This window comes from Arachis stenosperma, chromosome 1 (assembly GCF_014773155.1).
Source record: "Arachis stenosperma cultivar V10309 chromosome 1, arast.V10309.gnm1.PFL2, whole genome shotgun sequence".
Taxonomy (NCBI): domain Eukaryota; kingdom Viridiplantae; phylum Streptophyta; class Magnoliopsida; order Fabales; family Fabaceae; genus Arachis; species Arachis stenosperma.
Window position 1 is genome coordinate 116,215,254 of NC_080377.1, and position 123,978 is coordinate 116,339,231.

At 35.8% G+C, this 123,978-nt stretch overlaps 14 protein-coding genes and 1 non-coding gene across 21 annotated transcripts; 9 read left to right on the forward strand and 6 right to left on the reverse strand.

Moving 5' to 3' along the window:
- The first annotated feature begins 3,216 nt into the window (after nt 1-3,216).
- LOC130984193 (uncharacterized) lies at nt 3,217-8,340 on the forward strand. Its single transcript, XM_057907578.1, has one exon. It carries the CDS (start codon nt 3,217-3,219, stop codon nt 8,338-8,340), a length of 5,124 nt encoding a protein of 1,707 aa, XP_057763561.1.
- A 6,339-nt stretch (nt 8,341-14,679) lies between these two features.
- Nucleotides 14,680-17,732, forward strand: LOC130976075 (nuclear transcription factor Y subunit A-3-like). Its single transcript, XM_057900862.1, has 5 exons — nt 14,680-14,900; nt 15,611-15,713; nt 15,791-15,862; nt 16,179-16,358; nt 17,096-17,732. The coding sequence occupies exons 2-5, from the start codon at nt 15,639-15,641 to the stop codon at nt 17,441-17,443; spliced, it is 675 nt and encodes a 224-aa protein (XP_057756845.1). The 5' UTR covers nt 14,680-14,900; nt 15,611-15,638; the 3' UTR covers nt 17,444-17,732.
- Nucleotides 17,733-18,491: 759 nt separating this feature from the next.
- LOC130971269 (alpha/beta hydrolase domain-containing protein WAV2) lies at nt 18,492-21,479 on the forward strand. Its single transcript, XM_057897097.1, has 8 exons — nt 18,492-18,956; nt 19,498-19,533; nt 19,634-19,712; nt 19,850-19,904; nt 19,987-20,103; nt 20,186-20,347; nt 20,438-20,681; nt 20,986-21,479. Exons 1-8 carry the CDS (start codon nt 18,719-18,721, stop codon nt 21,000-21,002), a joined length of 948 nt encoding a protein of 315 aa, XP_057753080.1. The 5' UTR covers nt 18,492-18,718; the 3' UTR covers nt 21,003-21,479.
- A 403-nt stretch (nt 21,480-21,882) lies between these two features.
- LOC130971253 (protein PLASTID MOVEMENT IMPAIRED 1-RELATED 1-like) lies at nt 21,883-26,524 on the reverse strand. Its single transcript, XM_057897096.1, has 3 exons — nt 26,318-26,524; nt 23,437-26,061; nt 21,883-23,334 (listed from the first exon to the last, which is right to left on the reverse strand). Exons 2-3 carry the CDS (start codon nt 26,052-26,054, stop codon nt 22,224-22,226), a joined length of 3,729 nt encoding a protein of 1,242 aa, XP_057753079.1. The 5' UTR covers nt 26,055-26,061; nt 26,318-26,524; the 3' UTR covers nt 21,883-22,223.
- A 2,456-nt stretch (nt 26,525-28,980) lies between these two features.
- LOC130967158 (glycerophosphocholine acyltransferase 1-like) lies at nt 28,981-34,206 on the forward strand. Its single transcript, XM_057891980.1, has 8 exons — nt 28,981-29,249; nt 29,350-29,418; nt 29,723-29,780; nt 29,893-29,993; nt 30,794-30,889; nt 30,975-31,068; nt 31,154-31,391; nt 33,674-34,206. Exons 1-8 carry the CDS (start codon nt 29,163-29,165, stop codon nt 33,966-33,968), a joined length of 1,038 nt encoding a protein of 345 aa, XP_057747963.1. The 5' UTR covers nt 28,981-29,162; the 3' UTR covers nt 33,969-34,206.
- LOC130967152 (myosin-17-like) lies at nt 33,956-48,587 on the reverse strand. Of its 2 annotated transcripts, XR_009081310.1 has the most exons (40): nt 48,201-48,587; nt 46,398-46,526; nt 45,979-46,122; nt 45,725-45,870; nt 45,481-45,637; nt 45,243-45,301; nt 44,837-44,996; nt 44,603-44,752; nt 44,376-44,512; nt 44,128-44,274; nt 43,647-43,748; nt 43,517-43,574; nt 43,325-43,426; nt 43,081-43,118; nt 42,760-42,886; nt 42,480-42,650; nt 42,085-42,216; nt 41,861-41,970; nt 41,518-41,578; nt 40,751-40,928; nt 40,147-40,352; nt 39,902-40,021; nt 39,722-39,820; nt 39,396-39,617; nt 38,870-39,009; nt 38,100-38,217; nt 37,978-38,028; nt 37,790-37,870; nt 37,488-37,658; nt 37,252-37,407; nt 36,955-37,161; nt 36,347-36,484; nt 36,201-36,271; nt 35,976-36,075; nt 35,829-35,885; nt 35,681-35,737; nt 35,512-35,592; nt 35,286-35,368; nt 35,018-35,202; nt 33,956-34,183 (listed from the first exon to the last, which is right to left on the reverse strand). XR_009081310.1 is itself a non-coding variant. In XM_057891974.1 (39 exons), the coding sequence occupies exons 1-39, from the start codon at nt 48,201-48,203 to the stop codon at nt 35,079-35,081; spliced, it is 4,593 nt and encodes a 1,530-aa protein (XP_057747957.1). In that variant the 5' UTR covers nt 48,204-48,587; the 3' UTR covers nt 34,408-35,078. The 2 variants fall into 2 exon arrangements, 1 of the variants encoding a protein (XP_057747957.1); XM_057891974.1 differs by lacking the exon at nt 33,956-34,183 and having other exon boundaries at nt 34,408-35,202.
- A 4,176-nt stretch (nt 48,588-52,763) lies between these two features.
- On the forward strand, nt 52,764-54,850 carry LOC130976702 (threonine synthase 1, chloroplastic-like). Its single transcript, XM_057901624.1, has 2 exons — nt 52,764-53,551; nt 53,717-54,850. The coding sequence occupies exons 1-2, from the start codon at nt 52,883-52,885 to the stop codon at nt 54,656-54,658; spliced, it is 1,611 nt and encodes a 536-aa protein (XP_057757607.1). The 5' UTR covers nt 52,764-52,882; the 3' UTR covers nt 54,659-54,850.
- Nucleotides 54,851-56,859: 2,009 nt separating this feature from the next.
- Nucleotides 56,860-59,176, forward strand: LOC130936069 (UBP1-associated proteins 1C). 2 transcript variants are annotated; one of them, XR_009068049.1, is made up of 6 exons: nt 56,860-57,155; nt 57,245-57,319; nt 57,423-57,550; nt 57,838-58,270; nt 58,365-58,441; nt 58,528-58,641. XR_009068049.1 is itself a non-coding variant. In XM_057866050.1 (6 exons), exons 1-6 carry the CDS (start codon nt 57,069-57,071, stop codon nt 58,792-58,794), a joined length of 900 nt encoding a protein of 299 aa, XP_057722033.1. In that variant the 5' UTR covers nt 56,862-57,068; the 3' UTR covers nt 58,795-59,176. The 2 variants fall into 2 exon arrangements, 1 of the variants encoding a protein (XP_057722033.1); XM_057866050.1 differs by lacking the exon at nt 58,365-58,441 and adding an exon at nt 58,732-59,176 and having other exon boundaries at nt 56,862-57,155.
- A 223-nt stretch (nt 59,177-59,399) lies between these two features.
- On the reverse strand, nt 59,400-62,578 carry LOC130936080 (uncharacterized). The gene is made up of 6 exons (XM_057866064.1): nt 62,384-62,578; nt 61,425-61,489; nt 60,872-60,979; nt 60,138-60,264; nt 59,949-60,066; nt 59,400-59,830 (listed from the first exon to the last, which is right to left on the reverse strand). The coding sequence occupies exons 2-6, from the start codon at nt 61,432-61,434 to the stop codon at nt 59,756-59,758; spliced, it is 438 nt and encodes a 145-aa protein (XP_057722047.1). The 5' UTR covers nt 61,435-61,489; nt 62,384-62,578; the 3' UTR covers nt 59,400-59,755.
- Nucleotides 62,579-66,459: 3,881 nt separating this feature from the next.
- On the forward strand, nt 66,460-66,532 carry TRNAE-CUC (transfer RNA glutamic acid (anticodon CUC)). The gene has a single exon. It is a non-coding gene; the product is annotated as a tRNA-Glu (tRNA).
- A 135-nt stretch (nt 66,533-66,667) lies between these two features.
- Nucleotides 66,668-69,191, forward strand: LOC130967163 (pre-mRNA cleavage factor Im 25 kDa subunit 1). The gene is made up of 7 exons (XM_057891986.1): nt 66,668-67,021; nt 67,120-67,165; nt 67,622-67,715; nt 67,819-67,892; nt 67,983-68,069; nt 68,147-68,257; nt 68,480-69,191. Exons 1-7 carry the CDS (start codon nt 66,828-66,830, stop codon nt 68,549-68,551), a joined length of 678 nt encoding a protein of 225 aa, XP_057747969.1. The 5' UTR covers nt 66,668-66,827; the 3' UTR covers nt 68,552-69,191.
- A 5-nt stretch (nt 69,192-69,196) lies between these two features.
- Nucleotides 69,197-73,203, reverse strand: LOC130984209 (pentatricopeptide repeat-containing protein At4g32450, mitochondrial-like). The gene is made up of 2 exons (XM_057907579.1): nt 72,631-73,203; nt 69,197-71,555 (listed from the first exon to the last, which is right to left on the reverse strand). Exons 1-2 carry the CDS (start codon nt 73,201-73,203, stop codon nt 69,369-69,371), a joined length of 2,760 nt encoding a protein of 919 aa, XP_057763562.1. The 3' UTR covers nt 69,197-69,368.
- Nucleotides 73,204-95,248: 22,045 nt separating this feature from the next.
- LOC130967188 (mitogen-activated protein kinase kinase 2) lies at nt 95,249-99,153 on the forward strand. Of its 2 annotated transcripts, XM_057892012.1 has the most exons (10): nt 95,249-95,332; nt 95,522-95,666; nt 95,808-95,892; nt 96,589-96,729; nt 97,281-97,505; nt 97,603-97,785; nt 97,881-98,110; nt 98,346-98,391; nt 98,472-98,567; nt 98,792-99,153. In XM_057892012.1, the coding sequence occupies exons 2-9, from the start codon at nt 95,587-95,589 to the stop codon at nt 98,559-98,561; spliced, it is 1,080 nt and encodes a 359-aa protein (XP_057747995.1). In that variant the 5' UTR covers nt 95,249-95,332; nt 95,522-95,586; the 3' UTR covers nt 98,562-98,567; nt 98,792-99,153. The 2 variants fall into 2 exon arrangements, with proteins under 2 accessions (XP_057747995.1, XP_057747989.1); XM_057892006.1 differs by lacking the exon at nt 95,249-95,332 and having other exon boundaries at nt 95,420-95,666.
- A 217-nt stretch (nt 99,154-99,370) lies between these two features.
- Nucleotides 99,371-102,676, reverse strand: LOC130967173 (protein phosphatase 2C 50-like). 2 transcript variants are annotated; one of them, XM_057892002.1, is made up of 7 exons: nt 102,528-102,676; nt 101,964-102,052; nt 101,576-101,812; nt 100,821-101,443; nt 100,367-100,723; nt 100,172-100,277; nt 99,371-99,938 (listed from the first exon to the last, which is right to left on the reverse strand). In XM_057892002.1, exons 3-7 carry the CDS (start codon nt 101,667-101,669, stop codon nt 99,598-99,600), a joined length of 1,521 nt encoding a protein of 506 aa, XP_057747985.1. In that variant the 5' UTR covers nt 101,670-101,812; nt 101,964-102,052; nt 102,528-102,676; the 3' UTR covers nt 99,371-99,597. The 2 variants fall into 2 exon arrangements, with proteins under 2 accessions (XP_057747985.1, XP_057747977.1); XM_057891994.1 differs by having other exon boundaries at nt 100,821-101,812.
- A 2,837-nt stretch (nt 102,677-105,513) lies between these two features.
- Nucleotides 105,514-115,553, reverse strand: LOC130967201 (uncharacterized). Of its 3 annotated transcripts, none has more exons than XM_057892020.1 (16): nt 115,284-115,553; nt 114,142-114,209; nt 112,893-113,418; nt 112,547-112,817; nt 111,672-111,967; nt 110,437-110,619; nt 109,419-110,162; nt 109,237-109,331; nt 109,093-109,152; nt 108,914-109,002; nt 108,167-108,718; nt 107,912-107,986; nt 107,491-107,561; nt 107,303-107,360; nt 106,670-106,931; nt 105,514-106,583 (listed from the first exon to the last, which is right to left on the reverse strand). In XM_057892020.1, exons 3-16 carry the CDS (start codon nt 113,291-113,293, stop codon nt 105,880-105,882), a joined length of 3,861 nt encoding a protein of 1,286 aa, XP_057748003.1. In that variant the 5' UTR covers nt 113,294-113,418; nt 114,142-114,209; nt 115,284-115,553; the 3' UTR covers nt 105,514-105,879. The 3 variants fall into 3 exon arrangements, with proteins under 3 accessions (XP_057748003.1, XP_057748008.1, XP_057748015.1); XM_057892025.1 differs by having other exon boundaries at nt 114,104-114,209; XM_057892032.1 differs by lacking the exon at nt 115,284-115,553 and having other exon boundaries at nt 114,104-114,870.
- Between the last annotated feature and the right edge of the window lie 8,425 nt (nt 115,554-123,978).

Sequence of the window (123,978 nt, forward strand, 5' to 3'; positions counted from 1 at the left end):
GAGACGGAAACAATTGTGAACTACAAGCGGCTGTTGCGGTGTTTTGAGTTGATGTCTGGGTTGAACATTAATTTTGAGAAGTCGAATCTGATCCCGGTGAACTGTGAGCAAGAGTGGATAGAGCGTGCATGCGACCTACTAGGGTGTCCAAAGAAAGAGTTGCCTGTGCGATACCTTGGGATCTCCTTGGGAGCGAATCCACGGTTGGTAAAGACGTGGAAACCTATCATTGATAAGGTGGAACAGAAGCTCAGCTTATGGAAAGCGAAGGTGTTGAATAAAGTAGGTAAGCTTGTTCTTATCAAATCAGTACTGAATAGCTTGCCCATTTATTACCTTAGCTTGTATAAGATGCCACGGGCGGTGGCGTCCAAGCTGATTGCTCTACAAAGGCGCTTTATGTGGTGTAAGGAGGACGGTACCTATGGAATACCGTTGGTCAAATGGGAGTTGGTACAGGCTCCGAAAAAGGTTGGAGGCTTGGGGGTTGGGGATGTGGTGCTTAGGAACACAGCACTTTTGTTTAAATGGTGGTGGAGGTTTTCAAAAGAAGAATGCCCGTTATGGAAAAAGATTGTCTGTTCCTGCAACAAATTATCGCCTAATATAATGTTAGCAAATCAGTCGCTACCGGTAAAAGGAGGGCCTTGGAAGGACATCTGCCAGCTAAATATCAATGAGCAAAGGATGCGGGATAAAATAGTGAATGGTTTGGCGATGGAAGTCGGTAATGGTAGGAAAACCCGGTTTTGGGAGGATAATTGGGTTCAGGGTGGTCCGCTGAGAGTGCATTTCCCAAGACTCTTCTCTGTGTCAAGCCAACAAAATTTTGTGATTGGAGATTGTGGTTTTTGGGATGGGTTGGAGTGGATATGGAATTTTCAATGGAGGAAGGAGCTGTTCCAATGGGAGCTAGAGCTGGTACATCAACTGCATGAGCGATTAAGGCCAGTGAGAATGTCACTTGAGAATGAGGATGCTGTGGTTTGGAAATTTGATAACACAGGTGTCTTTTCAACGAAGTCCTTTTTGCAGATAATCCAAACGGAGACGCTGTCAGAGGAGATCACGAGCTATAGCTTCACCAGTGCAATATGGAAAGGTTTGGTACCCCCAAGGATTGAACTATTTGGATGGTTTGTGCTAGTTGGTCGCATTAATACTAAGGAGCGATTGAATAGATTAGGAGTTGATATTCATAGTGATACTATTTGCGTCCTGTGCCACAAGGGGGTAGAAAATATTGAGCATCTATTTCTTCGGTGTGAGGTAACTTGGCAGGTGTGGTGCTACTGGTTGCGATTCTTTCGTAGTGTTTGGGTTATCCCTGGAACCATGAGGGATCTTTTTGGGAGTTGGATTGGCATGCTAGGCAGAAGACAAGGACAGAAACAGTGGATGGTGGCGTTCTTTACAGTAATCTGGAACATATGGTTGGAACGGAATGCCAGAATTTTCAAGAATGCACGAGAAGGTATTGAATCCATTCAGACAAAGACGATGTTGAGTTACAATGAGTGGTATGGCTCCGATGTTCTCAGGAGTTGTTAGATAAGTTGAAAGTTTGGTTGTTTTGTCTGTAGCGTTAATTTTCTATGTTTGTTTGTTTGCTTCACTTTAATGTGTTGAGCTTTCTCTAATTCAAAAAAAAAAAAAATACCCTTAGTTTAAAATGGTTGAAAATGTTTTTCTATCGAAAAAAAAAAACAGGAAACAGTATTTTGCTATTTTCGTTCCTTACATTAGAATAGAAGGTGTGTTTCGAACCTTGCTCGTACATTTTTTATTCAACGCTTGCGCATACTTCATCTATTTCCACCGTTCTTTTAATGCAAATACAGACAATTGTTATAGCTGACTAGAAAAGCTTTTGGAATAAGAACTACCTTCTTTTTATTTATTATCTATTCACTTTTAAAAAAAAAATTCTATATTAATTTTCTCGTATTTCTTATCTCTTTAATTCTTTTAAAATTCAATGTTATTTAATTAATTAGTTTAAATAATATCATTGTATATAAATATAAAATCTATTTAATAAAGATATTGTCATTTTGAAATATTATTGAAAAAAAATTTTGAATTTAAACTTTTCAACCAAATTAGCTCATTTAATAAAATTTATTTTTTTTGTCAATATTTTTAGTTATTAATTTAATGTTTCAACCTATATTTTTAAACATTATTAGTTAATTTAATAATAAAAAATAATAAATTCGGTTAATCTTCTAATATTTTTTATTTATTATTGGGTAAGCTAAGTTGACCTATCTATTTATTAAAGCATCTCTTATCACATTATAGTTTAAGTGGAAGGATATTAGTCCGGTTGTTTAATTTAATTTCCTGCTACCGACATTCCAGTACTCAATCTTTTCTTTTCCTTTTTCTAAGAAACATAACACGGTAGGAAGTAGGAACTTTGGTATAGATTCTCTCTTTTAATTCTTAAATAGTGAAGCCTTATCCGCAAAACCAAAACCAAATCCAATTGGTTTATTATTTATATTTAATACTCAAATGTATAAGGCGTCGGGAAAAAGTAACATTACCAAATTAAACAATTTATCTTCCTGTACGTACACAGTTTAATACTTTATTGGCTTATCTAAACGATAAGAATTTTGCCTACAAAGTTATTATTATTATTATTAGATAAGCGGTAACAGTGGTAGCAATAGAATTTAACAAGAAGAAGGAAAATTTGAAAGATTTTACGTAATATCCTAGATAGATACTTTTAAAATAATATTTCTAGTTTCTTGATCAATACACCTGATATGACCAGTAAGATCGGTTACGAGTTATAGCTCGGTAACGCCTCAACCGACCATTGGCAATAACTGGTATTTATTCCCGTAACGTCGGATACACAATTAATACTCCTCCTGAGCGTTACACCTCAGAGAAACGGTCCGAACTAGCATAAAAGCAAAAGATCAGAACGAAGAAGGTAGGCAATCTTTCCAAGAAATCTCTCCATATTCACAAATTCTCTCACTGACTTGAGCGTTGGAGTGCCTTTGCAGGTACCTCCCCCTCCTGGTCATCCTTCGCAGAAGAAGTTGAAATCGCACCTTCGAGGCATACTGATCTTCCCAAAAGGACGACCTATACCTCAGCCCAAGTCGGTAAGAACATTGGCGCTAGAAGAAGGGCCTCGTAAAAAAAAGAAATCATCGTTCGTAATAAACCCTAGAGGACCTTACACATTCCATGGCTGACGTTCCCCCACCCTCCCCATCCGAACTTTTAAGGATGGTGACCGAGCTTCAACAAGCAAACCAAAGAATGGCGGAGGACAACCAGAGAATGCAGAACCAAATTGCACAATTAGTACAAGCTCGCTTGGAACACAATGATAACAATCATGAAAATAATGAACGAACCCATGTTTCCGAGACACCACAAACTAACAATGAAGGAGATCATCACGATGAAGAGGGCCAGCCGGATAATGAGGACGAACGACCTGATAACTCAACGGGGCCATTCACAGCAGACATAATGAATTTCCAACTTCCTAGACAGTTCACCCTCCCGTCAACCCTAACCCCGTATGATGGGTTGGGAGATCCAAAGCAGCATGTTAAGAAATTCCGATCTATTATGATCGTTAACGGTGCATCTGATCCAATTCTTTGTCGATGTTTTCCATCTTTTTTAGACGGACCTGCACTTGACTGGTTTTGTTCTTTGCCTGCAGATTCGATATCTCGCTTTCAGGAGTTAGCTGCCCAATTCGAAGATCATTTTGCAGCATCCGCAATATACCTTCATGACTCTGACTATTTGACGACCATCAAACAGGGACCGCAAGAAAGCTTGAAGGACTACATTACTCGGTTCACCAAGATAGCCATGCGGATCCCAGACCTCCACCCAGAAGTCCATCTCCACGCCATTAAAAGCGGCCTTCGTCCAGGGAAATTTCAGGAAACCATCGCTGTAACAAAGCCCAAAACTTTGGCCGAGTTTCGTGAAAAGGCCAAAGGTCAAATCGACGTTGAAGAACTCAGACTGGCGAGGAGATCAGAAAAATCGGCCATCAGTAAGGAGGATGATAAGAACAGAGACAGCAAAAAACCATTCAAGCCGGTCCCACGCTATGACTCCTACACTCAGTTCAACACAAAAAGAGATGATATTATCAAGGAGATTCTCAATTCTAAGTTAATAAAACCACCTCGCAAAGCAGGCAATTATCCAGAGCCAAAAGGACTCGACAGATCCAAGTATTGCACTTTTCATCAAAAGCACGGACACACGACTGATGAGTGTATCATCGCCAAAGATCTCCTCGAGCGACTAGCAAGGCAAGGCCACCTGGACAAATTTATTTCAGGGCATATTCAGAAGAACACTACTCCTGTCCCAGACACCTCGACTGCAAACACCTCCGCTAAAGGGAAAGAAAAGGCACCGTCCCAACCACGAGGTATAATAAATTGCATTTCAGGGGGCTACGCAGGAGGCGGCCACACAAGCTCGGCCCGAAAGCGCACGTACCGAGCTATGTTGACGGTCGCAGACGAACTAAAAAATTCCCAGCCGTTAATAGATGTCCCAGAGGTGACTTTCCGACCAGCCGACTTTAACGGTGTCAGCAGCAACCTCGATGATCCAGTCGTAATCTCCATCCAGCTAGGAGATCTCATAGTAAAGAAAGTCTTACTCGATCCGGGAAGCAGTGCCGATGTCTTATTCCATACAACCTTCGAAAAGATGAAGCTGAGCAGTAATATCCTGCAACCATACTTCGGGGACCTGGTCGGATTTTCCGGAGAACGAGTTCCAGTACTTGGATCAGTGTGGTTACAAACCACACTCGGTGAGCAACCATTACATAAAACACAGGATATCCAATATCTCGTGGTCGATTGTTTTAGCCCTTATAATATCATTCTAGGTAGACCTTTTTTAAATAAATTTGCTGCAATCGTATCTACTATTCACCTTTGTGTCAAGTTTCCTGTGCAGGACAATCTCATAGGTACAGTTCACGGCGACCTCCAGGAAGCCCGACAATGTTACAATATGAGCTTAAAGCCACCCAAAAAGCTCGGACGGCAACAAGTTAATTCCATAAATTCCGAGCCAATAACATCAGCCGAGTTGGACCCCCGAGCCGACTTTGAAGATCGGCCTACGCCAAACGAAGACTTGACGAAGATAACATTAGGCAATGATCCGATGAAGTTCACCTTTGTCGGCACTTCCCTCAGCCCGGAAGGCAAGGAGAGCCTTGAAAATTTCCTCCGAGAAAATTCCGATCTATTTGCATGGACTTCTGCCGACATGCCAGGAATAGATCCGTCGGTTATAACACACAAATTAGCATTAAACCCAGCAGCCCGACCAATCTCACAGAAAAAAAGAAACCTCGGTATCGAAAAGCGAGAAGCATCAATAAACGAGGTAAAAAAGCTAATAGATGCCAATTTCATCAGGGAAATCAGATTCACCACATGGCTGGCCAATGTGGTCATGGTAAGGAAAAATAATGGTAAGTGGCGCATGTGCGTCGACTTTACTGATTTAAACAAAGCGTGTCCCAAGGACGCTTACCCTTTACCCTGTATTGATACTCTGGTTGATAACTCTTGTGGTTACGGCACCTTAAGTTTCATGGATGCATATTCTGGTTATAACCAGATTCTCATGCACCCAACAGATCAAGAAAAAACGGCTTTCATAACCGAGAATGGTAATTACTGCTATAACGTTATGCCTTTTGGTTTAAAGAATGCAGGGGCAACATATCAACGGTTAATGAACAGGATTTTCGAACAGCAGATAGGGCGGAACATAGAGGTTTATGTTGACGACATGGTCGCCAAAACCAAACCCGGAGACTCTCACATTCAGGACCTGGCCGAAATCTTCGGCCAAATACGGCAATATAATATGAGGTTAAATCCAGAGAAGTGTGCCTTCGGAGTCCGAGGAGGGAAATTCCTCGGATTCATCCTCACAGGCCGAGGAATTGAAGCAAATCCAGAAAAGTGTCGCGCAATACTCGACATGCACACTCCGTCCACAATCAAGGAAGTTCAGAGGCTAACAGGACGATTAGCCGCTCTTTCTAGATTTTTACCATGTTTGGCCCCTAAATCTTCAAAATTTTTTCAATGTCTAAAAAAGAATGCAAAACATTTTGAATGGAATCAAGAGTGTGAAATAGCTTTCAAAAATATAAAAGAATTCCTTTCAAAACCCCCTATACTGCAAAAACCAAAGTATGACGAACCGTTGTATATATATTTGTCTATTACTGACTTTGCCATTAGCTCTGCTCTTGTAACAGAAACAGATAAGAAGCAACAACCAGTATACTTTGTGAGCAAGACCTTGCAGAATGCCGAGCTTCGTTACCCAAAGCTGGAAAAGCTCGCCCTAGCTCTCGTATTCTCATCTAGGCGTCTTCGACCATATTTTCAAAGCCACACGATCATTGTCCGAACCGAGCAGCCTCTCCGACAAGTTCTGTCAAAACCCGAGCTGGCAGGAAGACTAATCAAATGGGCTATTGAATTGTCAGAATTTGACATTCAATACCAGCCGAGAGGGTCGGTCAAGTCCCAATACCTCGTCGACTTTGTCGCCGAGCTCACCGAACCAAGTTCCGAAGTCCCAAGTACAGGATGGACCTTGTTTGTAGACGGAGCTTCCAACCCTCAAGGCGCTGGTGCCGGAATATTACTCGAAAGCTCGGATGGCATAGTTCTCGAGCATTCCCTCAGATTCTCATTCAGGGCCAGCAATAACCAATCTGAATACGAGGCCCTCATAGCAGGGCTCAGGTTAGCCAACGATTTACATATCACCGACTTAAAGGTTTATTGCGATTCATTGTTAGTAGTTCAACAAGTAAACCAAAGTTTTCAAACAAAGGACCCGATTTTATTGCAATACTTAGATATTGTCCAACAACTGCTGAAAAACTTTTCAAAAATAAACATTACTCACATACCTAGAGAGCAGAACCATAGGGCAGATATTCTGTCAAAATTAGCAACTACACAAGCACACAGCGCCACTCTATTACAGTCAACTCTAGATAAACCGAGCATTGATGTATTTACTGTTTTTAACACAACTAATAATGACAATTGGCAATACCCTTACATCCAATATCTTCGTTCTGGTCTCATCCCAGAAGAAATCCAAAACAAAAATAAATTCCGAAGGCAGGCCTCCTACTATACATTGTTAAATGACAATCTTTATAGGCGAGGATTCTCTCGACCTTTGTTAAAATGTTTGAACAGGGTAGACGCCGACCTTGTGCTGTCCGAAGCCCACGAGGGCATTTGCGGAATACATTCTGGGGCACGAAGCCTGTCACAGAAAATCTTCCGAGCGGGTTTTTATTGGCCGACGATCCAAGACGATAGCAAACGCAAAGTACGAACTTGTGAAAATTGTCAGAAGCATGCACCGATCATGCACCTGCCAGCAGAACATCTGCATAGTTCGACGATAAGCTGGCCATTTGACAAATGGGGAATTGACATTCTAGGACCATTTCCCACTGCTCCAAGACAGGTAAAATATCTGGTAGTCGCGATTGATTATTTTTCTAAATGGATAGAAGCACAACCTTTGGCTAAAATAACATCCGAACAAATGATAAACTTCGTTTGGAAAAGCATAATCTGCAGATTTGGTATACCTAATCACATTACAACTGACAATGGTCGACAGTTTATAGACCAAGGTTTTAAGAATTTTTTGCAGAATCTGAAAATCAAACAACACTTCTCATCTGTTGAACATCCGCAATCCAACGGATTAGCAGAAGCCGCCAATAAGGTCATCCTGCAGGCCCTACGCAAAAAGCTCGAGACTGCAAAAGGCTTATGGGCCGAACTCATCCCAGAAATAGTATGGGCATATAATACTACAGCTCACTCGACAACCAAAGAAACCCCATTCCGTTTGGTATATGGGTCTGAAGCCATGATCCCCATAGAAGTATCATTAGGCTCAATGCGGACATTAGCAGAAGAACATAATAATGCTAGACGGGCCGAGCTTGACTTAATTGAAGAAGTCCAAGAAGCAGCAGCAGTCAGGCACCGAGCATTACAGCAACAACTTAGCCGACGATATGCACAGAAGGTGCACCAAAGATCTTTCAACAAGCACGATTTGGTTCTCAGAAAGACCGAGCAAGCTCGCCGACCTCCCTCCCATGGGAAACTCGCGGCAGCGTGGGATGGCCCATACAGAATACATGAAGTCCTCAGGAGAGGAGCATACAAGTTGGAAGAATTAGATGGCACTATACTCCCGAACACATGGAATGTTGGTTCCTTGAAACGATATTACAGTTAAGTAGCATGCCAGTACTCTTTTTCCTACCATAAGCATTTTTCCCCAAAGGGTTTTTTGGCTTTTGGAGGTTTTAATGAGGCTGGCTTACCTTGAAAACTTGATGTCACAGGTACTGCTGTTAATAAAATGTAACTTTCATTTTATTTGATATGCATTTTTTACAGATCACAAAATCACCCGAAAGGGAATTCACTACAGTTAAAGACTAAAACTCCCCCAAGGGGAGAAACCGATCACACCTAAAAGTCGCATTATTATAAGACGAATGCGCAAACAATATAACTTAAGCTGCCATTAATGCCGAGCAAAGGCAACAGAATACATGATTAGGAAAACATACAACCCTAATCAAGTCAGTTTTCAAACAAACAGTTCTTATGATCAAAAGTATCAAAATTTAACAAAAGCCAAAACTATTACTTGGCAAATTCAAGCATACAGCAAAAGTACTAAAAATTCTCAGCTGCCCAAATTTTCATCTCCTTCCTCATTAGTCTCCTCATCATCAACAAGGTCCCCATCCCGAATTACCTTACCGGGGTCCATAGCAGCAAAATCTCCTTCAGGAAACAGAAATTTTGCTTGATTGACAGCTCGCTGAAAACCTTCAGCAAATGCATCCAAAATATCCCCTTCTTTACGAGTTTCAACCTCTTTCATTTTGGCCGACACTTTGACAATCTGATCACTCAAATTCGTCAAATCATTCTCTTTCTTCTTCAACAGACCAGAAATCTCTTCATGACACTCCTTTTCCACTTTCAATTCAGTTTCAACTTCGGAAAGCTTTTTCTTCAACTCACTTAAACCTTTTTCCTTCAGCAAGAGTTGCTCCTTTAACTCGGCAACTTGAGAAGCCTCACCAATCAAATTCCTATGCTTCTTCTCCTGACTTCTTCCAATGCTAGCCAAACGAAAGCCCAGCACCTAACAAACACGGCATCAGTGTTCAAAAAAAAAAAAAATATATATATATATATATATATATATATATATATATATATACAACACAGATAAAACAAATAACACCTGTAAGAATTGATCCACCCCTAGATCTCCAGCCTCCTCCACTCGTCTATTATCCACCGAAGCCTGAACGACCTCATCCGCCACAACACTAAAAGGAAACCTTGTACTCCACACCGAAGAACTTTCTCCTTCACTTTCAAAGACATGCAACTTTTCTTGTTTCACCAAAAAAGTTGATAAATCCTCCAGCGCAACACTCCCATCTTTCCCTTGCACCTCCTCAATCAAAGCAGATTCCGATTTCCTCTTCTTAAACACAATCGGTTTCTTCCTCGGAGGGGGCTGATTAACTTCGGCGCCCCCATCAACTTTCTCTTGAGTGGACGAAGATCCCTCAAAATTCTTGGCCTTGAACCTCGACCTCAGACTAGATGCTGTCACACTAGGGAAACTGCCAGCTGCAACATAAAATTGATCAATCAACTAGAAATAGTAAATCCAACACAGAATTTTTTCAAATTCTTACCAAAATATTCAATAACAGCACTCTTATCTTCCTCCCAGGGAAGCAGATCAGAAACAGAGATTAAACCACCTTTTCCAACCATCTCCATCAGAAATGAAATTATACATTCATTCCGACTGTTTATAAGATCAACACCCAATATATGTTGTGGATGACAACACCAATACAGGGGAAATTTCTCCCCCAAATGTTCATCAATATAAAAAGGAAATTCCTCATCAACGGACTTCACTTTCAAAAACATTTCTTTGAAATCCTTAAAGGATGACTTATACAGTTTGAAAACAGAGAAACCCGGTGTACTATTCAAATTAACCCACAACCCTTTCCATACTCCTTTAGCTTGAAACAAACAGAAAAACAATTCTACATCAGCTTCAATTTCAAGAAAATCCATTAGAGCCTGAAAACACCTGATGAAAGCCCACCCATTCGGGTGTATTTGAGATGGGGCGCAATTCATTTGCCTCAATACATTACACTCAAAAGCAGTAAACGGAAGCTTTACTCGCAATTCTTCCATAACACAACTATACATATAAAAACTTTGAAAATCATTTCTCCTATGAAAGACACGCTCAGAGCGGCTGCATGGCAAAAGTTCAACCCGAAACCCAGCCCTAACAATCCTACCCAGATTTACCCTATTAACACTCTCAATGTCAGAAAACAACGAACCACGAATGTGCACATCTTTCTCAACCCAACCATAATCTTCATCATTATCAACCCGTGGTAACAATTTTTCTTTCTTATCAGCCATTTTTCACTAAGAAATTTGAAACGGTAGAGAGCAGAGATAACTTACTAACCTCTAGTACCCATACTTTTACCAAAACGTGATGCTTCAACTTAAACAAGGTAACCGAAAAATCCCATCTTCAAACTAAGCCACTAATTAAATAAACCTTTGAGTTCCATAAGTTAATCCAAACCGTTCATTTAACCCACTTACAACGGTCACAAAGCAACTTTGGAAATTGAACCAACTCATCATGATAACAGTACACAAAAACCAAGAAACCAGGCAGTTTCGAAATACTTCAATAAATGGAGATAAATTGAATTGAATGAGCCATGTTGACCTGGGGCTCCATATACCGAGCCATAACTCGTCTAAAAAGCTCAACCCGTCTCTTCAAGGCCAGGCTAAGCTTAGGGGCTGTGATATGACCAGTAAGATCGGTTACGAGTTATAGCTCGGTAACGCCTCAACCGACCATTGGCAATAACTGGTATTTATTCCCGTAACGTCGGATACACAATTAATACTCCTCCTGAGCGTTACACCTCAGAGAAACGGTCCGAACTAGCATAAAAGCAAAAGATCAGAACGAAGAAGGTAGGCAATCTTTCCAAGAAATCTCTCCATATTCACAAATTCTCTCACTGACTTGAGCGTTGGAGTGCCTTTGCAGGTACCTCCCCCTCCTGGTCATCCTTCGCAGAAGAAGTTGAAATCGCACCTTCGAGGCATACTGATCTTCCCAAAAGGACGACCTATACCTCAGCCCAAGTCGGTAAGAACAACACCTAAAACACATTAGTTTAACTAAATGATGATAAACAACTTTCTAACTGTGCGAAGATAGACCTGATCAAACTATTATAACATTTAATAATAAACCTTTTCTATAGGATAAGCTCAACGTACCATATACATTAATAAATAAGCATGAGACATGTGTGTTCCCAAGCTTGAACTCTAAACCGTTTATTGCCTTGCGGCATTCACAGTGATTAGTGGCCCCAAAGAAATTGGAAGGACCAGGACGGGAGGAAACTAGATGAAATATCGGAAGAAAGTTAAAAATATTTACATAATAAAATAAAATTAAAATAAAATTTTAAAAAGAATTAAATTAAAATTTACATATAATAATTTACATATAAAAGTTTAAAATTAGAAGAGTCATTGTTCTCTTTGTTTTTATATGGCTCTGCCATTGAAAGGATCTATTTTATTTTATAAAAAATAAATGGTTAAATTAATTCTTGAAAAATCATTCGTTTTTTAAATTAGTTTTTAAATTTTTTTAATTAAATTTATTTTTTAAATATTTTAAATTAATCATAATGCTTCTGTCACTTTGTTTATTTATAGTATTAAAATTTGCTAATATGAAATGATACTTTAATACACACTTAAAGTTTTAGTTGATTATTAATATGATTAGTTTATAAAATTAGATAAAATTAATTTTAAATTAAAGAATTTTAATGTTTCAAGTTTTCTCTACAATTAAGTTTTTATGTAATCTAATTTCATAAATTTATTATATTAATAGTTAATTAAAATTATTAGGTGTGTGTTAGAGTGCCATTTAATGTGTTAAATTAGTAAATTTTGACACTATCAACAAACAACGTAACAGAAAAACTAACATAATTAATTTAAAATATTTAAAAAACAAATTTAATTAAAAAATTCTTTCGAAAACTAATTTAAAAAATGAGTGATATTTCAGAGACTAATTTAATTATTTACTCATTTTTTAAAACAAATCTCAGATTCCAAGTAGCTGCCTGCCAAGTAGTTAAGAAATACAAGTGGCAAATTGGGCATATAGAATGTGTTTAGCAAAGTTTAATGATTAGAATTGTTTTTTAAGTAATTTATTTATTTAATTGTAGCTTTTAAAATATAATTTATATGTAATAATTCGAACTAACATTCAAAAGATTATCCAAAATTTATAATGAATATGTATGACAAAATCGGTTATAATAAAGCGAATATTAATTATAATTAAACAGATTTATATCTCAATAACATAAAATACAATAGCTATAAACAATAATTCTATAAATACATGAATAATAATGAAAAACAATTTATTTTGAATTATATCATAGACATATATTGATTTGATCTCAAAATATTTTCTATACATATATGTTTTAGAATTAAAACCGAAAATTATTTGGTAGTAACAACTTGAACAAGATATATTTCGAATAGGTTTAAAGAAACAAAAACATAATAGAGTATTAAATAATAGTTAAATTCTTTAGATAATCTAATGTCAATAAATTTGACAATTTAAAATAAAAATAGTTTAATTTTGATGCACTGATAATGTAAAATATTTTATATAGTCGTATGACCGCAGTTAATATAAAAAATAGTTATTTTTGTTAGCAAGACTCATGTCATATAATGCACGTGTAAAATAATTTTATATTAAAATTGCATCAAAATTAAATTATTTTTTAATATAAATATTTTTATTTTTTGCTCAATATAAATTCCTAATTATATTTAGGTAAAAATTACTTCATATAAAATTAATAGATAAAAATTATTAAATAATTTAAAAAATTTGACTAAATTATTATCTAATAACTCACACGTATTAATTTTACATGAAATTAATTCACCTGAATTTTTATCTTATATTTAACATGCTCTTAATTATACAACTGTGCCAAATGTCACGTGTTTAGCGAATATGGAAGGTGGCAGGACATTTTCGAAATTAAGGTAATTAATAGGGTTAAATTGCAAGAAACTTGCTAATTAGGATAGTTTTTTTTTTTTTCTTTTCTTCCTCTCCCAACAGCTAGTGGACATACGCAGGACGCGCATCAGTTGTGCGTGCGCAAGGTAACGGAGGAGACTGATGAATATTGCGGACTTGCGAGTAGCGCGTGGAGTACACTTGACAACTGCAGGTGGGGATCGTACGAACAGTGAAGGGCGGCTGGGTGAGGGGTGAAGAAAAGAAATGAAGGCCCGAGGCCCAAAAGGTTGAGGGAGGGTGCGGTGGGCCACCTTAGAAAATGACTCTGTCTACTCTCGTATGAATGCACAAAAATTGACCCTCAAAAATAAACTAGAAATTCTTCTAGACTTACCAAATTAATAATTGCTATAAAAGAGATTAATATTAGAATCTATAACAATGTGGTAGGCTATTTTCAAAATAATTTATAAATTTTTGTTTATAAAAATTTTAAGCGAATAACTGATGAAAGTTCAATTCATCTAACCTTTCTCAAATTCTACATTGGAGTATACATTTTCTAATAATTCACCCTCCAAAACAAACGAGTTCAAATTGTCTATTTAAAGAATCAAAATAGCTACGGAATTTACTAATCTCATGTAGTTAATTAGTTCCAAAAGTATATATATCCGAAATCCGAATTGTTGGAAATCAAAATAAACAAGTAAATAGAAAAAAGGAGAAAAGGTGACGGAGTAATAAAAAATCTGTGCTTTCCCTTATCGGGTGAACAGCGCGGTTGATCCATTGGGACAATTCAACTTTAGAAGAGAAAGGTAACAATAAAAGAATTTAACAACTAACGTTAGTAAAAATAATTATTTTTTAAATTAATTATATAAATAATAATTAAAAAATGAATATAATGTAAAATATTTTATATATTATATAATTATAATAATTTTTTAAATAATTATTTATGTAATTAATATAAAAAAAATATTTTTACTAATAATATAGTATTATGTAATTAGAGAGATATAAAACATTTTTATACTAATTCTAATTGTATTATGTAAAATAAAAAAGTCTAAGAACAGTAACTTTATTAAATTCTGACCAACATTTAATTATAAAAAATAAATAATCTCACACTATTAAAAAATTATTAATAACTATCTAATGACTACAAATTACAAAAGTTACTACCCTTAACACTCCTCACTTAAAATTACACTATCTTCACAAAAATTAAACTTATGATAAAATTGTGCAATATTTTGTTGGAGATATAAATAATAAACAAATAAAGTAAAAGAAAAGAAAAAGGAGAAGTAAAGGAGAGTGGGTTGTAGGTGGTGGGTTGAGTGTGAGAGTATTTATGTGAGTGGGCACAGCGCAGCGCTTTGCAGCGAGTTAGATTAGCTATAAACACAAACACAAACACAAACACCCATCTATCGGTTAGGGGAGAGAGAGAGAGAGAGATTTAAGAGTGTTTCAAGATTCAAGTTTCAAGGGAGGAGACATGTCCAACTGGATCCCAGCAGCTCCATTATGCTCTTACTACAACTTCTAGATTAGTTTAGATTGCTACTATCAGATCCAACATACAGGTATCTCTTATCTTTCTTTTCTATCTTTCTTTCTATTTGCATGTGCTCTTTCAGGTCAACTCAACCTCATTAGGGGGCCGGGCCTTCTCTGTTTATCCTCAGCCTTGATCTACTTTCATTTTTGTTTTTTTATTTCTTGTTTTTATAGACTCTATTTTGGGAGTGTCTGTGTCTGGCATGCATGTGTTTTTTTTTCCTTTTTTTTATCAGTTATTTATTTCAAGTCAACTTTTTATATATTGTTGTACATACATGGCCACTTCGGCTATGCGCATCTCCTTTCTTGTTATTCCGTACATTCTCTGCATATGCTAATTGGTAAGCTGTATTTGTATTTCATATACAATTCTTTTAATGTTGATTGATGTGGTTACTGATTCTGTTTGTCATGGTTGCATAGTTAAAAATTATTACAAGAAGATAGGCTAGAATTTTGATATTTTCATTCAAGATCGTATGATTATATCTTAACATGCAATTAATCCGTGGTAGATATGGAAATCCAACATTTGTAGTTACTTAAAATAGATTATGAAAATGAAATCTTTTTAAATCGGTAAGTTCATTAGATAGGACAGAAAAGAGAATTTCTTTGAGGTCCCTTCATTCTTTTATGTGCTTAGAGCATTGAATAGATTGATTTAAATCCTATTATGTGTTACACATTACATATACACTTCATTTTCTAAGTTTTTCAATCGTTTTTTCAGGTCAAGTAATGCATATGTGGAGGGTTAAATGAAGCCATTCCTCTTACTGAATCATCCCGATCCTGTGTTCAATTTCGAACAAGTCAATAGTACTCACTCAATGGTATGTGAAGCTCTTGGTTTATAGATTTGCTGCTTTCAGTTGTAGCTTCTAAATAACTATTTTTGCTCTGATTTCAGGCACATGCTCCTTTTCCTTACAGCGAACCATTTTTCGGTGGTTCATTAGTTGCTTATGGACCGCAGGCTGTTGTAAGTTCTGTCAAGAACATCTTGTTTATTCATGTTATGTATTTTTTTAGAGTTATGCTACGTGTACACCAAAATCAGCCACCAAAGTCAGCCACCAGTATAAAATACATGCTGGAATATAAATACACATTGAAAATAAATTAAACCACATATGTATTTATACACAGATACATTGGTGGCTGACTTTGGTGTACAAATAGCATTTTTTATTTTTTTTATGCCTGCTATTGTTGAGTTTGAAATATTTACTGCAGTTGGATTTCTTACTATAATAATTTACTATGATCTCACTGCATTTTTTTAAAAAATTTATAAGGGTCAACCCCAGATGTTGCCCCAAGTGCTGGGATTAGGATCCCCCAGAATCGCACTACCACTTGATCTTGCTGAAGATGGCCCCATTTATGTCAATGCTAAACAATACCATGGTATACTGAGGAGGAGACAGTCACGAGCAAAGCTCGAGGCTCAGAACAAGCTCATCAAAAATCGTAAGGTATGCTCCATAAGTAAGAATGTTATGGATAGGATCATGGATGTTTACAGTATATTGAGAAGAATATGAATGCATAGAATTATATTGAAGAAGTAATAATAATAGTATTAGATATGGAATTGTGAAAAGTTATTTGGGGCAAACATTATATGCAATAAAAATGCAGCCATCATTATTTTTATATAGGAAAAGTATAGGGTACCAACATATTATCTGCCAACTTATTGCTAACAATGATTAGTTATTATATTTTAAACACATATACAAAGAGACACATCAAAAAATATATCTATAAAGACACTTCTATTAAAACACAGCTATAAAAAAGACATTTTTATTAGACACATTCACAAAGACACTTCCATTAAACACAATTATAAATAAAAGTTGGCAGATGTTGGCAGAAATGGTGTTGGTAACGTAGCGGGATTGATTTATATATATATATATATATATATATATATATATATATATATATATATTTGCAAGGGAATTGTAGCAAATGTCCTAAACATGGAAATTAAAGGCTTATGACAAATAAATGAGTGACACTGGTATATAAATAGAATGATTTAGAATTACATTTTGCATTATTCTGCAAAAATTTTGTTTTAGGGGAATACTAAATTATATTAGCAGAGCTGGTGCTTGCTTTCTGAACTCTGCTTTGGAGTAAAAGGAAATGGTCTTACTCCCCTGAGTTTCCTTTTTTTTTTCTTTCTTCTAATTCATTGCAGCCCTATCTTCATGAGTCGCGACATCGCCATGCTTTGAAAAGGGTTAGGGGATCCGGGGGACGCTTTCTCAGCGCTAAACAGCTGCAACTGTCTAATTCAGAACTCATTAACGGTGCCCGTTCAGGCTTGAACCCTGTCAATGTATATCATAAGAAAGATGCATCAGAGGTGGAAAGTCATCTCTCTAGAACCGGAGAAAACGCATCTTCCATCACAACGTGTTCTGACCTAACAAGTTTCTCCAGCAATGACATCAATTTCAGGCATCCTGAGCACAATTTCTTGGGAAGTTCCCCAAACATGGGTGGAGCATCACAATGCAGTGGGGGACACACCTTTGGTTGTTGAACCCAGCAATGTTCTCCACATGCCCGGCGAGCGAGGCAGAACCAAAGCGACAGAGTTAGGTTCTCCCATCCGGGCTGGCAAATCATCCTTGGCTTAGTCACTTTTATGTGTTTCATCATTTCATCTGATACATAACATGCTTTTTCAAACACTATGCATTTCCCACAGACCTTACCATTTGCCTACTGCTTTTGCTATGTATTTTAAACTCTGCTATTGCTGCGTGCTTCCATTGGTCTGTTGAACTGGTTTGATAAAGTTTGTGGTTGAAGAAAACTTTTAACTTTAATTCTAAATGTATGGACTGTCCTTGCTTTGTTTTCTCCCCTTGGCCCCCTAGAAAAAGAAAATCTCCAAAAACTACTTGAGCAGACACAAATTCAAGTAGTATTTTAACATTTGAAAACAAACAAAATTATCATTAGTTGTTGTTATTCGTTTTCTTTGCTCTCTTTATGGAAGAGGTGAGTTCAGTGGCAGTGGATCAAACATGTTAGGCACATGTACTAGGTACATATCGTGAGAGACATGCAAGTAGGTAACACTAAAATGCGTTTCCCGTGGCACCATCATGCTGCCTTAACTAACATACCCCCACCCTTTTAACCATCTCCTAAATTTTCGTCTCATTTTCTTTTTGTGTCCCCGTGAAGTGCTTCGTTGGCACTTGGCATTGGTACGCTAATCTATATGGAAGGTTAATTTCCACTTATCTAATATCAACTTAACTGCTTTGTTCATGACTTCAAGGGCAGTAAAAAAACAAAAAAATAAAAATAAAAAGTTGTTACTAAAACAGTTCATCTAGTTTGAGTTGTCGAATGTGATGCGAGGAACAAGATGTCTTTCCGTTCATGCGAAGCACAAGACTTGAACCAAGTGTTAATATTTATTCATGTCTTCTATACATAAATAAATAAATAAATATATGTTAAAAATAAATAGAATAATATAACATATTTATAAGCAAACATATTATAATTGATTTAATGATGGATGTTTAGCGTTTTTAAGGGGGAAATAGTAGTTGCACATGGAAGCATTCCCCACAAAAGACATGGGATAAATATGACGAAGCAAAAAAGGGGCACAACTTATGGAAATGTAATTTGGTGAGAGGTGGTCCAAAAAATATAAAAATCCGATCAGTTGAGTTGAGTTGAATTTTGGCCATTCCAACAAGGGGTCGGTGTTCCCGAGAAAAAGCACCCTCCCAATTCAATTCAAAACAAACACACACACTTGAATTCGCAAATCAGAGAAGAATTTAGAGTGATGGTGTCGTACATGAACGTGTTGTTGTACGGAGTGGGAGGGTTAGTGGTGGCCGGAATGGCGCTGCTAGTGGCGTTTCAGGAGAAGCTTGTCTACGTGCCGGTGCTGCCTGGCCTCTCCAAGGCTTACGCCATCACTCCCTCGCGACTCAGGCTCACCTACGAGGACATCTGGCTCACCTCCTCCGACGGCGTTCGCCTCCACGCCTGGTTCATCAAGCTCTTCCCTAACTGCCGAGGTAGCTCACACCACATTTCCACTCTCTTAGGGTTTTTATTTCTCTTTCTCTCCTTTTCTGCTTCGATTTGCGTACTGTAGTCATGGATTTTCCTGCACTCTGCTGAGATTTTGCTGATTTCTATGTTGAGCTGATTCTGATTTGTTGAATTTTCGTTTTTAGTTGTGATTTGAGTTTCTTTTTGTTCTCGTTGGCCAAATTGAAGGTATGTTTGGATCTTTGTTTCTGAGAGTTAGCTTAGCTGTGGGAATTGAATGGCGATTGATATTTGCTTGAGCCTGAACTGAATAATGTGGGATGGGAGAAGTATAGATCGAGAGGGTAAATTATTCGTGAATAGAATCGTCTTTAGAGTTTAATACGATACTGCTCTAGTCGCCTTCTTCATCTAGAACTTATGATTTGTGAAAGTACAACATCTTCACTTGGATTGCTGTTGAAGTCTTATTGCATTATGATTTGTATATGCACTTTTGATATGTTTTCTTTGCAACTTAGATGTTGTTCTAATGCAGTTTCTTTTTCTTGTGTTTCATTTCAGGGCCTACCATTTTATTTTTTCAAGAAAATGCTGGAAGTATCCTGGTGTTAGATATTAGGATTAAGTTGTGTTATTTTGTATATTCGTTTCTTCACCCAATTCAGTATGCTTTCAAATGCCTTAACTACTGTCTTAGATATTGCTCATCGTCTTGAAATGGTTCGCATAATGTTACAGCAGTTACAATGCAATGTTTTCATGCTTTCCTACCGAGGGTATGAGTTTGCACTTGACAATTTAATGGTGATGTTTGAATGTAGCTATTTCAGCTGCTTTATCTTGATAAGCATGGACACGCCATCTTCTAACTGGATTGGCACTGATTTGTTATATATATAATTCAATTACACAGCTATGGAGCAAGTGATGGCTATCCTTCTCAGCATGGAATTACTAAGGATGCTCAGGTATGCATTTTGGTTAGTGCCTCTATTTTGGTTAAATACTTTTCTCAAAACTTTTCTTATTTTATAACCATCTTGTTCCCAGGCTGCACTGGATCATCTTTGTCAAAGGTCTGACATTGATACATCTAGAATAGTTGTATTTGGAAGATCACTTGGGGGTGCAGTTGGAGCTGTACTAACAAAGAGTAACCCTGACAAGGTACCTCCGTTTAATTCTAAGCAGCAGCCTGTTTGTGTATCACTAATGTTCATTCTCATTTGTCCTTCTTTCTATGTTCTAGGTTGCTGCACTGATACTGGAAAATACTTTCACATCTATTTTGGATATGGCTGGAGTTTTATTACCTTTTCTGAAATGGTTTATTGGCGGCAGTAGTTCAAAAGGCAAGATACTCAATTTTCTTGTACGTTCTCCATGGAGCACTATTGATGTTGTTGGTCAGGTGAGGGACACTGGAAATGCAAGGTTTGGGTTATCAATCCCTGGATGGAGTGGTGTGTTTGTTCATTTTCTTTTACTATGTTATTTGCAGATCAAGCAGCCCATTCTTTTTCTCTCCGGATTGCAAGATGAGATGGTCCCCCCATCACATATGCAGATGCTTTATGCAAAGGCAGCTACTCGTAATAATCGATGTCTTTTTGTGGAATTTCCTACCGGAATGCATATGGATACTTGGCTTGCTGGTGGTGATCAATATTGGAGAACAATTCAGCAGTTTCTAGAACAGCATGCCCCGGTGAAAAAGGAAGTTGAATCGTCCCAAAATGAAAATGGTAATAACAGTTTCTTTTCATGCTGTTTTTCACCATTGGGATGAGTTATGAAAGTGGAACTGCATTTGCTGAATAATTATTTGTCGGAGCTTTATCCAATTTTTCATTTTGAGCTGTGGAAGTTTTCTTTCTTTGTTGTCTTTTCCCACTTTTATATTGCCCTGCACTTCATCCTCTGTTTTTCTTACACTCCATCAAGTTATTGCTTTCACCCTTCTTTAACTCTTTTTCTTTAGCATTAATTTTATTCCAACATTCTTTGTTACCCTTGCTAACTTAATTATGGTTTTAATACTGCTGCCAGATATTGGGCCGAGGTGATTGGCTGGCATTAGATTATTTCCATGATACTAATTGGCTAACTAAGGATTCAAACAGTTTATGCCCTTTGAAGTTGCAGCCCTTAAGAGCTCTCTGTGAGAAGATGATTCTAGACATGCTGAACCGTGTCGGACTATTTCATTGGATATTTTGGGTTGCTTGTGCTTTACTGAATCTAGAAGATGCCCAGACAGTTTGTGATTCACTTTTGCTACACTGTTTGGCATCTACAATCTGGATGCTGGATCGAATTTGACAAATGACATGTAGAATAAGAATTATTTACCAGAGATAATTTATACGTCTAGTTAATTGTTGTAATATACTCATATATATTGTTCGTATGAATAGGTTCGTGGTTTTCAATTTTCATACTAACGCAAACTGAGAAAGTGTTACTGATACCTGCGAGTTGATACTGGATTCTTTGATGTTTTTATTAATTCTTTATACAGAACATTGAGTTTTGTTTGATGATTGATTTTGTGCATGAGCTGTAGATAGTTGATATCCGAGTCAGGTTTAACTCAGGTAAAAAGTAACAACAGCTTGATACGATTTTAAACTTTGCGGAAAACAGTGAAGAGACTAGTTTTATTGCGTACCCTAGGATTTCTTAAATTAGTTCGCTGTTCAAGATGATGCTGATATATACTAGTAAGTGTTGAGGTATAGTCAGGGAGATTGATATTCATATATTATTTATTTATTTGTAATAAAATAGATGATAGTATACTTGTTATTAATATGCCAGGTTGGTGCACCATTTGGAAACTTTATGTAGACATAACATTTAATATTTGATGGCTTGTAGGTTCTGATCATGTTAGGCATGAGATGGACGAGAACGCAAGGGTGGAAGTTGAACATGCGTGTTATATTTATAGTTCCTGTAACGATGTTCCACCCATTCGTGGAACTGCCCTACAAAATTCTGGATGTATACACAAGCAAGTAAGCTTTTAGAGTGCGTAAATACAGTTGATGCGTGTGCATTACAAACCAAACCCCCCATAGTGGAACAATTGAAAAACATATCTTAATCTCTCATGTAGCATTTATCTGAGGGGGAAGTCCTGTTTGATTTGTGCTCTGCCAAAACCAAACAATCTCCAGTTTGAGGTTCACACGCCTAACGCAATTTTAAGAGCCGTATAACATTGCTCGAGAGTCTGAGACGACCTCAAGAATGAAGCTGAATTTACACACTACAGTCAACGGTCAACGTGGTCTTCTAGTTTCATTCCGTATAATGATATTGGGATTCCTGATAGGTGAGTTTAATGCTGTCAGATCCACCCGTTTATCTCCAGTACCATACATACGGTATGATATACTCCACAATATGTCAGTAGGTTGCACCTTAGAGGTGAGTGGAGCATTACATGTGGAAACAGGCTTTGACTTGAGGAATGGATTCTTTTCGCACTTTCCCATTCCGTTAGCAAGCAGCCAGCGGGAACCAGATTTTTGGTGTCTTGATGTGCCCCAAGACCTCCAATCCTTCTTCTTGTAGGCAGGCTCAGTTTTCAAGCCTGCAACATGCACTTCTGTGATTCTGAACTGAGGAATTCCCTCCCCTTCTGAAGGTTTCTCTGTCTCAACCTTTCCTATTGTTTTACAATCATCATCCTCTTCCTCATCGGTGTTACCTACCTCAGATAGATTCCTGGGCTTTGGTGGGAAGAACTCCCTCTTGACTTGTATAAGAGCAAGCATTGGTGTTCCAACAGACTCAAAATATCTCAGAGGATCACGAAGTTGCACCATTAATGCTACTGTGAAATTGTTTCCCAGCAAACCATGTTTCCTTTCAGGTTCGTTTCCTCGTTTCCTCTTGATATTTGAAATCCGATGAATTAAATCAAGGGAGTTAACATGATGGGCAGCTAGAATTTTGGATGTATGCTCATTGATATTATCTATATCATCAATCTCGCCAGAATCTAACCTCATCCATTCATCAAGACTCAATGATAAGCTCATTATCCCATCAACAACACTGCTATCTTTTGTTTCTATCAACCCCAAAGCAACAGCTTCATCGGACTCGTTACTGTTATTTCCCTTAGCATGCAGAGCTGAAATATCCCCAAAGGATTGCGCGGTGATGTTTGATGGTGCATCCGTCTCCTCCATCCCAGATTGTATTCTCAAACCCTCCATTGCAAGTGCTTCTATTTTATCCATAGCCAATGGAGCTAGAGCTTCAAATGCAACAAACTCCGAGCCTGTCTGGTTGCCAACTGAACCAGATGATGTTCCCTTCAATCCTCTTAGCACACAAGTTGTATCTTCTTGTGTTACCAAGTTATGTTGCAAATGGCATTGTCTACATAAAGTAAAGACAATTCACTCAGTAAAACATTTGGACGGAATTAACGATAAACTATATATGCAACTCCAAGACTAGTGATCAGTAAAAATGACAAACCTCTCTTTTCCCTTTATTGTCATAGCTTCCCATGCTATTTGTTGTATTGTCTTCCCTGTAATATCTTCCAGAGGCATTAACTTCTTTGCCAGCATCGAAAGCTTTTCAATTCCCATCAAAGCCAAACATTGTACAATCTCCATCATCCCAGAACCCATTTCCGCAGGTACCACAACAGGGTGAGAAATCTGCATGACTAGTCTCCCACTACTTCTACTATTCTTGAAAAGTGAAGGACTCATAGATCTTAGAAACCCTCCGTTGCTTGTCTGAAGACAATGGCCTAAACCCTCTGCCAAAGGAGGTAAGCGTAAAGGCTCTTCAGGTAGTGCATGAATCGGACTTTCATAGCTAGCATTGTTTTTTGGTGGAGAATGTTGAAAAGCCTTCTCATTCAAACCCAACTCACACGTTAAGGCTTCTGTTTCCATCTCTTCTAACGTCTTTGTCTTTTCTTTGCTCATATGCTGGAGCTGAACTAGATGCGCTGCATGCAGATCTTCTGAAAAGGATGATGACTTGATACAATTAGAGAAGTTCAAGGGCTCTGATCCAATAGAAGTTTTGTGAGCATCATCTATTTCATTATTACTTCCCTTATCAACATCAAACGATGAGAAGCCCTCAGACTTACTGTCCATCTCAAATTGTGTTACAAGGCGCTCTCTTGGAGATTCGAGCCCACTTTTAGGACTCAACTTCATTGGACTATCGTCTATGCCAAGCATGCTTAAAAATGAACCCGTGACATCATCCAAGCTATATGTGTTTCTTTTCTTGTATTCAGTTTTGGCTTCCATGATCATAGGAGAATCTTTGACACTGATCAATGCTGACTCTATTTCTTGCAAGAGTAGTTCTTTGTGAGAAAACTCATGTACTATAGCCTTTTCCTCAGCACCATCGTTGACCTCATCCTCGGAATCATGTTTAACAGCAGTTTCAAGGATGCTGGTACTGTCAAATTTAAGATCATCGACAAGAGCCTTTGCAGTGCATACCTCTAATTTTACATGTTCATCTGATGAGCATTCAATGCCCTTATCAACAGCAGAAAATCCATCTCCTTCCCATTCTTCAGGATTTTCTTCTTGTCCAGACACTTGTGCCACTACCTCCAAATCTTTAACACTGTCCAAAGCTGAATCTGCTTCTTGCAAGGGAAGTTTTTGGGTGCACAAGTCATCTTGGTGATAAAATTCACATACTAGAGCCTTTTCCTGCGTATCATGTTTAACAGTATCTTGAGAAGATACTTGTTCAGCAACACTATCAAGGGTATTGGTACTGTTAAATGTATGCTTTTTAACAACAGCCTTCATGGACGATTGCTCTAGATTAACACGTTCATATGATGAAAAAAATTCAATGGCCTTATCAACAACAGAATATCCATTAGATTCACACCCTTCATGCTTTTCATCTCTGGAATTAGTTGATGGAAAATCCTCTGGTTTAACCGTCTCTACATTAACTTGAAACACAGGATATTCTGGTTTGCTGCATGCATGAGGAGATGTTTTTTCTTCGATATCTTGATGATTTTTGGGATTCTCGTTTTCAATATCAGGTGAATCTGGTTTGTTAATGTTTTCTTCATAATCTTTAGGTCTGTACGGAGAACATATCTCTTCTATATCAGGACTCTGATGAAAGATGTCTCCTGAGCTAGCTGATTTTGGCAATGGCATTACCTCATGAAGATCCATTACCTCTTCTGCATTTTGGGATGAATAATCCGGGGAAAAGATTGGCAAACTTCCGGTACGCAACAGGTCTGTTTTAGTCAGACCGTGTGCTTTATCCAGTTGCATTGCAGAAGGCGAATCGTTCTGCCCCAACCCCAATTCATTAGGAGAATCCTGATTGCCTATGGTACCATGGGAACCAACCACTACATAACCAAAACTGACATTCATCACTGCACCTTTAGCTGCTCCTGATAATCTAAAACTTGTGCTCCACTTCCCCGAGCTCTTCTCCTCCGAAAGCTCTTCGAGTGTGAGAGGAAGGAACCTTGTGAGATCGACCCGGTGCTTCCCCAAATCAAGTTCTGCAGCACCAACCATGGAAGCATAGAGTGAAGAATGCTTTGGTTCATATTTTGCGGAATTTTGAGGTCGACTCTTACTTCCAGAGATTGTGCAAGTGTATGTCAACATTTGTTCAAACTCAGCAGCACCTAGAATCACCTTGGCAGGGTGTGTCACCATAACATCACGCTTCCTCTTCCAATACACACAGATGCTAGCATCGTTGAAACTAGGAGGCAATCCTTCAATCAAATGGACTTGGAGGGAAAACCGGCATTCGAACTTGCGGTTTCGGGAGAGGGAAAGGGCCTTCAATGAATCCCATATGGACTTCTTCTCCTTGCGCAGATTATCATTTTTACCAGCCTCAGGACTTGATTTAGGATCAGGTAACGGTGCTTTCCTGATGGATTTGGACCGAGTTCTCGGGGTGGAGGATGAATCCTTTGAAGAGCTTCCGTCCAGGCTCAGGGCCTTGCTTATAGATTCAACACCTCTCAAAAACCTTTTTTGCTCTTCAGAACCTTGATTACTCTTTTCTCCATTTTGCTCTTCATAACCTTGTTTGCTCTTGTTTTCTTCCATCTTCAACCTTCGATGACATTATGTTTTGCTCAGAAAAGCTTTCAAATAAATAAATAAAACAAAAAGGTGATTGTACCAATAAGATTAAGCAGAACAAAACCCAGAACCCAGAAAAATGCCATGCAAAATGAACAAAACGCAAAATAGTATATACCAGGTTCCTACAATATTCTATAGAATAAATCGATGAACCCAAAAATTAAAAAACAAAAAATAAAAGAAAAAGAAGAAAATGATGGATAGGTTAGATTTAGATCGATTACCGGGTGGCATTGGAAGGGATACCAACATTGGAAGCCAAGGGAGAAGAAAACAATATGCTGCGCAATCCAAGCCTTCGCCACCCCCGTTCTGAAATTCAAAAATGAAGCTCGGTTTTCCTAAAGAAATTTTAAAAAATAAAGAAGGGAATTTGAGCGATAAAATGTATAGAGAAAAAGAGAGGAGGAGAAAAGAAGGGAATAATAAATGGGGGGAAAATGAAAGTATAACGAGGATTAGAAGAGAGAAAGAGCATGTTGTTGTTAAAGTTTGTTAGTTTCCTTGATTCGTTTCTTAATCCTATCGTTTGTGTCTTAAATTGGCGGTAGCGGGCATATCTTTTAACGGAATATATATACTACTCAATCCATCTTTTTTATTAACATTAATTTGTCTTTAATAAAATTGTTAGGTGCCAATTTAAAGTCTCGATAAATCATAAATAGCAAATACAATAGTTAATAGAAAACAGTTTATCAAAGAAATAGTTTATACTTTATAACAACCATGATGTTAATGCTTTCCAAAAAAAAAAAGGAAAAAGAGAAATAATAATAATAATAATAATGTGTTTTTGAACTATACTCTTTTTTTCCTAGAATTTTAACGTCCCTTGACATTGTCCAACTATGAAAAATGCATAAATGAATCATGGAAGCACACAAGTTGAATAATCCCATTATGTGCAAAACAATTTCCAAAAACACATACAACTCAGATATATGTATGTGATGGAGCATGTTCATTTCTGTAAATTAAACTACCTTGTTGCAATAAATTAAACTATCTTTTAGGTCCATCCGTACTATATAGTGTATTTGAGTTTATGAAGATGAGGGGCCATTCAATCTTGATATAAAACAAAGAAATTATCATTCATAAAACAAAATATATATAAGGTGCAGATTTCGATCTCTGAGAAGTTTTGATTCTTGTTAGCATCTAGATATTTATCAATTAGTGAGTTAGTTATAGTTAGCTTACAAGTGAATGTACTGTCCTGCATCACAGTGTTTGCTACACCAGCAGCACACATCGTGTATTCGGGTATATATATCATGACATGCAGTGTAATAACATCATTTAATGCATTCCATATCTTCTCTCAATTTCATCACGTTTCTCTGATTCAACAATCCTCCACATCAGTAATCAGTTCACTCAACATTCTTGGTTCCAACTCACCATCCACAGACGGGAACCATGCAAATCTGATCCTGAACAATTGAGAGGAGTTCATTTGAGAATATGATAATATTATTTAGGGAAAGTATGAGGAGCCAATGGAATACTTGTATAACGTATACAATGAAGGTTTATGGAGTATTAGATATATAACCATTAGTGTTATTTTTTTTCCATCTGAAACTTTTGGGTAAGTGGTATCATGACATGGTATTAGAGCGCTAGATCCGGTTAAGAGTTCGATCCTTGGTGAATTCCAAAATCAGTTTAATTTTTTGGGAAGATGTTTATTATCCATAATACTCGGATGGTTATTCTAGATAATATAGGCGATGTTCATTTTGTAACTCAATAGCCCATTGTACACATTGTACAAATAGTACATTATCTCCCTAGCGGGATGCCGGAATCCATTTATTTATTATAAGGTGGTCCTCACGACCAATTTTAATTTTTTTAACTAATTAATTTATTTTTCATTTAGGTTTATGGATGTTCTTCAGCTTGATAAGATCATCGAACACTCCAACCTGTGTGTATCTTGGGTAAGTGTTCCCGTAAAAACAAAATATTCTCTTGGCATAAGAGAATATCCGTGTCCTTATTGGATAAAATATAAGGAAAAAATCCTTGTATTCTCTTATAATACACAAGGGTTATTTAAGGGTAACTTTAAGTCAAATTAGGTTTTCGTTTTTTGTGACGAGTGTGTGAACTTGCACATCAGTTTAAATAAATAAATAAAATAAATAGTTTACGTTAAATATTAGAATATAATAAAAAATATTAATCACTAAATCTTTTAAAAAAGTGCCAGATAATAAATGAAGCAACCTTACTCGTGTGCCATAATCGCATAACTCATGTCAGACAAATTATTTTCTTTGTAAGGAGACTTTTTAATATATAAAGTGAATGTTGCTATACTTCACTAATTTTCATCGTCATTTTTCTCAATACTCCAATTAACATCTATATATATATATATATATATATATATATATATATATATATATATATATATATATATATATATATATATATAGAAAGGATGGAGTCTCTTTGGTTTAGGTCTCGGTTTGGTTTTTCTTTTTTAGTAAAATCATTAATTATAAAACTAAAAAATTTGTGGTCTTAACCAATGATACATTAATTATAATGTATGAGAATGAAAAGCTTAGTATCTTAATTAATTTCTTATTGAAACTATTTAACACATTACTAATAGCATAAATAAAAAATAATTATACTACGTATATGCTATCCAAAATTAGCTATCAAATTTAATTATTAAGTATAAAATATATATTAAAATATAAATATATATTAAAAATAAATTAAATTATATATATATATTTTATACATAAATTAGAAAATAAAAAAAATTATCCAGTAATAATAATATCCTATAATTTTTTAGCATATGATATGAGTAAGGGCGCACGTATATATATTCATTTATAAAAGCAAAAGGGTACATAATTGAGTAGCGAGAAAGTTCGAATTTGAAGCAGCAGCACCTTCTTTTCGTAACTGATTCCTCTCTTCTGCGCTCTTCTTCTCTTCCACTTCAATACGATCGATACAAGCTCGCTCCACGATCTCTCTTCTCTCTGTCTCGCGAGTTGAAGCTGAAGAGTTTTTTGTGTACAGTAATTAATAATGTTGGATAACGAAGACCATGCAGAGTTTACGAACGGTGAATCACCTCCTAACAAGTTGAAACGGAGATTCAGGGATAGATCTAAGGTAAATGCTCTTCAACTCAAACCCTAATCGATTATTTGATTCAATTTCACAACATGCTTGTGCCGATTTCTCACGATTTTCGGTTTTGCGTCAAATGAAGGAGATGCTGTCCAAACAAGCCGTTAAGATCGCAAAACAAGCTGAAGAACACGAAAGGTTCATTAATAAGGTTCTTCTCTCTTTACCTTTTCATTTTCTCGTTTCAATTCCAGTGAAATGGTTTCTGCCTTTAGTTATTGATCCATTCATGGTGTTATGCTTTCGACTATCTCAATAACGAAGAAGTTTTTGTCGTTAATCATTCTGGGAGCTAGATATTTTATTAGATCAGCTAGTATTGTAATTAGTTGCTTAGGTGTCATAGTTAGTTAGATTGTTGTAGCTGGCACAATCAGTTGGTAAGTTATTAATCTGAACTTGTATATGAATCAATTTCGATGATTCCACCATTCTCTGCTTTGTTTCTGTGACAGGTGACGCATCTTGTTGGTGTACTTGGATTTGGTGGATTTTGCTTCCTCTTAGGGGCGAGTAAGTTGATAAATCTCATTGTTCCAATGTTTTTGTTTGTTTATATTCTTTAAATTACTTTGAACTAATTCATAGTTTCTGTTTTCTTCTCCTATTTTGTATTTCATACCAGGACCCCAAGATATTCCCTATGTATATTGCTTTTTCTATGTCATCTTTGTTCCTCTTAGATGGATATACTATAGGTTCAAGAAATGGCATTACTATCTATTGGTAAGTTTATGCTTCTCAATTTCTATTTCTGATGTGAAGTTTAGTAGTATATAACGAACTAAATCGTTATTTGCTTGTGGAATTATTTTCCATGATGATTTTATTGGTACTACTTTTGTCATCTTGCAGCATCCACAGACTTTGTGATAAGAGGTGAAAAACTCCAAACTACTCCATCAAATAGTGCATTTTAAGGTTTAGGTAGTAAACATATATCTAACTCAATCTCTGACTCTAGGCATGGGGAGACTATTGATTATGAACTTGTCAGAGTTATTTTTACAGTTACCAGATTGGTTAGTGAATCAGTTCAATTTATGGAAAGTAACTAATGCTGTTAGAGAGTTAGAGAATTAGAGAATTAGTTATATACACATTCCGAGATAGCTGAAATGAAGCTTCACTTACATTCTAAATAGTTTATTATTGTTATCATCTTTGTCTGTCATATATGTAACACAGCAGTTAGTATAATGAAAGGCAAATTCAGTTGCCAAATATTAGTATAGTTGTGATGTGTGTGTGTGTGTGTGTGAAGACCATTTAGAAGGATGAATTTTTGAAGCTCTGCTTTGTGAGAGCTTCTATATCAGCAAACTCTATAAATAAAGAAGAGAGCTGTGTTAATACAAACTGTGTTTTCTTCCCTTTGCTGATTAAAATAAATAGAATATATAGAATATTATCTCAGTATTTCCATTAATCAATGTCACAAGGATCTGGTTTTTAAGATTTCGCGAGTTGCCTTATAAGCCATGAAGGTAATTAGGTAAAGCAATTACATGTTTATTGTGTTTCAGGATTTCTGCTACTATGCCAATACAATTTTCTTGGTTGACCTCCTTTTTTATCCGAGGAACGAAAAGCTTTTCATGGTTTGCTTTTCTTTTGCTGAGGTAAGAACATTATCCCTGCTAATTTGACTTCCTGGCAAAAAAATAAAAAATATTGACTCCATGACTTACTCGAGTGCTGCTGTAGGGGCCATTGGCATGGGCTTTGATTGTTTGGCGCTGCAGCTTGGTTTTCAGTTCCCCTGACAAAATTGTCAGTGTTCTTATCCATCTTTTACCTGGTAATTAGACCCTGATGTTCATATTCCTTTTGTTTATTTATTTATTTTTTCTAGCAATAGTTCTTCTAACACTAGTTCTTTTCAGGGTTAGTTTTCTTTACCATACGGTGGTGGAATCCTGCATACTTTGAAGCCATGCATCCAGAGGGAACTGGTCGAAGAACTACATGGCCTTATGTTGAAGATAAATCCTCTCTCTGGACATGGCTGTTTCTGGTGCCATTAGTAGCTTACACACTCTGGCAGGTTCTATACTTCCTCATAGTCAATGTCCTACGTCGACAAAGGCTATTAAGAGATCCTGAAGTCATGACTTCCTATAGGTATTTTATGCACACTACACACGCCTCTTTTTTCAATTCAACTAGATTTGAATCCATGTGATCCGTAAGAAAATACAAGAATATAAATGAGAATATTCTTTGATGTTAAAAAATAAAGTCGTTTAAAATTGTTTAATAAAATATTTTTTGATAGAATTATTTAATCTAATTTTAAAATATATTGTAAATATTGTATTATATACAAATATTCTTATATATTTTGCATAAACTTACATACTTATAAAGTTAATAGTATAACTTGTTTGACTTTTATTTTCTTTCTAAGTACTGATTTAGAAATTATTCACAAATATATGAATTTAATTTTTGTACTAACATTTTTTAGTATAGGTAGAAACTATATATACGCATAAAGACTTAAATAAGACAAATAAAAAAAATGAAATTTATTTTCTTTTTCAGTTCTATTCAATTATAGTTTACACAAAATTTTCAATTTTTACATAGTGTTTTCACTTTTCACACCCATTAGTATAATTGATTTTCAAATTTTATTATCGTTACTAAAAGCTTCTAAATAAATGATGTTTTTCTTTTTATGTCAAAAAGTTAAATTTAGTGTTAACATGATAATTTTATATAGAATTTAAAATACTTATGTGCCATTAGCTTATTTTAATACTATTTTAATCTCTTCTTTTATATAATTTATATTTTTATAATTTTACAAAATAAAGTTTACTCAACAAATGAAATAGGATATGCAATAATAGAATTTTTCGACTTTTGATATGAACTAACTTCTTCTATAATATAATTTCTTTTACATAATTAGAGAATTTAATGTGAGAATTTATGAAATTGATAATAGTTTGTTACATAAACCTTAAGTATTATTAGCTTAATTTAATATTTGTTTGATCTGGTTTTTTTATGCTTTTCATAATTTTACAAAATAAAGTTTGTTCAACAAATAAGACATGCAATATTAGAATTCAGATATTTAATGTAAATTAACATCTTCTATAATATAATGTCTTTATATAATTGAAGAATTTAAGGTAGCGTTTGGTGGAGAGATAGAGACAGAAAGACTGAGATTGAGAGACAGAGACTAAGAGAAAGAGATTCAAATAAATTTCAGTATTCTTTTTGGTGCAAAGTGGGAGACAGAAATTGAAACAAGAATGAAATTCTAATTTAATTTGTACAACGGGTAAAATTAAAATTAATTGAAATAAAGGTATTTTAGATATAAAATGTTATTAAAGTTTCAGTCTCAATCTCTAAAAATTTTAGTCTCTTGTACCCCCACTTTTTGGAGGTACTAAAATACTGAAATTTTAGGGACAGAGACAGAAATTTTAGTACCAGGCTCTAAACTAACAAACATGATACTGAATCTTAGTCTCTCAGTCTCTGTCTCAGTATCTCAAAACAAACGCTAAGGGTTAACTACTAATTCGGTACTCGAAAGATTCAGTCACTGACAAAAGGCTCCCTGAAAGATGTTATCGACAAAATAACCGATGAATGATTTGAAAATACGACAAAAAGAACTAATAAATATTATAATTTTTGTAAGTAACAACAAAACTTTCTTGTTTAGCAAATGGTTTATCCATTAGCTTTAAATTTTTGTGGCAACATTTAAATAAATATTTAGAAGGTGTACAAAAAAATTGGGCACAAAATTTGATCTCTAGATTTTTTTTTATATCTCAAAGAAATTTGGTCATTCGCAATAATTTTTTTTTTAAAAATTCATTTGACAAAAAATTACCAAATTTTAATGATGAAAATATCTTATTTTTTGATAATGTTTGCAAAATTTGTATAAAAATTTGATATCTAAAGTCGTTTTTTGAAATATATATTGAATATCTAGTTCTTTTTATCGTGTTTTTAAATCTTTCAAGGACTTATTTGTTATTAGCGTTTTTTTGGATTTGTTTTGTCGGTGATATGAACTTTCGGATACCATTTTGATAGTTTACTCAAGAATTTAATGTGAAAAATTATAGAATTGATAATAGGTTGGCTATATGGATATTATACTATGATATTTTAAATGTGATTATATGGAGAGAGGTTATCTTCTATGTTGTTACAAACTAAGTTTAGTTCTAACATGATATATTCATTGAAAATTTAAAAACTTAAATGTCATGATCTTATTAAACACTATTTTAGTATCTCATTTTCTATATTTTGATAGATAATAGATTTCTTTTCTCCTCATTCAACATAAAAATGTGTTCTAGATTGGTAGGTTAGGTCTGCCAGTGACCCTTATTTTAAACATTTTCACTATTTCATAGGGAGTTGTCTAAGAAGGCTCAGAAAGCGAACAATATATGGTGGAGGTTAAGTGGGTTGCTAGGCGATCAAAATCGCTTGTTGATGTACATTTTGCTTCAAGGCATATTTACCGTGGCAACAATGGCATTGGCTGTGCCAATATTCTTATCATACGAGTTGCATGTAGTTTTCCAAATACTAAAGGTTTCTGCATCAGTGTGGAATGGAGGATCCTTTCTGTTAGAAGTAATGCCTAGGCAGGCAATTCTCAAGGAGAAAAAGAAAACAGAGGTGCCACCTGTTCCAGATCAATAATCATGTATGGTACTTGAAAATGGTAGCAAGTTCCACGATTCTGTAGTGAATGGCACATCGGAATCCTGAAAGTAATTATCCTCTGGTTTGTTGTAGCAATATCTGTTTTGAATGTAAATTGCTCTTTTTCTAATTCAATGTGCATTTCTTAAAAAATGGATACTTTGTAGGACACCTTTCTGACTTCTGGTCGTGTACAACAGTCTTATAAATGCCTGAGGATAGTGTCGTTTAATTAGTATTGCGTCTATAGGCATTTTCAGCTTAATTACACAAACTTAGGCTTAAAGGAATTCAACCATATAAATATATAGATATACCTCATTACACAAACTTGGGCTTAAGGGAATTCAACCATATAAATATATAGATATACCGCATTGAAATATATCCGTAACAATCGCCCTAGAGAAATGGGCAAATGCCCTAAAGCAAATGATAAACGGGAATAATACATAGAATCAACATTTTATTGAAAAGACTAGTTATCTTATGATAATGCACATGATGCTAGTCCTCCAAATAGCTTTCAACAAGATATTTTAAAGATACAGTTAAAAGAAATTCAAAAAAAAATAAAAAACAGGCATCTATACAATTGCACCGAGTCACATTTTATTGTAACTCGGCCTTTCAAACAACCTATCTGAAAATTAAATTTAATGAAAAAATATTGCATCAATTAAATACAAATATAACAACCACATGAAACAAATATGCCCTAAAAAAAATTAAAATAAAAAACCTAGAGTAACTGATTGCACCACCCACTATTCCACTTGAAAAACAACAAAATGGGAAAAGAAACATGGGCAGGTGTCGTCACCTGAACACCAGCCTCTACCTATGATCGCCATTTGTCACATGATGTGATCACATCAAGTGTGACATGGCTTCTTAACAAAATCCCTCGTGTTGATGAAACTTGAGGGGGTAAAAATGAACTAACCCAGACAACGAACCAAATATCAGAAGCCGGAGTTGCTGAAAAGTGAAAATATACTATATACGTGATGTGATAACAATGAAATTATATGCACAGCTCGCACCTGCTACCTTGTGCAGTGCGGAGAGTGTTTTTCCCCAAGATTGGGGTATCGGGGGCGATAATCACTCTGAGCGTGCTAGCAAGAACCCAAAGCCTGAGTTCTCTCGTATCAACGGAGGAGGGTCTATGTCAGCTACTTCAACTGGTTCCATAGATTTGGAAATGTCATCCACCGAGAATGGAATGCTGCATCCGTATTCGAAGATTTTAATAAGAAATTGCTAATGCAATGCTAAACTGTTCGCTACTTGGTAAAAATTATAACGTACCTCGAGTCATCATCTAATAGGAAAGAAGTGCTGACAGCATTATTAGAGTCCTCGGACATCATAGCTCTCATGCTTGTTATGACCTGCATTATCAGGAGAGATGTTGTGAGATTTATTATCACATCACTTGTTTCCACCATGGGAGTAGTTTGAAAGATGTGCACATTCAAATAATACAAATATTACAGACAATTTGGCACCATCAAAATGAGCATGGTTAACTTACGTCTGTAGATACACTGTGCGTGCCGTACTTGTCATCCCAATACATGGTACTGATCCTGTATAACTGCTGTATACTGAGAACCTGCAGCATCAATGTTGTATACTTATTAAAAGAATCAGGATAACGTGTGATATCATCAATAGTTAGTAGAATGAAAGAAAGCACCCACAGGGCAAAGCTCCTTCGTTATTTCATTCAAGGACTTTTTGGGTTTTTGATGTATCACCTGACACATAGAAGAACGATAGTGAATAGTCATCAGTTATAATTGAAATCGAAATCAAATTCGAATTCACATCATTCTCAAAGAGACTTACCAAGAATCCAACAGCCTGCCTGATATGTTTCAGTTCCTCCCAAGCCGAGCCAGTATACTGTACACAACAGATTGAGGTGAAGATCCGAAAGGGATAAAAGGGTAAAAAGTAAAACGTCTGAATTGCCAGCAGTTGCTAAATACTCACCTCTTCTGTAGCATCGAGACACCATTGCTCTAATTCAGCCAAACCTGTCTTTACATACTCCCCGTTGCTGAATGAACAACACTCACGACGCAACAACAGACTGCAGCAATGGTCACATATCAGCCCATCGAAAAACATAATTCTGCCCATGGCATGCGATGCTCTTTTTTTCTTTTGGGTGGGGATGGAGCGGTGGAGGGAGAAAGAAAGGAAGAGAGATTTTACCTGTTGAATAGCTGAACATTGATGAATGAAAATATTTGAGTGAAGACTTTGCGGACCAAGAAAGGAGGCGCCTGTCATAGTATAGACCGTATTAGACTAGGATCAGAATCAGACAATTGAAAGCAGAAATTGGAAGTGGAACTCACGTAGTTGGCCTTCATTATCTTTAGAGAATTGTTTAAGCTCTTGACAATACTTTGCCAGTGAGCTATTAAAGCTTGCTGAGCAACTGCATTGGCATGTGAACGTCCTTTCACTAAACTTTGACGCGAGGTCCTTGGGGCCTGGAAATCGTTTTATCATAATAAATAAATGATGACCATACAAATAAAAGTAAACAGATAACTTTGTTAAGCACTAGGTAGCTCAACGCTCGAGAGTTGTGATTGCTTTGCATACAAACAGAATATGAACCTACTACTAATTTTGGGATTACTTGCATACGATTTTTTCTAGCATATCACCTTGATGCAATTAGCAGATGAAAATTTTCATCTATAAGTTTCTTTTTCCCAATTTTCATGTAAAGAGAAAATAATATTGTCATTGTAATAAATCTTCACCATTCGCTACAAGCACATTGCCTCCTTCCGTACCCTATGCTTCTAATATCCTATTTTTTCTTACGTCAACTATGCATAAGCATTGGTTCATAAGTATTGGTTATGATTCTTGTAGAAACATAAATGACAGATTATATCAACCTAATAATTTAGTTTGATTACCAATTCCCCGCAGAAAATTTATGAAATACCTGTATACAAAGTCCCAGTAATGGAGAGATCTCCTTTTTAAGGTTATCTCTTATCATTCCATATATTTTTTCAAGGAAGGCAGTAAGCTGCTGCTTAAATAGCAGCGCTGGATATTTTGCTTCCACTTGCCGTAAATCATCTAGTCTACTCAGACCTCGGCCATTTAGAAATGGTAACCCAGCAGTTTGGGGAGATGCCCTTAGACCCTAGAATTACAGAAAGTAACCAAAATTATAGGCAGATAAAAAAAATTATGATTAAACTGACATTTCTTAGGAAGGATATATGGTTGCTACTTGAGACATTCTTCCAAACAGAGATGATGATGCTGTTCTTCGCCGTTGTGGTGTTAAGCTAGCTGCTCCACTTGCTTTGAGGGTGCGTTGGAGTAGCAACAACAAAGTGGATGTATTAGACAACCAATATGCCAATACATCAGTATTGTCCTGGGCCTACAAATGTGCAGAAATCACTTGCAGTAAAATGGTTTTGGAATTTCCAATTCTGACACAAATATCAAAACTTAAGTTACCTCAACTGCTGAAGCTATTGTTTGAATAATACGGTCAAAGACACTTGTTCTTTCAACTTCAAATGACCTCCAGTGCAGAAGGCATTTGTATATGACACATGCAGCAATAGGTTTGCCCCCAGAAAATCCCAAATCTTGTGATATGCACTTGATTAATAAGTCCTGATTTTCCTGAACCAAATTGAAACTTTATAAAAATTAACCACCAAATGATGGGCAAAAAAGATATTCAAACTGAAAATGTGGTTTGCAGTATCCACAACAGATTCAAATTATTCAGTGCATCTAATGTAGTCACCAACCTGCTGCTTCTCATTGAGAGATTTTTGTGGTTTTCCCTCAGATTCAGGCTCACGAACATTTGATACAGCAAGAACCATATCCTAAAGCATAAGCATACAAATGGTAAGAACTTAATAGATTAAGTGAAACCTTCTTTAAACAAAAATCAACTGCTAATATATATCTTGTAAGAAAAATGTCGTCTTACTGATCCAATTTTTGCGTCCCCGTTTGGAGTATTCCCATTTTCTGGTATCCTCTGCATAAACATGAAATCTAGTTTAGCACTTATTATAATGCAAGTTAATGACCCCAAGTTTGTTTTCTTACCTGAATTATCATTGTCCTTGGTCTTGCAGTCAAAGCTTTTCCAGTCGGTGATACAGCCAATGCTTGCTGGCGAAGAACTTGGTTTTCTGACTCTGAATTGGAAATTTTTTCCTCCAATCTATATAAAGAAAATTGTTTTAAGAAGTTAATTAGATTTATGTTAAGGCAGGTATAGATGATGATGATGATGATGATGATGATAATAATGGGGAAGATGGGAACAGAAGTGTGTTATACATCCAAAGGCATAAAAGATGCACAAATGAATAACATAAATGAAAGTGGATCGGAAAAGTTGATCGACAGGGCTGCTGGACCTCAACTCAGCCACCAATTTCTTCACTAGGTTTTCCTTTGAAGGCATAATTGAATCAATTATGGGTTATAACCCACCAAACCAATAATCATACTCGGGGAAATTTGAAAGAATCATGTAACCTTAATTTGAACCAAACTGTGTCGCAAACCTGACATGAGAGTTCTAACATTTAGAACATGAACCTGGCCTAATATAAGCTTTAGGTCAGGATAGGTTAGACCAGAACGAATCTTAAGTACCATTACTTAGTTGCATTTGAGGGTTGGGACACAAGAAAATCACATTGCCAACTATGAAACTCAATATGTTTGCATGTCATGAAAATCTAAAGATGGTTTATTCATTCTTATGTAACAAATAATAGTGTAACTTGTATATAACACTATGGACCTAACATCCGCTAAACTCTATAGATCATTATTTTCCCTATGCAGTTAGGGGCTCTACTAACCTCTGAATCAATTCTTGAAGTTGTTCCACTTTACGGTCAGAATCTTCAACCTTTTTAGTTAGTTCCTTATTTCTCGCTTCAGCTTCAGCCTGAGCTTTCCTGGCTTCTTCCTTGGCGCCTATTTCCAGTAATAGTGATTCCTGTATGATTAAACGGGATATCAAATGGGGAACTGGTTAGTGCTCAAAGGTCTGTTCCAAACAAGGGGAACTAGTAAGTGTTTAAAGGTTTGTTTAGCAACCCCATGTGTAGGCCTTTTTTTTCCCCTTTTTGTTTATGGGTGAAATTTTCCCATCCTTTCTAGTTTCTACATAAAAAGAGTAGCTCAATAGGTCCCTTGAATACTGATTTAGTCATTTTTCATAATCTCAATTGATACAGTTTGCTGCCTTGGTTAAAAGAAAAAAATCCGCAGGTATTAAAAACAATTATTTTTTCAAAGAAACTTTAGGAAAACTGGGCCATAAAATGATATCAATTGTTAAATTAGTAACTAATCATTAAAAAGAACCATCAATTACGTTACCTTCAAACTATTTACTTCAGATGTTAAAGAATTAATCTTTTCAGTGTCTTGAACTAGAACAGGAGTCTCCTTAATAACTGGTGGTGCTTCTTCAATGGCTTTCCGTGCTGCCTCACGTTCTTTAACTGCTCTGGCATTTGCTTCATCTACCTGTATTTGCATTGCATGCAAAGCATCCTGTAACTTGGCAATTTCATGTGCCTTTTCCTCTTCCAAATCAGTCTGTAACCAGTCAAAAAGTAAATAAGTTCATGATATAAGAAACACTGGAAATTTATATCAGCTACTTAAAATTTATATGTAAAAATCTATCATGATTATGTTACCCTCAAACGCTTCTCAATTTGCAAACGCCATGTAAGTTCTTCTACACGCTTCTCTAGTTTGTCCTTTGCTTCCTTAAGGGCCCCTGTTTCTCTTGCAGCCTGAATGCAATTACACAAATTATTAGTCTCGAGATAAGGTCAAATTATATAAAATTACAAATGAGATAGAATAGTTCAAACCATTTTGAGCATTCTAAGTTCCTTCCTAGCAACCCTTCTCCTCCAGCCACACTGAGTAACAATTGCAGCCTTTTGCAACTTTTTATAATATGAAAATGCAATTTGCCGGCGCAAATTAGCCTGAAGATATTGACAAAAAAGATCATTATATTATAGCAGGGAAAATAAGAAAGTAGGAATTGCATCTTTCCATTTTCTCAACTGAAAGTCTATAACCTATGAAGTATGAATATAAAAAGCAGAACCTGGATATGAATTGCAGCCTTTGTTTGCTTTCTAAATCTAAATTCATCACGAGCCTTCATAGCCCTTAAACCTGTCTGTATTATTATTGCAGACGATCGTACACTTAAGAAAGATTTCCTAGCAACGTATCCTTTGAAGTTCTTTTCTATTTTCAGAGCTGCTGCTTCACGACGCAACTGCTCATAGAGCTTCCGGGCCAATATTCCTATTTATCATTGAAAAGAACCAGATGAATCTATAAATTCAAGAATAGAAACTTAACATAGCCAACCCATAATGAAAAGGAAATCTACTTTCGCAAAGTTCTAATGCGTCACAAATTCTAATTATAGTATCCACTATCCAGATAGGCCAAATAGAGGTGTTGGAGATGCAAGCTAGACATATGATTGCTTTCCACCATTAAGGTTCTAATTATTAGGAAGATAAGCATAAAGGAGACATCCTAAAGTTTGCTAATCTAGTATCAGTACTGAAAGATAAATGAACCTTACAAGGGATGTGTCTGTATAATATCCACTAAGGAAAAAAGCTTGTACTTACAAGGGACTGATTAAGGTTATGAACTACTAAACAAGTATATTAAGAGAGAATACAGGGTACCTCTCAAATTAGATTGCAAACAGACTGCAGCTTGACGCAACTCTTTGAATTCCTTGCATGCAATATGTGTACGTATTTGCCTCTGAAGGACCCTAGCTGCATTTCCAAGAACCTCTGCTCTTCTTGCATCCAACTCAGCCATTTGACCAGCTCTTAGGAAAACTTTTGTCTTGCCTATCTGGTAAACCATCAAAAAAGCTGTATGACTTTGTATTTAATAAGATCCATTCATATGGATAGATTCCCTAGATGCAATAGGTATTACTTGTGGCATAAAAATTATAGCCACTTTTCAAAAGTTCAATAGTCATTTGAAGTTTAGGAAAATACAGACAAGTAACACAACCAGTACTGTCATTTAAGTGTGCAAAATAGGCAAAATTGTGTCTGTGCCACTGGGTTGCTACTTCTACATATTATTATAAAAGTGATGTGCCTGGGGTAGTCTACATTTAAATATTCCAAGGTTGTCTCAAAAAAACCTATAAGCCTTTTTAAGAAATCTGAACCAATCGACGTCATAGCTATTTTCTCTTCAAATCAGATAAATCATTGTTGCTGCATGTGCTTGGTGGTCGACTGACCACCATTTGTGCATCAGGAATAATTATTGGTCAGTATATGTACGCAGAGTACCATGTGCTTTGGGGATTTAATTCCACTAGATAAAACAAAATCAGGCTTGGCTCCCAGATCCTAGTTTCTCAAATTGACCCTCCCCGATGTACCCTCATCAGCAAATTAAGTTATAGGAAATACCGAATCACCTGATAGCCTTTCATACCCATCTTATCCAGTATCATTTGGCAAGCAACTTTATCATCATAGCTGATAAGAAAAAAAGTAGAACAATACAAAAAATAGTGAGAAAAAAAAATGTAACGAAGCAAGAGACAGGAGTTAAAATCATAGATGACACAGTAGAGTAACTTTCCAGAAATCATAGGAATACAACACAGAAAAGGCATTCTTGCACTTTGATATATATATATATATATATATATATATATATATATATATATATATATATATACACACACACATACATAGAGAGAGACAGAGAGAGAGAGAGAGAGAGAGAGAGAGAGAGAGAGAGAAGGAGTGCTTTACTTTCCATCCAGAACTTCAGGGGCAAGAACACCAAATCGGTTAAGAAACTCGTAAAAAGTCCGTCTTGTAGGATATCCAGCACAGCTGATTCTAATTGCCTCAAGAACACCCTGAAAGCAACAATGACAAAATCATGAAATGTAAATCAGAGCCAAATATATTTCGCTTCTTTTACACAATTGTATAATGAAACTGAAGACAAATAAGACCATGTTAATACTCACACCACAGCGCAATTGTTGGATGATATTGAGATTTTCAAAAATAGCAGGCTTGAGAACATTGTTTGGCTTGACACATCTGATATAATGAGGTTCTGTTGAATTTAAGGTCTCCATCAAAGATTGAAGTTGTAACTGCATTTTTCAGAAAGTGTCATTCACTAATTCTAATACATGAAAAGAAAAAGCCTAGATATACAACAGAGGAGTTTCATAGACTACATGAAAATGAGGTATAAAGAGCACAGAAAGAGTTGTAAAAATTAATAATACCTTGAAACGAGATCCAATTCTAATACATGAAAAGAAAAAGCCTAGATATACAACAGAGGAGTTTCATAGACTACATGAAAATGAGGTATAAAGAGCACAGAAAGAGTTGTAAAAATTAATAATACCTTGAAACGAGATCCAATTGAAGAGAACTTTGAAGATTTTGAAGACTCCGGCGGGGAAGGGGGAAATAGACCAGCCACAAATGAACATTTTGAGGCTGTCAGCAGATCCTGATGTTCTGCGACCACATAATCCTTGTTTTTGTCAAGAAACATATCAGCCAGATATGTCACCTGGACAAAAAAATAATAGTAAAAAAGAAGGAAGCAAATATTCAAGCAACATTTAAATTCGAAAAGTCATTAAACGAAACATGTAATAAAAAATACTGAATATATCTACCTCCCCTGCATAGTGAGATATGGTAAAACTAGTCCGAGAAAGTTTAGGTTTGATAAACCGCTTGTTATTTTTGAATGTCTGGTACAACTTCTGAGCAAATGTTTCATGTGTAGACTTAGGAAACATACTGTACCACAAAAATCAGGCTAATATTAACACTCAAACAAATTACAAAGTACACCCTACAGGCAATGCCTAATACAAGTGTTATAGAGAAAATAAGACGGTAAAGAAAAAAAGTAGATTTGGGAAAGGTATAAGCATCTAGCTACAACTTAAAAGCAATATCAGATCAATAACAAATCAACACCAATAGCATACCAGGCTTCATCAAGAAGTGCAATTATTCCTCCAGGTTTCTGCAAAAGATTGAAACATTAAAATCATCAATACATGAATGAATTGTGTAGGGAAATTAAGAGTGAAATGGATTAAAAAAACTTTTACACTTTACATGGATAATCTATGCATTTAAAACACACACATACATCTTGTACCAGTAGTTGCTTGTCCATTATTAAGAAGAACAAGACATTATAATATGTAACAAGCAACAGATAAATACCTTTTCAATCAAATCCAGAACATCTTGGTTGTCAACAAATTCTATGTAACTCCAATCAATCTCTTCCTTGGTGTATTCTTCTTGCTCCATTTTAAATACATGCTGCAACCATTCAGTTAAAAAATGCCTCAGTTGTAGAGTAATAGAAGAATTCTGGATTTGGGTCACAAATTATGCCAGAAATCACCTAACCTGATTAAAGTGTTGTTGCAACTTCTCATTGGTAAAATTAATACAGAACTGCTCAAAACTAAGAAAAAGATATTTATCAGATACATGGCTAAATCTACACCGAAAATGTCAAATGAAACAACTAGCTTACCTATTGAATTTAAAACTTTCAAACCCATAGATATCAAGAACTCCAATGATAGATTTAGAACTTGGATCTTGCCCAATTGAATTGTTAATCTTCTCCACAAGCCTGAAAGCAACAATGGGAATTTGTAAGCAATTGAAACCTTGGTAACTAAATCTAAATTGTAGAACAAATCATTCCAGTATGTTAATGTGCCATTATTTCATCTATGCATGTGATAACCATAGTCTAAAGTGATATTATTATAACTTAACAAGCATGCTAAAGTGGCAATTGATAGCCAATGTTAAATGTGAAAAACTGAAATTACAGTCTTTTTTTTAGGTAATAAAATGTTTAGCTCCTTCCATACAATACATTTAAGTTGAAGACTTGTAGACGTTTTCAATAGTTCTGCTTTTCCTTGAGCACATTGATGAAACAGATAGCACCAATGCAGGGACTTGAAATATTGAACATATGAGTAGTGGCAAAGGTTCATTACCAATCAAACAAGCGTGAGTAAATAGTTTTGGCTAATGCATCCCTGCTACCAACAGCTGCAACAGGATCAAGGGTTCTTGTAATGACCTCCTCAGGTGTTACCATCACACGCTTGATCAGTGCATCTTCCAAGCTCTTAGCATCACACCTACAATAGAATTATACATAAAATGAACTGAACATTGACAAAATCATAATAAAGCAGAGTCGAAAATACGAAATAAACAAATGAGTTATGATAGCACACACTTGAGAAGTTCAGCAGTCGTATTAAGATGGAACCTAGATTTCTCATCCTTGATGACAGAAGAGTCAATCTCCTCTCCTTTTGCAAATTCAATATTTCCAAGGTGCAAGACTGCTGCGACAACTCTAAATATTGCCTCCTGAAGTATATAACAATATCAATAAAGAAACTTCTAAAAGTATGCCATTTCATTTAAAAATAAAGAGAAAAAGGAGTCAGGAAGGCTAACCTGCTCCTCCTCACTGATTCCAACAACATCCATTGCCCTTCGTGTTGCAAGATATTCATGTGCATCATCCACTCCATCCAGCTCATAACAGTTGGATTGACTTAAGTAGTGGAAAGAGCTAGGACTGCCCAGCTTATACTTCTCTCTTTCCTGCAAAATAGTTATATATGAACATCAGACCGAACATATGTAAGAAAGAAGGTAGTGCATTTCAATATCAAGTAGTTTTCTTACCTCAGCTGGTGCTGCACAAAGAAGGTAAAAGCAATGGTAATTTCTTTCCGGATCTGAAATTTGACACACTCGTGACCTCTCGAGCAAATATGTCCGTATAGCAGCTCCAGATATCCTTCCCTTGTTGTCAAATTGTATCTCAACAAATTTACCAAAACGACTGCATCACAGAATTTGGAGAAACATGACAAGTTATACGGATTTTGAAGAACATATAAACAAAAACCTTTTTAAATATCTGTCTATTGTTTACTGGATAATGCAGCATACTACTGGAAATTAGAACTCAAAACAATGAAAATGAATATATATTAGCAATGGGCAAACTGAATGTCAGAATCACTTTGCCTTGCCACTTTATGACAACTTTTTGTTTAACATGAAACATGAAGCCATCAACACTCACCTTGAATTATTGTTTCTCACTGTTTTGGCATTCCCAAATGCTTCAAGAACTGGATTGGACTGCAAGGCAATTGATACAGAAGCAAGAATGAGGAAACAATTTCAAATCTTCTAAACACCCTTTGTATTTAATGGATCTAACATAAAATGACATAGTAGTAAGGAACGAAGTTATATAGTGGCCCACAAGAAAAAAAAAAGGATTGATATACAAGAACAAAAGATTAGCTCCATCATACTTCTAGAACTTGTTGTTCAACTGTTCGCCCTTCTACACCAGATCGGCCTCCAAGATATGCCAGATATCGCATGAGCATCTTTGTTGTCTCTGTCTTACCAGCCCCACTCTCGCCACTAACCAGGATTGAGTTGCTTTTTCCTTCATTGATCATTGCCCTAAAAATTATAAACACGGATATGAATAAGCCATAACAAAAGAGTACAAAAAGAAACAAGTTATTAACATTGATATGTATCAGTCACCTGTATGCAACATCAGCAACTGCAAAAACATGGGGACTCAACTCGCCAAATGCAGCTCCTTTGTATTGTTCCATCATGTGAGTATCATATAGATGTGGTAACCTTTGGAATGGGTTTATTGCAATCAGAATATTTCCAGTATATGTCTGCATTACAGTCAAAGGAACAGCATAATTGTATTGCTGAAAAGTTACTATTTCCGCTCTTATTCAACTCAAACTATCTCAAGAATAATAGGAAGTTTGACATCTTACATAAATTTCATTGAGTTCATATCTAGCCGCCAAGTTGTGCAGAACTCCTGGTTCATGCAAGTATGAAAGCTTTGTCATATCATCTACACCGCCCGGAGGTGCTTCATTATCCTTAGGAAAAACCTTTGAGATGTTTTTTACAACCTACAAACGGGATATTCAGTTGTCAAAATCATAACTGTAGGTTGTAATCACTCGTTTAATTTCTAAAGCTGAAGTTTCAGTAACTACAAGTATAAAATACCAAATAAATGCATAATTACAATCCAATAGGATTAAATTCTATATTAAATTTTATAAAATTCAAAAAAGTGATTAAGTTGTAATAACCCAAGACAATATATAGATAAAAGAACTCTGCATACAAATTGAAAATCTAGGCAAAATGCTCATACAGACAGTGCAGAGTTTCTACTCACTATTTTCCCCTCTGCAGTGCGAACATGAACTTCTTCTCCATTGATTTTAGAAACTTCTCCACCAATCCATGCTTCCACTGGATCTTCAACCCAGACATGAGAACCAGCAATAATATTCACTACTGCAGACTGCAAAGACAATATATTGAACATTTGAAGCAAACATGTTAATTCGGAAAAAATAAAATAAAATAATGCCATTCCACAATATCACTATCAACAACAAATGATGTATTTTCCCCCTTTTTTGGTGGTTGGGGCATGGGGAGGGGGTTATATGAATATCTAGGTAACAAAAATTGTCATTTGTTAAAACACTTGTAATTTTCACAAGGTTAACATTCCCAAAAACATGCATGAAGAAGAAGAAAAAGTAGTGTCTACAGAAATTAACTAGTGTCAAAAAGAAAAAGGGGAAACATGAAAGAAAATGTGTTCCTGACCATGAATCCAAAAGATTCAGTGTACAGGAGCATACAACCCTCATTTAAACACATTATTTTACTGCAAGAACAATGTTTCCGGAGACGAGAAACAATGGGAAAGAATACAGTCCAATATGTCTAACAAGTCACACTATGTGTCAACATACAAAAGTGAAAGAGTATTTAAGTACAATAAATAAAATGACAATGTTGCATATAACCACTTGGATCAATAAAAAGGTAATGGCAAATGATCGATTTAAAAAGCAATCACGTAATTTGGGAAGATTGCATGCATTGCTATCACAGTTGTGATCTGTCTTTCTCATTATATCTTCACAGGCAAAATATTAATGTGAGTATGCCTTTCCAAATTTAGAAGTGCTTGTATCCTTTTCTTTATGAAGCAAGCAACAAAATTGGCATTTAGCTAACTTGATTCTTTTACTAATGTCAGTATCTTTGACCAATCATTTACAGTCAAACAACAGTCAGTTAGTCAACGTGTCATGGAGATGACATCTTACTAACTTTTACAGCTTGGCAATATATTAACGCTGTTATATTCTGGCATAACAAGAAATTATGGCATGCTCATGGAGAAACTAGGTAGATTGTGCTTCATCCATCAATAGAATGACATTTTAAATAGAAGTATGAGCCTATTCATTGAAATGTTGATTTATTGCTATCAAGGGAAGGAATACAATCAACCTAGGTGTCTATGAGCGAGTAATAATTCCTTCATCATAACACCATGAATCAACAATTCCACTAAAATGTATAGATAACTTCTAGTAAAAGATTGTACTCAAATCACTTCTACGAAATTTCATATGAACTTCACCCTATTTACTTTTAATTACCATTAAGAACATAACCATGGAAGCATGCCTATAGCTAAAGATGCTAAACAATACCTCTATTCTTATTCACCTCCCTCAAATAACTAATCTACATAGTAAATTCAACAATTAAATATAAATTCATAATGTAATATTCTTCGATCTCTTAAATTATCAAATACCAAGCTATCTACACTGTCTTCCTAAATTTACATCCTATATAGTATTTATCCTCCGTTCATGTTCATCAAAGTAGATTTTCCACCTATTTTTACTTGCCAATGCATGGATCGACTATCTCAGCTATAACTTCGAATATTGAAAAATTCATAATAAGCATCTTAACGCCGAAAAAGACTAGTCCAGAAGGATAAACGTATCTCCCAAACACAACACAGTCATATAGAAAAGTTCAAAAAAAATCACAAAAAAAAAACTCCAAGTCCAAACCGATTCAACGAAGCTGCTGAATGAGTCAAAAGAAAAGCAACGAAATACGGAAATGTTTCGGTGTTATGGAATTTCAAAGTTACCATGGCGATTAATGCGGAGCGATCTTCCGGTTCAACTCATCCGAGTCGGCGCCGAGTCGCAAGAGAAAAAGAAAGATAGAAAAAAAAGGTGAACTCGGTGAGTCAGATCGGCCAGCTCAGAACGTTCGCTTTGAAGTTTCAACGAAAAATTCTGAAGAGAAGAAGAGGCTAAAATTAGAAGCCGGAGAAAACGATAAAGAAGAAGAAAACAAAGGGATCGAGCGATTTCGCTTCGTTTTTTTTTTTTTCTTTTTGAACTTTTCTCTCTCTTCGCGTCTGAAAAAGCTTCCCAACGAAATGAAGCACAGTACACGATTTTTCAATTTATATATGCATACGGGAAAAGCAAGTCTGAGCTAGCTCTTTACACAAGAGAGTTGCTGCGTCTTTCTCTGATTCTCTCTCTCACACACAAATACACAATTGTCCTTTTTATTTTCAAAATTATTATATGTTTTTTCAAAAATGAATAATTAATGAAATTTTTTTTTTAAAAAAAAATTTGAGGTTTCTTGTATGCGGAGTGGTGAGGTGGGGTCACGGAGAAGGAGAGGGATGGCATTGGCTGGCGCTGCTGTGCTGCATATTTTCGTGGTGTGCACAACATTGCCGGTTTTGTTGGTTCTAATATTCACGCATAATTGAAAAAATATAATATAACTAATTAAATTATAGTATAGTATATGACAATATGTCAAAATTATTTAACTTCATTTTTCCCTCCTTACGAACGGCACGACATAACACATTTGATGCTACTTGTATTTAGGAAACCACCATCCGTTTTGTCGTGTTTTTACAAGTTTGTTTGCTATTAGCCTATTAGTATTAGACTACTAGTACTACATTACTAGCTATTACTGAGTCTATTAGATAATAGATAGTTGGTTTTCCATTTTCACTTTTTTCTGTTAAAAATAAATAGTTCTCTTTTTACTAATCTTTAACGTTAATTTTATATGAAATTTATAATTAAAAGTCATTAAATAATTTAAATTTGATTAAATTATTATCTAATAGTTCTTAGCTATCAATTTCACATGAAATAAACTGTATCTAAATTTTTATTTTAAAAAATATATTTATCAATCTTTTAATTGAACATCTAGAATTTATGTTTTAAAAAATCCTCAAAATTCTTTTTTCTATTTTTTGAGAAAATATATTAAATATTTTATTTTTATATTTTTAACTATTTTAAAAATTTATTTATCATTTTTATTTTTAAAAATTATTTTTACCAATAAATAAATTTTCAATACTCTTTTGATAGTTTATGTAGTTTTAACATAAAATATTCATACATTTCTTCTCTTTTCTTTTTTTTCTTTCTTTTTTTCTGTTTTTTTAGTAAAGTATCGTTTTTGTTCCCAACGTTTAGAGTAAATCCCAAAGTTGTTTCTAACTTTCAATCGTCCTATTTAAGTCCCTAACATTTCAAAATTAACTCAATGTTGTCATGCCGTTAGGGATCCGTTAACAGAATTGATAGTGGGACAAAATTGAGACGATTTTGAAACGTTAGGGACTTAAATAGGACGAAAATGTTAGGGACAAAAACGATGCATAAATTACATCTAAATAAATTACACTTAATCACATTACTTTCATTTTAAATAAATTTATTTTTTTATAATTTTATAGAATTTTGATACATTAGAGACAAAAGGTATAATTTATATTTTATTGTATATATATTATTTTTCTCTTTTCTGCAAGTTTATATACTAGTCATTCTATAAACATTTTATGATACCTAAAAATCTTTAAGAGTAAAATATAAAAAAAATTAATTTATTTAAAATGAAAGTAATATAATTAAGTATAATTTACTTAGATGTGATTAAAAAATAATGATGTATAGTAAAAAAATTGATATTATTGAAGGATAAAATTAAAATTTATTTCTACGTATTATTTTTGTCTCCAATTTTTAGTCTCTAACGTTTTAAAATCGTCTCAATTTTGTTCCGCCGTCAATTCTATTAACGGATCCCTAATGGTAGAACAATATTGAGCCAGTTTTAAAATGTTAAAAATTTAAATAAGACGATTAAAACGTTATGACAACTTTAAAACTTACCCTAAATATTAAGACAAAAACGATGCTTAACCCTTTTTTTTTGTCCTGAAATCTTCCTATATCTTATTCCACAAGATGACGTTAATCAATACTCATTATTGGTTTTCTATTAAAGATAAGTGATATATAAACATATCCAATTATTAAAGAGAAGTGAGATATAACTAACTATCAAATAATAACGAAAGTACGAAACATATTTTTTATTTCTTTTAAAAAAAGCTGAAGTTAAGACAAGACAATCAAATGTACCCGTTTTGTTAGCTGGCAGCTAAAATATTTTAAGAGTTACAGTGAGAGAGGAAGGGAAATTTCCTAGGCAGTCATTACGTGGCAACCATGTTCAAACTGAATTCCATAACTACCATAATAAAAGGAGGATAACGTAACGTAATTCTGTTAGCAACTCAAACTTGAACTCATCGTCATCAATGGAAGAAGTAGTGGGATATCTCCCATTGAAGAAGTAATTGGAGACTAACATTGACACGTAAAAGGCTTTTTTCTTTGGGACAAGGCTATAGGCTGGGAAAGCCCAGCCCAACCCAAGAAGCAACGCTTAATACAGAGAAGGCAGAACAAAAGAAACTTCCTATCTCTAAATAAAAAAAATAAATAAATAAACTTCCTATCTGTAAACCAAAAAAAAACCTTCTCTGGCTAAGCGCTATCTTCATGGGCCATGATTTGTAAACCAATGATTTTGAGCCTTTTTTGGAAAAATGTTTGGGGCCATAATGACGTATACTTGAGCCACAATATTCTAAGTAGGGTCAGTCCAAAGTTTGAGGACACAACAATAAACAAAGTTAAAACGCGCTAATGAGCCTTACTTCACATGACATTTATCCTCCTTTCCAAAAAAATAAATAAATAAACTTCCTATCTGCAAACCAAAAATAAAACTTCTCTAGCTAAGTTTGGAGTATCTATGGATTGGATCGTATTCGCAGATGCACAGTAAATATTCGTATCCGATCCAAAAATTACGAATACGATCCGATCCGCAAATTGATCGATCGCAGATATTTGTTCTACATCTGCGTATCTGATTTATGGATCCGCAGATCCGCACAATAATAATTAAAAATAAATAAATATATATATTTGGTATTATATTTACTTGTTTGTATGTTTTAGTGAGTAATTATTATTCATATATTGTATTATTTTATTTTTGTTATTTAAAAATAGTTTGATTAAAAATATTTTAGGAATAAATAAGTTTAAAAGTATAAAAAAATATTTTTATTGAATTTTTTTACATAAAAATATGATTAAAAAGAGAAGGTTTAATTATGCGGATATATCCGATATTTAATCCGATCTGATCCGTACATTTACGGATCGGATCGGATCGAATCTGACACTAAAAAACGCGGATATCATATTCGATCCGATCCAATGAAAATTATACATATCGAATTGAATTTTCGACCATATCTGATCCGATCCGATCCGCAGACACTCCAGGCTAAGCGCTATCTTCATAGCCCATGATTTGTAAACTAATGATTTTGAGCCTTTTTTTGGAAAAATGTTTGGGGCCATAATGACATATACTTGAGCCACAATATTCTATATAGGGTCAGTCCAAAGTTTGAGGACATAACAATAAACAAAGTCAAAATGTGCTAATGAGTCTTACTTCACATGGCATTTTTCTCTCTCCTCATTTTAAAGATTTAGAGTTCAAATCTTAAAGAGTGTAATTGAAAAAAATTGTGATAAAATGTGAGAGGAATGTGTGGATGTGATGTATACTTAGAATTAGGAATTGTTCGTTCTACTGAATTTATATAATAGAAGTATTTTAGTCATTTTTTATAAAAAATAATATTAATTTAGATCAATTTAATATTTGATTCACTATTTTTTTAGTCAAATCAATTTATCTAACTTAATTTTGACAAAAATAATATAATTTAATCGATTATATATATTAAATTTTAATTACTAAAAAATATCTCTAAAAAAAAAGACGTAAAAGCCTTTATCTGAATGACTCATAATAACTAACTTTTTTGCTGTCTAAAAGGAATCACAGGTAAAACTTGTCCATGATTTCGTTGGTGAAGGAGCAATGGAGAACTATCCTCTTCCTTTTTCTCCATCCAATTCTGGAGAATAGGGGATTGGTGTGGACCTTTCCCATTGCTTTTTGTCATTACCAATTAATCAGAGATTTCTTATGTTCCCAAAGACCTAAAACCTATTTAATTAGCAAGAACAGTATATGATTCAGTCTAATCACTTCATATTATTTTATGAGAGATTTAGGAGCTAAATTATTATAAGCAAGTAAAAAGAATATCCCCCAGTATTGGTTCACCCACTACGAATTGAATAATTTCAGCACACGAGTAACACATGGCCTTCGGTTCTCAGAGTGTCACCACACGTGCATTAATCTCCTCACACCCACCCATCCCCATGTCACCATTGATTATCCATTAACCTCAGAAATCGAATAAATTCATAATCCATAAACCCCCCAAAAACCAACACTAAACCACAACCACACACGCGCCATATACCACCTTCACTAACACTAACTCACTTCGCTTCTCCGTTACTTCGAAGAAAGAAAAGTAAAACAATGGTGTCATCATCGTTGTTCAACCCTTCCTTCTCCACTCTCACCCCAAAACCTACTAATCCAACTACCAACAGAAAAAACCGCCTCGCCCCCAACGTAATAGCATGCACCTCATCCACATACGATTCCTCCTCTCCCACCACAAGCACAAACTCTCACCCACCGACGGCGCCGCCGCCAAACCACAGCCACCGCAACGCCGAAGAGAACATCAAGGACGAGGCACGCCGCCACCGCTCGGCTTCCGGTAGCGACAGCCGAGGCTTCACGGCGAGGTACGTTCCCTTCAACGCGGGATTCGACTCGGCGGAATGGTACTCCCTGGATGATATCGTGTACCGTAGCCGCTCTGGCGGGCTGCTTGACGTTCAACACGACATGGAGGCGCTGTCGAGGTTCGACGGTGCGTACTGGCGCTCTCTGTTCGACTCGCGAGTGGGGAAGACTGCGTGGCCGTACGGCTCCGGCGTATGGAGCAAGAAGGAGTGGGTGCTACCGGAGATCGATCCCGACGACATCGTTAGCGCCTTCGAAGGAAACTCCAACCTCTTCTGGGCCGAACGGTTCGGAAAACAGTACCTCTCCATGAACGACCTTTGGGTCAAGCACTGCGGCATCAGCCACACCGGAAGCTTCAAGGACCTGGGCATGACCGTCCTCGTCAGCCAGGTACAACAAAATTAATTTACTCCCAGTTACACCACATAATTTCTACCCTAACTACCCTAACAGCTTCTCAACAACCTAACTAGTTAAGTTAGCTCCAGTTCATTCCAACTGTCAATTACTGAATTCTGCGATGCTGTATTACACTATTATTATTATTATTATCAGGTGAACCGATTGCGCAAGTTGAACCGGACGGTTGTAGGGGTTGGGTGCGCTTCAACAGGTGACACGTCAGCGGCTCTCTCGGCATACTGCGCGGCGGCGGGGATCCCTTCCATCGTGTTCCTTCCCGCGAACAAGATCTCAACGGCGCAACTGGTTCAGCCGATTGCGAACGGCGCGTTGGTTTTGAGCATCGACACCGATTTCGACGGCTGCATGAAGCTGATTCGTGAGATCACTTCAGAGTTACCTATCTACTTGGCGAACTCGCTGAACAGCCTGAGGCTGGAAGGTCAGAAAACCGCCGCTATTGAGATTCTTCAGCAGTTCGATTGGGAGGTTCCCGATTGGGTCATCGTTCCCGGCGGAAACCTAGGGAACATCTACGCCTTCTACAAGGGATTCAAAATGTGCAAGGATTTAGGGCTCGTGGATAGGATCCCAAGGCTCGTTTGCGCTCAAGCCGCGAACGCGAATCCTCTGTACCGGTACTACAAGAGCGGGTGGAAGGAGTTTAAGGCCGTGACCGCGAAATCGACGTTCGCTTCTGCAATACAGATTGGCGATCCGGTTTCTATTGATAGGGCGGTGTTTGCGCTGAGAAATTCGGAGGGGATTGTTGAGGAGGCGAGCGAGGAGGAGCTGATGGATGCCATGGCTCAAGCTGATTCGACGGGTATGTTCATATGTCCGCACACTGGGGTGGCTTTGACGGCGCTGATTAAGCTTCGGAGGAGTGGGGTGATAGGGCCCACTGATCGGACGGTGGTGGTTAGCACTGCCCATGGGTTGAAGTTCACTCAGAGTAAGACTGATTATCATTCTGGTGCTGTTCCTGGGATGGGTCGGTTCGCTAACCCTCCCGTGATGGTCAATCCGGATTTCGGATCCGTGATGGATGTGCTCAGGGGTTTCTTGAAGAGTGACCGCCTAAAGAACAAGTGACTTTGAAAGAATATGCTTATGCAGTTATGCTTACTGGTAAAACTTAGTTTGTGTTGATGGAAAAGTTTTGTAATTTTTGTTAGCAATATTAGGGTCAACAACATTTGTGATTAGTAGCTATCAACTAATTATTAATAATGATTTGATGGTGTGAAGTTGGTCATCCAATGACTTACCTTTTTTTACTGGTTACATACTAGCCAAAATAAAATTGCTGGCTCAAACTTTTCTATTTTTTTTTTCGGAGATAGGTTGTAAGTTTTGTACAAATTTACCCCTTTATTTGAGGGTTTAACTAACCAAGTTAAGTTAGTACCATAGTTATAATTTATTCGTTTGTTTAAATAAGTGTCTCATGTTTATATGTAATAATTTATTGGTTGGTAATAAATTTTTAAATAGAGTTCTGATTTAATTATTAACCTATCGAAGTAAGAGAAATTATAAAAAAAATTGAAGGTTTAACCAGATAATCAATCAATTTCTGAATTCTGAATATCATCATTGACTTTTGTCATATTCATGATATATATGTAAACACAAATTGTGCCTAACAAGTGAAAATTAAGAGAAGTACTAACTGAAGTGAACGAACTTATTATGTAAACGTATCAATTGCTGATTTCTCCCATGTAAACGATAGATTTTTTTATGTTTTATTTTGAGTATATATGGTGATATTGGGAGAATTTTGAAGCTATTTTGGTTACTTTTAGCGGACACTGAAAATTTGCAAGCACGTAAGTCTTTTGGTGTAATTATCAAAGAGAAATTTGAGGTAGTATAGCTGAAATATATATTGTTTTGGAATGTTTTTTAAAACTATTATTACTACTAATCGAGTATTCGAGTTTAAGAGTAGGCAAAAAGAACCAGTTTCAATGATTATTTTAGATTCTTAAAAAATTCTATAGAAGATATTATAAAGATGATAATAATTTTTCATCGATTAACATAATACCTAATAACTCATTTTATGAGTTTAATGGCTACATTATAATTATAATTATTATTCTCTCTAAAGAGGAGGTTATCAAATTGATTATATATTTATCTAAAGGAATGTGACTCAACTTATAATACTACACTAAAATATCAAACAACTAATGAAAAAAGAACTTATTCTTTTAGAATAACTAAACCTAAAAAGTAATTTATACCTTTATAATGGCTGGCATAAGTAAAAAATTTCATAATATTATAACTATATAGTCAAAAAAAAAAAAAACTCTGATATGTCTTCTAACTTAATATTTGAGCGCTAAAAAAGACTCTAAATTATAAGTAAACTATTGGATAACATGTAATAATGCTGGTTAAAATAAACTATTTCCCATGTGCTTTGTTTCCTACATTTTTCCCCGACAAAGAATGGATTTTTATATTCATGTTTTCCACGTTTTGGCTAGTTCTTATTCTATTCCATATGATAGGAAACGTTGACCATTTAGGTGATAATAGTTTTACAACTCCATCCTAGCTACTTACAACTCATCAGGATAAAAGTAGCTGTAGAGCAAGATAGCAAACATTTAAAAATACACTAAAGATGATTGAAAAGTCTGTTAAAAAGTTAAAAATAAAAGATAGTTAAGTCTAAAGAATAATAATAACTGAAAAGAATAGTAGAATGAATAAGGAATACGTTTTTTTTTTTTGTAAAATATACTCAAATTTATTTAATATTTACATTTGTATAATAATTTTTTAATTTATGTTTTTTTTACACAATCTATGTTATTTTTGTTGTTGTTCACAGTATCTCCTAACCCGACAGATTAAAAATTAATTTATCGCAGATCGGAACTCTATTTAAGAGTCTGTTACTAACCAATAAATTACTGTATGTACAAGACAAGATTCAAATCCCCCAATACTTAATCAATCCGAGGTTGGTTCAATCTATGTTTTTTTTTTTTTGTCAATGGATTGGACAACCCTCAATCCTAGGTACCCCAATAAATTGGACAACCTCTAATTTTAAGTACACAACACATTTACACACTTCTCACACATTTATCACATTTTTTCCCTCAAATGTATTCTAGAGTTTGAACTCTTAAATGGGCTAACGGCACATTATTGTCCAAATTCGGAGCATGGGATATTTTTCAATCCTCTAGCCCAAGAAAAAATGTTCACCTTCTAAGTCCCGGGAAAAAAAAAAAAGAAAGGAAATTTTGGTGGGGGAAAATGTTGTTTTTGCGGCGGTTTTGACAGTACAGAACAGCAGAAGGGACGGGGTCGTTAGATCAAAACTCAAAAAGTAAATACTAACAGTAAAAGAAAACCCTAGCCGTTCCCCCACTAAACCCCGGAACCTCGATTTCGGTTAAGGTTGCACAACCGAACCATCGTTCTCTGTTCAGGATTTTTTAGCTTTAGCAGCAACGTTCGTTGGGAGAACGATATGGTTTGGTTTCAATGCGAGGACTGCGGCGACAACCTCAAGAAGCCCAAGTTGGCTGGTCACTTCCGAAGCTGCTCCGCTTATAGGGTTCTTATTCACTTCTATGATTTCATTCAATTTCACATTTACTTCTTTCTTTCTTTTTCATTTACTGTTCATTCATTCATATTCTGCAGTTATCATGCATTGACTGTGGTGAAACTTTTGGCCAAGACACCGTTCAGAACCACACTCAGTGTATGACCGAAGCGGTGCGTCTCTCTTTAGTGCATTTTGAATGATCCTATGTTCTGTTAATTAATGAACTATGAGTATGGCAATCTGATATTCTCTGCCTCCTTGATTTATTTGCAGGAAAAGTATGGTCCAAAGGGGCAAGTCAAGAATGGTGCACCTGCAAAGCCTAACAAGGATGGCAACAAGCAAAAGCCTGATGTTGATATCAATGTTGGTTTGTCCGAACGCCCTCCATGGTTTTGTAGGTATATATACACTATTTCAGTACTTTCTAATATTATTGCAGTTGCTCATAGGCGCTTGTTGCACATTATAGAGTGAAACTTAATGAATATGCTTCCTAGTATTTGTTAAAACAGCTTATTCTGTGTTTAAGAAACTTAAAAATTATGTTAAGAAGTGCTATAAACTTAGCTTGGTGTTGGACTGTTGGTGCCCTTTGATCTTTACTAAGACGAATGCTTTCTTTAGATTTTGTGTTTGCCTTTTTGCTTTGTCCAACTCATTTGAGTATTTGGTTGTGACTTGGCAGTATTTGCAATACACAAGCTACAAGCAAGCAAACACTTCTTCTCCATGCCGATGGGAAGAAACATCGGGCAAAAGCCCGAGCATACCATGCTTCAAAGCAACCCCCACCCCAGACAGACAAATTTGCACCTGATGCTAAGATTGTGTCGGAGGCTGCTCCTAATGAGGCTAGAGACGGCAAAAATGCAGAGCAGCCAAAATTAGAAGAGTCTTCTAAACAAGATAATTTGAAATCAGGGGACGAAATTTCTTCAGCAAAAAAGAGGAAACTTGAAGCGTCGGAGGGTGATCTTATTAAAAAATGCAGGAATGACATTTCTGTTGACACTGGAAATGGAGAAGTTATTCAGGGTGAAGAAGCAGAAGGGAGAGTAGAATCTGCTGTCAAAAATAAAATTAAGTGGAAGAAGCTTATCAAATCAGCTCTGAAATCTGTATGTTCTTTTAACGTTGAAATGACATACTTTATTGTTTTGTGCTTAATTTACCTGTCTTATACTGATCCTATTTGTATATTTTGGGCATAAGATGATCATATAGATATGATGACTTTAAGATTGGACCTAACTAGAGCTTCTACCATGGGCTGTAATGAGCTTGCTCAGGTTTTGCATTTTGTAATCTTGTGGTGTAAATCTAATTTCTTTTTCTATGGCACTTAAATGTGCTTGTGTTTATTTATTTGTGACAGCAACCTGATGGAACTTTGAAGATGAAGAAACTGAAAAAAGTTGTCCTTAAGGCACTGCAGGAATCTGGCGTCGTAGTGGATGAAACTGAGTTCAGTGAGGCACTTCAGCAGAAAGTAAGTTCATCCACTTGATTGTGTTTCCGTTAGTTTGTGTTAAAATGAGATATTAATATGGACTTCCTTATGAAAATTGTGTGCTTACAGATAAACTCCAGCTCTAGATTTGCTGTTGAGGGCAAGTACGTGCAATTGGTGGCCAAAGACTGAACGCATCAACTTATGATTAAGTCCTAGGAGTTTTTTGAGAATCTCTTGCTGCTGGTTCCTTTATGTTTCAAAACATATGGACTGTCGAAGAGAAGTGAAACTTGTATTCATCCCCTCTTTGCCCACATTTTTGTCCTTCCTGAAAAGAACTGTGAGAAGATTCACTATTGTTTTGCTCAGATGTTCAAGATACAGATTTTTTTTTGGATTTAGCAAATAGATACAGAATTTGCAGGATATGCATGTTCTTGATTGTGTGACTTAATGTGAAGATATTCTATTTAATTTTAGGCAAGTTTCAGTCAAGTGATTGTATTAAACACAGCTCTATTATTGCTAGCATCTATTGAAGTTCTGTAAGAGGCTGAGTATGTTTAATCCATTCCATGTCTCACAAATAAGAAGGAACTTCCTTCACCTCCTTTCCAAGCAACATGCCATGTTGGTTTCACGTTTTGAAGCTATCACACAGAATCAATCTTGTTTTCTACCATGGTATTCCTTTTTATCAATGAAAGCTTCCATGTTTTCTTCACCTCACACACTTTCTTTGGTTTCATGAGGATGATACCCGGAAATACCCTTCGTCTTTACATTAGTAGCAATGCACATCAACAAAATTTATTGCACAGTATAACATATACAACAATTTCAGTATCCCATGTGTTACATATATAAAAAAAAAAATTACTAGTAAAAGTTATAGGCAATTCATAAACACTCGTCACATTTCATGTGAGTATAGTATACAGCAATTCACAAAATCATTAAGTCTCAGCTTGCTTAGCTGAATGAATTCTTGCAGTGAATTACTTCACCAACGAGATGCAATCCTTTCTTTTTACATCTATCTATTTTGAAGTTCTCATATACAAATGTCCAATAGTTTAAGATAGACCATCCGGAATTGCTTCTATAATCTATTTGTATTTGCTTCTCAAATTTCATCTTTGCACTTAATTTACACCTGGAAGAACCACCATCTTAACATAAGAATGACTGCTATTATCAGCAATGCTACGGTGCATACTAATGCCTGCAAAGTCAACCACCACGCCAATTTTAGAAAACGGTTAAGCAAATTGAAATACAATAATATGCGATATCTGCATGAAATAGGCAAACAAACAGCTAGGAATAGGTAGAGAGATTACAGCAATTGCAGAAGCTCCAAGACCTGCCCTTTCCCTAGGATCCTTCTTATAGTGATTTCCAAAATAGAGGATTGTCGCATAAAACCACATCGGTGGGCATAGGAATCCGAAAAGGAATCTGCAACATAACAAACGACGCCATGAGACGAGATCAATAAATCAGCAAAGACAGTTGATAGAGTTACTTACGAGAACCATCCAACTCCGCATCCGAAAAATGGAAGGGGTTTATCATAAAGTCCCGTTTGGTAGTCCTCTGTATCTCTAATTAACGAATACTTTCCCTTTCCATGGCCTGCAGCATCTATTGCTTGTCCTGCCATGAACATAAAGTTGCCAAGATTTCAGGCAAAAGAAGCATTGATTTGCAGAGTAAAGTTCATAAAACTCTGTTTCAAGGAAATTGGGGGCCTGAGGTTGAATCTAAAGCACAATGGGTATATGAAGGGCTTTGTCTAGGCCAGTAGCCCAGTAGAATTGAAATAGTAATTATGTGCCACTGGAAAACGCCATTTGAACAGAGAATGTTGCTGTCAACAATCACACAGGAACTAATTCTTTATGTCTATGATATAACAGATGCAAAGGAAAATGTAGGTAGCATTAACTACCAAATTTGTTTCATTTTCAACAGTTAGAAGTAATATGGTAGGATAACTTCTGCAGTAATTATGTCCCTTGCTGGCTTGCTGCACTCATATACCTAAATAAAAAAATGAATAAAAATGACTGGCATCCAATGGAGCCATCAGCATGCTAATTTGCTTTCCAACAAAATGAAAAATCCAATTTTATATAAAGGTTCAATTATGGTAAATGGCAAGAGTAAATTATACTACATAAAAACTTGGAAAGAAATGGTGAAGCCATTAGAAACAGACTTTTCTTTACAAGGTATATTGACATATCTTTTATATTGGTACCTCTAAATATTGAATAATTTCTCGCAGATGGCCTCAAAAGCTTATCCGAGACAGATCTCACTAATTCCACATTGTTTTTCAAATCAACTGTCTCTTGCATCCTAGCATCTGAAACACCAAATGAAATCCATGGGAAGTAAGTGCATTGAGCTGATAGTCTCTTCTTGAGGTCCAAATTGCCCTATTTATATCAGGAATGCAATTCTATCTCATAGTGTGAAGTCTCCAAGCATATCAACTTTCAAGTTATAGGTGACAAAACTTGTTCTTATGAGAATACACATCTTCATATACAAATTTGTTAGATGAAGGATTTCTTCTGAATTTAAAACGTGTTCCACCCAACAAACAAAAATTCAATTCATATTATCTTATTAAATTCTAGAACTGCTTATATTAGAAAATTAATTTCTCTGTTTGAAAAAGGATATAAAAGATATGACAGGATGTTGCCAATATTGGAAAGATGAAACATATACTTAAAGCACAATTTCTAATAAGCATATGCAGTTGTATTTATATTCATAGTATATCAACAATAATGTTTTAGTACCTTTATCCATGGGTAGTGTAGTTAAGTTCACACTGTCAGTTCCTCCAGCTGTTTACTCAAACTACCTGTTTTCGCGAAAATACAACATGCTAAGATAAAATCATGATTTCTCTGAGACTAGAATGTCTCTGTTTAGAACCAGATAATTGAATAGCAAATGTAGCTCATGCAAGGTATATGCTAAATGTATTTGAGGACTTTGGATCTCAGAAGTACTAGATTCAACAAATATGCATGTGCAGCAATTCAAGAACTTGAAGACTCCTAAGCATCCCATATTCTGCAAAATTTCTGATATTTCATATGAACCATATGTTTATACCATTGCAAAACATGTTAAATACATGTATCTTTTCAGATTTTCCGTTGTTCCAAGGAACCACAAAATTCTTCTTCCACATCTGAACTATAACATATTACAAAAAAACCACCTATGCTCTTTGGTTTGGTTTGGTTAGAAGCAGTAGCAATTACATTAAGTATGAGACTTAGGCATTTGAAGTAGCTACACTATTCACTATCCTCCTCAAAAACCACAAGCTTGTTATTTAAGATACTAATCATGCATTGTATAACAAAGGATATTGTTTATCAAAGCTGGAAAGTTTCAGCATACAGCTGGTAATAACATCTCCCAAATCCAAATTTAGAATTTTCAGGTCACATAAATAACCAAAAAGAATTCTATTACACATGCATCTTTGTCTTTGATTTGACAATACATGTAATAACATACCAAAATAAGTAATGAGCAAACAAAAAAATCTGAATCTACAGCAATCATCAACAAAGAAAAGTCTTACATAGTTACATATGTAAAATTTTAATAATAATTTCAAAAAAAAAATTCTGCATCAGAAGGAAAAATTGGAAAAACCCATCAGAAAAAGGTAACAGAGAATTAAAGCATTAAACAACAACAGGAAATTGGAAAAGGAAAAGATTAAAGAGGCACTGGCCTTCGATGGAGGAAGAAGGAGTCTCAGTTGTTGAAAATATCTAAGAAAAAAGAGAGGAACTTTGCGTTATTCAACATAAAAAGCAATTGCTGCTTCCTCTACAATTCATCTGTTTATGGATCAAAGAGACCCTCTTTCAAAATTAACTATTGAAAGCTCAACAGAATTGACTTGAGTTCTTCTCTGTCCTATCTTGAGTTAATACTTAATATGAATATGGAAATTAATAAAAAACTAAAGGAAAACTACCAAAAGTACCCATAAAGTTTACGAACGCTGACAAAAATACCCATAAACTAAGGAAATTAATGATGTACCCATGGAAGATGAGTTCCGTATGACAAAAGTATCCAAATTCTAATTTTTTGTTTTTTTTAATAAAATTCCCAAACTATCCCCACCCTCAACCTCAACTCACTTTTTTAATCTTCCATAACTCAAAATGCACCTTTAAAACTTGCTATGGAATCCAAAACTACTCCTACAACAGATGAAATGAACCTTTTATGGTGGAAATTTTGAATAATAACGCAATAGAGGATTGTAGCGCCGAGATTAACAAAAGAATCAATCAATACCGATGAAGAATCAGAGAAAGAATCATAAATGAATAGTTTTTAATCGTTTCATTTATTTTTTCCTTTTTTTTCTTAATTTGAGGGCTTTCTTTGTGTGAAGGGATTGGCGAAAAAAATGGAAAAGAGTTCATCATACTAAATTTATCTGCTAGGAATCGGTCGAAGTCCTCTACCACCACCACCACCACCACCACCATTGATTTTGGCCTGGTCTATTATAGGAGTAGTTTTAGACTCCATGACAAAGGTTTTAAAGGTACAAGTTGGGTTATGGAAGGTTGAAAAAGTGAGTTGAGGTTGAGAGTGAGGGTAGTTTGGAAATTTTATTAAAAAATTAACAAAAAAATTAGGGTTTAGATACTTTTGTCATACAAACCCCATCTTCCATGGGTACATCATTAATTTCCTTAGTTTATGGGTACTTTTGTCAGCGTTCGTAAACTTCATGGGTATTTTTGGTAATTTTTCCAAAACTAAAACAAGAAAAAAAGGTCACTTTATAAACAGGAAACTAATATTTACTTTAATTTTATTTTTTTCTCCAAATGATCGAGTTGATCTTCAGTTTTTTACGCAGATTCCTTGGGTGCTTCAGGCCTGGTTTGGTAGCTTGTTAAAGCTGGTATTTGAAAAAAAAAGTTTTTTTTATAATGGTTATATTTAATAAATTAATAAATTGTAATAAAAGTAATTTTTTATAGGTGTAAATTATATTGATTGTATTCAATAAAATTTGTACAATTTAAAATAATTTTAATAATCATAAATATAATAAAAAATTGATATATTATTAAATTTTGTCATTTTAATAAATACTAGTGCTAGTAGTTGTGAATTTTATTTTTCATCTTCGCCCTTTCGGAAGTATTTAATTTAAAAATCTTGTATAGTTTTGTTTTATTGTATATTTTATTTGGATAAATTTGTATAAAAGTTGGTGACAAGTAACATAAATTTTTTTTAAAATAAAGTAAGAGTTTCTTTTTAAAAAAGGTTATAGTATATAATTGAAAAATACTAAAGGATAAGCAAATTTTATTATTGGTGGTAAGTAGTTAGTTAATGATATTTAAAAATATGTAGGGTGTTTAAAGTTCATCCGATCTAATTCAATTCAAATCGAAAATCTATTAAAATCACACTAATTTGAATTTAATTAGATTTTATTTTTTATAAACCGCTAGATCGGATCGAATTTGGATCTACTTTTCATAACCGATCAAATCCAATTCAAATCGCACAATGTATTATAATATTATTATTTTATTATTATATTTATAATTATACTTATAATATGTTCAATTTGTTATATATTTTTATATTATTCATATATTATTATTATTTAATAAATATTTTATGTTTAAAATGTTATTTATTTATTTAGTTTAACTAACCTATAATTTTATTTCTATTGTTATATTAGTGTTAGCTTTTTAAGATATTGTTGAGATTTATTATGTCATTATTGATTAGTTCAAATTTGGTTTTGAGACTTGTTAGATCTATTTAATTTTTTTAATTTACAAAACCATAAATCCAATCCAATCCAAACTGCTTAAAATTGGACCGGATTGAATTTTTTTTTAAATCATCCAATCCAAACTACACCGCAAGTAAAATTAGTGTTTAAATAGAATTAATTTTTGACTCAAAATCGATCTAAACCATACTGTGAACACCCTTAAAAATATGAATTAAAAGTATATTATTAAATAAAAAAAATAAATTAATAACTAAAAATATTGACAAAAATAATAAATTTCTTGAATTTTTTCTTGTATATAGTTTGTTTTCCTGAAAGGAAAAAAGTGATCGACTCAACATAATATTCCACCTAAATATTGAGATATGATAAAAAAATAAATAAATAATAAGTACTAACTCTACTTTATTTATCAGTTAGTCTTTTCATTCATTTATCAATGTAATAAATAAATATTATGATCACAACAACATACATTATGCGAAATAAAATAAATCAAATTCTCCCCTATATAAATGTCCACATCTTCATTAAAGATTTCATGATTTAAAGTAGGTAGGTGAGACAGGCCTGCTTAATTTATAAATCAATCCAGGCAATATAATAGGATTATAGGAGGATAACTCCATTCATCAAAAGAAGCAGTTGCCTTTCTCTTTATTATTAGTAATATTATTTACTGAACATTTTCTCCCTGAAGCATCTAAAAATAAAGTTGCTTAGAATTAAACTATATAAATGGTTGAGGTGTTAAATTGATGGTTGCATGCTGAGTGGGCTTAAACCTTATATCTGGCACTTGCAGACAAAGGAGACTTAAGAGTTTGAATAGTCAGATATGGCAACTCTTGACTTAATAAATCAACTTCACAGCTACAATGGTTGAGTTATCTTATCTTAATTCTTTATGTAAAAATTGGGCATTAGTTATCCATCTGCCACAATGCATTGCTTGTAAACAAAGACAAGTAGACAATTCTGATGTAAACCAAAACTGCAAGAGTCTTGGGCAAGTATAAAATCAATTTTAATTTTTACCAACATAAAAAAGAAGAGAATTTTATCAATCACTCAACCAAAAGTATTCCAAATCAAAATATCTCATTGTTAAGTAGGAAATTAACTAATACTAATAAATTAAAAAAAAACTAATCACAGTTTCTTTTTCAAAGATTAAATTGTTTTCATATGACTTTAAAGATTTGGATGGTTCAAAAGAAAATAAGAAGAAAGAAAAAGGATAGAAAAAAAATGGATGAAAAATATTATTTTCTTTTGTTTGGATGTGAAAGAAAATGAAAAGAAAGAAAAAAATTTTTGTGGGTCTATCCATAACAAGCAAGAAAATAAGGAGAGAAAGATTATTTTTGTGTATTTACAATATTGTCCATAGTTATATTATTATTATTAATTATCAATATAAATTTAGTTTTAATAGTTTTAATAGATTATTATAATAAAAATTCATATTTAAATATTATATGTGTATTAAATAAATAATTTAAATATTTATAAAATGCGATAAAATATAAATAAATAAAAATATTTATACTTTATTTTATTATAAGGGTATTAATGTAATTTTATACCATGATAATATTCTTTCTTCTCACTTTTCTTTTCATTCAAACAAAAAAAATTGTTCTTTCTATTTTCTTTCCATCCATTTTCTCTTCATCCAAACAACACATAAATAACTTCACTTTTCCATTTATTTTTTTTCTCTCATTTTCTTTTCTCTTATTTCCTTTCTTTTCATTTTCTTTTCTCTATCCAAAGCCTTAAGTTGTGAAATCAACTACAAATATAATTATTAGATTAAACTCACTATGTTACATCCATTTAAGTTCAGTCCTTTCCCAAATCCTAAGTTAAGGTGAAATGTTTGTACAATGGATTTTTTTTCTTTTAAATTTTTTTCAGGTGAAGAATCAAGGAATCTTACTTTTTATGGAAAGGTAGATAGATATGGTAAGATCAGGGTTAAATAAAATCTTGGCAGCACAAAAAGCAACTCCGTTGTAGTCTGGTTGGTTAGGATACTCGGCTCTCACCCGAGAGACCCGGGTTCAAGTCCCGGCAACGGAAAATTACTTTTTGGACATAGTATGGGCCAGTTCATCTATCTAAAGTTCTGATACTGTGGCCCAAATAGGCCCAATGATCTGAGCCCATTATGGATTTGCGGTGACTGGTGAGTTGTGTGGGATCGCTCTGGAACGTTGACACGACAGCTACCTCACTCACTCTTGTGTCTTGAATCTTCTCTCTCCTTGTGTGTGTTCGTGGCACCCTCTCGCGCTTTCTGCAACTTCGTTAACCTGTATTAATTGAATGCAACACGAAGCAACGGAGATAGATTTTGTTTTACTGATAACTGAAAATGGGTGAAGCTGCTGAAGCTACCACTCTTTATCATCATCATCATCGTAATCGTAATCATGAGAGTGAGTACGATCGCAATCAACGACTTGAAGTTGACCTATACCCTTTGAGCAGTTACTACTTTGGCGCCAAACACTCTATTCCTTTCAAGGATGAAACCCTAGCTGATCGCTTTTCCAGGATGAAATCCAAGTTCGTTCTTTTTTTTTCTCTGATTTTACAATTTCACTTGTGTTCTAGCTTTGTTCCTTCCTTCTTCGTTCTAACTCTCTTTTAATTTTGCACCTTAGCTATGCTGCTCGTGGAATCCGTAAATGCGTGGAAGCTGTCATTCTGGTGGGTTGTTTATCTTGTTCCTTCACCCTTCATGGTTTTTCTTTCACTTTTTTTTTATTAAATAAAATACCTTGATAATTTGGTTCGCTTGATTGAGTAGTTCCATGGAAGTGTTACCTAAAAGATTAGTAATTCATGATTGGAGGAAAAATGTTGTGCTTTATATGTTGTTTTTGGAAAACAAGTTTATATTAGTAATATGGTATATATGATTGAGCTCATGCTATATTATTTCCTTTCTCTGAAATTTTTCGGTTACATGTTAATTTTTACTTGAATTTTGGGAGGAAAGCATGGAAGGCTGAAATTGACTTGAATTTTCTGAGTAATATTCATATTTGTTATTGGTTATTTGCATTCGTTGTCCCTGAAGTGCTGGATAACAGTCCATGTTCTATGCCATTGATACAAGCAATATGTTTGTGTGCTGACAGAATGTAAATGTTCTTGGAACAGGTTGAGTTGTTCAAACATCCACATTTGCTGCTGTTGCAAGTCAAGAATTCCATCTTTAAACTACCTGGTGGTCGCTTAAGACCAGGTGAATCAGGTATCGTAGGAAGCCTCGAAAGCTCGAAATGGGAGTCTAAGTTATTGTTTGATAATATCTTCCTACCTGCATTTCTAATAAGCAAGATTCTATGAATTTCCAGATATTGATGGATTGAGGCGTAAGCTGGTAAGGAAGCTATCTGTTAATGAAGATGACAATGGGACTGAATGGGAGGTATTAAACTCGTTATTTTAAAATTGTCACCATATACCTACCTCACTACTATATATAGATCATCATATGAATTGTGCTATACTTGATTAGGTGGGTGAGTGCCTTGGAATGTGGTGGAGGGCTGAATTCGAAACATTATTGTATCCCTACCTGCCACCTAATGTGAGATCACCTAAGGTATGTAATCATTCAAATGGCTTTGCTTATGTAGTTGAGGATGCCCTAATAGTCTTGTTTATGGTTCTGTGGTGAAGGAGTGTACGAAACTTTTTCTTGTGAAGCTGCCGGAGAGTCGAAAATTCATTGTGCCAAAGAACCTAAAGTTGCTTGCAGTTCCATTGTGCCAAATTCATGAAAATCAAAAGGTATGGATTTCCATTGGACCCAGAAAGTATTTAGGTCACAGGCTATATGATGCTTGAATTGATTCACATTGTTGTATATTAGGGAATTAAAACCATGTTAGAATCATTTGAGGATAGTATAAACTATAGAAGTTCCTTATGCTCATTTTTTGGTGACTGAAGTTATGACTTAATACAGTGGTGCTATGTTTCCCTGAATGCCTTTATTTTTGCATTTTGCAGAGATATGGGCAAGTGATATCAGCGGTCCCTCAGCTACTTTCAAAGTTCTCCTTCAACATGATTGAATCCTAAGTCATTGACATGATGCAACCTTCGGTAGCTGAACATGGCCTTGACGACTTGTACATATATATATATATATATATATATATATATAGAGAGAGAGAGAGAGAGAGAGAGTATACAAGAGTGATAGTGATGATGAAAACTTGAAATCAGAAATGTGCATGTTATTTCAATGGTTGGTTTGAAATTTTTCCATTGAGTACTTACCCCTTCCTTTTCTTTTGGGGCTTTTTTGTTGTTTTTTTATTTTTCAATAATACACGTACATACCCCCTCATACACGCACATGATATTTAGCCTTTGCTTCATGGGAGTTGTCTGTAAGTGTGAAATAGCAACTCCGAATGAGTGATTCATTCAGCTACACTCCTCTCACTCACTCACTCTCATTCTCTCTTCTTCTCAAATCATGACGAGACAAATATTTGCCAGACATTCCTTTGATTTCAACCACAACCGGGCCTAAGTTTTTTGTAATGTGAACTTGTGAAAAAAACAGTTAAATCTTTCAGTAGCTACTACTTCTGTATTATTATGTCCATCTCCCACCGGACAACTGAACAACCAGAATTTTAAAGCCAAAGCCCATCATTTTTAAAGTTTAAGCACTACAAAAAAAAAACCATACAATATTGCAAATCACACGGGAACTGAAAGCAGCAACTGTATGATTTATTGCATGTAAATTGAGCTTAGTCAGCAATATAAAACTTGTTTGCACAAATTGCAGCCACTATAGTTTTAATATATTAACCTAACGAATGAATAATAAAGGGGGATTATAGATAACAAAAAAGGGTTGAAGTACCTAAGTTCATGTTGTTCACCAATAATCACGGCAAGAGCATAGCCCGTCTTTAAAATGATGGAACCTTTTAGCATCTCTAATGATGAGTTCTCTTCCAACAATCTTAGAAATAATCTTCAGTGCAGTATGACAATCCCCACAAACTCGAAGGTTCTTAATTACCCTGACAGGAGAGCGAGCAGAGCTGCTAAGGAGACCATAAGCAACAGCAAGTCTCTCACTATGGGCAAGCAGAGCTTCTTCTTTTCCTTCTTGGTCTATGTCATGCAACACAAACTTTGTCTCTGGAATATAGCCAGCTTCTTTCATCTGCGACTTCATACCTCTAAGCAAGGCATATATTTTATCATTTTCAGGATGAGAAGTATCTCCGGCTCTATATTCATGGACTCGGCTCCTTACTTCCAGTGGATTTTTGCTTGCTAGTTTCCTGTCTTTCTCTTTTGTCAAGTCTGAGGCTTTGACAGGTACAAGGCCAGCCTTGGATTGCTCAATTAAGCGCGAAGGATTTAGTTGCTCAACTAACTCAGCACAACGATACCCCAGCTCAGTGTTTCCGTGAGCTCTACAGAGATTCATCATAGTCTCCCATACATCAACACTTGGCTCCATTGGCATCTTTTCAATGAATTCAAAGGCTTCATCCAGATGCCCAATACTACCAATCATGTCTACTACACTGACAAAATGAGCCATAGACGGTACAATACCAAAATCCTTGCTCATGGATTCAAAGTGTAGCATTCCTTCATCAATATCTCCCAGCATACTGCATGTCAAAAACACCCCGATGAACATCTGACCATCAGGTTTCAGTCCCTTTTCTTTAAATTGAGTGAATAGATCAATGGAATCTTCTGCAAACCCATTCTTAGCAAGCTGTGTTATCATAGTATCCCATGTAGTCAAATTGCGCTCTGGCATATTATTGAACACATTGAGTGCGTCATCCACAGAACCACATTCAAAATACATCTCCAGTATCTTATTATAAGTGCTGACTTGGAGGGGTGACAGATATTGCAAAGCATTTCTGTGTACAATTTTTGCCTCTTCAAGAGACTTAGCCTCTCCACAATGGTGCATTAATTGTAAATATCGCGGCAAATCCACAGGAATATGCAATTTTGCCAACAATTCCAAAACTTCAACTGCTTCCTTCACTTTACCGTCCATGCAGAAACCATCCAGTTCCTCAAGTGTGCCTCTATATGGACTATCATTAGATGCTTCAGCTGATACGCCATCAGGTTTTGCGGAGCCAAATGTTGATCCCTGTACAGTATTCCAGTTTGGAGAATACTGACCATTTTTCGGAGTTTGCTGAAATTGTTCAGTACCCAAGTATCGCTGACTAAACTCATTACTCCCTGAGTAATGATCATTTGGTGACGGATTACGAATATTTGTAGGAAGATTCCCTAGAAGATTTCCTGGAGACTCTGAAAGCCTAGGTGAGCTATGAGCATTTGGATACTGCATCCTTCCTCTGGGTTCTTGTGTCCAATTCTGGTTCCCAGTAAATGCATTTTGATGCATTCCAATTCCCTTTGAATTATCACCACCGACCCCAACTTGCTTCTCTTGCATCCTTGTATTGCTTTGACCATAGTACCCATTGACGCCTCCATTATGTCCAAAGGAATTGTTCTGAACTGAATTCCTAGAGATGCTTATATGACTTTCATTTGCAACCTGACCAGCTCCATAAGAAATTCTACCAGAACTGCCATGATTATTTCCATACGACCCACTAAAATTTCCACCACGAGCAGCTAAATTATTCCCATATTCATTTCGAATTCCCTCTGTATGACCCCAGTTCGGGTTTATGTTCTGCCGATTTCCCGCCGAAGTTCCTCCAGTAGAACCATTTGCATTTGCTTGAGCAGAATAATCTGGACTGTGCCTACTCACTAGCTGGTTCTGATGTGAACCTGGGTTACTTTGAGTTTCTCTGTAAAACCCAGCATTGTTTTGCATCCGATAACCTAAAGAATAATCTGTTTGGTTACTACCAGAAACCTGAAAATCTGACCTTTCTGCAGCAGTACTAATAGTCCTCAACAAGTTAAGGGTTTTAATAAAATCCAGAGAGTCACCCATACAAGAACCATTCCGGAACTTCAGAAGAGAACTAAATTTAAGTAGTGAGGTTCTATTAGAAGACATTGATGGCATGAGGCCGAAAAGAGAATCCAGCTAGTTTGCCAAAAGTGGTGTATTCTATTAGTAATTTGAATATCTGAAGAAAGAATAAGTAAAATAAAATGAAAAAATATATATATATAATCAGTTCATAGAAGATATAACTAAAAAAGAAAAGCAATAATTGTTTATTGATGCAGTAAAGAAACAAAATGATCAAACTCAATATTCATCCTTTGCATAACGGAAACTTACAGTAGAGAGCATAGTTATTAAAACCAAACCAGTAATTGACCTGGTCAAATGACCGGATCACCAGTCACTAGTTCAACCGGTGGGTCACTAATTCACCTGGTTGACCCGGTCATAATTAAATAAAAATAACATTAACATCAAACATCAAAACTTAAAATACATGTCCTAACAAATATATTAATAACAATCAAGTATCAATTCTTAGATATAACTAATGATGCAAAAAGAGATAATAAACTAGTCACTGGTACAAAATACTTTCTCAATTTAAATGAACAAGAGAGAGCAAAAGATAATACAATCAGTAAATCAAATCCGAGGAATGATCATAAAATCGGCATCTATATCTTCATAGGACAAATTTAAAGCTTGACCAACATTTCCTTCATTTTTATTAGCATCTATATCTACATTTGTATATGTTTCACAAATCAATACCAAGAATAATTCATAATAATACAAACAGAACAATTTAACTAAACAATTTTATTCTGAGTTGCAACATACATGAACTTCATTTTCAACTACAATAATTTTCAGCAGCGAAAGATTTAGCTCAAAAGATGATTTACAGCAACAAAATATTTAGCTGCATGATTATTTCAGCAAGACAACAATAGCTTCAATCTTCAGTGATGATGATCAGTAACAAATTCAAATGATTTTTAGCAACAAAAAATTTAACTAAGTAATCAGTAACAAATTCAATCAGCAATGAACAAATTTAAGTTAAGTGACATGATATTCTGTAACAAATTTCAGCAGCACATTCAATTTTCAGCAACAAATTCAACGTTCAGCAACAATATCAGAAGTGCAGAATTACAGCAACAAAATTGAAACTGAAAGAAAGGGTGAATTGGCTGGAACTCACCAAATCGGTTGCGCGAAGGACGATGACGGCGAGGCTCGAAGCAAGAAGACAAACGAAGACCAGCCCACCAGGACCTGCTGCCGGCGACAAGGAGCGCAGGGAAGGCGTGCGTCTGAGTGCGAGAGGTGACGAGACAGAGAGCGACGACGACCGGCCCCGGGACCTGCTGCTTCTGCCGCGGAGACGACAATCGCGGGAAGGCGCGCTAGTTGGGTGCGAAACGGTGACGGTGAGGAAGCTGGTTCCGTTTGGCTCTGCCGCCGGCGAAGCGAGCGCAGGAAGGCGGCGACTGCGCTTGAGACTGTGAGGACACAGAGCGCGACGAGTGGCTGAGTCCAAAACGGTGAGTGCCAGACCGAGAGAGAAGTGAGACACCGGAGACGAGAGTGGCGTGAGACGGGGAGAGAGCTTGAGGGAGAGAGTGGCGAGAAAGAGACCAGAGAAGAGAGACGTTGAGGCTTTAGGGGTGGGTACTGGGTAGTGGCTCATGAAGTAAGCACTCAGCATCCATGGGCAACTTTGATTTGGGCTTGAGCTGTGCCTATCTGGGCTTGAACAATAACTCAAGCCCATATTTAGAAAAGACTAGTATTTTTATCCGGTACTACGGGAATATAAATCTTTTAAAATTACGTCGATCCTGGTATTATAGATTATGACACAAAAAATTTATAGTATTAAACTACTTTTATATAAGGAAAAGTATATGAAACAAAGAGGTGATCAGCCAAAAATTAAACAACTTAACTAATTTATAATTATATTTAATTAATTTTATTTATTTTTAATTTATAATATTTGATATTAATTGCTTCTCACCCTAAATTAAAATTCTAAATGATACGTTGGAGAATTAGGGGTGGAGATCATGAAACTCTGCTTCCAACAATCCCAATTCTAATACTTAGTAGAAAAAATATCCTAATGCCCAACATAAGCACCATCCGCGTAGAGGTTTTAGATTCACCCAAAAATATTTGGCTGGTTTTTTTTCTGATATCCTCTTGGTTTACTAGCATTGTTGTTTATAAAATGGTCGTAAAGGACAAAAGTGCCAGTCGGCTAAGAAGACCAGAATCTTAAACAAAATTAAATAATAAGTTTTTTAGTTATTATTTTCAAATGAAAGAGTTTAATTTTTTTATTTAATTTTAATATTCGTTATCCAAAATTTGAAAGAATTTAACGTGCATGTTTTTATATTTGATTTGATATAAGTTTATTGCACAAACATAAATAATATTTTTTATTATACTTGTTATTTAAAAATAATATTTTTTCTATATATATAAATATAATTAGATATTAGCATAAAAAATTATATTGATAGTTGTTCATACCCTGGCCCAACGATAAGGCACAGGTCCCAACAAAAAGCCCAACCCAAAAAGGTTGAAGCTTTGCCTTGTACTGACCTCCTCCCTATGAAGTCGGTACCTATCACGACTAACCCTAAAGAAGTCGGAAACGAAGATTAGCTGGCAGATAATCACTCATTCAAATGAGTAACTGCCCCTAAAATCTCTTTACCCACTTCCGGAAGCCATATCTCAACCTCCCTAAGATAAAGGAACAGTTATCCACCTTAAAAGGCGGAACTACTTCAGCGGTGGTTATTGATTCACCACTATAAATACCCTGACACCCCTCAGGTATCTCTAAGTCTCAATACTCTCTAGACCTGCTTACACTCTTGCTGACTTAGGCATTGGAGTGTCTTTGCAGGTACCACCCCCTATTCTTTCGCGCACACAAGTCGGGCGGAGGCCCCCAAAGTGCAGATCCACTCGAAGGCCTCCTCTTTCAAACAATTGGGCCAACCAACGCCATCCAATCCATTAATCTCCGGTTACCCATCGTAACATTGGCGCCGTTGCCGGGGAGCCGAGAGATCAACCAGTGATGGCGGACAGATCCCCCGAAGAGGGTCATGTGGAATCAGATTCTGAACAAGAGAATCTGGATACCGGAAACAACAATGCAGACCTGACCCTCCACCAGGAAACTAACGATCAGCATAGAGAGGGTACCTCCGGAGTCAAAAATCCGAAGGTGAATTCCTCAGAAGGGCGCGAATAGGAAAGAGATGGACCATCCCATGCAACTGAACTCATGGGATTAGTCCATGTCCACCAAAGTCGCCTAGAGCAGTTGGAACAGGAACGGGAGCGACAAAGGAAAACGGAAAAGAGCCTAAAAGAGGAGATTGAACGACGAAAAGAGTTAGAAAGAAAACTCTTGAAGTTGGAATCCTCCCTCAAAGGCCGAAACTCCCGCGACGAACGAGAAGAGCCGCCCATAAGAGGGGAGGATCCTTTCAGCGAGGACATCATGAGGGCAAAGGTTCCGAGGAACTTCAAAAGCCCCGATATGGACCTCTATGACGGAACCACGGATCCAAAGCATCACTTAAGCAATTTCAAAAGTCGGATGTACCTGGCTGACGCTTTCGATGCTACGCGATGCAAAGCTTTCCCGACTACCCTATCGAAAGCAGCGATGAAGTGGTTCGACAGCCTCCCCCCGAGGTCGGTCACCAGTTTTGAAGACCTCTCAAGGAAGTTTTTGATGAGATTCTCTATCCAGAAAGACAAAGTGAAACATGCGCCAAGCCTCCTGGGAATAAAACAAGAGGTCGGAGAATCCTTACAAGCCTATATGGAAAGGTTCAACAAAGCATGTTTAGAGATCCAAGACCTGCCCACCGAGGCAGTCATAATGGGGTTAGTCAATGGGTTTAGAGAAGGTCCCTTCTCACAGTCCATATCCAAAAGACACCCCATCTCTTTAAGTGATGTACAGGAAATAGCTGAAAGGTACATCAACATGGAGGAAAATGCTAAGCTGAGAGATCCGAGTTGGCGACCTGGACACCTTCCCTCAACAAAAGAGAGGGAGAGGGAGCCCAGGAAAAAAGAAGAGCTCGGTCTCGATAGACCAAGGAAATATCACTCTTATACTCCTCTAAAGGTTTCTATAGTGGATGTATACAGAGAAATTTGCAATACTGAAAGGCTGCCACCTCCCAGACCCATTAAAAATAAAAAAGGAGGGAGCCGCAGCGACTACTGTGAGTACCATAAAGTATATGGTCACTCCACAAATGACTGTTACGACCTTAAAAATGTGATAGAAAAGCTGGCTAGAGAAGGTCGGCTCGACAGATATCTCATAGAAAGGTCGGACAGTCATGGGAAAAGAAAGCAAGACGATATGGATAGAAGAGATCCACCACCGCAGACTCCAGAGAGACATATCCATATGATCTCAGGGGGATTCGCGGGAGGGGGACTCACCAAGTCTTCTCACAAAAGACACCTCAAGCGAGTCTACCAGGTCGGAGGAGAATCATCCGACCTCCCCACCATTTCATTCACAAGAGAAGATGGGCAAGGAATAATTCCTGGGCACAATGACCCAGTAGTAATCACTATGATCCTAGCCAATGCCCATCTCCACAGAACCCTAGTAGATCAAGGGAGCTCAGCGGACATCCTTTTCAAGCCCGCCTTTGACAAACTAGGGTTGGATGAGAAAGAATTAAGAGCCTACCCCGACACTCTGTACGGACTAGGCGACACACCAATAAAACCACTAGGATTTCTACCCTTACACACTACCTTTGGAAAAGGGGAAAAATCCAAAACTCTGAGTGTAGACTTCATAGTCATCGATGTAGGGTCAGCATATAATGCTTTAATCGGCAGAGCTACCCTTAATCGACTCGGAGCGGTGGTATCCACTCCCCACCTTTGTATGAAATTCCCGACCTCAGCGGGGATAACAACGGTAAGGGGAGATCAGAAATTGGCAAGGAAATGCTACAATGAAAGCCTAAACCTGAGAGGAAAAGGCAGAGAAGTTCACACAATAGAGCTCGGTGGTGCAAGGGCTAGAGAAGAGCTGCGACCACAACCGGGAGGAAAAACCGAGGAGATACAGGTCGGCAAAGAGGAAGGAAAAAATACTCACATAGGAGCCAACCTAGGGGAAACCCTAAAGCAAGGATTGACTAAGCTCCTAAGAGACAACTCCGACCTCTTTGCCTGGAAGGCCTCCGATATGCCTGGGATAGACCCCGAGCTCATGTCCCACAAGCTCTCGGTCTACTCGGAGTCCCAACCTGTACAACAAAGAAGACGCAAGCTCGGCCCAGAACGAGCCCTAGTAGTAGAAGAACAAGTACAGGCGCTCCTAGAAGCCGGCTTCATCAGAGAAGTCAAGTACCCAACATGGCTAGCCAATATAGTGCCAGTCAAAAAACAAAATGGCAAATGGAGAATGTGCGTGGACTATACCGACTTAAATAAGGCATGTCCCAAGGACCCTTATCCACTACCAAGTATTGATACCCTAGTAGACTCCAGCTCAGGGTATCAATACTTGTCGTTCATGGACGCCTACTCGGGGTATAACCAAATCCCAATGTATGAGACAGACCAGGAGAAGACATCATTCATCACACCCAGAGCTAATTTCTGCTACGTGGTCATGCCATTTGGATTGAAAAATGCAGGGGCCACATATCAGAGGTTGATGAATAAGGTGTTCGCCTCTCACCTTAGGAGCCTAATGGAAGTATACGTCGACGACATGCTGGTGAAAACCAAGAAAGAAGTCGACCTCTTGTCAGACCTCTCACAAGTCTTAGAAACCATAAGGCTACACGGGATGAGACTAAATCCCGCAAAATGTGCCTTCGCGGTAGAGGCGGGAAAATTCCTGGGCTTTATGCTAACACAGAGAGGGATTGAAGCCAATCCCGATAAATGTAAAGCTATCCTGGAAATGAAGAGCCCGACTTGCTTAAGAGAGGTCCAGCAGCTGAACGGCCGACTTGCAGCCCTCTCCAGATTTTTGGCAGGATCAGCACTGAAATCCCTTCCACTGTTTTCTCTATTAAGAAAGGGACGCTAGTTCAAATGGACTCCAGAATGCGAAGGGGCATTCCAGGAGTTCAAAAGGTTCTTGAGCCAACCACCAATCCTAACCCGACCTATAGACGGGGAGGACCTCGTCCTTTACTTGTCCGTAGTAGATAAAGCCATCGCATCAGCCCTAATAAGGGAGGACGAGGTCGGACAGCATCCAGTCTATTTTATCAGCAAAGTTCTACAGAGCCCCGAGCTAAGATACTGATAAACCCCGTTTTGACAGTTTATCTTGTATTGATTTTAAGAGATTTTATGACCTTTTACCCACATTTATTCAATAAAATAGCATGGTTTTATAACTTCTCCTTTAATTGTGCTTAAGAGTGAAAACATGTTTTTTTAGGTCTTAAAATAGCTAAATCTAATTCTCCTTGATTCCATTAGATGCCTTGATATGTTTGTTAAGTGATTTAAGGTTTAAGAGGCAAAGATTGGATCAAGGGAATGAAGAAAGAAGCATGAAAAGTTGGAGAACTCATGAAGAAATGAAAGAACCGGAAAGCTGTCAAGCCGACCTCTTCGCACTTAAACGACCATAACTTGAGCTACAGAGGTTCAAATGATGCGGTTCCAGTTGGGTTAGAAAGCTAACATCCGGGGCTTCGAAACGATATAAGATTTTTCATAGTTGCCACACGTATGGTGGCACGCACGCGCATAGTACACGCACGCGCCGTTGCTGCCACCTGGTCCACTTAAAGCAAAACGTGGCCAGCAATTTTAGAAGTCTTGTGGGCCCAATCTAACTCATTTCTGATGCTATTTAAGCTAAGGATTGAAGATGAATCAACTAAATTTTAGCCATTAGTTTAGTTTAGTAGTTAGAGTTAGTTTCTAGAGAGAGAAGCTCTCTCTTCTCTCTAGAATTAGGATTAGGATTAGGTTTAGTTCTTAGATCTAGATTTTAATCTTTACTTTCTTCTACTTCTACATCTCAATTCCTTGTAGTTACATTCATCTTTCTTCCATTCTTTTGTTGCAATTTCCTTTATGTTGTTCTTGTGTTTTGTTGTAGATCTACTTTTGTTTCTTCTACTCTCTTTCAATTCAATCAAGGTAATTCATAATAAATGTGTTCTTTTGATTTGTTGTTGTTAATTCCTTTCAATAATTGTTGTTAGATTTTGTTCTTGTTTTGATTTACTATGTTTCCCTTTTATGCCTTCCAAGTGTTTGATGAAATGCTTGGTTGGATTTTAGTGTAGAATTTTATACTCTTGGCTTGGAAAGGTAACTTAGGACCTCTTGAGGTACTAATGTCCAAGTGATTGATGATTGGGAGCCATTGACTCTAGTTCTCACTAATTGAATTAGTGGAGAGTTAGGACTTATGGACTAGGATTGATATAGCTCATTTGACTTTCCTTTACTACTAGTTAGAGGATGATTTAATGAGATTAATCCTTGCCAATTCTCATATTGTGGTTAGTGATTAGGATAGAGATCCTTGACCACCAACCCTTGCCAAGATCTTTTTAGGCCTTAGTTTACTTTCTTGTCATTTATCTTTCATGCTTCTTATCAAAACCCCAAAATAACTCACAACCAATAACAAGACACTTTATTGTAATTCCTAGGGAGAACGACCCGAGGTTTGAATACTTCGGTTTATAAATTTTAGGGGTTTGTACTAGTGACAAACAACTTTTTGTATGAAAGGATTATTGATTGGTTTGGAAACTATACTTGCAACGAGAATTCATTTGTGAAATTCTATACCGTCAAAAAATCCAATCATCAAAATGGCGCCGTTGCCGGGGATTTGCAATGGTGTTATGTTATTGGTTATTGTACATATGTGAATATTGTAAATAGCTTGTCTTTTGCTTGTTTACTAGATTTTGTTAGTTTTATTTTGTCTTTCCATAATGAATTCTCCCTATGGCTATGAGTTTGGTTCTAGTTTTGTTGTAGGAAATGTGCACCTCAATGATGACACCCATTATGGATGGAACCAACAAAGATGGGAGGAATCTCAAGGAATTGATCACTCCTATTGGCAACAACCTCCGGATACTTATAGGTATAATTTCCATCCTAATGCATGCCAATTTAACGGCTATGATGATTCTTTTTGTGACACTCAACAACCACCATCATATGCCTATGAATCCTATCCTCAACATGAACCTCAACCATTCTCACAAGCCTTTCATTACCAAACACTGCCCTATGATCCATATCCATCATATGACCAAACCCCCATACCATACTCTTATGACCATTATGAGCAAGAACCCTTAGAACCACCACAACCCTATCAAGATTACTCCCAAGAACCACCTCAATACACACAATCTCCACAACCTTACCAAGAAGAACCACCTTCCTATTATGAACCCTCTCTCCAAAATGATGAACCTTCCTACCCACCACAAGCCCCAATAGACGATTCTCTCACTTTGTTACTTCAAGGACAAGAGGCCATGAAGCGGGATACACTTGAGTTTGTGACCAACTTGACCAAGGTAGTGTCTACCTTAGCCTACCAATGCTTGAACACTCAAGGTGCTTCCGTAGCCCCATGTGAAAAGTCAAAAGAAGAACAAAGCATGAAGGAGAAAGTGGAAAATCCGGTGGAGAAGGAGGAGTCGAATTTTGCGTTGGAACAATTGGAGGAGCCTATGATCATTGAAGAAAAGGAAGAAGTGGTTGAAGATTTAGGAGATGTTGAAAGTCCATGGGAATGTAGCATCATGGAGCACTCTTCCAAGAAGCTTGAAATTGATGTTGAGGAGGGTGCGCAACCTCCAAGGAATATCATCGTTGGAGACTTGGAAGATGCTTATCAAAAGATGGATTCAATCATGGATGAATTTCTCTCTACAATAGAATCCTCTCCCATTAGACATGGAGTTGAAATTATAGAAGAGTGTGCACAACCTCCCATACCCTTGGTGAGCATCGAGAAAGAGAGCTACCAAGAGGAAAAAGTTGGCATGGTGTATATTGAAATTGAAGAATATGAAGAGGTTGATCAAGAGATGAATTTACTCATCAATGAATTCCTCTCAAAAATTGAATCACCTCCCATTGGGCAAGATGAAGTTCTTGAAGACAACACCAGGCCAAGTAAAAGGAAAGAGGTGGACATACACAAAGAAGAGTACAAGGAAGTAGACCTTGCATTGTCTAAGTATGGGGAGGTCTCCCTTCCCAAGTCACCATCCAACACAACATTCAAGTGGGTAAAATTCTTATCCCTAAGCTTTACTTTCTCACTTGAATATGGTTTAATTGAAAATGATGGTCAACTTAGAGCTCTTTGTGGAGTTAAGAGTAGGAAAGAATTGTGTAGTGGTTGGAAACGTCATTTTAAGCTCATGATGGTTGTAAGCTCAAAATTCAAGAGCAATGGTCGGTGTGGAACCAAATGGCATGGGTCTAGGAAGTTGTTTGGAAGCTTCTTTGAGAATTCCAAGGCCATACCACCCGGATGGAATAATGACGATCAATTTAAGGACGGGTGTCAAAACAAAGTGTGGGATCCAGGATCGCACAATGAAAATCAAGTTTGGGAGCTCATGGTTTGTGGAGAACTCCATCAAAGCTTGAAGATATTGAAATTGAAGAATGGAGCTTATTGGAGATTCAAGCATTGGTGGAAGTTCCTAGATGAGTACAAGCACAAGCCCCCTTGAGAGGAGCTCCCCATAAGTCCAACTTAAGGACAATAAACAAAAGTGCTAGGTGGGAGACACCCCACCATGGTAACATCTTTTCATTTTCTTTCTTTGTACATATTGGTAGAATTAGTTTAATTTCATGTTTTTATTAGTTTGTTAAGTTTAGTTAGAAGTATAATATGATAAATAAGGTTTTAGGGTGTTTTGGTAGTTGTTTGGAGGATTGAAAGGCTTGGATTGGTGCAAGAACTTAGAAAAATTTTGAAAAACAAAACACCATCCACGCGTGCGCGCACCTAACGCGTACGCGCACCTGAGCATTTTTCGACCATCCACGCGGACGCGCACTGTACGCGTACGCGTGGATGCAAAATTTCACCTCCGGCCAAAAACCCGAGAGTTAGGCCTGCACTGTGCGAACATTGGGCCTAAGGCACAAGTCTATGCACGCGTGCGCGCACTTGGCGCATACGCGCACATGACCTTAAATTGGCAATGCACGCGCACGCACACTGTGCGCGCACGCGTCGATTGCACGATCCACACTCCTAATACTTTTACCCGAGAGTTGTGCCAGACTTGGGCCGACATTATGCCTCCGGCCTAACTCGATGCACGCGTGCGCGCACCTGGTGCGTACGCGTCCTTCAACCAATATGCACATCGACGCGTAAGCGCGCATGACGCGTACGCGTCGGTAAAAAAAAAAGAGTTTTTTTTTCTCATCTTCCATTTTCTTTTGTTCATTACATTCACATACTTCTACTCTTTCCATTTTCATTTTGTTTCTATAGCATGTTTTCAGTTTTTTTCTAAGTGTCCTTTCAATAATGGTGTTGAATTCTTATACTCAATTATTGGGACTCTCTTGCTTTATCTTGGTGCTTTGTGACCTGTTTAACATTAATTGAAATGTTTTGTTCCACACACAAGGTAGTGCTTTAGTCCTTCCTAACTCATTATCCTTTGTTTTTGTGCTTCATCATCATTGAGTTAGGATTGGGACCAAATGCCCTCATGCTTATCACTAATCTTGTTGTGTCAATTCTTATTTGATCTTGATGCTCAATATGTTTTTCATGCTTTAACTTTACTCTTGCATCAAGCGTTAGTTGATATGCCTTAGCTTACATTGTTTTCTCACTCACATGCTTAGCTAACATGTAGTAGGGAATCATACTCTTATTTGGCATTAGCCCCCGCCTATGTTCTAATTGCCTTGATATCTTTGTTATAGGCTTAATTTTCTTTCCTTTTCTTTCCTTTTAGGTTGGCCACCAGAAAGAAAAAAAAAAGAAAAATTTTCTAAATGGGGCAACAAACAAGTCATCCGCACAACCTTTTGAAGGAGCTCATCAATTGTAGCAACCCATCCACCTTGCTCTTCTTTGCATGCACCGAGGACGGTGTAATCTTCAAGTGTGGGGAGGTCGTCCGACCGATCTCCATGGGTAACAATTTCCTTTTCAACACCAAATTTTTATTTTCTTTGTTAGATTAGCTATTGCATTGCATGATAGGTTGCATGTTAGTTAGAATTTGTACATATTTTTACCACTTCTTTCTTATTAGGACTACTTGGTTAGGGTGATGATTTCCTTTCCAAGAAACTATTTTAGGGCACCCTACCAATTTGAAAAAGAAAATTTGTGGAACTTGCTTGAAAGAATTTATTTTGGAACATGGTTTTTGAGCTAAGAACACAAGCTTGTGAGATTTGAGTCTAATGGTGTGGTTACATCTTATAACCACTTATTTTCCTTCTTGTGTGTAATTGTTCTCTTTCTATGATTGTAATCTTTGATTTGTTTGAATCTAAATGTCCCATTGTTCCTTGTATTCATGCATTTATATGATTGAGGCCATCATTTCATTAGCTCACTTATCCAGATAGCCTTACCTTTTACTCTCCTTTGTTAGCCAACTTTGAGCCTACGCTTAACCCACTTGTTCTTTAATTTAGCACATTACAAATCTTAAAGCAAAAAATAATAAATGTCCTTAATTTGGATCTTTGATTAGCTTAGGCTAGTGTGTGTGAGTATCATTCAAGTGTGGGAACCTTGGGATATTGGGTGAATAAAAGGGTAGTTTTGTATTTTTATTGAAATTATTGAAAATTGGGTACATGCTCATGTATTGATCAATTGTAAAACCTTATGCATTGATGATCTTGTATATAGGAAGAAAGAAAAAAATGAAAAGAAAAAAGAAATAAAAGTGAAAAAGAAAAAAAGAAAAGAAAAGAAAAAATGTATATAGAAAAAGAAAGAAAAAAAAGAAAATCAATAAAGGGGACAAAATGCCCCAAAGTGTAGCTTAATAAGAATCAATGCATAAGTGTTGTGAAATGAAAAGAAAATGCATGAGTATGTGAAAAAGTGAGGAATGGGTAGTTAGATTAGTACTTAATTGTATTAGGTCATTATATAGGTTAGGTGAGAAAGTTTAAGCTAATCAAAGATTCAAATTCTAGTCCACTTGACCATATATAATCCTACCTTAACCCTAGCCCCATTACAACCTAAAGAAAAGACCTCATAATAATTGTATGCGTACATTGAATAATTGTTGATTGTTAGATGAAAAACAAATCTTGGAAAGCATGATTAGGGGAGAATTGAGTGAATCAACCCCAAACACCGAGCGACTAGAGTGCAAACACTTCCGGTGAGGGTTCGATGCTTAATTCCTTGATTCCTGGCTTTCATGAGCGTTCTTCTTGCAAGTCTACTTGAACCTCATTTTTATATTTAAATTGGTAGGATTCATGAATCGTTATATGATCTTGACCCTACTTGTGCATGTATGTCTTGGAGATTGATTTATTTTAACCAAGTAGGTAAAACCATTTTGCATTTAGTTGTATATAGTTTAGGTTGCATATAGTTTATTTACATTGAATAAATGTTGATACCCTTTGTTTCTCTCTTGGCTCAAGCATGAGGACATGCTTGGTTTAAGTGTGGGGAGGTTGATAAATCCCGTTTTGACAGTTTATCTTGTATTGATTTTAAGAGATTTTATGACCTTTTACCCACATTTATTCAATAAAATAGCATGATTTTATAACTTCTCCTTTAATTGTGCTTAAGAGTGAAAACATGTTTTTTTAGGTCTTAAAATAGCTAAATCTAATTCTCCTTGATTCCATTAGATGCCTTGATATGTTTGTTAAGTGATTTAAGGTTTAGGAGGCAAAGATTGGATCAAGGGAATGAAGAAAGAAGCATGAAAAGTTGGAGAACTCATGAAGAAATGAAAGAACCGGAAAGCTGTCAAGCCGACCTCTTCGCACTTAAACGACCATAACTTGAGCTACAGAGGTCCAAATGATGTGGTTCCAGTTGGGTTAGAAAGCTAACATCCGGGACTTCGAAACGATATAAGATTTGCCATAGTTGCCACACGTATGGTGGCGCGCACGCGCATAGTACGCGCACGCGCCGTTGCTGCCACCTGGTCCACTTAAAGCAAAACGTGGCCAGCAATTTTAGAAGCCTTGTGGGCCCAATCCAACTCATTTCTGATGCTATTTAAGCCAAGGATTGAAGAGGAATCAACTAACTTTTAACCATTAGTTTAGTTTAGTAGTTAGAGTTAGTTTCTAGAGAGAGAAGCTCTCTCTTCTTTCTAGAATTAGGATTATGATTAGGTTTAGTTCTTAGATCTAGATTTTAATCTTTGCTTTCTTCTAATTCTACATCTCAATTCCTTGTAGTTACATTCATCTTTCTTCCATTCTTTTGTTGCAATTTCCTTTATGTTGTTCTTGTGTTTTGTTGTAGATCTACTTTTGTTTCTTCTACTCTCTTTCAATTCAATCAAGGTAATTCATAATAAATGTGTTCTTTTGATTTGTTGTTGTTAATTCCTTTCAATAATTGTTGTTAGATTTTGTTCTTGTTTTGATTTACTATGTTTCCCTTTTATGCCTTCCAAGTGTTTGATGAAATGCTTGGTTGGATTTTAGTGTAGAATTTTATACTCTTGGCTTGGAAAGGTAACTTAGGACCTCTTGAGGTACTAATGTCCAAGTGATTGATGATTGGGAGCCATTGACTCTAGTTCTCACTAATTGAATTAGTGGAGAGTTAGGACTTATGGACTAGGATTGATATAGCTCATTTGACTTTCCTTTACTACTAGTTAGAGGATGATTTAATGAGATTAATCCTTGCCAATTCTCATATTGTGATTAGTGATTAGGATAGAGATCCTTGACCACCAACCCTTGCCAAGATCTTTTTAGGCCTTAGTTTACTTTCTTGTCATTTATCTTTTATGCTTCTTATCAAAACCCCAAAATAACTCACAACCAATAACAAGACACTTTATTGTAATTTCTAGGGAGAACGACCCGAGGTTTGAATACTTCGGTTTATAAATTTTAGTGGTTTGTACTAGTGACAAACAACTTTTTGTATGAAAGGATTATTGATTGGTTTGGAAACTATACTTGCAACGAGAATTCATTTGTGAAATTCTATACCATCAAAAAATCCAATCATCAGATACCACAAACTAGAGAAGTTTGCCTACTCCTTAGTAATAGCCTCACGAAGGCTACGGCCTTACTTCCAAGCACATACCAAAAAAGTGCGCACGAACCAACCCATGAAGCAAATCCTCCAAAAGACGGATGTTGCAGGGAGAATGGTTCAGTGGGCAATAGAGCTCTCCGAGTTCAACTTAAAGTACGAAACTCGGACAGCAATCACAGCACAATACCTCGCCAACTTCATAGCCGAGTATGCAGGAGACCAAGAGGAAAAGCCAACTACATGGGAACTCTATGTAGATGGATCCTCAAACAAGACAAGAAGCGGTGCCGGCATAATATTGGTAGATGAAAGGGGAACCCAAATAGACGTCTCCCTCAAATTCCAATTCCCAGCTTCAAATAATCAGGCGGAATATGAAGCCTTGATCGCTGGATTAAAGTTGGCAGAAGAAGTCGGTGCAACAAAAGTGATGATACACAGCGACTCACAAGTAGTGACCTCCCAGATAAATGGAGAGTATCAGGCAAAAGACCCAAATATGAAGAAATACTTGGAAAAAACTCTGGAGCATCTAGGGCGCTTTGCAGAAACCGAGGTCAAACATATAACTCGGGATCTGAATAGCAGAGCAGACGCCCTATCCAAGTTAGCAAGTACCAAGTCGGGAGGGAATAACAGAAGCCTGATCCAGGAAACTCTCCAGGAACCCTCCGTGGAAAAAACAGAGGAAAAGCAGGTGATCCTTGAGATAACCGGATTAAACCTCGGATGGATGAACCCCTTGGTCGAATACATGAAATTTGACATCCTCCCCAAGGAGGAAAAAGAAGCTAAGAAAATCCGAAGGGAAGCACAGCACTACACCTTGGTGAAAAATATTCTCTACAGAAGGGGGATATCAACACCATTGCTAAAGTGCGTACCGACCTCAAGAACCACCGAGGTATTAGAGGAAGTTCATAGTGGGATTTGCGGAAATCATCTTGGAGCAAGGTCACTAGCCAGGAAAGTAATCCGAGCTGGATTCTATTGGCCGACCTTGCAGAAAGATGCCCAGGAATTTGTAAAAAAATGTCAACCATGCCAAATGCATGCAAATTTCCACATAGCTCCCCCCGAGGAACTAATCAGCATAACTTTCCCATGGCCCTTTGCAAAATGGGGGATGGACTTGTTAGGTCCCTTTCCTCAGGCCCCAGGGCAAGTCAAATACCTGATTGTGGGAATAGACTATTTCGCAAAATGGATAGAAGCAGAACCATTAGCTTCCATCACAGCCCAGAGAAGTCGGAGGTTCCTCTACAAGAATATCATCACAAGATATGGGATACCATACTCCATCACTACAGATAACGGAACCCAGTTCATTGACTCTACCTTCAGAAGCCTGGTGGCCAGCATGAAGATCAAACACCAGTTCACCTCGGTGTAACATCCACAGGCAAATGGACAAGTCGAGGCAGCCAACAAAGTCATACTGGCAGGACTGAAGAAAAGGCTACAAGACGCAAAAGGAGCCTGGGCTGAGGAGCTCCCACAAGTACTATGGGTTTACAGGACAACCCCCCAATCCGTCACTGGAGAAACGCCCTTCCGACTAGTCTATGGCGTAGAAGTCATGATACCAATAGAAATCAATGAACAAAGCTCAAGGATGATTCTCCATGACGATATCGGGAACATACAGGGACACAAAGAGGAGCTCGATTTGCTCCCCGAAGTCCGAGAAGAAGCCCAGATAAGAGAAGCAGCGTTGAAGCAAAGGATGACTACAAGGTACAACAAAAAAGTCATTCGAAGAACATTCGCCCCGAATGACCTGGTCTTGATCAGAAACGACATCGGAGTCAACAAATCAGGGGAAGAAAAACTCGCTGCTAATTGGAAGGGACCATACAAAGCCAATGAAATCTTAGGAAAAGGTTATTATAAAGTGACCGACCTGAACGGCACCGAGTTACCGAGGTCGTGGCATGCTTGTAATATGAAAAGGTACTACAGTTAAAAGCGAACTCTACTCCCTGATGTAATCTTTTTCCAACTTCATGATTTTTTCCCAAAATCAATGGATTTTTTTTGGAGAAGGGTTTTTAACGAGGCATTATAGTAGGGCCTAAGGGAAATAAGTTGTTAAAAGCCCTTAGTAGCAGTGAAAAGTACCTTTCCCAATAAATAAAGATCTTTTTCATTTATCTCTCATAAAAATTCCTTCTCGTTTATTTTCTTTTCTACGAAACGCGCCAACTTAAGCTCGACAAAACGTGAAAATCCCATGAACCGACCTAGATGGTCGTCAGGATAAAACGACGAGGTACAAGTCGGTGTAAAGAGGTTATATAAGTTGATCGTGAGAAACTCGGAAACACTCCAACTTATAAGTCGAAATGAAAACCCGAGTAGAAAAGCTCGGAAACAATTCGACCCGTAATTCGAAAACCGAGTAGACGAAAAACGCATCGCAAAAATAACCTAAGACATAAAAGCTCAATAAACCACAAAGCTGAGTATAAAAGAATAGTGGAAAAGAGAGATCGAAAAACCTAAGGACAAAGACTGTCAAAGCTCATAAAGACAGACAAAGCCAAAGAAAAGTTTTTTCAAAAGGTCGGAAAAACTTTCTAAGGTACCAAACAAAAACAGAAAAGCATGCATACAAAAGGTAACTTAAACCCTTATCCAGAAAAAGGGTATTTCCTTGTTAAACATAAAACCCTTATCCAAAAAAGGGTATTTATAAATATTTTGTTTACGGCCTTAAGGCCAAAGAAAAAGTCAAGTCACCACAAAGAGTTTATAAAAGGGGGGACCCACAGGCCGGGCCCACATATAGCCAACAAAATTTTTAATTATCACCACCGGGAGTAGTAAGATCACCACCAGAATCAGGAAGAGGAGTCAGAGCGCCATCAGGACCAGGAAGAGAGGCATCTACAGGAGTTGGAAGAGAAGTCTCGGGAGTCTCGGAAGAACTCGGAGCATTATCTGGACAGAGAGGAGACTCTATGATTCTCTGACCCCGAGTCTTCAACTCGGACTCAGATACAGGTCGGGGAGGAGACACAATGGCCCCATTAATAACAATTTTGTCAGGGTCCAAGGGAGGATCCAAATCGGGAGCAAGGACGCCGACTTGCTCCTTGAAAATCCTCCAAGCCTCCTCGGCTCCCTCAGCAATAGAGTCCTCCAACTCGGCATAAGCAGTCCGAGAATTCAACAAGTCCTTCCTCACCTCCACGAGATCCTTGAACAAGCTTGAATAACTCTCCTGCGCCTTCTTCATCAAGCCCTCCTCCATATTACATTGGGCTTGTAACTTGCTCCCCTCCTCCCGAAGGTCATCCCTCTCCTTCCTCAATTTAGCGACCTCCTCCTTCAACTCCTTCTCATATTTCTGATATATGAGAAGCCTTTCCTCCAACTCTTCAACCCTCGAAGTTGAACCCAGAGAGCTAAGAGGAGTCTTCTCAAAAATATCAAGAAACTTGGTCACACCGCCGCCGCCCTGACACTCTCCTGAGCCAGAATAGTAAGGTGGTTCCGGATAGAAACATCATCCATACCTATACGGGTATGGGGATAGATGTGTTTTCGGACAAATGCAGGTGCATCCACCTTAGCCTCACCTTCAAAAGAAGAGGAAGACTCTAAAGTCTTACGCTTCTTCTTCTCTAGCTCAGGAGAAGGTCGGGAGGGAGGGGGTGGCTGAGAAGAAGCCGAAGAGGAAATAACAATAGGCCGAGAAGGGGTCCCCAAAGTTTGAGGAGGAGGAGGAGGAAGAGAGGAGCTAGTTACCCTGGCACCGCCGGCCCTAGCACGAGATCTTGCCCTGGCCTCCTGGACTCTCTGGTAAGATTCGCTGGAATTCTTCTTCGCCATCTCTGTAAAAATAATTATTAGCCAAAAATTCAGACAAGTCGGAAAAACAAGATACAAGTCGAAAACAAAGTATAAAAGATAAAGGCTACCTAATTGTGCCTGGACAAAGGCCGGCGACCCCTGGAGAAATTTTTTGGTATCTAGATATGGGGTCCTCCCCCACACTTTTCGGAGGAACCCCACAATGGCTGCCTCAACCTCATCCAAGTCATCCAAACCATATTTCTCGCAGGGGGAGGCCTCCAACCAATACAGAGGAAAGCGAGGAACAGAATTTTCATCCAGAAAAAAGGGGTGGTGACCCTCTACACCTTGAACTTTGAAAAAATAATTTTTAAAGTCATGGAAGGATTCATCAAAAAGGGTGAAAACTCTCCGACCTTGTATGGCTCGGAAAGACACCCATTGTTGCTTGTTATTTAACCCACTGAAGGGCTTGGTCATATGGAAAAGATAAAAGAAAATCCTCAAAGAGGTCGGAAAATCTAAGGCGTGGCTGATAAACTGGTAAATTTTCAGAAAACCCCAAGAATTGGGGTGAAGTTGGGTGGGAGCAACTCGGCAGTGACGCAAAACAGCTATTTCAAAATCAGAAAATGGAAGAAAAACACCCAAACGGGTAATCATGCTTTCATACATATAGAAAAAATGAGGAGCCTCCTCAGTATCCCTCCCAAAACAAACCCGGTCTTCCAGACCCGGGACCACCAATTCATACTTCGGCTCATCCTCCTCAGAAGTACAAATGTGGTGATGAGTGCGAAGGTTGGTGATGAACTCGGCATCGACCAAGGGTTCCTCCCCCAAGACCGTAACATCAACCCACTGAGCAAGAACTTCTACAGAAGACATTTTTCCCTAGGATACGATGTAAACCTACAAAGGGAAAAGGAAAAAGAATAAAAAACGAGAGTCCCTAAGGGGCATGAAATCTAAACAACCTACGACGCCACCCTCTCCCTCTCCAAAGAAAATAAAAGGCATACAGAAGCACTTAGTAAAAGGGAAGAAAGAACCAACCTTTGCCTGAAAAGAAGTAGAGGAAGATGAAAGCCTTCAACGAAGAGTACCCCACGAACAGATACGAAAGTATTCCACGAACAGATGAAAGAGAAACTTTTTTTTGAAAAATCGAAGAAACGAAACAACGAAGGAAGAGGGAAGCATTTATAAGCACGTTAGGGGCATAATGGTAAAAATGAAAGCGGTCATTAATGAATGCACCATTACCAAGGTAATAAATACCTACGCACACCCCTAACAGACGCGACGTTTGATTAGATGTAACTGTAAAAATCAAAAGTCACGGAAATTTACGTCGGTTGCAAATGAATCACGTCGGTTCCCTCACAAGTCGGTTACGACCCCGAGTAGCATACTCGAACCCAAATCTTAAAGGAACAGTTATCCACCTTAAAAGGCGGAACTACTTCAGCGGTGGTTATTGATTCACCACTATAAATACCCTGACACCCCTCAGGTATCTCTAAGTCTCAATACTCTCTAGATCTGCTTACACTATTGCTGACTTAGGCATTGGAGTATCTTTGCAGGTACCACCCCCCATTCTTTCGCGCACACAAGTCGGGCGGAGGCCCCCAAAGTGCAGATCCACTCGAAGGCCTCCTCTTTCAAACGATTGGGCCAACCAACGCCATCCAATCCATTAATCTCTGGTTACCCATCGTAACAATAGTTATAAAATTAATTCATTTTTTTTAAAATAATTGAATCTTGATTTTAACTTTAATCACAACATTAGTATTTTTTTAAAATTATATGTAATAAACATTTAAAAGAAAATAAGTAAAAATATATATTAAAAAAATAAGCAGTAGAAATTTAAAATTAAATAAATAATATGTATTTTTATTTAAATTATATTATGTTGTTAATTTTATTTTTTGTAGAACATAAAGGTAGACAAAAAATAAAGAATGAGAGAAAAGAGAGAGAATAATAAAGAAGAAGAATGAGAGAGGGAGTTTGTTAATTTTGGAAGTTAAGAAATTTTTTTATTTTAATTATAATAAAAATATTTGGGGACACATTTTAATATGTCAAATTACTAATATAAAATATGAATTATAAATTATATATAGACTGGAAAGAATAAAGAGAAATAGAAAAAAAAGAGAGAGATAGATAAGAAAATATAAGAAGGATGTTTACTAATTTTAGAAGAAAATATTTTCCCTAAATTTTAATAAAAGAGTGTCATGTGATACATTTTAGTTATTAAATTAGTTAGTAATATATAATATAACTATATTTCAATTTTCGTATTTCAATTTTAATTTTAATTTTAATTTAATTTAAATATAATTAGAGAATGTTATGTTGTATATTTTAATTGTCAATTTCGTAATTAGTCATTGATAATAATATATAAGAGAGATAGAATGAGTGAAGAAACGAGAGAGATATAGAAAAGAAGAGAGAAGATGAGAGAGTTCTTTAATTTTAAAGGAAAAAATTAATTTTAATTACAATAAAAGAGTGATATATGGCACATTTTATTCTTAAAATTAGAGATATATAATAGATTTTTAAAACTTTTATTTTTTAATTGATCAAAAACCAAAAACTTTAATTTTTTTAGTCTTTATTATGGTATTTTTATCCATCAAAACAAAACAAAACAAAAAAGATACACAAGGACCATTAATTAAAAAAAAAATCAGATTTACGATAGATTAATTTTTGGTTGGTCGAATTGAAAAATATGGTGGACAACTAAATAAAAAAAATACTCTTTTAACTGAGGCCTAGTTGAGATTGAGATAACATGTTAACATACTTCTTAATATGTTGTATCCAAATACAAACTTTGGCAATACCAAATAGTGGATAAGAACCCTTAAAAATAGTAGTAGTGGATAAGAATCCTTAAAAATATTGGGTATGTGAATATATAGTGCGTGTGAATTCGTGATATAATATCTAAGATTAAATACTGTGTAATAGTTAGCTAAGTAGTCTTCTAGTCCATTATTATTTAAGCAATTTAGTAAAAAAGTAAACCTATAAAAAATGTTTATGATATTTGTGGTTTTGATCCGTTAAAATAATACTGTAACATATTAACTGGAGACATAAATAAATAAGCATATTTTTTGTGAGTTGAAAATCTTACAAGCATTATTATAAATGTTTTTTATTTTAGGTGTACTACTAAAAAATGTTTTGCTCCATGAATTCTTTGATTATTTACAGAAATAAGTTTATACATTTTTATCTAGTTTCTCTAATTTTTTCATTTTTTAATGAACTCTTTTTGAATTATAGATTTTGTACACTTCTAAAGAAAATTTTTAAGTTGATTATCTTTTCACTATTTGTTGAAGTTCTTTCATAAATGTCAAACACAAAATCTGTGATGGTCTAATAGATATTTAGGAACACATCCTGAACTACATGGATAAGTTTCTATATAACCAAAAAGTCAGTATAAAAATTTATAATCGAACCTCAAAAAGATCTCTTATATTGTATTAATGAGTTCAGATCGATTCCTAAAATTATGTAAGTGACATCATATTGACTTCTCAATAGAGTAAACAGATACTATCCATATATAACAACCATCAACTATACAGCATCTAATTTATACAACAACTACTCATTTATTCTAAATACCAGTATTTACTACTCATCACATATATATAACAATAAACAACAATACCTTAAGATATCTAACAATAAACAACAATAAAGAAATTTACGAATCAGCGGCTATATCTCATAATCTTCAATTACTACAATTAATTAAGATATCTAGCAATAAACAACAAAAATACTTTTTGCATGTTTGAAATAAAACGCTAATTATGCTGTTTATAATCACTCACGTTTTGATGCAGCAATTCCAAAAACTATCGCTAATTTTTTCGTATTTTTTATGGACACAATTGCATAAGCAATCATATAAATGTGATTGTTTGTGTCTTGACCAATGACAAAAAATTTGATAGCCTATTTTAATCTTAGAATTTTTGAATGATCAATGATATATAATTTTTATTTCATTTTATGTTAATTTTATAAATATACAAATATTCTAAATCATTAAAATAACTAATTAGTTTAGTGGTTGTTCGTTATATACCTAATTTTTATATCTAATTTAGTAGTTATTCATTATATACCTAATTTTTATACTTAGTTTAGTAGTTACTCATTATATACTTAATTTTTATAAATATACAAATGTTCTAAATTACTAAATTATTAAAGTAATTCTCATTTTTTTATTATATACTTAATTTTTATAAAATATATGTTATATATATAATGCGAATAAAATAGAATACATCTTAAATTCGTACCTATTCTACTCAGATATATCTAAATTGATTTCTATTTTATTCACAGCAAATCAGATAATATTTTTTATCCGAATAAATTAGACCGAATTAAATACTTGCAGAATATTAAACAAAAATATTGCTACTATATTGCAACACAAAGAAAGTCTTTGGAAGAATAATTCGATGGTCGTGGCTCCTTCTCATCATTTTCCAACCACGTGTTTCTATGTGCCTTCCTTCAAAAGATCTTTCTCTTCATTTATTCGGCAGCGATTTACTACCTCTTTTCTTTTAAGCAAAAAAAAAATTGTATAGTTGATTGATATTAGCTTAAAGATAAGATATATATAAAAAGATATTAATCATTTAATATTTTCTTTTCATAATTTTTCCAACTCAAGTCTAGTTTCCATGTGTTACTCGTGAATTTAAACACGAAACTAAGTTCCCAATGGCCGCAAAAAGAAAGAAGAAAAACCAACTTGTTTGTAATAACAAGTGTGAACCTGTGTTCCATTTTTTTCTGGCGTCAAAAAACACAATGTCAAACAACAAGTACAATTCTTAGCCCCTTTGGATTTATATTCATAGTCACCACACAATGACATTAGGTTATTAGTTAATTAGTAACAACACGACATACATTGAATATTCATCATTTGAAACTTAAAACTATAGTTCTATTTATGTTGAAAATATCAATACTTCTACAAATTTAATATATACATAGCTCAATTTGACTATATTTAACTGCTTAAACTTTTATTCTATATCTTAGCAACTTAGTATTATATTTAAGAGTTTAAAAATGTATGAAGAAAGCATCTTAAAAAGAGACGGCAAAAAACCTTAAAAGTAAAAACCGTTTCAGTTATTAATTTATTATTTGATTACATTACTATATTAGTGGATACATTTGTACACTCACATATACTAAATATAACACAATAATTAAGCAGTAGTTATAAACACAAGGTGCACCTAATAACAACAATTTTCCAGGTATAAAAAAATTTTGTTTTATTTCTTCTTAAATTCTTATCCAATTTTCAAGTAATAGCATAAAATAGTACCAAAAAGAATATGAATTTTCTTTTAATAGTTTTAAAATAAAATTTAATTTTAATACATTGTTAACATAAAGTAGTTTAATGCATACATTCAATTACATAAAGCCACAATTTTTTATACTAATTACATAAATAATTATTTAAAAAAAATAAATATAATTACACAAATCGTATAAAATATTTTATGATCTTAGTGCATTAAAATTAAACTCTTTAAAATATCAAATGAGTCATATATTACATACTGTGTTAATTTTGGAAGTGTGACAAGAATTAAGAAACGGAGAAAGAGAACAAACAAAAAATGATGAAAAGTCAACAAACAGTCTCCATCTTCAAAGCTGCTTCTTTTCCATCTCCCACCCCAGTTGCTCGTCAATGGTGACTGCTCTCTCACTCAACCAATCATATCATTTTCACAAATTTATTTTTTTCTAGTACCTCAATTCCCCAACAAAGCTCTCATTTTTAACTAAAATTTTAGCATATATAATGTTTTTTTAGCTGTTACTATTTATATAGAGTCTTTTACTATTAAAGTTTATTTCTTTTCTTCCTTTAAAAACCAAGTGAGAAACTCTGAAAGAGGTAGTGAGTTATCTCCATCATCAGAGAGTGCCATAATCATCATCACTATGAGGAAAGGACTTCTGGGCCCCAGTCTCAAGCTCTCTGTCCCTGCTTCATCTGATCAAGCTTCTTTTTCCAAGTTCCTGTGAGTCTCTCTCTCTCTCTCTCTCTCTCTCTCTCTCTCTCTCTCTCTCTCTCTCTGCATATGTAATTGAATGTGATTGTTATGTGTTTGTGTTTTTGACTAACTGGGATTTGTTTGTATTATGGGATGTGAAAATTGCAGGACTGAAAGTGGAACCTTTAAAGATGGGGATCTGCTTGTCAACAGGGATGGAGTTAGAATTGTTTCTCAGAGTGAAGTGGAGCCTGTAACTTATTTCTCTATCTCAAATCTTTTCCCTTTTTTATTTTTTATTTCTATATGTTCTTATCTTTGCACCTGATGTGTTTGTGTTTGTGTGGTTTTTTTCCTTGAATACAATATCCAATTGGATTGGTTAGTTGTTTGTCCAACTATTCTGCTGCATTTCATATATTGGATCTATGAATTGTCTTCTGTGATGTGAAGGGATTCCTAAATTTTCTATTAAGTTCCTTGTTTCTAGGCTTCCAAACCCAAATGGAGCATATTTCTTAGCTTTTGCTACTGTTTTGAACTGAAGCAGATATTGTTACATAATTTAATTTCTGTTATAATTTCTCCTCTTGATTGCTTTCTCTTTAAATGGAGACTCAAGCTGCATAAAATTATGCATTTTGCTCAGCTGAAGTCACTCAATTCACGAGCACGAAATAAACTTGTTCTTGACCTTCATTTCAATTCCATTTAAACTTTTTGAGTGTCTCAGTTCAAACTTGTTCATGTTAAACTCCACACATGTAGTTATAATGAAATCTAACTCCCAGAATTATGCTTTTTAATATATTGAGGGCATGGTTTAAAGATTGGATTCCTGCACTTTTGTTTTGTCTTTTCATATTTTTGTCACAAATGCACAATACATATGCTGGCTGATTTCTCCCACTCTATGTTAATATATGGCCATAATATGTCATATTATCAGCCACCTCCAAACCCGATCATGCCGATAGACAACCAGCTAAGTTTGGCAGATATAGACACAATCAAAGTGGTTGGAAAAGGAACTGGAGGGGTTGTGCAGTTGGTGCAACATAAATGGACTAATCAGTTTTTTGCATTAAAGGTATACTCGATGCATACTGCTACTTTTTTTTCTTTTACCTTATTGGTTTATCTTTTTGTATTGGCAATGTCTAGCGCATAACATATCATCTTTCCATCTCCATCATGTTGATTTCGCTGAACACTGGCATTCAAAACTTGCTATTTTCATTCAATTTCCATGCCACTTTAGGGGGCATGCTATGTTAAATTTCAGAAAATGTTCTTTTCTTTAGAGTATGATGATTTAATTTCATCATGGGTAACTCAATTACATTCAAGTAGTTGGTTAAAGCATTGATTGGGATTTGATATTCTGGGACATGAAATAGGGCAAGTGATGGGGTAACATATCTCATGTAATGGTTTCCCTATTTGCTTTTTAGTATTTTTAAAATTTCAGTTGTTTCTCTGCATGCTTGTAAGTTAGCAATCTAGTTTAGTAGCTTGAAATGCTGCTGCTTCTATATAATAATTTTTACAAAGTAATTGAACTGATGAACTAACTTCTTCCTTAATGCTGTTATCCACTATGGTCTACTATCACTTATGCATGATTTCTTCTCAATACAGGAAATTCAAATGAATATCGAGGAGTCTATGCGAAAGCAGATAGCACAGGAGCTGAAAATTAATCAATCAGCACAATGTCCTTATGTTGTTGTCTGCTACCAGTCATTCTATGCCAATGGTGTTATATCAATCATCTTAGAGTACATGGATGGAGGGTCCTTAGCGGATCTTCTGAAGAAAGTCAAAACAATTCCAGAGGCTAATCTTGCAGCCATCTGTAAACAGGTGAGGAAGTCAGAAACTATACTTCAGTTTTTCCCCCAAAATTCTCTTCTCTGAATCCCGAATCTGATTGCGTCCATTTCTTTTATTTTTTATGTAGGTGCTAAAGGGATTAATGTATCTTCACCATGAAAAACATATCATCCACAGAGACTTGAAACCTTCTAATTTGTTGATAAATCATAGAGGTGAAGTAAAGATTACTGATTTTGGTGTGAGTGCAATTATGGAAAGTACATCCGGTCAAGCAAATACTTTCATCGGCACATTCAACTATATGTCTGTAAGTATTATATGCAATATATTTGTCATTTTTCTCTGATCACCAAGTTGTAAACTGTTGCATGGAATTTAACATCCGCTCTACCAATTTTACAGCCGGAGAGGATCAACGGTAGCCAGCGTGGCTATAACTACAAAAGTGATATATGGAGCTTGGGATTAATATTGCTCGAGTGTGCTATGGGGAGGTTTCCATACACACCACCAGATCAAAGTGAGAGATGGGATAGTATTTTCGAACTAATTGAAACCATTGTAGATAAACCTCCTCCTACTGCTCCATCAGAACACTTTTCTGCAGAATTTTGCTCATTTATATCAGCATGGTATGTGATACTTTTGACTAAGTAACATGCCAAAAGAGAATAAAATAAGACATTAAATAACACTAGTTTTTTCTTAGAAGTCATCATGAAATTAGCTTGGATGCTTGAGGAGCCTATAATTTTGTAGAATGTCTATAAATGAATAACAATAGTAAAAGTTTTTTCTTAAATTTCTTGTCATTGTGTGATTCTTATGAGACTTCTAATCTTCCTTTTCGATCTCCTCTTCGTTTAGCTTACAGAAAGACCCGAAGGATAGACTAACAGCTCAGGAACTCATGGTAGGAATAAATCTTGATTCTTAGCTTTTACCATGCACAAAATCATCTTCCTGACACAATATATCTGATTGAAACTCCAGGGACATCCTTTTGTCAGCATGTACGATGACTTGCATATAGATCTTGGAGCATACTTCTCCAACGCAGGATCTCCACTCGCAACCTTATAAATTTTGGTATGCACTATGGTTATATATATACATGGTTATGTTTTCGAGCCCTTATCTTCAATTAGAAGGATCCTTTTTTATGAAAGCATGTCCTAGGTTGCCCAGGAGGCTGAAACATTATTTTTTAAGGCAATATAATCTTTTTTCAGACATAGTTTCATGGACTACAAATGATGGGATTTAAGATACTGATATTTCATTATATATTAATGTATTTATTTATTTTGTAGGGTTGCTTGGCATATGGGCAGTGGTAGCAGATGAGTCAAATTCAGAGGCAGTTCCTGGGTTATGTCTAAAAATTCTGTATTTTATTATTGAGTGATTGAATTTCAAGAGTTTGTTGAGAAGCTCTTTATGTAAGGGCCAAGAAATTGCAACAGTTGGCTGTTCATGAGGAATTTTAATTCTGAAATTCAAGTTTTAGGGATCATTTGCAACAAAATGTTTGACCTCCGAATGATTTTGCAACAAATCATATCACTAGGATTTACCAAAACTGTTGAAATTATATGGCGCTCAAACTTTTAATACACATAAGTTCTCTCGGGCTGTGCTAATGGAAATAAGAATTAAAGATATGAATTCACAATGCTTTTAGCTATTCTTTAGTCTTTTAAAACCTGCACTTCTGGCTGAAGGTTCATTCAAGCTATGTTTGTGACTTTTGTATTTGGTTAAACCTTATCAAATTGTTCGGAAATGCTTATAATCAAACAAAAGTGTGGTTGCCATAAGTTTAGAACTATGTTCTGATCATTTGAACATCTATGAAGAAAAGTTAGTAATTAAACTTCTCAAATTTTTTATTCTTGGAAAGCTCTGATAGTCATAAAGATAACTTATCCAAGGTGAAGGTATCATTGTACAATGCAAATTTAGCATACATAACTTACTTAGCCCTGTGAAAAACTGGCGGGCTAAATGTGTTAATACTTAATACTGCCAAAAAAAAAAAAAAAAACTGAAAATCAATAGGATAGTAGTTGAAGATATTACATATGTAAAACTTAATGCTAGATAACATGTATTTTGCTTATGCTTTTCTCTTAATTTTTCTTTGAGCCTTCAAGTCTATCACAATTACAGATATGTTATCTTTGCTTCCCCTTTGGAGGGCAAGTCTAGAGAGATACTCTGCAGCAGAGTGAGCTGCAGGGTCAACTCCTTCTTCAACTTGTTCGGTCATTGACGCATTCTCGCCATACTTCTTGTGCCAAAGAAGGATCCTCTTCCGTGCAACTTCGCAGGCTTCTTCATTTGTCACCACATCCCATAAACCATCACTAGCTAGAATAAGGCACTCGTCATGTTTCTCCCGTTGCACAAACTTCACTTCCGGTTCTGGAATAATACATGGTTTCAAGTACCTATCACCTATTGGACAAGAACTAAGATGATTAGACTAATTGCAAGAAACTAAATGCTATATTTTGTAGCAAAAAAAGAAATACTTTTTCGTAGTATCCTATACAAAGGCTGTACCATTTTATTCATTTTACTAGAAACCATAACCCTTAACAAGAAAAAGTTTACAGTAACTAGCATCACTTCAAATCCAACTACATTGACATAAATATGCTGCAGAGATGCCAAAGGCAAATACATACCTATGGATCTTGACATTGCCAAAACGCCAAGAACTCGGTACCCTTGCCAATGTATGACCCTTCCTCCTGCAGCTTCTATCCTTGCCCACTCATCCTCCCTGTTTGGCTGCAAACATGAAGTAAAGTCTCCTCTATCAGATGGCTCCAATTTTTAACTCATGAAAAACATTGTGAAAATAGAAAGAAGTGCCTTACTTTGTGGTCAGCAGACAATGGAATGGCTTCTTTTCCACGATACAAGACGGCTCTTGAATCCCCACAATTTGCGACTATTATGTGTGATTGACTCAATATGGCAACCACTGCAGTGGAGCCAGCAGTCTCAGGAGCAATTGGTTCAATCGTAGACTCTGCTCCACCACTGTTATTTCTGCCATTACCAGCTCGAATTCCTCCAACTTCATCATCTACTTTCTGAAAGCAACTTACAAATGCTTTCTTCCAATGGTCCTGTAAACAATCTCCTAGTTCTGTTTCTGCCAAACTTGATTGTGCAGCTTCTATCTCCTCAATCAAAGCTGAATGCAGGCGTTCCCGGCAGTAATTGGCAACCTACCAACCAAAAAGAACAAAAAAATAAAATCCAGTTAGTGTCAGACTTCAATAAAAGTTGTATAATTTTATTTTGATAGTGATTTTTAACTAATACCTGAAAGCCTCCATGTCCATCATAGACACCGAAAAAGTGGGCTAATGAGCATATTGTGTTATCGTTCACATGGCTATCTGTTAGCATCTTTGAAGGAACTTGAAGAAGTTTAGGCTTAACAGCTATAGCATCTTCCATCTCTGGTCTTTTTCCACAGATTGATGAAAAACCACAGAGAACACGACTACTCACTTCCGAAGCATTCGGGTTGCTTGTTCTGTTAGACTGATCAAGAGGTGCAGCACAAAACTTTGGATCAGATCCATCCAATCCCCTTGGATCCTCACTCTCAAGATCCATTGCAACAGAAACTGTGTTCTCCTCTGGCTGCAGTGCTGGATGTGTCTTGTTTAATCCATACTCAGCATAGATTTTATCATCAACCCCTATGATAACTGGCGAATCTATCTCAGAATAAATGGCCTTCAAGGATGCAGCTTCCTCCCCAGAGGGGCTGCGTTTGTCATTGGAGCTTGAACTATGTAGACAATGAAAATCCACAGCCAGCATGAATTCATCTTCCTTCCTTGGTGGGTTATGGCTTTCTCTCAAGACCCAATTACTGTCACATTCAATAACCATTTCTGAGACAACGGCAGCTCCAACTTCATTCTCCTTCATCTCTGCAGATACCGTAATTTGATGTTTGAGACTAACATCAGAATGATTATCACTTCCAACAGAATATGGTTGGCAACCTTCAACTGAAGGATTTAATATTAAAGCTGCAGCAGTATTTGCCATAAGCTTTATACCAGTTATCTCCACGTGGGTTGCCACTGCTGACTCCTTCTGAATCAAGTTCCCAATTGTAAATGGCACTGCAACACTAGAAGATATTTCCTCCATTTGTTTACTTTGCCTTGTAGCAATAGCCTTATCCTCTATAGTATCCAATAAGCTATGCAAAGCCTTTAACCACTTTTTCCCTTGCTTTTCCCTTAATCCTCTTTTCTATGGCTCAATCAGCATCAAAGGCAACAATAAGGCTCCTAAGACAAGTAATCAACAAGTTTAGAGACAACCTTCCCTAGAGGCACTAAAATTAAATACAGTGTAACAAGACTCATTCAAAAGGCTACATTTATTGAAGCAGAAAAGCTGATGCAAGAATAACACACTAGATCCTTTTGTGAAATTCACCTGATTTTGGCCTTGATCCTATAATGTAAGAGGGCACAAGTGGTGCTCCAAAACCTTATATTCCTAACTCCACACCAGCCCTCTGATCCCTGGAAGGATACACAGGCAATTTATTATTTATTGAACCAGAATCATCATATAATTGACAAAAGTCAGTAAATGTTTTGTCTCTCTCTCTCAAACAAAAACAGGAACAAAGGAAATGGGTTCATTGGAAACAAAAATAAGAAATAAAATACGAAACAAATAGCAGAAATATGAGAAGAGAGACGTTCCCTAGATCTGAGATATCCAACATCAGCCATTGAACATAACTCCCCATGGTATCGACAATTATGTTCCTTTCATGTGTCAACTACAACAAGACCACCTCAACCCCTCAAAAGCATATTGATTGCAAATATTGGTCATGTCAACAACTCCAATCCCACTAGGTCCCTTCGTTATATCTATCATGAACTATTCCTAGATTTCATTCCTTAGTGCTCTTAGATTTATCTCTAAGGAATAAAAACAAACAGTTAAAGGGCATAACATATTAGTAATCTGAATTGTTTTGCTTACCTTCTCAAAATGAAAGGTAGTGCATGTAAAGCCAAGGAAGGGAATGAAGGAGGAGGAAACAGAACAGAAAGCCTCAAGTATATGCAGTTATTGTTATTATTGTTGTTGTTATTGGTTATTTAGTAATTAAGTTAGGAAAATGAAATGAAAGCACAAAGTATTTATTTCCTTCAGGAGTTTTTTATTCTTTCTGATAAGAAAAAGAAAGGAGTTTCAGCTTTGGAAAATAAATAAATTTAGTAACATAAATAATTTAATACGCAACACGTGTCTTATTTTTCCTTATGTTGGAAATTTTCAAAATTCTTTAGAATGAAAAAGTAAAAGCAAAAAAGTAAAATGTATTATGTAATTAGGCATGACATTATTTTATTCTCTTTCTGCTATGGTAGGATTATGCAAGAAATTGACACCTAGCCCTATCTTTTGTGTTTTGGTTGATGAGTTTGGTTACATCATTATTTAAAGAAAGCATTTTTTTAAACTACCAATACAAGATTAAGACGTGGAAGTCATTCTAATCTTTAAATTCAACCCCTTCTCTCTTTCATCCATTATGGACGGACCATAGTATCTTTTATTATTACAAGCATAGTCATCATTAGCTAATTTATTAATTAATCAAAGATCAAATGTTGAACAATCGACAACATCGCTTTACTTAAATACATTGCTAATCAATAATTATTTCGAATTTTTCATTAAAATATATTACTTCTAAAAACTTTTTTTATTTTAAAAAAACTTTATTATATCGATTATACTATATGTATATTAAAATTTAAAGCTAACAATTACGCTGCGTTTGTTTAGAACACTGTTCAGTATTTTGTGTCCTGACAGAAAAGACACAAACACTAACAAGGAACACAATTTATTTTTTATTTTTCTTTCATTATTCTTGTTAATTTTTTATAATTATATTTTTTATGATTATATTTTTTATTTCAAATTTTTTTGAATGAAAAAAATGAGAATAAATTGGATTTTTATAATTTGTTCTAGTTTATTACCAAACAAGATACAAGAACACAATATTTTGTGTATCTGTACATCAGTGTTTTGTCCTGTCTTATTTTCAGTGTCTTGTTCTATCCTGTTCTTAGAAACAAACGCAATCTTAAAGTCGATCATCCGTATAAAATACATATTAAAATATAAATATATATAAAAAATAATTAAATTACATATATATTTATAAAAAAATATATTATTAAATAATTTTAATGACTGTTTTTAAGGTGTGTTATTGTATTATTAAATAGAATAATGGAAAATTTCGGAAAACAAGGAAAGAAAAGCAGAAAGGCCAGTACGAGGAGGCCACGTGCATGGGCGAGAGAATCGAGAAGCTCAGCACCAAGGGAGATGTACGAAATTATTATATAATAAAAAACAATAAAATAAATATATAGGTGCAGATGGGGTGCGTGCAAATGGAAAAAATGGAAGAAAAAGGTTTGCTGTATATAGAAAAGAGAGAATGAGGTAATGTTGTAAGAGAGAGATGCATGAACTGACAGAGACAACAAAAACCTGTGAATTATAAAACCAAACGTAACAAAGTGAAGTGAAGCAGTGACAGTTGACGCGTACAACATTGGCATTTGCCACTCCCATGCTTCTAAGAAGATATATCCTACAGATTCTCTTCAAGTCTTTAACCTCTTTCTCTTCAATGTAAGGTTGTTGGAGAAATAATTCATTCTCCTAATGATAAGTCTTTAATTATAATTATTATGAACATCTCCTAAGTTATTAAATAAAAAAATAATGTTTAAAAGTTTGTTGTTAAAAATAAAAAATATAAATATTAGAATTGTTTTTTTCATATACAGATGATGATGATGTCATCATTCCTTAATGCTGTTAGCATTATTTATGCATATAGGTTTGTGCCGAAAGGCAGTGACAGATGAAGAGAGGTTCAACAGCCTTCAGTTTGTCTCCACGTGTTCTCTCTCTCTCCATCTTGGGAGCTGACCAACCGACCATATCATATTCACTCCTCCAATCATTCATCCCTTTCTCTCTCTTATGTCTTCTCTTTCTGCATGTTACTATGTTTAATGCCATTAAATTGAAATAAAGATTTTGCTAATTGAAACAAAAAAAAAAAGAATATTATTGGATAGTTAACAAGGAAGAACATGATCCCTATGTCTGTTAGAAGAAACACCAGAAAGGTTCTTCAAGGGTTTCTTGGATAAATGTCAAAGGTTCTGACAGATTCTCATCAAGTCCCAATATATAGAGCAAAAACCTGACTCCAGCAGCAGCATCAAGTCAAATATATCATGAGGAACTCAAGTGTAAGGAGAAAGACAATCATGTGAGTGAAGTTATACATGGACAACATGCCATCCAAGTTAACTTGAACATTTATGTTCCAACCGAATTTTTCTACAAGATCACAGCAAGATTGTTTAACTAAAATCATATCAGAACTTAGAAAATGATATGAAACTGGGAATTCCATGAAGGATTCAGCTTGCAGCTCAATTACTTAAATAAAAAATTTGTCCAAGCACTAATCCTGCCAAGAATATCTGAGTTTACTTACCAACAAGATGCCTGGTTAATCTTCAACATCTTGAGTCAACAAGGATATCTGAACTCTCAATGCTTTGTAATGATCTTTTATGATTATTAAAAGATCAGGCAAAATGTGTAAACCAGGTTTACTTTCAAAACCTTTAATTGAAAAACATAGAAACAGAGCGCTTTATTCTTGCAGATAATAAATCCAACACCCTGATGATGAAAGTTAACCAGAATCTGCTAATCTGATGAAGCATAAATGCCACCGCTTTTCTGCACAAAAGTTAAAAATCTGGACTGCACCTGGATACATAAACAACTCAACTTCATATCTGCAGAGCTCAAAGTACCAACAAAAATCCTATGCTCAGAATAAAAGGGAAAATGATAAAGGGAAGAAGGGGGGAAGGGCTTGAAAAGGCCAACAGAAGATTTCAACCTGATGTTACTGCAGAAAATGAAAAGCTGATTTTATTAGAAATATTAAATGTATGTACAAGGGGCCTTGTCTCTGATTTGTAAGAGCTACAACCAGGGTACTGTGGCTAACATATAATCTACTAGAAATACTAAATTGTACCTAGAACAAAAAGATCTTTACAGTGGAAGTCACGAATTTCGACATGAGCAAAATCTGAAACAGATGGAAAGGTCACTCAAAACCAACTTGGAGAGTCTACCAAAGAATCTATATAACCTAATTGTGGACAGGATTAGCCATAAGACTATCCTATGTGACTAGTCATTTCTTATAAGTACTTTGTTCCTTTGTTATTGGTATAATGAACAGGACTATACAAAGAAAGCAGCTTCAGACCATCATATTCAAGTCTGAAAGGTCATCCATGGGAATTTCAAGGCCCATGAAATCGTTATCTTGTAATCCATCGTCATCAATATTCAACCATGAACCAAGATCCTGACCTTGGTCAGCAAGATCATCAATTCCTGGTAGCTGTAGGTTGGACAAATCTATAGGCTCGTGTTCATCCAAACCACCCAAGCCATACTCATCCTTTTCCTTGGCATTGCTATTAGTAGACGTTTCATTTGATTTTGAACTAGATGGGAATGCTGCTTTAGGCTGCTCTGATAACTTGCCAACGAGGCCATTGACTGAAACAGAATGCTGTGTTGCTTTCTGCTTAGGCTTTGCTTTGGATTTTCTTTCTCCCTTAGCACTGGATGATGCAGGCCTACCAACTTTTGTAGTTCCATTTCTAGATAGCACCTCTCTGCCATGTCCCTTTCCATCTCTATCCCTCTCACTTCTCTTTCCTTTTGCACTGCTTGTTAGAGAACTTACAATGCCAGGAGCACTTGAAGTACCTATTGTACCACCAACATCATCAAGGGACAATTCCCTCTTCTTCAACCTATTTGACCAGAGGTCCTCCTTCCCACCATTTTGTTCAGATGAATGATTTATAGCAGGGAACATATCTGATGAACTTAGCTCATGATTATCTAAATTCTGACTAAATTGTGAAGGGCTCTGCTGTGAACCCATGGAGGCTGCAAAAGAAACAAAATGATGGCACTTAACACAGCCAACACAAGCAGATTAGAGCAGCTATTAAATAAAGTAATGCAGAACGCACCTGTTCTTGCTTCCAGAGTAAGGGGAGAAACATATGGTTTTGAGGATTCAGCCTCCATTCCATCTAATTGCCGGACAGCATTAAGCTGGGTAGCAGCAGCAACGAACATATCCTTGAAGGAAGACTCACTGAAGCAGCTCTTGCCTGTATCTTCAAACTGATGGCACCGTTCCAATGTCCGCTTAACAAATCCCAATGCAGCTTGCTTGGCCATTTTGTTGCTTGAATTTCGCCCACCCGAGGTACCAGGACCCCAACAAGCCTGTCAATAAATCATTTGTCAGTACACTTTGCCATATGACCTAATGGTCACAAGTTTTAGGCACAGAAACAGCCCCTTCAATCACGGGTAAAGATGCATATCCACTGCCTCTCCAACAGGAAGTTTTTTTTTCCTAATGATAACATAAAAAGGTAATCCAAACCATCAGTATACAGAGTCCACTGAATTCCAAGGCTTGAGCCTAGTTGGCTACCACAGGTAAAATTCCCCTAATGCTCGTAATTCCTTGGAATATGTCAATATATCATGTCTGAATTTATATCTTGATATTTACTCCCTCTTTCCAGTAGTAAATGGTAACATTATATACTATGAATAAGGGGAATCACACTATATGTTAGGAAGATTACCATGTACTTCTCATAAGCCATTACAATGAGTTTTTCCATGGCACGTCGTTCAAAATCCCTGTTAACCAGAAATTAGCATTTTCATGAGCGTATTGTAGGCTAAAAATTCTTAAACTAAGCAAATGATAAGGGTATAAGTAACTTTTTTTTATTCAAAACAAATAAATCATAAATGACGCTGCAATTACTTTTCTAGAAGTTCTTTTCCCACTGTGGCAGAATTCAACAATCCATCTAGCATGCCTTTCTTCTTGGAAACCTGAATATTCAAGAAGCAAGATCAAAAAGTGAATTGCATATTAAAAATGAGGTTAATTTCAATGTTGAATGAACTTCTGAGCCAAGCCCACATATTTACAATAAACTTGGAGAATGATAGTCCCATGTCAGTTAGTATGTGGGGAGAGTGGCATGGTAAGAATAAGATTCCTAAAAATTCCCTTCATATTAATTTCCTTTCCCTTCCCTTCCCTTCTCCCGCATGCCCCCATAAGGGCCCCGCTTCTGATTACCATCTTACCAAACTAACATAAATATTGAATGTATAACTATTACAAGAAATCCTAAGTATGGGTAAATATATAACTTGGCCTCAGCTTCATTCAGTACCTGTCCTTGGTAAAGCTCCTCTACCCTAGCAATCTCCTCCATTATTCGTTCATCATCTGTGTGTGACATTTCAGGCTTGAAAAAGAAAAGCAAATCAATAAGCATCATACTAGCATGCAAAAAGATTTAATTATAAAAACCAAAAACATCTTACAATAAATCCAATGGCTACATCAATAAGAAGACTTCCAGTTGGAATGCAGAACAAACCAGAACAGTTTAGTTAAATTCATCGGATTTGGCAGATAAGCTTACCACTGGTTCCAGGGCAATTCCAATGCTTTGAAGCTCCAAAAGAAGCTTATCATTAATATCTAAGCTATCATATTGCAGCTCTGAACATCTTGATTCTTTATCATGGAGTAACCCATTTACAGAGTTAGCAAGGCTTGAATTTAACCCAGTTGATGGAATACGAACTACATCATTTTCACCTTCATTATGTTCTGGATTCCCAAAAATCCGATAACCATTATAAGCAGAAGGACAACAAAACTGAAAATCAGTTCGTGATCGATAATCCAAGCCACTCAATTCAAACTCCCCGTCGGTCTCAAATTCAGCATCGTATGCATCAAACTTGAAATCTTCACCTCCACTATCACAATCCTCTGAGATTAATGCTGCTATAAGCCTTTGATAGAGAGGAGTTGAACTATGATCTCCTTTAGATGGTTGTAACTGCTCTGCAATAATTCCAGTACTCCTTTGAGCATCAAGGCCAACATCTCTTTCAAAGCCATTCAGCCCAAATCCATTACCAATGGTTTCATCAGTGTGCATCGGTGTGCTTGATTCAAGATTTTCCTACATGCCAAATGACATGTTAAAAAGTATCAAAATTTGATTAATTTGGTCCTATTACAGCTTTCTCTCAAAAAATCCAACTTCTCGAGTAAATTTAGTTATGCTTTAATTGACAACAAAAAGTTTATTTACAGACCATTAGAGCATTATAAGCAAAAGAAACTTGCCACTCTTTCTAAAGGTGAAGAAAAGTACCTTCTGCTTCCAGTTAGCAATATCATCCTCAGATATTAAACTGAAGAAAGGCTCCATCTGCTTCCAGAACGGGCTGGAAAAGGCACGAGCTGCACCAATATTTTTTTTCTCTTCAAAATTACTCCACCAGAGGAACACATATGGGCAACAAATAAGATAGTATAAAGTAAGACACATACCAGAGTTGATAACAGCCTTTACAGCAGCCAACAGCTCTTCATGTCCATCTTCTGACCCAACTAAACCATTAAAACCAAAGGTGAATAACTACATGCAGTCACAGTGAAAACTTTAGTCAATTGATCTTAAACAGGAACTAGTACCAATAAAGTCTGCTGCTGCACTAACAGCAGTAGGCTTCTGACGTGCATAGGCTTTACGGTCAGAAAGTTTCCTAGTTGGTGGACGACCTGCCTTGCTGCAAGGATTCATAAAAGCAATAAAACGTTAATGTGCAACCAAAAAATCACTGAACAACTTAAACTATTCAAACAGAGAGTTTAACCTCTCATTCTTCTCTAGTCTTGCACTTCTAAGTTGTTTTGCAGTTCCAATATTTCCAAGCTTTTCAGATGTCATTGGCACCAGAGACCTTGAGGCAGTAAAACCCCGTCCTGTCCTTCCCTGCCTTCGAACACCATCTCCATGTTCTTCTCCAGATATAATCTTATTCTTTCTTGTTGGCAAGACCAAGTTAGACACCTTTTGAATGTTTTGTCCACCTTTCTGTTCAATCTCTTCTGATTTCCTGCTCTTCTCTTTTGGTGGTTTAACCTCAGCCATCCCTGACTCTTCACTTTCAGATAAGGCAGCTGAAGATGAAGTATCGCCTTTTAATTTATTTTGTTGCGAATTGCCAACCAAGCGTCTAGCAAATCCTAGCCCAGCATCATTACCAGCCACATCAGAGACAGCATCCGAAGAAGGAGCTTCATCGTTATTTGAAGCACTGGGCATGAAATTTGTTCTTCTAGCAGTGCGAGAGCTCTTTTGCGGCCTTTGCCAGTGAACAACAGGTGGGGAAGATGACCGTGCTGATGCCACACGTTTGCGATTGTTTGTACCAACACCAGCAGGAGGCTTTGTGGTGCAATGAGACAGCTCCCAGTCATTAGGAACAGCTGCTCTATGGACAACTGGTGACAACTTGGGGGCAACTCCAGAACTTGATCGTGGGGCCCGAATAGCAGAATTCATCTTTGTACCAGAGGTGGGGCTAGCAGAATTAAATTCATCTCGAACAGTTGCCCTGTGCATAGAACAAAGCATAGACATTGAATAAATTACAAAATAAATATCAAAAGACATTTGAACAATAGTCACAAGGCGTCAGAGCACACAATGAAGAAAAAACTGAACAACCCTACACAAAACAAGAAAATTAGGAGAAAGCAGCAAGCAGCGGCGACAAACTTTTTTTTGGGGGGGGGGGGGGGGGGGGGGATGTCATCAAGGATGATAATTATAACCAAAAGAAGCGTAGAACTATAAAACAAAAAAAGGGCTCACTGATTTGCACTTACTTGTTAACAGCTTTGAAGTTCACCTTTTCCTTGTCTGAACTAGCAGGACGACCCCGCCTCTCATTGACAAGGGAACCATTATCTTGGTCATTTCTAGGGGTAGAGGTACGGATGGCCAACCCAGTCTGTTGAGAGATGCCATCTGATTTTCCACTTCCAACAGTTCCATTAGATACCCCCGGCCTACAGAAAGACAGAAAAATATTGTATTTTTAGGCTAGATCATATCAGGATAATCAAAACGGAATTGAATCATTAAAAAAAAAGGAAAAAAAGCTCCTGCTCATAGCAAGAAAAACAGTACATGATATGTTCAATATGCGAATTTTGATCTTTATAATCAGAAACAACCTAGCAAAGTACTCACAATAATAATCAAAATCATGTGAGTTTTGAAGTAAATCCTTTTGCATATACACTATCTGGAGACAACCCCCAAACAGTTGTCTCCTACAAATTAATTTTATTCTTCAATTAATATAGATATCCATAAAAGGAAAATTTTAACAAATTAGCATCAACCAAAAGAAGGGGTCGCTATTCAATTTGTATCCAAACACAATAGAAAGATTCTTACCATATCAAATTTCATTTACTTTTACCATTTGATTTGACCACCTAATATCTAGCATTAGAATAAGTGAATGGCAAAGAACCTTTAAAAGAATAATGGTGTATACAACGCCGCCGGAAAAATGTAGAAGTTTAAATTTACATTAGCAGAATACGGTGCAAGTTCACAAGTAAGGCATTTTTATGCGCTGTATCTTCAGCATGGTTACCAATGGATCTACAACATGATGTACAGTATGGCTGCCCCACAATTTTTTCCTAATTTTATAAGAAAATTAAAATGACCTTCTAAATATCGAAATGAAAAATGTATTGAGTATTTACTTTTCATCTGCTTTTAGTATATACTGTGAGCATAATTTTGTTAGTTATATATTTATATATTGCCTGCTTTGAAAAATTGGAGTTACATAGATATGTCTAGAGCTTAACCAAACTCAAATTTTTGTGTATGGCACAAATTTCACACATCCTACCAACTTACCAAGAGAGCTGCTAAAAGTATTTTATTTATTTATTTTCGCCTTCTTTTTGTTTTCTTGCCTTCCAGCTCTTTTGCTTTTATCTTTTGAAGAGGATTTCATATCTTTCCACAATACATACATTTTGGGAAAAAAAATACTACAAGGAAAACTGCCTTAATGTACACAACATATTCATACCTGAAAGAATGAGAATCGTTACTTAATTTTGACCGGCCATCAGCAACAAGTCTTTGTTGCATTCCCTGTTTAGTCTCCTGGAAGGTGTTAACAGGTTTTGTCAATGTGTTTGGAGAACCATCTAGTTTGATGCAGGAACGCTTCTTCTTCATTTTTGACTTTTCCCAACCATCACCTCCAATAGGTAAGGTTCGTTCCTCACCCTGAACAGCACCACTGTTGGTAATCCGTAGCATTTCCTTTTCTCTGTCCACAGGTCCAGATGGCCTGACGAGAGAATTGGTTCGCACATCCATCTGCAGTTCATCAAAAACAAATCAGCTTTATTCAACAAGTTTTAAGGAATTCCCATGCCAATATGAAAGCTGACTCTCCATGGAAAGAATAAAGGCATAAAGCCACAACACACATATGCCATCTGAGAACAGAAAAACTGGGGGAAAAGAAAAAGAAAGACAGAAAGAATTCTCTGGATTCCATCTTTCAGAGAACAAATGCGAACGGCAAAAACCAACTCAAAGCACATGAAGCACTGAATACAAGCTTAAAAGGATAGCAACACAATATATTAACACACAAATACTTCCATGAATTCTAATTACATACAAGGATGATATCTTCCAGAGCACCAAGAAATAAATGCTCTAATAAGCAAACTTCGCAGAGATAGACTTCAACAAAAGTAGTTTTCCATGTATATATGAAGAACAAATGTTCCAAAATAGACTACTAGAGCTTATACCAACTATAAACATGCAATATTTACTTTAGAATAGTAAAGAACGGGATAAGCAATAGGAGCTACTTAAAGGAGTCAAATCCGTTCAATGTTAATACTGGCAAAAAAGAATGGGAGGCGGACCAAAAACACATACCCTGACATCAAGCATAGAAGTTCGAGTGCGCTTGTTAGGAACAGGATTTTTGGTCCGTTCTTCTGACTTTTGCTGCTCAAGTTCAAAAGTACCTGCATGACCTTGAATTCCGACCTTACTTATGCTTGGCCCCAAGACTGTCCGATCACTTAAGATGGCATTGGATCGATCACTAGAAAACCCTTCAGCCCGAGATCTCTTCTTTGAAGTTATACTTGGGAAAACCTTGTGGAATACCGATAAGGCGTCACTGAACATTTTCACACGTTCCCTGTTAAATAATCAAATATTAGTACTTATTTATACATGCATAACTTTAACACATAGCAAAAACCTACAAAACTACCTCGCCTTCAAATGGCTTGCATACAAGGTATCCTTCAGTCGTTTGATTTCTTCTGGTACTAGCTTGCCTTTTGAAGAACTAGACGGAGATTCATCAGGTGAAATTCCAAGTGCAACATTTACATGACGTTTATAATCTATTTGACGATTAGACTTGTGCTCTCCCGCTAACAATTTCGGATCAAAGTTCACACAATTGAAAAAGTTCACCACATCCCCATGTGTTGCTGAAGAGCCGCTTCTTGACATGCTTGTAACAGAAGACAACATAGGACTTTCCATGCTTTCACGGAAGCTACCTGATCTATCTAATGAAGCAGCCATGTGGGATCCACGCTGCCCAGTGTACAATGGTCTATCTGGGCTACTGGAAGTTGGATCAAACTTGCTAGATGTTGCCATTGCACTAGTATGCACACAGCATTTGAATAAAAGTTACAAGACACAGAGCAATGCATGACAAAGATATGGCACTAAGCCACATAAAGGGCGAATCCAAATCACCAGAAATCAATCGGACAAAGCACCTGAAATGGTCAACATAATCTCAGACAAAAATCAAACTCTTCTTAATGAGATACAAAGATACTTATGTAATATTTTCAAATGAATGAATGTCTTGCAACTGCAGATCAGGACTTGACGTAGTAATTCTCAAAAGCACCATTCATAAAATGAAACAACTCCAGCCCCCCCCCCCCCTTTTTTTGTTTTTAAGGGGAAAAAATCCAGATATTAAACACTAATTGCTAAGACATCATATGGCACTCAATTGAATAGTTAAAGTTATGCCATTCTCCTAACTGCAACCACATTGCTCCATTGTATTTTTTCTTACTCTTTTTTTTTTTTTTCAGAAAGAAGAAAAACCATATTGTGGTAATGTTCATAAAGGTATTTCCAAACATAAAAACCAAACCACAGAAATCTCAAAGTTAAGAGCAACCGGATTCTCATAAAAAAAACTACTTAAAACAAATGCTCAAAAAGTCATCAAAAGGTATACCATTAATACTTACGAGTTCACATCCTTAAATCACTATTTTATCATCTCTGTACAGTATACACCTCCCCAAGAGTTGAGACGAAAAACTCACTTTTAATGAAACATATAGCACAAGACAATGACCTAATGTTCTCATAGCAACTCTCTTCACAGTTCACATTACGTAAACAATTTAACTACCTCAATCACAATGGAATGAGAAATACCATGAATATTCTTTCCAGGCGAGATGCAAAGCACTGACCTTTAAGTCTTAGCAGCAATAATATGTCATCAAGCACTCTTTGTTGTGAGTGTAGGTATCTTTTGATGCTGCAGATTATTATATGAAGGAATATATTGTTAACAAGGACACCCATGTAAACATTGAAAAGATGAACTGAACAAACCATGAGTATAAGTTTTTCCAAATCTAAGCCAGTATTGTGCTCTGCTGACAAGCAAGCCCATCCCAAGCAAGTCACAAATGCAATCACAAGCAATTCCGATTGACAGAACTTTACCAAGCATCATGATCATACACAGGAACATAGTTTAACAGAAATAAATGCTCAACTTGAATCATGGAAAATCTATATCATCCACATTCTAAATGCTACGGAGATTTATTTACAGCATACCACATGGAAACCAATGACTACACCCAGTCATGCTGACTAGACTTCAAACCCCAACGCTATCACATTAATTATGCTTCATTAGCATAAAAACAGACAGAATGCAAATCATTAAAATAATCAGCACAATTTCTAACCCCACAAAAAAATATTACCAAAAAAGGAAGTTAAAAGACCCACTTTCTCAATGTCCAGACAGTAACATCAAATGCATTCTGCTGCTTAAAAATTTTCCTTCCAAAATTCACCCCATCTTCATACTCTTAAAGTTCACTACAATACATTATCTACTAATCTATTACCCAATGGCGGCACATTAACAAAGATTACTATGCACTCTAAACTTCAATAAATTTTTTTAATTTATGAAATAGTAAAAAAAAGTATAATATAATATATAATTTTGGTAAATTGTTATCCAAAGTGGTAATCCGATAAAAATCAACAGAAAAATAAATTTGCATCTATCAACAGCATAGTTCGTGTTGCATACAGTGTAGCAACTCCATGCAAGCAAACACCCCTTCCCCCTTATATTCTTCGTCTCAATTTGCTTGGAAGCACAATTTAAAAAATAAATAAAAATTAAAAGTAAGAGACGAAACCCTAGGGGTTGAATCAACCAAAAAAATAAAAAACAATAATAATAAATAACAAACTACCTCCACGACCCAAGTAAAAGCATTCAAAATTGCATGAGACTAAACCCTAGAAGCTGAATCAAAACTGGGAAAAAAAATAAACGGAGGAGGAAATCAAAATTGAACACCTTTTGAATCGTTGCAATGATGAGAGAGTGGTATTGGGAAATTTTGGGTGAGGATGGAGAATTTGGGTAATTTAAGGAATCGAAGGTTTGGGGTTTTTTTTTCGAATTTGGGAAATTAATGTTGCGAAGAGTTGAGTTGCCTGAGTTGGACCTCCAATTTCGTACGAAGCGAAGCCATGGAGGACGAGGAGACCGGTGTTTTGATCGGCAACAATTGGACCAATTTGATATTACTCTTTTGCCCATACATTCTGTTTTCCGGAAATTTGTGTTGCCATTTTTGCAGGGGCTTTTTGGAGATACCGACCTTTTAATACGGTATATATAACTGGCAATGAGTTACCAACATGTGATGTGATTATTGAGATGGTGTCACATAATCATATGCAATGTGCTATAATATGATATAATAAATTTAATCTTTTGGTATATCTCATGTTTCTATAATTCTTTAGGACTCTTAATTAAAAGTTTAGTTGAATAATAACTTGTTTACCAATAGTTTAGATGATATACAAATTAATTTAATTGCTGCTTTTTTATGTATATGTAATATTTTTGTAAAATAAAATAATAACCAATTCTTTGGAAAATATATAATGCCAAATATTTTTCGGTAAATATTAATACATTATGGAGAAAGTGAAGAATGCACTTTTTAAATTTTAAAATTTAAATTATAAATACTAAATTCTGAATTTTAAATTCTAAATGTCTTATATCTTAAATTTTAAATTTTAAATTTTAAATTTAAGACATTAATATAAAATATAATAAATAGAATATTAAAATGAGAAAATTCAGGGACCAGTAATTTTTATATTTTGTGGCCAAAATTTAACTATCAAAAAAAAAATGAATGATCTCTCACTATTGGATGTAATTTCACACCATTAAAAATACTATTGAATTGATGCTTATAAAATACAAAAATTGCTGCTCCTAACATTCCTCTATTAAAATTTATTTAATCGATAAAAAATACATGACTCCTTACTTAAAAATAGAGTAGAAGAAGTCATAAATTGGATTGTAAGTCCAATTTGGGTAAATAACTTAAATAAGTTCTTTTGAAAAAAGAGATTAAAGGATAAGGACTTTTATTAATAGCAACTTATAAATAGGTTATTTTGTGTTTGGATTTTTAGTTATACAAGTACTTATTTTAAAGTTGTAGCGTTTCGATAAATAACTCAAAAAATACTATTTTTTTCCCATAAAAAATAGATATTAAAATAACGATGATAACAAATATTTTTCAATATTGAATGTTGATTTTTTATAACCTAATCACTAAGATTACAATTATTTAGGCAATTAATTCCTCTCTTGTTAGTTCTATTTTTTAGGTAGAAACTGGTTTTTCTACTTCATCTTCACCCATAACGATGTTCTTATATGTGATAAATAGTAATAAAACTTTAATTCACAATAATCTTGATGGCAATGTCAAAGAAATTATTATGTAGTTAGTGTTTGCTGTTTTATTGTGTATGATATGGTAGATAACAATAAAAAATAAATGTGAAATGTGTGTTAATGTATATTTTGTTGTTATTTTTTATTTATTTTTACTTCTATTAGAATTCTCTCCTCTTTTATTGTGGTCAAGAATCTGTTATAACTAACTATAAAAATAATAACAGCTATATAAAAATAAAATCATATAGAAAAAAATAAAATTAAAACTGAGATTTTATACCACACACAATGTTAAATACAAATTTAACAATAAAAATAGAGTGGTAAAATTATACAAAAAAAACTAGAAGGAATATATGTAATAGATGGTTTATATGGAACATTGTTTTAAAATAGTAGTGGAGGGTCAATATTTTCAATAGATAAATCATTACCTGAAAATAATGGTGGAAGGTCAATGCTTCCAACAGATGAAATCTTGGGTGAAAATGGTGGTGGGGCCGTATTTACATTATTTTTTTTACGAAAATGATAGAATGACTTATCGAAAAAAAGAAGTCATATATTTCTACTTCTTCAAAAAGTTATGAATTAACTTTTCAAAAAATTAATTTTTTTTTAAATAATGTTAACCACAGGTACTGTCTTTCATAATTCAAACGTCAGAAAAAGTAGCTTCTACTACTTTCAAACGGGCTCTAAAAAACTGAATTTGTCTCACAAAATTAAGATTTTTATTTGAAAAATTCTATATAGCCGCCTTCCAGTCTTTACTCAGATTCACAGTCGCTGTCCAGTGTCCATCTACATCGCCAATATACCCCTGCTGTCAGAAAACAACAGAGACGATCACTCACTATTTGCTTAACTCGTTGAAAAATGTTGATCGAAATCCTCAATTGCTTGCTATACTAGAAAGTACGCAACCAATTAGGGTGTGTTTGGGAAACCCGTTTGAAGGGAAGAAGTACGTTTAAATTTTTTGAAAGCTTCAATTTTTGGTTTGGCAAATTTTTTTCTCATGAACGCAGAAGTGATTTTACTGCCAAAACCACGTTTACAAGAAGCAACTATTTATAGCTTCTGCGTTTTTTTAACTGGCTTTTAGCCATAGATACTAATAATTTATTTACCTTTTACCAACTTTATCCTTTATACATGTTATTGTATTATTCATAAAATTCTTGTTATTTCTATTTACATGAGTTCTATTTTCTATAATTGTGATTTTTGTGTATTATGGTTGTTATTATCTTTCTATAATATAATTTATTAATTATATTAGGCAAAGTAAAATAAACAAAAAATTAACTGTAAATAATAATAATAGTAAAAAATTATAACATACTAAAAAACGAGTACCAAAAATACTAAAAATATATTATATAAAAGATCATTAAGAACTTTTAGATTTGTTTCAATCAGTATAAGGTAAATATTTAATTTTTTTATTATTTTTCAGTATTCTCTTTTATAATTGTAATTCTCGTATACTATGTTTTAGTGTAATTTTTTATAATATAGATTATGATTCCATTAAAAAAGATAAATTAAATAAAAAATTAATCATAAATAATAATAAAATCATAAATGTTGGATTCCAAATTAATATTAAGAATAAGATTATTGAGAGTACTAGAATAAGAATACGATGCAAAAAATACTAAAATAACATTTAATACTTAGAAAATGTAACATATTTGATTAAAGATTCTTTTATATATATATTGATGAGTTTGGAAAACTCCAAATTAATTTTTATGATGAACAAACATTATTAGAATATCTAATTACAAAATTATTAATACAATATTATTTGATTAGATGTTAATTAATAATTTTGTTTTGCAGGATTTTAAATTGGGCCGAAAATAAAATAAAATGCTGCAGCCCAAGTGTGAATTTGCTTTCCAATTCAGCATTGATTCAAAAATATTCAATAATATGTTGCTGAATTGTTGTAATGATTTATTGGGCTAGATTAACATTGTTACAAGCCCAAAAGAAAGCTTCCCATGTTTGATCCAATATGCATCAGGAAAGCAAATGCTTTTATTTGGGCCAAGAATAATTCTTATTGCAACCAAGCCCAAAATTATTAATGCTTCCATGCATTAATCGAATTCATGAAGCTTCCAACGGATTCCATTGCTTGCTAAGAATGGATTTCAAATTTAATATGCTAGCTTTGGAACTATGAGAGAGAAATTGACTTTGATTTGATGGGAATCATTATGATTAAGTGTTGCACGCCACCCAGGGAAGTAAAAGCAAGCTATCTTCATTTAATTTGTTTTGAATTGCTTTTCTTCACTTTCTCTGTTCTCTCTCATCTCTTTCTTCTTCTCTCTTCGGTTATTACACAGAAAATATTGGAAACCATGGAAGCTACTTGGTGCTACCTAAAGGAAAGAAAAGCAAGGTTGAAGACCATCAAGTTGATGGCACGAAAAAGAAAAAGAAAAGTATGCTGTGGCTAAGATCTGCATCACTTATGGTAAGATTTGGTGATGAGATCCTAGCTTCTTCATACCCAAAAAGAAAGATGAAGATTCGGCCAGTAGGGAAGATCCTTGGAGGCATGGCTTGTCTTTGATTCTGCTCAACCACCACAGGGAGTAGCTAGAGTGGCGAAGTGATGGTTGAAGGCAGAGATTGAAGCAGATGAAGTCATCATCATCATGAAGCATCAAGGGCCAGAAATCCATCTTGGAGAGGAAGCCAAGGATGGAGCGCTCGAATTGATGAAGAGTGATGATCAAGGAAGGACTAGAGGTAATTGCATGTTGGGTTTTACATGGTTATCTCTTCTCTCTCTATGTGGCCGAACCGGTTTTTGTTGAAGGAAAAGAAGCTGAGCTCGGGTTTGTGTTTCAACTGTGAAGGCTTCACTTCTCTATAAAAGAGGTGAACAGTCATGGTTTGATTCAAGGAGTAAGATTTGAGAGTGCAAGGCACAGAGTTCTCAGAGCTACCTAAGCTAGCAGTTCTCTTCTCCTTCAATGTTTTCTATTTTGTATTTTTCTGTTTAATTTTGTCATGTCTTGAGTCTCATGGAAAAAGGCAAACAGTGAGGTTTGTATGAAACAGCCATAGAGCGGAAAAAGGCAGAGAGTGCAAAATTAAAAGAAAAAGCCATAGATGTCTTAGAGTTCCTTTGTACATATGTGTTGTGTTTCATGATTCTGTGGGAATCCCTTGTAAGTTGGGTTAGCACTTTACAAGTTGTAATCTGGATGATTATAGTGAAATTCCATCATTGTTGTGATGGAGACTGGATGTAGGCTGCACTGCACTTAGCAGCTGAACCAGGATATATCTTGGTGTTATCTTCTCTCTCTCTTTCCTACTTCAATTATGTTTTTATTGTTCAAGATGCAACATCAAAAATGTCTCATGCCAAGTGACGAGACAAAATGAAAATGTCTCGTGACTAGGGACGAGATAAAACAGAAAAGTCTCATCTAAAGTCCAACAAGTGTCAGCAAGCAAAAAGGGGCTAAGATTCAACCCCCCCTTCTCTTAGCCACTGAAACCATCAATTGGTATCAGAGCTTGGTCTCAAAGAGATCAAGCTTTGCAGCTTGGAGTAAAGATCCTAATGGCGGAAAACAGTGGCACAAATGTGGTGTCTTATAATCTGACAGAAGGACAATCAAGCAACAAACCTCCTCTTTTCAATGGGAAAAATTATACCTATTGGAAGGAGAGGATGAAGATATTTGTACAAGCTGTAGATTACAGACTTTGGAAGATCATCTTGGAGGGTCCTAAATTTCCGACTACCACAAATGCTCAAGGAGTAACCTCCCTTAAACCGGAAGCAAGCTGGACCGAGGAAGATAGGAAGAAGGTGGAGTTAAATGCCAAGGCAACCAATCTGCTCAATTGTGCTATCAGCTTTGAGGAGTACCGACGAGTATCACGATGCACAACGGCAAAGGAAATCTGGGACAAGTTGCAAATCACTCATGAAGGAACTACCATTGTAAAAAAGACTCGGACAGACATGTTAAACAGGGAATATGAAATGTTTACAATGAAGGAAGGAGAGTCCATCGATGAACTGTTCGAACGGTTCAATGCCATCACTATTGGCTTAGATGCTCTTGGAATCACACATTTAGAATCTGTGCTAGTGAGAAGAGTGTTGAGGTGTCTCACAAAAGAGTGGGAAACAAAAGCCCTAATTATTTTTGATAGTAGCAACTTAGATTCCATGACACTTGATGATCTGAGAGGAAACTTACTTGCTTTTGAAAACTCCTATTTGAAAAAGGATTCAAAAAAGAAAGGAATTGCATTTTCTTCTGTAACTAACCCTCTGGATGATGAATCCAGTGATAACTCTTCTGAAAATGAGTTTGTGTTGTTTGCAAAAAAATTCAGGAAAATGGCAAAGCTCAAAAGCAAAGGCGGCAGCTCAAGGAGGATAAAGAAAGATCTTAGCAAAGTAACCTGTTTCAATTGCAAGGAAATGGGGCATTTCAAATCTGATTGTCCCAAGTTGAAGAAGGAAGAAAAGCCGAGAAAAGGAAAGAAGAAAGGACTAATGGCTTCATGGGAAGAGTTGGAAAATGACTCAGATGATGATGATGATGAAAAGTCAGAAACCAAGTCCCAACAGTGCCTTATGGCAGATCATGTACATCAGGTAGTCTTTCATAACCCTGACACTGAAGATCTTCATCTTATGATAGACCACCTTTCTGAAAAAATAAGATGCTTTCTACTGGAAAATCAAGAACTTGAACAACAAGTCACCATTCTTCAAGCTGAAAACAGTTTTCTAAAAGAAAAAGTAAGAGAGGCCGAAACTGCTTGTGATCTTGTTGAAGAGAATAAGCAGTTAAGAGCCCAAATTAAAAGTTGTGAAAGTGACCATTCAGTCCTTGCATATGTGAATTGTTTTAAGCAAAATGAAGAGTTGCTTAAAGAAGTTAACAGACTTAAAGAAGACTTAGCCAAGTTCACCCAAAGTTCTGAAAACTTGAATCAAATCTTGGCTAGTCAAAAACCTCTTTATGATAAAGCTGGGTTGGGCTTTTATAAATCTGAAAAATCACATTTTGAAAACATTGCTTCATCTTCAAATGATGCAAAGTATCAAGACCCAACTTGCTTTAACAAAACAGCAACTCCTAGATTTTGTAGACTATGCAATCGAAATGGACACTTTCCTATCCAATGTTTCTTTGGTGAAAGAATGATTGGTGACAAAGTTTGTAAAGTTGTTTTTGATTACAATGGCTTAGGACATAGAAGATGGTTTAACGTTAAAGGATCCAAAAAGATTTGGATACCTAAGGTCTCTTAAGCATTGTTTTGCAGGTGTGCCTAGCATCCAAAAGAAAAGAGAACACATGGTACATGGATAGCGGATGCTCTAGGAAGATGACCGGAAAGACAGCCTTCTTTATAAAGCTGGATGAATATGATGGAGGATTTGTCACATTCGGTGATGATGCAAAAGGAAAAATAGTAGCTGTTGGGAAAGTGGGTAAAAATCTCTCATCTTGTATAAATGATGTCCTTCTTGTACATGGATTGAAACATAACTTGCTTAGTGTTAGTCAACTGTGTGATTTGGGGTTTGAAGTTATTTTTAAGAAACTTGTTTGCTTGGTGGTTTGTGAGAAAACTGGGGATGTTCTTTTTGAAGCTAAAAGATGTAATAATGTGTATGGATTAACTCTAGAGGATTTAAAAGAACAAAATGTAACATGCTTTACCTCTCTTGAATCTGAAAAATGGCTTTGGCATAGAAAGTTGGGTCATGCTAGCATGTACCAAATTTCTAAGCTAGTTAAAAAGAATTTGGTTAGAGGAATTCCAAACATCAAGTTTGATAAGGATCTTACTTGTGATGCTTGCCAATTGGGCAAACAAGTAAAATCCTCTTTTAAATCAAAAGATGGAATATCAACCAAAAGGCCATTGGAAATGTTACATATTGATCTTTTTGGTCCTACTAGAACTCAAAGTTTAGGAGGTAAACACTATGGTCTTGTGGTGGTAGATGATTACTCTAGATTTGGTTGGGGTACTTTTTCTTGCTCATAAGAATGATGCATTTTATGCCTTTTCCACCCTTTGTAAGAAAATTCAAAATGAAAAAGATTTGAAAATTGCCCATTTGAGAAGTGATCACGGAAGAGAATTTGAAAATCAAGATTTTGAAAAATTCTGTGATGACTTAGGGATTTCTCATAATTTCTCATGTCCTAGAACCCCCCAACAAAATGGGGTGGTTGAAAGAAGGAATCGAAGCCTTCAAGAAATGACTAGGGCCATGCTATGTGATAATGAAATTCCCAAATTTTTATGGGCTGAAGCTGTGAACACAGCATGTTATATTTTGAATAGAACAATCATTAGAAAAGGGTTAAAGAAAACTCCTTATGAGCTATGGAAAGGAACCCCTCCAAATCTTAAGTATTTTCATGTTTTTGGATGTAAATGCTTTGTACTTAACAATAAAGAAAATCTTGAAAAATTTGATCCAAAATCCTATGAAGGAATGTTTGTTGGATATTCCACCACAAGCAAGGCCTATAGAGTTTATCTCAAAGAGCATAGGACCATAGAGGAATCCATACATGTTACCTTTTGTGATTCTAACTTAATTCCCAGTGTTGTAAAGGATAATGATTCAAATTGTGAAGAGGATGGAACAAGTAAAGAAAATTCCAAAACTGTGGAAAATGAAGAATCTGTCAGCCCTGTTTTATCTCGTCAGATTGAAGGAGAAACTTCCATTTTGTCTCCTGAGCAGACACGAGAAACTGGAACAGTGAGACCATCAGAAGTTCATCAAAGCTCAACACCTGTCCGAAAGCCTAGAGAATGGAAGTCCATGAGGGGTTATCCTCATGATTTCATCATTGGTGATCCCTCTCAAGGTGTAACCACAAGATCCTCCACCAAAAGGCAAACCGAACTTAGCAATCTTGCCCTCTTGTCACAAATAGAGCCCAACAATGTCAAACAAGCTCTTGAAGACCCATCATGGGTCAAGGCCATGCAAGAGGAACTTGCTCAATTTGACAAGAATAAGGTTTGGACTTTAGTACCTCACCCGGATGGTAAAAAGGTAACGGGTACTAAGTGGGTTTTCAAAAATAAACTTGGTGAGGATGGACAAGTTGTTCGTAACAAGGCTAGATTAGTGGCCCAAGGTTACGATCAAGAAGAGGGAATAGACTTTGATGAGTCTTTTGCTCCGGTAGCTAGAATGGAAGCAATTAGGTTGCTTCTTGCCTATGCTGCCCAT

Coding starts and splice junctions, on each gene's coding strand:
- LOC130984193 (XM_057907578.1), top strand. CDS start 3,217: ATGGCTGACGTTCCCCCACCCTCCCCATCCGAACTTTTAAGGATGGTG.
- LOC130976075 (XM_057900862.1), top strand. CDS start 15,639: ATGAAGCCATTCCTCTTACTGAATCATCCCGATCCTGTGTTCAATTTC. Junction 15,714..15,790: donor TCAATAGTACTCACTCAATG/GTATGTGAAGCT, acceptor CTCTGATTTCAG/GCACATGCTCCTTTTCCTTA. Junction 15,863..16,178: donor CTTATGGACCGCAGGCTGTT/GTAAGTTCTGTC, acceptor AAAATTTATAAG/GGTCAACCCCAGATGTTGCC.
- LOC130971269 (XM_057897097.1), top strand. CDS start 18,719: ATGGTGTCGTACATGAACGTGTTGTTGTACGGAGTGGGAGGGTTAGTG. Junction 19,713..19,849: donor TTCATGCTTTCCTACCGAGG/GTATGAGTTTGC, acceptor TCAATTACACAG/CTATGGAGCAAGTGATGGCT. Junction 19,905..19,986: donor GAATTACTAAGGATGCTCAG/GTATGCATTTTG, acceptor TCTTGTTCCCAG/GCTGCACTGGATCATCTTTG.
- LOC130971253 (XM_057897096.1), bottom strand. CDS start 26,054: ATGGAAGAAAACAAGAGCAAACAAGGTTATGAAGAGCAAAATGGAGAA. Junction 23,335..23,436: donor ACAATAAAGGGAAAAGAGAG/GTTTGTCATTTT, acceptor TACTTTATGTAG/ACAATGCCATTTGCAACATA.
- LOC130967158 (XM_057891980.1), top strand. CDS start 29,163: ATGTTGGATAACGAAGACCATGCAGAGTTTACGAACGGTGAATCACCT. Junction 30,890..30,974: donor TTTGCTTTTCTTTTGCTGAG/GTAAGAACATTA, acceptor GTGCTGCTGTAG/GGGCCATTGGCATGGGCTTT. Junction 31,392..33,673: donor GAAGTCATGACTTCCTATAG/GTATTTTATGCA, acceptor ACTATTTCATAG/GGAGTTGTCTAAGAAGGCTC.
- LOC130967152 (XM_057891974.1), bottom strand. Junction 41,971..42,084: donor TCCAACAATTGCGCTGTGGT/GTGAGTATTAAC, acceptor TGTTGCTTTCAG/GGTGTTCTTGAGGCAATTAG. Junction 35,886..35,975: donor GTCTCGATGCTACAGAAGAG/GTGAGTATTTAG, acceptor TGTTGTGTACAG/TATACTGGCTCGGCTTGGGA.
- LOC130976702 (XM_057901624.1), top strand. CDS start 52,883: ATGGTGTCATCATCGTTGTTCAACCCTTCCTTCTCCACTCTCACCCCA. Junction 53,552..53,716: donor TGACCGTCCTCGTCAGCCAG/GTACAACAAAAT, acceptor TATTATTATCAG/GTGAACCGATTGCGCAAGTT.
- LOC130936069 (XM_057866050.1), top strand. CDS start 57,069: ATGGTTTGGTTTCAATGCGAGGACTGCGGCGACAACCTCAAGAAGCCC. Junction 57,551..57,837: donor CGCCCTCCATGGTTTTGTAG/GTATATATACAC, acceptor GTGACTTGGCAG/TATTTGCAATACACAAGCTA. Junction 58,271..58,527: donor TCAAATCAGCTCTGAAATCT/GTATGTTCTTTT, acceptor TATTTGTGACAG/CAACCTGATGGAACTTTGAA.
- LOC130936080 (XM_057866064.1), bottom strand. Junction 60,067..60,137: donor TGCGGAGTTGGATGGTTCTC/GTAAGTAACTCT, acceptor GTTATGTTGCAG/ATTCCTTTTCGGATTCCTAT. Junction 59,831..59,948: donor TTGGAGCTTCTGCAATTGCT/GTAATCTCTCTA, acceptor TTGACTTTGCAG/GCATTAGTATGCACCGTAGC.
- LOC130967163 (XM_057891986.1), top strand. CDS start 66,828: ATGGGTGAAGCTGCTGAAGCTACCACTCTTTATCATCATCATCATCGT. Junction 67,166..67,621: donor GCGTGGAAGCTGTCATTCTG/GTGGGTTGTTTA, acceptor TTCTTGGAACAG/GTTGAGTTGTTCAAACATCC. Junction 67,893..67,982: donor ACAATGGGACTGAATGGGAG/GTATTAAACTCG, acceptor ATACTTGATTAG/GTGGGTGAGTGCCTTGGAAT.
- LOC130984209 (XM_057907579.1), bottom strand. CDS start 73,203: ATGGGCTTGAGTTATTGTTCAAGCCCAGATAGGCACAGCTCAAGCCCA. Junction 71,556..72,630: donor TCCTTCGCGCAACCGATTTG/GTGAGTTCCAGC, acceptor TTGGCAAACTAG/CTGGATTCTCTTTTCGGCCT.
- LOC130967188 (XM_057892012.1), top strand. CDS start 95,587: ATGAGGAAAGGACTTCTGGGCCCCAGTCTCAAGCTCTCTGTCCCTGCT. Junction 97,786..97,880: donor GCACATTCAACTATATGTCT/GTAAGTATTATA, acceptor CCAATTTTACAG/CCGGAGAGGATCAACGGTAG. Junction 98,111..98,345: donor TGCTCATTTATATCAGCATG/GTATGTGATACT, acceptor CTCTTCGTTTAG/CTTACAGAAAGACCCGAAGG.
- LOC130967173 (XM_057891994.1), bottom strand. CDS start 101,669: ATGGAGGAAATATCTTCTAGTGTTGCAGTGCCATTTACAATTGGGAAC. Junction 100,278..100,366: donor CATTGTCTGCTGACCACAAA/GTAAGGCACTTC, acceptor TCATGTTTGCAG/CCAAACAGGGAGGATGAGTG. Junction 99,939..100,171: donor GGCAATGTCAAGATCCATAG/GTATGTATTTGC, acceptor CTTGTCCAATAG/GTGATAGGTACTTGAAACCA.
- LOC130967201 (XM_057892020.1), bottom strand. CDS start 113,293: ATGGCAACATCTAGCAAGTTTGATCCAACTTCCAGTAGCCCAGATAGA. Junction 107,987..108,166: donor GAATTGCCCTGGAACCAGTG/GTAAGCTTATCT, acceptor TTCTTTTTCAAG/CCTGAAATGTCACACACAGA. Junction 107,361..107,490: donor GGAAAAGAACTTCTAGAAAA/GTAATTGCAGCG, acceptor TCTGGTTAACAG/GGATTTTGAACGACGTGCCA.